General features: G+C 37.7%; 1 protein-coding gene and 1 long non-coding RNA gene across 4 annotated transcripts; both read right to left on the bottom strand.

Annotated features, from left to right (window-relative positions):
* Positions 1-31582: 31582 nt before the first annotated feature.
* On the bottom strand, positions 31583-115644 carry LOC113108446 (F-box/WD repeat-containing protein 7-like). 3 transcript variants are annotated; one of them, XM_026271583.1, is made up of 12 exons: positions 115601-115644; positions 97304-97894; positions 57309-57370; positions 55773-55911; positions 52167-52301; positions 48212-48335; positions 47969-48105; positions 47740-47853; positions 38321-38502; positions 37279-37504; positions 35959-36169; positions 31583-33631 (listed from the first exon to the last, which is right to left on the bottom strand). In XM_026271583.1, exons 2-12 carry the CDS (start codon positions 97823-97825, stop codon positions 33363-33365), a joined length of 2121 nt encoding a protein of 706 aa, XP_026127368.1. In that variant the 5' UTR covers positions 97826-97894; positions 115601-115644; the 3' UTR covers positions 31583-33362. The 3 variants fall into 3 exon arrangements, with proteins under 3 accessions (XP_026127368.1, XP_026127376.1, XP_026127386.1); XM_026271591.1 differs by lacking the exons at positions 97304-97894; positions 115601-115644 and adding an exon at positions 87855-88211; XM_026271601.1 differs by lacking the exons at positions 97304-97894; positions 115601-115644 and adding an exon at positions 59986-60056.
* A 22197-nt stretch (positions 115645-137841) lies between these two features.
* On the bottom strand, positions 137842-139768 carry LOC113108472 (uncharacterized). Its single transcript, XR_003292793.1, has 3 exons — positions 139659-139768; positions 138785-138829; positions 137842-138388 (listed from the first exon to the last, which is right to left on the bottom strand). It is a non-coding gene; the product is annotated as an uncharacterized LOC113108472 (long non-coding RNA).
* Between the last annotated feature and the right edge of the window lie 4411 nt (positions 139769-144179).

Here is a 144179-nt window from a genome sequence, read left to right on the forward strand (position 1 = left end):
GTGTAGATTATCTCAATTAATTCAAACACTCAAATTTCGCTTTTAATAGAGGTTATGTGGTTATATCTGAGTAAGTAGTGTTCTTCTTAATAGTTCAGATGTCACTAAGTCTTAAATGCAGGTATCTCTGCCTGTAGTTAATTGTGTTTATGTCTTTTAGTCAATCAGTTGCTGGCCGGCTACGGCGTGAATGCTAACAGCGAAATCCATCAAGTGCTTCACCCCTGCTGGTGTAATTACATGACTTCATTACTAAAAGTAAAGTTTCCATCAAGCTGGACTTTGAGTGGTTGTGGGCGTCCTTTCACACCTCCACACACATTATAACAATACTTTATTTTTTGAAAAGTATTTGTTAGATCTGGTACGAGATCAGCACAAAAGGGCAGTCTCTACCTGAAGCGATGGTTTCATGAAGACATTCATTGCACCCTGAGGCAGACGGTGACATCGGCTGGACTTTAAATGTCATCACCCGCTGCACGCAGCTGTCATCCTCGGCTGTGGTTTTCCCTCGCTAGCTCTGCATACAGAGGATTTCACCACTCATCTTTTACTCATCTTCATGCTGTTCCAAACTCCTATGACTTTCCGTCTTCTGTTTAACACATGAAAATATGTTAACCCTCTGGCATTGTAAAAAAAAAATTGTTTTATTTCATTGGAATTGTTCAAAACTTGGTTAATGTCACTTGCTAAGTGAGAGCACACACACACATACACACACAAATACACACACACAGAAAATAATTAAATGGCCCTTAAAAAAAGTAGCACTTGTTCTGTTCACACTGGAAACGAATGGGAAGTGGATTTCATCTAGTGGAGATGTTTGGTACTGCATCCAAACTCAATTTTACTGAAAGCTCATTTTTTAAGACATCAACCTCAAATTTGGAACACAACTTGTTTAGATTTGTTTCTTTGATTTTCTTGCAGTTTTAGGGTAAAACGTGTTTTGAAAAATAAATATATTACAAATAAAAGGTTAAAATCGTATTTTTGTGCATTTTTCAAAATTGACATTTATTACTTTTTTTTTATTTTTTAGTTTTTTTTTTACTTCATAATAATTAATCTGAGGAATATCTCCACTAAAAAGAGGCCATAGTTTCTCTGAGCTCCATAGCTTTCTAGATTTATGAAAGTTTAAGCTGGAAATGTAATTTTCAGATCTATGCTCAAAACGTAAAAAACTGGTAATAAATGGATCATAACTGTTCCATAAATATAGTTTAGTATTATAAAATCTCATTATCAAACTAAATTATAGTACATTTAATTTAATTGGAAAAATAAATAAATAAATAAAAACTGAAAATTATGTCACCCCACAAAGGGTTAAAGAGTTTTTCGGCTGTTTTTGTCCATGTTATGATAGTCGGAGGGGTCCAGAAGCTCTAAAAAGGACAGAAAAGCTTTATATCATGAATAGACTGAAATGAAACCTTTCCTTCCGAACAAATCTCAGCTAACATTAACTTCTTTGGTTCTTGCATGTCGTTATGTTTGATTATGTGACGTGTAAGATCCAGGGAGGTTTGACGCTACTGTAAATGTTGTTTCAGTTTAAATAAATTAAATTTTATTTGTATAGCACTTTCTACAATATACAGTATATTGTTTCAAAGAGACTTTACAAAAACCCAAGTCACACGTCCAGAGTCTTCCTCTGTGCTTTCCTGAATTAATTCTGAGCTAATTCATGCCGGTCAGAGATGGAACCAGATTTATAATGAAGTAGGAGTCTGCAGAAAACAGCAAAAAAGAGGACAGACTAAGTGCCTTTCTGCTGACACAGTTATGCGTACACGCAGTCTATAAATAAAGCATTTACAAAACAAACCTTGAAACATTTTCGGGGTCTTTTGAGCAAAGTAACACTCCTGCGACTTGCCTTGACTCTAAGCTCTATATCTCTGCTGAGTAACCCATGAGAGTTTGTGAAGGCAGCAACCTTTTCTCTTCCATTCATATCCCAGTCATGTTCTCCTCTGCCCATGTCTGAAGAGAAACCCTCGGCTTCTGGGACTATAAGCCTCTGCTGCACACTCCCTGAGAATCTTAAGTGGCTGTAGTACACCGTCAGACCGACTCGCTTTTGTCATCCCATCACATGACTTTTTCGCATTTATGTGAAAGGTGAAATATCATATGATGCAAATGGGAGGCATGAATTGTCATGATGTTCGTAGTGAGAAGGATATGAAAAAAGAGAGAGTGACAAATGTAGCTAAGCCAGTTTACATACTGCTTTTGTAGACTCTAAATTCATTAAGTTAAACTGAAATTATCGATTTGTTTCAGGCGGTATTTATGGTATTTAATGCATGCTTGGATCTGACCATTACTAAAAATGCAACAAAAAAATGCATAGATGCATTGTTTGCAATAAGATGCATGATAATTAAATATATATAAATATGCATGAATTTAGAAAATAGGCGGTGAATTCTTCAGAAGGTAAACTCGTTTAATGCCAGCTTAAAAATTGGACTGAAAAAAGCAGTTTTGAGATTTCGTAATTTCATCAGAGCTTTTTATAACTAGATGATTTATATGAGCAGGAGATGACTGGACAATATAACCAACAAAACATTACAATCAGGGGCTATTCTTACAGGTTTATCTGTATAGTTATCATGTGGTAAAAACTTATGAAGGCATATACAGACATGGTGAGAAATATGGCAGAAATGTGACTTGGGAAAGATGGGAAATTGTCAGACTGGTTCAAGCTGACCGGAGAGCAGCAGTAACTGAATTTTACACACATTACAATAGTGCTAGACCTATTGTACCTGTGAAAGCACAAAGCACCAAACCATGAAGTGAATGTGTTACAGATGCCAGCTCAGAATTTGACACACATAATGCATCTGTCAAAAAAACACATGCCATTTCATATTGGTTCCATAAAAATCACAATGTGTTCAGTGTACTTCAGCAGCATCCAGGCACCAGATTTCAGTCCAATAGAGCCGCTTTGGGATGTTGTGGAACAGTAGATTCACAGCATTTATGTGCAGCCGACTAACAAAACCAGCATGATGTTTTTACACTAACACAGACCTGAATCTCTTCTCTTTAGCAAATTGGAGAATCCATGTCACAAAGAACTCATGCTGGTTTAGATATGTCAGTAGGATGCCAAAAGGTTTTTTTTTTTTGTAAGTGTGTTGATTGATTGGGTTCTGTGATTAACTTAAAGTTATACAGTAGTTCACTCAAAAAAAAAAAAAAACAATTAAATAAATGCTGTCGTCATTTCCTTGCCCTGTAGATCATAGAAGATCACATATAAGTTACATTTAATATTATTATTATTATTATTATTTATTTTTTTGGCCATACAGTAGAAGTCAACTGTAACCAAACATTAGTCAAATTATCTTCTTTTCTTTTTTTACAAAGAAAAAGAAAGTAATACATTTCTGCCACTAAGTAAAAGATACAAAAGGTAATTGAGACTTTTTGTTGTTGTTGTTGTTGTTTCATAATTGTGCGATATAAACTTGCAATTCAGACTTTTTTAGTTTTTTCAAAATTGTGAGATATAAAGTCAGAATTTGCATGATATAAAATTGCAATTGCGTGTTATATAGTAATTTTTTTAAATATAAATTTTGACTCATTAACTGAGTTTATATCTCACAATTCTGAGAAAAAAAGTCAGTACTGTGAGGAAAAAGTCAAGTGTGCGATATAAAGTTAATATTTTATAATTTTAATAAGTATAAGTTTATATCACACAATTCTAGAAAAAAAAGTCTGCTAGATGTAGGCTCACAATTGTGAGAAAAAAAGTCTGAATTGTGAGATAAAAAGTCACAATTACCTTTTTATATTTTTAATTCAGTGGTGTAAACGGGCTTCTATAGTTTGGAGAATCATGAGGCTGAGTAAATAAAGACTCATCTTTGAAACATATATATATTTTAAAAAATTTGCAGAATACTTTTTTTCTTTCATAACTTTACATTGTTACGTCCTGTGACGTAGGTTGTACTGTTCTGGGGTCAGTCAAGAGCTTTTGTTTGTTCTCTGTAATCTTTTCTCTCCTGTGCTGTGCTGATAGGAGCTGATTACTGACACCTGATACTCGTGATGACCAATCAACTCATTCACTGGCTCCTCCAGAGAGAGGAACCAGCTATAAAAGCACCGAGAAAGCACAGTTGGGTGAGAGAGGAAAGGAGAAAGATTGAGCCGTCTCCCTCTCCCTGCATGGACCCTCTCTGCAGCCCCAGACTAGTGTTGTGGTGTTGGTACTGTTGTTAGTTGATGCCTAATGCCAATTTTGTGCTAGAGTTTCAGTTGTGTACTGTTGCTTGCTGCTCCCACCTAGACTGTTGAATTCCACTCAATATTGCTAATACTTCTGTAGTCCTGTCTTCAATATTTAAGTTGTCTACTTTATAACTTGTAGGGAGGAGGGTGCCTATTTCTTTTAACTCCTTTTCTCCTGTTTTTTTTTGGACCAGTTAGGTAGTTAAGGAAGTATATTGTTTTTTTGTTATTTACTTTTCCCCTGTGCTAGGTAAGTTAGTTTCAAAATGGAGTAAGCTGCTGTTTTGTTTGTTATTTTGGCTATGCCCCCTCCTGAAGCCTGTTTTCTTTGTTCTTGCTACTCCTGCATGTATTAAAGTATAATAAATCGAATTATAGTGGATCCTTTGGTGGTTGGCAGTGTTCTTCAGAGCTGGGACTGGGACGAGAGGCTCCATGTGGATTTTCCTTTTCATTGTTACGTATTTCCTCCATTCCCCTAGACTAGTTAAAAAGTGGGAACGTAACAATTGGGGGCTCGTCCTATGCATGTTCGAGTTACAACTCTTGTGAATCTTCTAGGAATTGGGTAAGTTTTGTTTGGCTGCTTCGAACTTTGAGTGAGGAAGTTCCGTTGTGTTTTTGAGAAAAAAAGAAATGGAATTTGATTTAGTAAAGTTCTCACTGTCTCCGTCAATAGAGGAGTTTAATCGGTGTAGAAAAAAAGATCTGTTAGAGCTAGCTGACTTTTACAACATAACACTAACTTCTAGAAGTGCAAAGAAAGGTATGGTAAAGGATGAGTTATATCGTAAATTGGTAGAGGTGGGTACTTTCACAGAGAGAACTGTAGAGCAGGGGATAGAAGCTGTAACTGATTTGGAAGCGGGGTCTGATATTTCCGGTTCAGTCAGTGGTAGTGAGAAAGTATCTTCTCTAGATCCTGAAATCACACTGCGGTTAAAAGAGCTTGAATTAGAACTAAAAAAGCAAGAGTATGAGACTCAACGCCTTCGTTTGAGAGCTCTTGAAATTAAGGCAGATCGTGATATTAAACCGCGTGAGCTTGAGACACGATCTTTATATGATCGGCCGGTTCCTAAACCACGTTCCTATCCTAATTCTTTAACTCCTAAAGCTGATCTAGATATTGGTAAATATGTCAAGTTAGTGCCACCCTTTCGTGAGAGAGAGGTAGACTCTTACTTTATTGCCTTTGAGCGTGTCGCGACTAAATTGAGTTGGCCAAAGGATATGTGGGCTTTGCTGCTTCAGTGTAACCTCGTTGGCAAAGCACAAGAGGTGTGTGCGGCCTTGCCAATTGAGGCGTCATTGGACTTTGACACTGTGAAAGCAGCTGTTTTGAGAGCATATGAATTGGTGCCTGAGGCATATCGGCAGAAATTTAGAGCATGTTCAAAGCAAGCCAAACAAACTTACGTCGAATTTGCTAGGGAAAAAAAAGACCCTCTTTGAGAAGTGGTGTTTTGCAAACAAAATTACCACTTTCGAAGAGTTACAAGAATTGGTCTTATTGGAAGACTTTAAAACATGTGTGCCGGAAAGTGTTGTGGTTCATTTAAATGAACAAAAAGTGACGAAGCTCTCGGATGCGGCAGTACTTGCGGATGAATTCACACTTACACATCGGACGGTTTTTTATTGTGGTCGTCAGACGAAAACGGTTTTATCTGCAGGGTCTGTAGTTCAAGATGTAACTCGCGGAGAAGGTCATAAAATCAGTGGCAGAATTAAAACCGTTGCAAGAAATACAGCTGAAAGGAGAGTTTGCTTTTATTGTCTTGATCCTGGCCATTTGATCAATGATTGTCGAGCTTGGAAAGAGAAAAAAAAAGCAACTGAAAAACCTAGGCATGTAGCATTAATACAATCTGCTCCTGATTTGTGTACCACGGATACCTCATCTTTTGGACCGTTTCTTCGGCCAGGCTATGTGTCTTTAGCTGGCAGCCCTAGTGTTAAGTGCGTGCAAATTTTGAGAGATACGGGATCAGCCCAGTCCTTCATTTTAGAGGATGTGCTGCCTTTCTCTGACGCTTCGTATACCGGCGCAAATATTTTGGTGCGTGGAATTGAAATGGGGTGTGTTAGTGTCCCATTGCATGCTGTTAATGTAGAGTCTGACCTGGCTACAGGTAATTTTCAGCTGGGTGTGTGTAAGAAACTACCCGTAGACAACGTCAGCTTTATCCTGGGAAATGATCTTGCAGGTGGTAATGTCTTTCCCAGGCCAGTTGTTATAAGTGAGCCAACTGAGTGTGCTTCGTCGGATCTTGCTGAGAAATTTCCTCTTGTGTTTCCAGCATGTGCGGTCACTCGGTCTCAGTCACGAAAGTTTCAAGATACGGTTGATCTTTCAGATTCTTTCATGGCTGAGCAACCCGAGTCAGTAGAGTGCAAGTTGTCTGTTCCATTGGAAATGGTGTCTGAGCATGACCTTCTGTCTTCCGCTGAACTTCCTTCCATGGTGGGTAAGGAACATCTTGCTGCTGTGCAGAAGTCGGATCCTACACTTGCAAAATGCATTAGTTTAGCGGTAGATCACTGCAATCTTGTAACGACAAGGGTAGGCTACTTTTGGGATGATGGAGTCCTAATGCGCAAATGGGAACCAAGGTCGTCAGAGCAAAAAGATTGGTTGACCATATATCAGGTTGTTCTGCCTGCCAGTTACCGTTCTCAGGTTTTGAAGTTGGCACACGAAAATGTTCTTGCAGGGCATCTTGGTGTCAACAAAACATTTAATCGCATTACAAAGTACTTCTACTGGCCTGGAGTAAAATCTGCTGTGTCTAATTTTTGTCGCTCCTGTAATGTCTGCCAGCGTGCAGGCAAACCAAATCAGACTGTCCCAAAAGCTCCCCTTAATCCAATTCCTGTTATTGGTGAGCCATTTGAAAAGTTGTTGATTGATTGTGTAGGGCCTCTTCCAAAGTCTAAACATGGGCATCAGTACATTTTAACAATGATGTGTACTGCTACTCGTTATCCTGAGGCTGTACCGTTGCGTTCATTAAAGGCACCCGTAGTGTTGAAGGAGATTGTAAAGTTTTGTACAACATTTGGTCTACCCAGATTAATTCAAACTGATCAGGGGACGAACTTCACCTCAAAAGTTTTTGGGCAGATGTTGAAAGAGTTGGGTATAGCACACCAACTGTCTAGCGCCTATCACCCGGAGTCACAGGGGGCGATACAGCGTTTTCATCAAACCATGAAGTCCATGATCCGCACTTACTGTGTCGAGACTGGAAGAGACTGGATGGATGGCTTACCGCTACTTATGTTCGCAGTGAGGGAGTCAGTTCAGGAGTCCTTGGGATTTAGTCCTCATGAGCTTGTGTTTGCTCATACTGTTCGTGGGCCTTTGAAGTTGTTAAAAGAACAGTTAACTAGTAAGAGTAGCCCTGCTGTCCCAATTTTAGACTATGTCGCATCTTTCCGCGAACGCTTACAAAAGGCTTGCGAAGTAGCCAAAGTCCACCTAGCCACAGCACAGTCTAGAATGAAAAGTCACTTTGACAAGAAAACAGTACAACGCAGTTTTCAACCAGGTGACTCTGTTCTGGTATTACTTCCTGTTCCTGGCTCAGTTTTTGATGCACAGTTTTCTGGTCCGTATGTCATTGAACAAAAACTTAGTGACACAGACTATGTTGTAAATACTCCCGATCGTCGTCGTAAGAAGAGAGTGTGTCATATTAACTTGCTAAAGCGTTACGTTTCTCGTAACTCTTTTGGGACCTCTCTTCCCTCACCTACACTGAAACCCAGTGTTACAGTAGCTCCTGTTTGCAATCCTGATGTTGAGGAATTGGTAGCTGAACATTATTCACCTGGTGTTCGTTTGAATAATTCAGCTATATTAAGTAGTTTGGACTCTTATTTATCTTATTTACCTGAAGACCAGCGTAAGGATGTTAAAATGTTGTTGTGGAAACATCCTGCCTTGTTTGCTGACGTGCCTGGTAGAACCAGTATGTTGTGTCATGACATCAATGTAGGGAGTTCTCTTCCAATCAAGCAACATCCATACAGAGTGAATCCGGCCAAGCGAACGATCATGAAATCAGAGGTAGATTACCTACTTTCAAATGGGCTGGCTGTATCCAGTCAAAGTCCCTGGAGTTCTCCATGCCTACTGGTTCCAAAGTCTGACAACACCTTTCGCTTTTGTACGGATTATAGAAAAGTAAACAGTGTGACAAAACCTGACTCCTTTCCTTTACCACGGATGGAAGACTGCGTGGACAGAGTTGGTGCATCGAAGTTTGTTTCCAAGTTAGACCTGTTAAAAGGTTATTGGCAGGTTCCACTAACTGCACGTGCATGTGAGATCTCTGCATTTGTAACACCTGATGATTTTCTACAGTATAACTGTATGGCTTTTGGGATGCGAAACGCACCTGCCACATTTCAACGTCTAATGCAAAAGGTTTTGCTAGGCCTGCCCAGTTGTGAAGCTTACTTAGATGACATTGTAGTCTATTCAGATGAGTGGGAGGATCACGTCTGCAGTTTGGAGAAACTGTTTACAAGGTTAAGTGATGCTCGGTTAACCCTTAATTTGGCCAAGTGTGAGTTTGCTAAAGGTGTTGTAACTTACCTTGGTAAAAAGGTTGGTCAGGGTTATGTCAAGCCTATTGAAGCAAAAGTGTCTGCCATCATTGAGTTCCCTACACCCAGTACCAAGCGTCAGTTACGCAGATTTTTAGGAATGGCAGGGTACTATAGAGGATTTTGTAAGAACTTTGCAACGATTGTGTCACCCCTCACTGATATGCTTAGCACTTCAAAGAACTTTGTGTGGAGTTCTGATTGTGACCACGCATTTCTTGCTGCCAAAGACCTTCTGTGTTATGGTCCCATTTTATCTGCTCCTAACTTCTCTTCACCTTTCAAGCTACAAGTTGATGCAAGTGCTGTAGGAGCTGGTGCAGTTTTGTTGCAAGAAGACGGGGCAGGAATTGAGCATCCTGTCTGTTATTTTTCCAAGAAGTTTTCAAAGTCTCAACAAAACTATAGTACCATCGAGAAGGAAGCTCTGGCACTAGTAATGGCACTTCGGCATTTTGAAGTCTATGTTGGAGGTAGTTGTACCCCTCTTGTTGTTTATACTGACCATAACCCCCTTGTCTTCCTGTCTCGCATGTGCAATTGGAATCAACGTTTGATGCGGTGGTCACTGTATCTGCAAGAATACAACTTGGACATCAAACACAAGAAAGGCTCTGAGAATGTGGTGGCAGATGCGCTTTCCAGAGCCTGTGATGGAGACTGAAGTGTACTGTACATGTAAAGTATTAACTGTTTATAAGCCATGGGTTATAAACTTGGTGATGGGGGTGTTACGTCCTGTGACGTAGGTTGTACTGTTCTGGGGTCAGTCAAGAGCTTTTGTTTGTTCTCTGTAATCTTTTCTCTCCTGTGCTGTGCTGATAGGAGCTGATTACTGACACCTGATACTCGTGATGACCAATCAACTCATTCACTGGCTCCTCCAGAGAGAGGAACCAGCTATAAAAGCACCGAGAAAGCACAGTTGGGTGAGAGAGGAAAGGAGAAAGATTGAGCCGTCTCCCTCTCCCTGCATGGACCCTCTCTGCAGCCCCAGACTAGTGTTGTGGTGTTGGTACTGTTGTTAGTTGATGCCTAATGCCAATTTTGTGCTAGAGTTTCAGTTGTGTACTGTTGCTTGCTGCTCCCACCTAGACTGTTGAATTCCACTCAATATTGCTAATACTTCTGTAGTCCTGTCTTCAATATTTAAGTTGTCTACTTTATAACTTGTAGGGAGGAGGGTGCCTATTTCTTTTAACTCCTTTTCTCCTGTTTTTTTTTTTTGGACCAGTTAGGTAGTTAAGGAAGTATATTGTTTTTTTGTTATTTATTTTTCCCCTTTGCTAGGTAAGTTAGTTTCAAAATGGAGTAAGCTGCTGTTTTGTTTGTTATTTTGGCTATGCCCCCTCCTGAAGCCTGTTTTCTTTGTTCTTGCTACTCCTGCATGTATTAAAGTATAATAAATCGAATTATAGTGGATCCTTTGGTGGTTGGCAGTGTTCTTCAGAGCTGGGACTGGGACGAGAGGCTCCATGTGGATTTTCCTTTTCATTGTTACGTATTTCCTCCATTCCCCTAGACTAGTTAAAAAGTGGGAACGTAACAACATGCTTATATTTCTGGGCTCTAGTATGCACATGCATTACTGTCATGTCTTTCAGTTAATATGAATATGAATTATTATGTTAAGTAGCTTGACCACTAATCTTATTCAGAATGCTGCATATTAAATCATGTCATAGGGGTTAAATTCAATTACGCTTTACTGCTCTCCTAATTTATTCACTAATATCAATGTATGAAATGTCAAGCACATTCTCACATGATTGAGCACATGTTGAGCAATGCACACATTTACATCTACATAAACACAAAGATAAGCAATGCAAGAGTCACCATTTCTGATCCAGTGCAGCTTTTGCCTAGCAATCAAATGGGAAAGTTATTAGAGCAGAAAATAAAATAAAATAAAATAAAAAATAAACTTTTTAGAGAGTGAGCCTCAAAATGATGAAATGCATTTATTAGGTACCCAATATCTGCCATAATGAGTCTGGACAACTGTCTTATTTAAGGTTCAGTTAATCTTTTGGCTGATTTATTTATGCTTTGAGGCAGTTTGTGAGTTATTTATTACATGCAATTCCTTTATTTCATCAGAATATACTCATACTTTATATAGTCTTTTATTATTACTTGCTTTTATTAAGACAGTTTTTAAAGAAAATGAAAGTTTATTTAAAACTTCCATTCATCAATCTGTAAAATTAATATCATAAACAATTTACAGGTTGAATGTATTTATTAAATTAAAATATAACATTTAATGCAACTAATAACTTAGTTTTTCATTGTTTATAATTGGTCTGCTTTAATTAAAGTAACAAGTTAACAACTGCAACATTTGGGACTTATAATACATTATAGCTACGGGAAAAATACTCAGTTTTAATTTATTTGGATGCATTGTGTTCATTGTGTATTATAAATTATCATAATCTTAAAAGCTATAACAACAAATAAGTAAATATAATGCATGAAAATAAAAACTTTTTTTAAATATATAATACATTATGCATCCATTAAAATGCCTTAAGAATACTCAATGTACAATATTATAAATACTTCATAGAAAGTGTTACCGAAATATCTTCATTCAAGTTAGAATAAGTTGGAATAACATGAAGGTGAGTAAATGATTACAGAACTTTCATTTTTGGGTGGAAAAGAGGTGACATTCGTGATTGATTTCATGCATTTATAATCAATTATAATCAAGGCCTGACACCACACAATTAACCATTGATTGCTTCATAAAGCATTGATTGCTCACACTGATACATCATACAAATTTGAGTTAAAATTAGATAATATAGCATCTAAAACATTTGCATATTTAAAGAGGGAAAAAAAAGGATTCTTATGTGGCAATAAACACCAGACTAATACGAGTAGCAGATGAAACATCAGGCATGCTGCTGTGACATTGCTTAAACTCCCACAATAAAGTCATTTTAAAAAGCCAACATGTGCCTTTGTGGATCTCTCCAAATTACCAAATCCTCTGGAGGTCCAATCAGAACACTCTATTCTCTTGCTTCTACCATGGCAACAGTGAGGACCAGTCTGTATTTCTGGGAAAACTCAAAAGGGTTCACTGTTGTATCAGCGCAGACCCTATATAAGACCAGCCATTGACATCACGGTGAAGATAGATAGACATTTCCACTTTATTGTCCCATACAGCAGCAATATCTTCTCAGGAATAAATGTGTGGGGAATATGAAACATTAATGTGTGGCAGGAGGAAACAGTACAACATGCAAAAACTGATACAATGTACATATATATATATTTTTTTAGGTAATAAATTAATGCACTATGCTGCATAATATCACAGTGAGAGATAAAAATCGGAGCAATGACTTCAAAACATTTCTATGTTTTTTTGTTGTTGTTGTTTTTTTGCAAATTAAAGACGCTCCCTTTCTTTATGTAGATTCATGAAAAACTCAAAGGGAGACTGACCTTTCCTTGACACGATTTGTCACTCATTTAAACTCAGAAATAGCTGCCTAGAGCCCAATCAGCAGGAATAAGGCTCGCATCCTTAATTTGTTTTCCCATTACAGTCTGAAGAGAGGCAAAACTCAAAAGACAAGACTCATTACACAGGCACAGAAGAAAGACGGTTTCCTCTGGCTCTAATGATGATAGTTATTTTCTCACACATCATTTTGCTCTAGAAATAAGGAATCCGTTTTTCTAAGAGCGTAAGATTAAGAAAACATTAGAATGTTTTCTAAGGAGTAATTTCTTAGTATGTCTCAGAGGAAATGCTCACAATCTGCAATTTATAGGGTTTTCTGCAAATTAAATGGCAAAAAAAAAAGAAGAAGTAGTAATATTTAGAGAATAAAGTTGTAATTTTATGTAAATAAAAATAATATCAAAGACAATATATAATTGCTTCTAATAATGCAATGTAACAAAAATGTGGTTCTATGTTGCCTATTATTGTTGTGCTATTTATTTTCACATTATTTCAGAATTTCTATCATTAATATTGAAACGCTGGATTAAAAACTAAGTTTTGCACTAATTGTGCATGTTTTATAAAAATACTTTGACTTGAAAATTATGGGAACATTCTAGATGTTTCTGTAACATTCTGTAATTTTCTAGTGTTTCTTTAACATTCCAGTCATAAAAGACAAAAATCATCCAGCGTACACTTCTGAAGTTTTGGACGACTCACTTTTGCTAACTCTTGTATTAAATGGTTGTTGTTAGCTCAGTATTGTGCATGTAGCATGCATTTTTTATGCATTGTGTAAGTTATAAACATATTTTTTAATTTCACGAGCACTGTTAATGATACTGTGTAAATTTCCACATTCAGCATGTCAAAAAGAAAAAATTTAAAGTAGCAGCCAAACAAAACTTTTCATTCATTCCATAATTTATTCGTATAATGTTACAAATTAAACTATTATTAGATTATCCTTAAAATCTCTACCAAAAAAAAAAAAAAAAAGAAGGAATGGCTTATCAAGAATTGTGTTGAAGCTAGAAAAGATCTGAAACCCAGGATTGTGGGAAAAGTGACCTGATTTCAGAAAAACTAATTCTGAATCTAACTTTATCTTTCTTCTGAGACAATGAGGGCCAGCTGAACTGAAAACTAATATGATTTGTTCTGCACCGACTGCATCTGAACGTGTGCTTTGAAACTGAAATTGACAAGAAGAGAGTTTGACAATCAAGTCAGGGACCTGAAAATGCAAATGCAATTGTTTAAAAGACATCAGAGCAGCGGTTTTATTGATCTGGAGCATGTGTAGATGTACAGTTATTCTGCCAACACATCACAACCATAATCTCAACAGGGAACCAGAAAGCATTGTTATGGAAATTTCTAGTGATAAATTTAAGGACCAGTCTTCCATCTTGGTGAGCTGCCCAGACGTGAGAAAAATATGACTGCTGGGATTGCTTTGATGCAAGTAAACACAATGAAAAAATACAGAGAAAACTGCAAAGAGGGAGAAGCAAATAAGTTGTCATTTAAATTAATTAATGTGCTAAAATAGCCCAGTTTAAATGATCTTACAGACAAAGAGAAATATTTTTTTCTTTCTTATGCAGTAGGTTTCTTCTCTTCTGAAATAACAGGCGATATTCAATAAAACAGATATAGAAATAAAGACAAATTGCCCTACGTTAAGGGGAAAAGTGAGCCATATGAGAAAGCCCTCAGTGGATACAGTATGCACTAAAAATACAAATGGTGCAAAAAATGCTAAAGCAATATGGCATTCCAAATAGTTTATTTTCTCATATTTTATTTGATTAATTCATTTGTTTATTTATTTATTTTTTGGGATTGTGAAAAAAAAAAATATTATTTGGAAAGATCAATCAAGTATTTTGTTTAGCGCATGGATTCTGCATCATTTACCTTGAAAGCTAAGATTAATCTGGTTCCCCATTCGCCCTCGGGTTTCTCAGTTTAACTAAAGCAATGGTTTTTCCTGTATTTTCAAGTCCAAATTTGGTCACTTCCTTCTTTGTCTAACCAAATATGTATTTTTATACAATGTTAAAAAACAATATCTGTTGTCAAATACTATATGAAAACTAGATTAACATTTCCTGAAGGACATACCAGTGCTCCAAAGGCAGAAAAATAACAGTGTTAAAGGCAAGCTTTGGGAGCTTTTAGGTAAGCATTGGTTTCTGCAGGTTTGTGAAGGTCAATGTAAGCCTTTTTAAGACCAAGTGAAGAAAATTTAAAAATGTAATCCATCTATCTGTCTCTCTCTCTCTCTCTCTCTCTCTGATTTAACCATTGGCACATCTTACCCTACTCACTTGTTCAGAGAAAAAAGATTTAAGTCATTTACAGCAACAGGAGCTGTTAATACAGAGCAGACTCAAATACTGGATGACAGACTTTGAGAATAATTTGCGCTTGACCCTTGACCTGGGCTAATACAAGGCCAGTGTTTCTTGTCTAAATCCACATTAACCTATAAAAAAAATGGTTTCAATTGCTTCATTGGCAGTCGAGCCCCTAAGCACAGCTGTGCTTTTCTATTTCCAGACGATCCATCCATTCATTATATACACTGCATCAGTTTCTTACATAATTCATTGGAACCATTAATGCATAATTTGGCAGATTAATGAATTTTAAGTAAGCGAGTGTTTTATTGTGTTGTTGATTAGGCTTGCTGGGGAATGAGGTGGGGGTGTGGCCTGTGTCTAATCACTCTATGCCTAATTAAATGTAGTAAAAATTGATTAGATGTAGACTAGAACTTGCTGGCACTACAGGTCTTCAGATACAAGTGTGTGTGTGTGTGTGTGTGTGTGTGAGAGAGAGATAGAGAGAGAGAGAAATTCCAGACTTTTTCCAGACAAATAAAATCCCCAATACTCAATCTTGCATTGATAACTACACAGTATGGAGTAAAAATAATTTTCTATGTTGCACTACATTGTTGGCCATTCTTAACGCTATAGTGTCAGACCAACAAATACACAACACAACTCTACTTGTTTATGTCTGAACAGGAAAGTGCTGACCTTAAGCGAAATCCTGAGAAACGCAGAGAAAGCATTCAACATAAAGGTCTTATCTGTTGTGGGATGACTGTGTCTGTGAGACATCTTTAGATCAAGACCCATCTGTCAGACGTTGTAAATGAGATCTGATACGCAGAGTACAGCAGCTGTCTGACTAAAATAAAAAATAACCAGGTGATCCATGACAGTTAATGTATCAACGACAGGAGCTTTCCACTTCAGTAACAACTATCAAATCATTCAGTCAGATCATCCAATCATTTACGGTTTTGATATATTTATCATTTGAATATCTAAAAGACAGCTTTATATGATTTATTCACCACAACTGTCATAAGTCACAGATTCAAAGAAACTCTAAGACATGAAAGGCAATCTAAAAGTTGGCATAAAACAAAAATTCAGCCTATTTTCTAAATGCACCTTATTTATCTTAATTGTCAACTCAACAATTCATCCATGCATGGGTTTACTTGTTCATTCATTCATTCATTCATAATAAATGCCATTAACCTGACACATGCTGACATATTCTCCAATATTCTCCGATCTTTTTAAATTCTGTCCCTTTCTTACAATCGACTTGAAGCTTGAATCCAGATCTGTCTTCATCCAATCAACAACTACAATAACCTTTTTGTTTTAAACCTATATTACTTTTTTTGTGTCCTGTGAGTTCTGTTGCTGCGATTCTTCAGTATGTGTAAAGACGCACAGTTTTATTAGTTTTTTTTAGTTTATTGCTGCATTGCTTTACTGATTATCTACTGTGCTTGAATGAATTAAAACTTTCATACCAGAGACAGAGGAACACTGAACAACTAAATAAAAGGTCATTTGTTTGTACACATGCATATTACCAGTGTATCATTACGACCTCCTTCATGAATAAACATGACTTCTGATGTTCGTATAGGTATAGCATACCATCGCATCGCATATGCAAATATACTCTAAGATAACTTCATTGGTCAACCGTGTGTGATGTCATATTAACACAGACAAACATTGAGTGTAGACATGGCCAAATTTGACATGTTGAGTTAAAAAACTTTTGGCTCCATCCACCTTCCATAACTGTACTGTGCAAAAATAAATTTGATTCCAGATTAGTTTTAGCATTTTAGCAGCTTAACGTAGATTGCGGTATAATTTTTTATATACATTAAAAATAACTGAAAAATGTTTCCCCGCTATTGAACGAATTTTCCATCTTTCTGTGTTTTCACTGTTATACAGTAGGAGGCGCTATTATGCATCTTCTGAAAGAGCACTGAACATCTGGATCAAAACACAGACGAAGAAGAAACAGAAACAGCGTGATACGTCACAGATTACAAAAAATAAATAAACATGATTTCTGATGTTTGTACAGTTATATCATACCAGAATATGCAAATATAGTCTCAAATACAACAACTTCATTGGTCAACCGTGTGTGTTGTCATGTTAACACAGACAAACAGTGAGTGCAGGTTAAAGTTTAAAAACTTTTGACCTCCGTCCACCTTCCATAATTGCACATGCATTGCTCGATTTTTGCAACCACTCTTACAATGTAAGCGAAACCCGCACACATGCTTTAAAGTATACTTTAGACGAACATATATTTCAGAATATCTTTTATGTTTCATTGAAGATCATTTCAACCAGTAAATGATAACAAAATCCTCTGAATCCTATGCAAATCTTTATAACTTAAAGAGACAATCGCATACAACCTTGGAATTTAGTACATAACTACAGAGGAAAATGCATTGTTGACTCCTTCTGGTACCAAATGAGAAAATGAGTGAGAGTTGTGATTACATCGGAGACATCCGACCTCCCGAAGCCTCTGTCTGTGAGCTGGCAAGCTTTGGTGCACACAAGCGTCAGTGGGAGTGACTTTGGGCTGAATGTAGGCAGCCGTCGAGTGTCTTGCTGGAAAAACCACACGACTATATTTCTGTCTGTCTACGTCACTGTGCAGACCTAGATTATTTATGAACCATCTTAAATGAGAGACTTGAGGAGACTCTCTGGGTGGGACACAAACCCACAGGCCTGACTGTTACATAAGAGCGGATAACCAAGATAAGGGAGGGACACCGTCTCAGAGTGCCTTAAAACAACTTCCTATTCGTCTGGCCGATGGGCTACAGTGAATATATGGATGCCATAAAGCACTGCATAACAATGTGAGGCGAGGATGGAGGGGAACACTTACACCAGTAATGTAAGGAGCGCTTTCTCCAGCATTTTGGCTTCTCTGATGTGTTAATGTGTTGATGGAGACAAATTAGGCTGTGCGGTCACGAGGGGACATGGAACAAGAGGCCTGTTGTACACAGTACATCCCAGAATACAGGAGCCCCTGCCTATAGCCAAACACAAAGACTGTTTATTTACCCTCATGTTCACTAATCACCAGTACACAAATCAATAAAGTGTTAGACCACTACAGACAGACAAGCCAGGTTAAACAGAGACTGCAGGTTAAATAAGAAGTCATTAGAACTGCAAAGATGTTTACAGATTTTTTTTTTGGATGTTTTTACAACTCATTTGTCTTCATCTTCTATGGAATATAAAAGGAGAGATTCAGCAGAATGTTTAAGCTTTATATTACAGAGCAGTATGTTCTTCATCAAAAACAACAGTTACTGAGTTAAAACGGAAATACATTTGATTTCAGTTTATGTCTTCATTTTATATGAGTTTTAGCATTATGTAGATTGCAGTTTCATTATCTTAATACATTATTAATAACTGAAAATGTTTCCCCGCTATTGACCGAACTTTCCATTTTCTGTGTTTTCACTGTTATACAGTAGGAGGCGCTATTATGCATCTTCTGAAAGAGCACTGAACATCTGGATCAAATGATTCAGATGGAAAAGAAACAGGAACAAGCGATCGCTTATGTTTGCAGATGCATATGTAAAATAACGTGATCATCAATCATTAAGCAGCATGTAAATCAAAACTACCTAACGTTATTGAATGAAATGTCGATCCAGGAAGTGTTTTACGACTGTGAATAATTGGAAGCGATCTACTCCAGCTGTGTTTTTATCATTATTCTGAATACCATCCAGCTTTTTGTTCAAAATGTTGCTTTTTTATGAAACTTACTAACATTCAAATGTTAATAAAAAAAAAATGAAGGTATAGAATAAAACTTTCTTTTGACATGTGCATGTGCATGTTCAGATATTCATACAACAAAATATTCAAAGGGGTCATGACATTATTATTTTTTAGTATTATAGAAAAAAAAATAAAGAAAAAAATAAAAGCAGTTATTATTATTTTTAATTGTTTTATTGCTGGCAGGGAAAGGGTTAATTGCACTTCCATACAAAGTAAATTGCAACCATTGCTGTCAAGCCAGCATGATTTCCAGTAAATTTCTTAATAATTATGGACTTCTACTTTCATTGTACGGAAGAAGAACAAAAGCTTGGATATTCTGTTAAACTCTTTTTTAGTTTCCCAAGAAAAAAAGTCATAGAGGTTTAACAGTACAGCATGCTGTTTCCTTATCTCCAGATGTTGTCTTCTCTGTTTACACGTTCAATAGCCAACAGCACCACACGCAGTCAACAGGCATGACCTTCTTCCAACAACAACATGTCTTCAGCTTCCCATCGGTCTGATAAACTCAGAAGAAGCATCACTCTTCAGCCGGAGAGGGAGAAAGAGAGAGACTCATATGCTTTGAGATGCTGTGATAAGAATCAGGAGCATGTGTCTCTTTCAGCTTCTCTGAGCGTGACGCCGAGGGCAGATCTCACTCTCCACAAGTTCACAGAGCTGCCACATGACGCCTCCAGTGGATCACTGTCTTGCCTCTAAAAATGGGATATGAGATAATGACCTGCCAGTCAAAGAGTTGGACAGGTTAAAAAAAAGGGAAGGAAGAAATAGGAAAGAGACAGTCAAAGATAGAGAGAAAGTAGGGTATAGAAAGAGAGAGATTCAATGAAACACAGATAATTGGGGCCTGAAAATGACTCACAAGTGCCGCTTATACTTGAGAATGAACTCATCAGGGAATAAAACGGCATCATGTTTTACCGTAGACATAACACACAATCCAAGGATTAAATTAACAGGGACAAGCAATTGTAACCGAATGCAAAAATGCTAAATGATATCCACACACCCAATCGGAAACACTTTGTTTGCACTGCAATAGAAGAGCAAAGACCAACCTTGTATTATCATGACTTCGCTTTATTTCAAGGAGCAATTCTTTCAATTAGCTAGCATGCATATTACTGTTGGCTCTTTATAAAGCACTTATTAATGCCTTGAGCATACTGTATTTTAAATCCCTTAGTTTACTAGCTATTAATAAGCAGCAAACTTAATTTAAATGTATGCATTTAGCAGACGCTTTTATCCTAAGTGACTTAAAGTGCATTCAGGCTATACATTTTTACCTACATCATGTGTTCCCGGGGGAATCAATCTTGTGCTTGATAACGCATTGCTCTACCAATTGAGCTACAGGAAGACTTTAATGAGGCAAAAGTCACAGTTAACAGTTACATGAATCTCTAGTTGTGATAAGTCCTGGTATCAAGTATCAAGCTCCCTATTTAACAAAACCATGTTCCATAAAGTCAGGTCCTATTCCTTTTGGCATTTTGGTATTTAACAGTTAAATATCAGCTAGTAATGAAAAGGCAACCTGGAGCTGAACCGCACCACAGGCAAGATTGTATCATTTAATGCAGACCTCTGAACTTCAATCAAAAGATCAACATTCAGTACACCAAAATAACTTACAAACCTCCAATCCATACGTCAGTCTGTTGGTCCGTTCTGTCGTAACATTTCTTCAAAATCAGAAGTGTTTTGCAACACTTTCAGAGTTAAATTTCCAGTGGGTGGTCCTAAAAGCGTGTTCAGTTTTATCAGAACGTAAATCTGGAGATATCTAATCACCTGTTTATTACTTGCATATCGCAGGTGAGTGGAGATAAAAGTTGAAAAGCTTATAAATTCACTGATTTATTTATGTTGCATTTTATTATTTGCCTCTAGCACTGTTTTTTTTCTCTCTCTTGCTTTCCGTGGACCTATCAGAACAGACCGTTAGGAACTACTGATCCACACAAAATCACTGATTTACTCATCCAGAAATGCTAACAGCGTGGCACAGTGAGTAACGTTGTAAGTTGGGGTTTGGTTTGAGTCCCAGCTGTGCTTTCTGTGGGCTTCTTCTGGCTTTTCTGGTTTCCCCCACAATCCAATGCAAAATGGATGGAAAAGCAAACTTCACTGGCTCTAAACAGCAGACTTCAGGCGTCTTTGGAATTGGTTTTAATAACTCTGTTTATCATCACACACTACAGAAACCTGTCATTCGGTCAGACCTCCTCTATAATTGCCCTGCACAGGAGTCTGTGTGCTGTGCAGAAGGTAGAATAGATCAATGCTGTCCGGAGGGACTTCTGAATCCATCAGATTTACTGCCTGCAGGACTGAACCAAGACATTTCAGCACACACACACACACACTCCTTCCAGGACAGATGTGCATCACACACACACACACACATAGAGAGAGGGACAGGTAGGATCTGGTCCAGTCCGGACATGTTCCCAGGTCATTATTCCTGAACAAGCTGTGTCTTGATATCCAGACATAACCTCACCCCTTACACAAACACACATGAAGAATGTGTTTGGTTATGCTTTTTAGGTTTCAACAGAGGAACATTTGTCAGATAATTGGACGTGGGTTAATTAGTAAAGATCTGATGGACTGACGTTATGGATCTCAGACACAGACTTGTGTGAGGACTCTCCAATGGTTAACGATTATCATTGAAGGCTTTTCATGTTACTGTCCATGTTATCACGCTTATACACATCTTCTGAAAGAGTAAGGATCAAAACACAGACGAAGAAGCTGAAACAAGTGATGCATGTGTAAAATAACACAATCTTCAATCGTAAAACAGCAAATAAATCAAAATGTTACCGAATGGAAAGGCCAAACAGTGCTATTTGTCTGTGCAAGCTTCAGATGTGTTAATGAAAGCAATCTTTTCCATCTGTGCTTTAATCATTGTTCTGAATCTCATCCAAATGTAGTATTTTACAAAAATATGATTTTCTCAGCTTTTTGTTCAAAATGTTGCTTGATCCATGAAACTTGTCAGCATTCAAGGGTTGATAAAAAAAGATTGCATGAAGCTAGAATAATATTTTTTTATGTTAATTAGTTTTTGTTGTTTTTTTAAGCAGAGGCTCTTTGTTTCGACACACTGCATGTTCAGATATTCACACACACACAAAATATTCTGGGGGCCATTAATCTTTTGTGAAACTGATAAAAATGCTGGCAGTGGCTGAAAACTTAAAAAAAAAAAAACTGGCAGGGAAAGAGTTAAAGGACAATCAAATGATTTACATTTTATGTAATGATTCATGATCATGAATTTATTATCAAAAAAGATGTCATATTATTATTTGATTTCCCAGTAGAGCAGAAAGACATTTAAAGTGAGCCTTTTATACAAAAATATATTGTATGTATTCCTCCATATTATCTACTGTACAGAAGACTTATATATATATATATATATATATAAGAAGCTGTCTGAAGTTCTCATCTGATGTGTGTCCATAACTAATTTAGTGCAAAATCATGGCTAATTGTTCTTTCAAGATACAGAGTGAAATATAAAAAGTTTGCATTTGATTGTTCTAATGTTGTTTAATCAGGTTATTCAATTCAATAAAGAGCTTCACAGTTTGGAGTCCTGCTAGTGAATCATGCGAGTGATGTCCTCACATAAGAAGGTGCTTTTAACCGTGTGTATGCAGAATATTAATATGAATAGACCATTGGTTTTGATGCTGGTGTTGTTTGGTTTATTTCAGGGAGTGTGTGCAAACTACAGGCACAAAATTTTACATTTCAGTTAAGAGCGAGCGGCTTTGAGAAGATTGATTAGTCCTTATAAAGTCTCTGTTTTACATCTTATGACCTACATAATTTACAGCTGCTCGAATCTGATGTTTAGGAAAATGTATTATATTTGATGATATGATCTATACAGTACAGACCAAAAGTTTGCAAACATTACTATTTTTAATGTTTTGAAAGAAGTTTCTTCTGGTCATCAAGCCTGCATTTATTTGATCAAAAATACAGAAAAAAACTGTAATATTGTGATATATTATTACAATTTAAAATAATTGTTTTTAAATGTATTATACTTTAAATGATCATTTATTTCTGTGATGCAAAACTGAATTTTTAGGATCATTATCACATGATCCTTTAGAAATCATTCTAATATGATGATTCATTATCAAAGTTGAACACAGTTCTGCTGCTTAATATTTCTTCAGAACATGTGACACTTTTTTAGGATACTTTGATGAATAAAAAGTAAAAAAAAAAAAGAAGCTATGTTTTTAAAATATAAATATTTTGTAATAACAATATACACTACTGGTCAGTAATTTGGGGTCAGTATTTTTTTCTTTATTTCTTTATTTTTTTTATAAAATCTAAACTTTTATTCAGCAAGGATGTGTTAAATTTATAAAAAGTCATAGTAAAGAAAATATATTATTAGATTTTTATTTGTATTTTGAATAAATGCGGTTCTTTTTAACCTTTTATTATCAAATATATTAGACAGCAGAAGTGTTTCCAACACTCATAATAAATCAGAATATTAGAATGATTTCTAAATGATCATGTGATCGACTGATGTTACATGTGACACTGAAGGCTGGAGGAATGATGCTGAAATGAAGCTTTGCATCACAGGAATAAGTTATTTTTTTAAAGTATTTTCAAATAGAAAACTATTATTTTAAGTTGTAATAATATTTCACAATATTACAGTTTTTTCTGTATTTTTGATCAAATAAATGCAGGCTTGATGAGCAGAAGAAACTTCTTTCAAAAACATTAAAATAGTAATGTTTCCAAACTTTAGGTCTGTACTGTATGTAATGATATATGGAGGAAATAGCATTTTTCCTTTAAATATTTCCTGTTGTTGATGTAAGTGCATTACTTAGCGATGATTTAGCCCGAGAAAACATGAGTCATCTTTTGATTGACAGTCAAAGGCGGGTCGTTTCTTTCCTGTCCCTGATGTCTCTTCTGAAGGATGCTTTGATCAGCTCCTATAAAAACACATTATTATGCAAATCATTCCACATGTCCAGAGGCGAAGATGTTATCACAAACTCCTCTACATCCTTCAACGTGGTCAATAACAGCAGCATGTAAAGATGTTGAAAAGCATCGAAACAGCTTCTCAAATGATGTTTTATGGGAGGGTCATGTGTTCTGTCCTTATTAAGTCCTGGGACCTTTTGACTCTCGTTACTTCAACTGCAGTTTGATAACCATTAATGATAACAGAGAATATAAAAACTCAAGAGGAGCTGTTTCTGGCAAAGGCCATGAATCATAAAGCTGTTCAAGTGAAAGTTGGGTAATGTCTTGTTTTAAACAGGAATTTGAAGACGAGCAGATTGAATATGCAAACACTGGGGTATTTCTCGTTGACAATGAATTACAAGTTGATTAAATTAGTCACGATGACCCGATTAATCATGTGACTGTTACTTCCTCTACAGTCAGAAATCTGGGTGTTATATTAGACAGCAATTTGTCTTTTGAAAATCATATTTCCAATGTTTCAAAAACTGCATTCTTCCATCTTAGAAACATTGTCAAGCTACGAAACATGTTATCTGTTTCTGATGCAGAAAAGCTAGTTCATGCATTCATGACCTCTAGACTGGACTATTGTAATGCACTTCTAGGTGGTTGTCCTGCTTCGTCAATAAACAAGCTACAGGTCGTCCAAAATGCAGCAGCTAGAGTCCTTACCAGGTCAAGAAAATATGATCATATTACCCCAATTTTACAGTCTCTGCACTGGCTACCTATTAAGTTCCGTATCAGTTACAAATTATCATTACTTACCTATAAGGCCCTAAATGGTTTAGCTCCTGCGTACCTAACTAGCCTTCTACCACGTTACAACCCATCGCGCACCCTAAGGTCACAAAACGCTGGACTTTTGGTCGTTCCTAGGATAGCAAAGTCCACTAAAGGAGGTAGAGCTTTCTCACACTTGGCTCCCAAACTCTGGAATAGCCTTCCTGATAATGTCCGGGGTTCAGACACACTCTCTCTGTTTAAATCTAGATTAAAAACACATCTCTTTCGCCAAGCATTCGAATAATGCATCTTTTAAATTGTGAGTGTAGTTGCATCTGATCAAAGGTGCATTTTTATTCATTATCTTAGGTTAAACTAATCTTACTTTGATGGATCAGCAGCTATGCTAATGATGTCTGTATTTTGTTTCTATATTTACATCCCGTGGTAACTAGGATTTACACAAGCTCCAGTCTGGATCCAGAACACCTGAGAAGAGATGATGCTGACCCTCAGAGGACCTCAGATGATGCTGACCCTGAATCAACAACAGAACTAACAATTATTGCTAAATGTGTGACTGAATCATATAATAACTTAATTAATAATATTGATAGTTCATCGTCTAGCTGACTACGTCTTGTATTATTATTATTATTTTTATTTTTTCTAAAATCCTGTCAAATGTGCACAAACTACTAGCTACTACTAAATATTGTAGAAACATAATTTTCTGAAAAGTTGCTTTGTAACGATTTGTTTTGTAAAAAGCGCTATACAAAAAATAAACTTGAAAAGCCAGAAATGATGAGGATGGTGACAGTTTCAATATTGAGAGCAGAACAGCTCAAATATGTGACTAATATGATGAAATAACTGAGAAGAAAGCCTTTGCAAACATCCAAACTAATAAATATTCCTGTAAAAGAAATGTTGAACTTCTTAAATCGTCTAAATTCAGTCCAATTTACAGTTTTTACAACTTTTTAATATACAGTAGAGACGTGTTGCTCAGAAATGCGCAGTGGCTCTGCTTTGACATTGTTTGGAGTATTTTTCGTGGCAAAATAAAGTGTCTAAAATGTTAAAAAAAATAGTTTCTTAACATTACCTTCTGTTGTCAAAATCATAGCATTTGCAATAGTACTGATGTTCAAGAAAATATCTAAATTATACCTTATAAATAAATAAAAATGGCAGGTGCAGGAAATGTTTGCTCATATACAGTGTTATTTTAGTACCATTGATATACTATCATAGTTTTTGTTAATATTTTAAATGCAATTATATTTTTATATTTTCTGTTTTCAATTTAATTTTAGTTAGCGATTTAACAATATTTTGGTTATTTATTTTTGCTTGTTTTTAACAAAAATGTCTGTGTTATTTTTGTTAATTCAGTATTTAAACTAAACAAAAATAGAAATGTTACTTTTACACTTAGCTGAAATAATAATAATAATAATAATAATAATATATACAGTCTAATATAATATATATATATATTCATTTCTTTTTTCATGTTCATTTAAAGTAATTTTTTATGGTTTTATTTTAAGTTAATGATATGCCCCATATATGTTGAATTTCAGACACATTTCTATTCATTTTGGAGGCATTTTTGCCTCAAGCTTAATTAATTTCTGTCCCTGAATAGAATTTAAATTAGCAATATTTCTGGTCAAGATACAATTATTAAAAGGGAGGGAAAGGTGTATTCTACCTTTGATTTACACACAACCCAAAGCAGCATTAAGCTGATTTCTCCACACCAGTGGACACATACTGTTAAAATTAAACAGGCTATTTTTTGCTGCTGTACCAGTATGTAAATAAACCCCGTTATGATTGGCTAACCTGTGCACACTAGCACAGTTCACGCTCTGTCACCAGCCGCTGAATACTGAATAGGTGTTGAAGTGTACATGTGGGCAGCGAATACAGAAACAAGATGTGTCCCACACACTCATAACAATCAGAGGTCAAGTTCTCATTCTACAAAGTACAATATCTCAGCAAAACTCTGCTTAGTTTACGGGGAAATAACCAGAGCTTGTGTGTTTTCTACGAGCACAATAGTGGTTCTGCCTGCTACATGGCTGACTATAATCATCTGCATGCTCTGTAAAAAGATGGAGGTGGAAAGAGAGCATGAGCTTCCTTCTCTCCTGGGTGAACGCTGGCCATGCCAGGGTAATAACAGAGCTGTCACGGCAGGCAACATGCTGCAGATCTGCTAGATGGAGGGTGTAATTACTCGGTGAGTCTGGCCTGCTGCTATTTGTGATAATTGCTTGTATATGCAGCCTTCTCCTCCATAAACCAGATCGAGCGTGTATTATGAAGCACGGCTGGTAAAAGTGCAATGTAGTGACGACCTTTAGAGGCTCATAACATACAGTTGGGACTTTGTGGTTATCAAAATAGACCCCCATCTGAACAGATTTGGTAAGCAAAATGACTGAACAAATGGAAAAACACAGGACTAGTAAAACAGACTAGTGTAGTACAAGTACAGGTCAAATTGCTCAAATCTGGATCTTTTAATGAATCAAAAAATACATGAATCTGAAATGTATTAGGTAAATTAGGTATGCGGTTCAGGATTAAGGGATCTAAGATATGCTCATGCACAATTTATCAATGATCTTATGCACTGATCAAACAGAAATAACATTTATGCTAAGAATGGTTGCAAGAATTATAGTAAAAATGAGTTTTAAAATGCTGTGCATTGTTTAAAACCATATCTGGTGATCCAGTTGTTAAGTGGCACAGATCAAGCTTTGCAATGAGCTGAGAAAGTCCACGAAACAACAGTCGAACTGTGTTGGACTCGCATCACTGAGCTCTTTCTGAAGCAAATGGGCAAAGCTGGTTTACTGTAGCACACATGGGAAAAACAGGCTTGATTTGGAGAGTTTCCCTGGGCACCAGGCTGGCAGAGCAATAACCAACGGTGCCCAGCTGGCGATGAGCTAACAGGATTATTCTAACATGGGTCACAGTGTGCACAAATGTCCCATCCCTCAGGAGCTGAAAGGAAGGGGACTGAAAATGTCACTCATCTTTAAGTGCACATCACGTCCCAGTAAATGGCTAGGTGACACGGGTCAAGACTTCCAATCGTCCCCTGAAGAGAAAACAACACAAGCTTTAAATGTCTGCAGTGTGACACATGAACAAATCTGTTATATAAAGGTAACCAAAGCACGTGATATTTTATGATTTCAAGGGTTTTTGGATAAGCATCCTTGTTACGGGAATGGCTCATCCAAAATGATTTTTATTTTTTATTTTATGGAAACTTTTCAATGACTCTGGTTGAACCAGTTCACATAACTGTGTTTTCTAATGACTTGTTCATGAACTGGTTGATCCATTAACTGATTCATTGATCCAATAGCAGCACTTAAGACCTCAAGGTGAAAAATAATAGTAAATGTCCACTTTTCAGCCTGTTTCTTGCATATTGTTTAGCTTCAGATGATTAAGATCATCGGTCACCTTAAATACACCTGTATGCTTTTTTTTTTTTTTTTTATCTTTTCTGAAGCTTCGGCTTCCATGCCAAAGCTTTCCCAAAAGCATCCCATATTTCTACTGTTGTGTTCCACAAGAGAAAGTCATGTGGTTTAAAATTGTAGCAAATTTGTAAGAATTGCGATGGAACAGTAAGATCTTCTTTTCTGAAAGAAATTACCACTAATATTACTAATATTCTAGGATGCATTACATTGAACAAAAGTTACAGTAAAGACATTAATAATTTTAAAAAGGAATAAAATTTTAAATAAAATACTGTTCTTTTAATCTTTCTATTCAACAAATAATCAAAGAAAAAAAAAGTATAATGGTTTCCACAACCATATTTTTAATACTGATGATAATTAGATGAATAACTAATGTTTCTTAAGCAGCATATAAGAATGATTTCTGAAGATCGTGAGACACTGAAAGGTGCAGTGATTGATTTCTAGAAAACCTCAAAACAAACACATTTCCTAACAAAACAAAATGTTGTATTTTCAGTGAATTTTGTCGCTCAATTATAAATAAAAAAATGCTTACTGCACGTAAAGATGCCGAAAATTGAAGTTTTATTACATCTTTGAGCAAATAGAGTAAATGTGGCTTGTTGAGCATACAAAACTCATTTTAAAAACATTTAAGAATCTTACCGAACCCAAACTTTTGATAAGCAGCTGCTGACATCTGAAAAACCAGGAGTTACATTATGAAGCTAGAAAGAAATGAAAAGAGAGTGGAAAACAGACAGAACGATATCTTTAACGCTTCGTTAGACTCCCAGCTCGAACAGGCCCGTTTCTTGATTACTACTTTAGTCGTTCAACAATCGAGCGAGTAAATGAGGCATGGTGCAGTAACACAACATCCTCGAACGCTCTGTCTGTGGAATATCACACGGGAAAACAGTAAAAACAATGCAGGATCTTCCCAGTTTCCAACAGTTTAAAATGCACTCTCTAAGCATGTTAACTGGCATTGATCTAAATGAAACCTTCATTGTAATAGCTACATCAACATTTATGGACAACAGTTATTAGCTTCTAATTACACAGTGACTTTGTGTCCAACAAATCAAACAGTTTCCTTCTTTTAGGGAAACATATGACTGGGTTAGCTTTGTGTTCATACACCCCTCAGATTGTCCCAGCGGTGAATATGATTGTAGATCATTTATCTATTGTGATGCCGGTATCAGACTGTACAGACGGGATTCCCTCATGGAGCGCCGCTCGTGCTGCGAGGCAGGATTACAGGAACAAAGAAACCCGGGTGAAGAAAAAGATCCTAATCCTTTATCCCTCCCTTTCCACTTTTATAAATTCCAATATAGGCCGCTCTTTCTTCTTTCACACTAATGATACTCTCTCTCACACACACACACACTCTTGTTTTTTTCTTTCACATTGTGTTTGAGTAACAGACAGGGCTCTGGGAACTTCTGAATCAGATTCATCTTTACTGAGGGATGTGTATTCAAGCCAATACCGCCTGAAAATGAATAAAGATCAAATGAGATTCCTCCAAACCTTTCTCAGTGAAAACGGATACCGTTTCTATTCATATGAAATAAAACTGAAAATGACTTGACAGTGTGAAGTGATATCAAGAACAGTAGATGTGTTAAAGGTGAGCCGTGTAATAATAACTGACATCCAATCCCATGAAAGTCCACAGCGATTAGTCAAACGAGTCAATCTTAAAGCCTGGTTTCCAATAGTCGTTAAGATGCCAAACTGAGTTGATGGTCAAGCTTTTGAATTCCTCTAAACAGTTCTTCTCTCAAGGGCTCAGCTTGATCTTTAATGTGTTAGTGTTCATTTCTGAGAAATGAATAAAGAACCATAAAAGCAGAGTTGACAGAGAGAGAGAGACCAGATGTATAAAGGCCTTTATAAAATCACCATGCATAAATATTTTGCTGCATTGTATAGATTTAGATGCAAATGTAAAAGCATATTAATATGTATATTAGTCATTTTCCTGACATCAAGCTTATGCACCTCCTTAAATAAATGAACCATCTTTTTGTGTCTTATGTGACAGCATTTCATTTACAGTTTATGGACTATTCATTCATCCTCTTAAAAGTCAGAAATGGTTTATGCAAGATGAAATAAATCAAGGATTCCACTGAAACTCATGCAATGGTCTTTAATCTTTCTTATCCGTTATGTTTGAAATGTTGTTTGACTAGCAAAAAAAATAAAATAAACCCATATTCAAATGTTACTTAAAAATATATATTTTTTTTAATGTGTGTGAATTAAATATTATGTTTAACATATATAAACACGATCTGCTTCATAACAAAATAACCAATGCTTTAGGCATTTTTCTTTTTCCTTTCCTTTTTTTTTTTCAAACTTTATAACAAGCAAAGCCAACTTTAGTATAAAAAAATAATTGCAGGGTGTCCACAGATATAAACCAGTTAAATATACCACTTTGTATGAAATTTAAGACCAAACTTATGATGGAAATGCACATTATATTACACACATATATATTGTTAAACTTTAGATTAGGTACAGATTCTCACTGTTAAGTATTCACTCTGACTTTTGTCTCATTAAACTCCTAAATTACTGCTTATTAATAGTCAGTTTGTTTGACAGTTTAACAGCTGAGCTCAAGATCTGTTAATAATTCAGGAACATTACTTTAGTAGTTTTGTAACGAAGTAACGTTGAATTGAATCATTGGAACGTTATTGTATCACTGTATTACGTGTAGAGTATTATAATGAAAGATATGGACTGAGAGTGTGATTATCTGCATCAGATACAGCATTCGTTCTTCAGATCGATCTCATATTTACAATAAAACATTAGTCTGTATGTCCGCTGAGGAAAGCGATATCTTTGTCGTAGTATCTTTCATCTGATTTCCAATGACAGCGCTGATCCCGGGATCTGTTAACTTCATCTTACAAGCTGTTTTTAAGAGTAAAAATAACTTCAGTTTCAGTCTCTTTCAATAAAAAAAGCATTTTATAAATTATGAGCTCCCAAAACATTAAAGTACATTTTTAAACAGACGTTACCTTTATTAATAAAATACATATTTGAAGTCTTAACAAGTACATTATTGTCTAAAAATCTCTTAAAACTTGATTTTGTGACACAAAAACTATTATTTATCAAATTAAAGCAGATTTGAGCATCAATATCGCACTCTTATCAGCCAATCAGATTCAAAGACCAGAAAGGAATGCATGTAATAAAACGAGTATTTTCATATATCCTATTCAGTTTAACTTAGTTTTATTTTTAATCATAATTATGGTGGTTAGTATCCATAAATCTTCCAACAGTATTTCTTTTTAACTGCATAGAGCATAATATACAAGCTACAGTATGACTTTTTTTCCATTACCCATTATTGACTTGTATTGTTGAGTTTTCAAACAGGCGGTGAACATCCTTCAGCTTTAGGCAGGATGATTCTGCAATAGATCGAGAGAAACACATCATCCCTCGACTTTCAAACCTTCGCTTAAGTCCTAAGAGCATTCTCTTGAGAAGAGATGTCACCCTGTCTAGAAGACTTGAGAAGCTATTCTGCCTTGTTTTAATGAATATCACATTAAGCCCCATGGATGCACTGCCTTTATCTTAAGCAGAAAAAACCATAGAAGCTTTATTGGACACATGAGACACTTTCACACACTGAGAAACACAGACAACCCAAATCGTTGAAATGAACAAAGAAAAAACCCACATTTTATTGCACTTAAGTTTTAAGAAAATAAAAATTCTAAATGAATCAAACAAATACACAATCCCTTTAAGGTTTCATTTTTTTTATCCGTCTGTTATGCCAGGCAGTTTACACAAACTGAAAAATAAAATAAAACAGCTCCAACATCTGATTTCTCAAACCAGATTATAAATTAAATGGGGAGAGAAAAAAAAACAGGTGAAAGAACAAGATTGTTTTTCCTTTAATATACAGTGTTAAACCACTTTCACAGTTCAGCTTGAGTTGTGTGACTTGGAGGATGAGACGAATCGTTTGGCTACGGATGAGTTATGTCTCGAGTTATGACCATTCAGAAAAACAAAAACGAAGCAAAACAAAACCCACGAGAGCGTCTCCAACAGAACCAGGCGAGCTCTAGCACTTAAGATGTAATCAGATGTGCATCTCTGTACACGAAGACCACCTTTTTCTGCGGTGACTTTACGTCGGTTCCAACAATCTCGGGATTCTTTTTCGTCGAAGCATACATTTCAAGGATGACAGAGGTTTTGTCTCAAGGAATGTGTGAATAATTTGCTCAAACACACAACTGCACACACACACACACACACACCCAGTCGTGCTCGCAAAATAGTTTCTATTCGTCCGGCGTTTCATCTCAGCAGACAAACCCGTCTCTGTCAGACATTCTCCCTCCTCTACGCCTCGTAGAGGCACATTTGGCTCAAGTTTCAGTGGCAAAAAAGCTGTTTTTTTTCAATATCTTGCTTTTGTTGGTACGTTTGTTTGTGTCGTTTTTATCAGTTCAAACTACACAAGTCGCTTTTGTTTAGAATGTCGTCTGGGACTAAAACGTCACAGCCAGTTAAAGTTCCACTTTATTTTTCTTTGAGTCTAGCAGCATAAAATCCAGTTTGGCCACTGGGATGGACAGTACTGGGGGGGGGGGCATTTTCCCAGGAGCTTATGGGAAAACATTCCCAGTTCCCACAGAGCACCAGCACTGATGAGCTAATGAGAACAGAACGGTTGAAAAACATAATGAATGCAAAAAAAAAAAAAAAAAAAAAAAATTACAAAATAAAATCCCGTAAAGGTGTGAAACAGCAGAGTGGGTTTAGCTTAATACTGAAACCTGTTGTTTGCAACAGAGGGAGGATTGTGAAACAAACAAAAGATCTGAACTTGAAAAGAAAGCACTAAACTTTAATTCACAGCTGTTGACGCGAAACCAAGATTGTGGGAAAAAAAAGAAACGGATACAAAAGAAAAATTCAACGCGTGAGGAGGAGAGGGATATTTGGCGTGTGCTGAGGTTAATGAGGACTGACAAAATTGGCTTCCTTTCTCTCTCTTGAATTACTCCCACAGTACAAAGCTGTGATCTTTCTCCATTAAAGTTACTTTTGTATACACTGTGTATCACTCCGTGTCCGTCTCATGTATACAGTGTCGACTGTTTGGTTCAAAAAAACAAAAACAAATGTTTGTACATAAGTGTGTGAACTTCAGTCAGGCTTGAGCGAACAAGTCTCTGCAAGATCGCCTTTAGTGATCGGAAAAGGGACAATCCGGTCTTCCCAAGTCCTTCTTTTGTCAGTTTCCTTCCCAGAATGCTGTGAGCGTGTGCATCTCGGAAGGTGAACGGGACTGTGGCTGCAGTCGTGGACCGTGGCACGACGGGGAGATGGAGATGCCATGAGTGATCGGTCCTGGCGCAGCAGGCTGCTCCCGGTTTTCCAAACCAGTGCCGTTGAAGCCCACCTCCATCACTTCATGTCCACGTCGAAGTCCAGCACCAGGAGCTTGGTTTCCTCCGTGCCGTTACGGCTGCCCACCGCACAAACCAGTTTAGTATTGGATGCACGGATCCGCCAGACCACGCCGCCGCTGCCGCCGCTCTCCAGTGTGACCAGATTACGGATGAACTCGCCCGTACGAAGATCCCACAACTTCACCGTACCGTCATCAGAGCTGGTGATGACAAAATTCTTGTTGAACTGCAGACAGGTTACTGCACTCTGGTGCTTGTGGGGACCTGAGAGCGAGATAAAGGAAATCAGACACGCATCACTTGTAAAGAAGTGCAATAAACAATAGTGAATATATGCTTTGGTAACACTTTAGTTTAGACAGCGATTCTCACTATTAACTAGCTGCTTATCGACTGTTTATCAGTACTTTCAACGCACATATTAATGTGCATGAGCATATTAATCCTAAACACCATAAATAAACTATTAATAAGCAGCACATTAGGGGTTAAGAGTTAATAGTGAGAATTGCTCCCCAAACTAAAGAGTGACCAAATCTTAAAGTGTATATATTTAAAAGCCAATTAAAAAATAATAAGATGAGTTCACTTTCATACTTGAAATTATTTTAAACTAATAATCTTTTGCTGGGCTTTGAAGTACACTTATTTTGACATGTTGACTAACATACTAAAGCAAAACGGTAAAATACCATTATAGTATATTAAAACGGTAAAATACCGTTATTCTATATTAAAATTAAAATAGATTGCTAATGTGTAATAAATGCATTTAAATACACCACACACATATTTTACTTTACCATAAATGCTTCTCAGTATATTTGAGTAACTTCAAGTAACTATGAAGTTAAATTTACGATAACTCGTTATTTTAGAGAACAGTTCTCACTCTTATCTAGAATATTTTCTGTTTATTAGTACTTATAAAGCACATATTAATGCATTATTCTGCATGTGCATATTTTAAATGACTTTATCTTAAACCCTACACCTAAACTTACGAATTATTAATAAACAGCTGATTAGCAGGTTATTGACTTCAGAGTTAGTTACTAGTGAGAACCTTAAAGTGTGGGTTTTTTAAAGCATGCTACAGTGTACTTCTTAAAAAGGGATGGAGTAAAGAAGAGTGTGTACAACTTTGGTTAAAGGAAACACTGTGGCATTAATGGCTTTCTGTGCCCTTGAGGTATTGAGTCGAGTCTTTCTGAAACATGCAAGTCTAATAAAAGTGCTTCGACAGCGACAGACCCGTTACTGCAGAGGGGTGTGGTGAACCATCACAGCACCATCACATGCAAATACACAAAATTAATCATGATATCAAACATCTAGACCTCACGAGCGAATGCAAACTAAAAATATCCATTTCAAAGGCACGGATTCTTTCATGAACACCCATTAGCCGAGCGCTAAAGTCAACTGTGTGAATGTAAATGAGAAGGCCGCTCGCTATTGATGTGCAAGACACTACACAGAGTGCCACAATAGTCCCTTTTCTTTAATGAGAGAGTCTGTGTGTTTGAGCATTGGCACTTCAGAGCACCGCGGACGAGCTGAGCATCTTGTCTGGGGTCAAATGTGTGTGTTTTTGTGTATTATGGCAAACGAGAGTCATGAGGTGATAGCAGGAAATGCTCAACAACCCAATTAAATGGCCTACAAACTGGTATATGGTCTAACCCCTCCTTTAGTACCCTCTGGACACCCCAAATGAGTCCTTTCATCACATCAGCCATCCCACAGAGAGAGGCTGGGAATCATGAAAAATACATCTTTGGAAACCCAAACGCATGTGAGGTGGAAATTTTGTATTTTTCGCCTCAAGTAAAAATGATGTTCGTCTAAAATGGGTATTGTTTTGTTTTATGCTTTAAGTGCTTGAGGCACATAAGATATTTATTTAAGACTTCAAATGTGAAATTTAAAACTGGATTCATGAGCTGCACTCCACAAATGATTTTCTTATATTTTCATCTTTTTTTCCCAGTACAAATATCTAAACAAATCAATATACGTTTACTTGAGTGGCACATTAGTGGAACATTATCAGTTTTGTTAGTTTATTGCCTAAAAAAAGACAAAAATCTGCCAAGGGGGAATAAAAAAACATTAATTCAAAGGGTAAACCAGATGACTTTTTATGCACCACTGGCAGATGTTTTTTATGCAAAGAAAGAAAAAAAAACTTAATTTAAAACTTTTTCAGAAAACAAGACTGATCTGAAGTCAAGTAAATGTATCTTAATTCTTCTATATGCATGGGAAAACAAGTCAAAAATACAGTAAAATATTTTAATTTTAATTTTATTTTGCAGTGTGATGCTCTTAAAAGAACTGTACATGCCCAAAAATGCCAAATGTAATAAAATTATAATAATTTAGTGATGCATCCAAATGAATAATTTTTTTCATACATCTACAGTTCAAAATGGTTTTCAGGCTCCACAAAAGTAAAAAAAAAAAAATCAAAGTCTACGAAAGGACTTTCATTAAAAAATATTTAAAAAAGAAGTGATTTTATGGTAATTTTCCATCTCTGATCCACTTTATAAGTCTTTGGGATCGGCCGGACTCGCTCTGCTCACCTTGCAGTGTCTGTAGGCACTGGCCGGTCTTGATGTCCCAGATCTTGACGGTGGAGTCTGCGTTTCCAGAGACCAGGATGTTATCTTTGAGCTCCATGCCGCTGGTGAGAGACTGATGACCTGTGAGCGTGTGAATACAGTTTCCAGTCTCTACATCCCACACCCGGATCGACGTGTCCAACGAACCGCTCACCACATGGATGCCGTCAAACTGTAGGAGGAGGTAATTAATAAATGGCCTGTTTTATAAGAAAATTACTGTGGCTAAACACTCAGTTATTCTCTGTCTAGAATAAAAGCCAAGAACGATTCAATAAAAGCTGTACTGTGTACCACAGGGATCTGATTCGCTTCACAATGAGATGCAGCACAAGCTGAATTACACATATTCTCCGTTCTACTGTTATTGTATTAAAAGCCACTATGTTTGATTGAATTCTTCTAATGTAATTACAGCAAAGCTCTTACAATTATGGATATATGAACAAATCAGGACTAATGCGGATTAGTACTGGGCCAATGACAAGTCGATTGTCCAACAAATAACAAAAAATCTTGTTTAAAAGCTTTATCAAGTAAATCTTGCACTCATGATGGTTTTCTACATGGTTTTGAATCACTTTCTACAAAAGTTAAACTTGATGACTTACAATGATTGGAAAGAACTGACAATAGCACTTTTCTTAGACTTTTAGTGCATGTGTGCACATATTTATTATAATTTTTTTTCATGGCATTTAATTTTTCACCTATTGTTGATTTTTTTATTCACATCGCACGTGACATTTCACAATCTGAACTAATCTTGCCGTGTCTAATTATCCAATATTTTATTTCCAATGTTTCTGCACATTACTTTGGAGGCCAAATGTTTTTCAAACATTTATAATATATTTTTTTAACAAATCAGCTTGACCCTGAAATTAAAGATACAAAAAGTATTGTATTGTATTGCATTCATTGTATTTATGAACAGCATTTTAAATGCACTTTTGAACGAGTGTAATGTTGCGGTTTATGATGGCAATTATACATTAAAAATGCAAATTTGTGCAGATCCTTTTAGCACCTAATAGCACTCAGAGTCACTGAAGCTATGTGGCTCATGTAAACTTAGTAGAATGGGTCATGAAAGCTTTTTAAAAGAATAGACAGAATGATTAATCCACGCTCCTTTAAAGCAGTGCTTTAGAGATCAAGAATTAACAGAGCAGTGACCCACAGAGACAAAGAAGGCTAAAGTGGCTTGATTCTTTCTGTTGCTTTAAAAGACTAATTAATCTGTGTGTCAGGGGGAAGGACGTAAACGTCTCTGTTTACCTGTAGGGAGTAGACTCTGTTGGTGTGACCCTGGAGTGTGTGTAGACAGGTCTCTGTTTCAGGATCCCACACTTTCACCATGAAGTCGTAGGCTCCGCTGACCACCCTCCGGCCGTCATACTGTACGCAGCGAACGGCCGCCACGTGACCCATGAGCACGTGCAAACACTGACCCGTCTCAATGTCCCAAACCCGTAGCGTGGCGTCCCGGGAACCACTCACCACCCTGAGAGAGAAAAACAACTTGCTTTACTTCTCAACAGCTTAAAGTAGCATGCTTGCATTAAAAGTTTCATACAACAGTTTAAATTATTTCTTTCTCAACTTATAATGTAAGAATGCAATCAAGCATTAATTTAGCAGTCTGTGACAGTTGCACCTTCAAGGCTTGTGTTTGCTTATAATATTACATAAATCAAAGGGAAAACATTGCATGCTTACAAAACCAGACCTTTGGGGCACGGTTTTGATAAATATATTTTTAAAATGAGCAAAATGAACATTAAAATGGATGCTGGTGATGCAAAGAGCAACAAACAGAAACTACTATTGTTGTTGCTCAATGAAGCCGGGGGTCACTGCACAAAATAAGCAATCATGCACGGCACAATGGAAAAATATGCACACCAATAGACCCAGAGGCACTCAATTGTGTGGTGCACAACAGAGTATAAAGAAGCAATGCATCTCAACTGTATGTGAATACTCAAAGAGTTAATGTGTGCAGCTGAAACCAGATGGGAACTGTGTGCTGTACCCACAATCCTGCATTGTGTGCTGCTATTAAATATGATCTAATATACAGTACTTTATATAATAACTGAAAGTAGGCGAACTCATTCATGGTAGTTATTTATCCAAATTTGATTCTACATCAGCGATCCACTTTCAGTTTATTTCAACCAAACATATTTCAATTCATACCACTATCAACAATATTCAACTTAATATTAATATCAAATAATAGTCCATTTCTAGCAGTGGTGTAATCTACATGCATCTGGCTGTAAAGTGGCTTTGGTTGGAAGGTGGTAGATGTTACCTTTTCTCATGCAAGTGCATACAGCGCACTGTTGAGGTATGACCGTACAGCGTGTGGATACATTCTCCCGTCTCTGCATTCCAGACCTTCAGCGTTCGGTCTGTGGAGCCACTGATAATGATGTTGTCTCGCATTTGAGAGGACCAGACCCCGCCGGTGTGGCCAACTAACGTCCGTAAACACTGGCGACAAAGAGAGAACAAATACAAGGGTAAATCAATCTGAATTTACACATATCTAAACTACTTTGAGACTCCTACTGTTACACCTCTTCTCAAGAAACCTTCCCTTGATGTTCATCAATTCAATAATTTTCTACCTATTTCGACTCTTCCTTTTATTACCAAAGTCTTGGAAAAAACTGTGCTTATTCAACTACAGTCTTTTCTTAGCTCAGAACAGTTTTTTTTAAACCTTTCAGTCTGGTTTTAAGTCTCTGCACAGCACTGAGTCTGCTTTATTACAATTAAATGATACACTTTTAGCGACCGACTCTGTGATCCTAGTACTTTAAGACCTAACCTTAGCTTTTGATACAGCTGATCATAATATTCTCTTATCCTGTCTAGAATGTTATGTGGGCATCCAGGGAACTCTCCCTAATTGGTTTAAATAATTTTTAACTAATATAAGTTTTTCTGTCAGACTAGGTAACTTTTCTTTGTCGCCAGCTCAACTTTTTTGTGGAGTGCCACAGGGTTCAATCCTCGGACCTGTTCTCTTTTCCCTGTATTTACTTTCTTTGAGCTCCATTTTCAGAAAGGATGGCATATCATTTCACAGCATACCCAAATTAATCTAGCCCTGAATCGCAATAAACCTACTGCTATGAAATATCTTTTTGCTTGCATAGATGAAGTAAAAATGTGGTTCTCTCACAACTTTCTACAACTGAATGAATCTAAAACCAAGGTCATAGACTTTGGTCCCCATGAAAACTCTGGGAGTAGAAGTATTGACCTAGACTACCTTGCTCCCTTTTCTTCATGCTATGTTAAGAATTAAGGCATGTTTTGGGATTGTAGCCCAAATTTGACAAACAAATAAATGCGGTGATTAGCTCTTGTTTTTTTCAGTTAAGTCTTCTCTCCAAGATTAAACCTTAAAATTAAACCTAGACTGCTAGATAGGTCATAACTTCTTTAAAATAAAAATAAAATGTTTATGTTCTGCATTCTATTTGTTGTGAGCTTGTCTTATTAATATGTGATCTGCCCAATGCTTTTGTTTTATGTATTGTTCAGCTCTTTGGTCAGCCATGCATGCTGTTTTTAAATGTGCTTTATAAATAAAACAACTTGAAACTACAAGAAAAAGATTGCATATTAATTCCCCAATGCCAGCACTAATTATAAGCACTCCGATCCATCACTGTGACCTTTACCCATGACAACTTCTGCTTATCAACATACATCAAATAACTCTACAGTCCGTTCAAAGAAGCATTAATGAAAAAAAAAACACTCTTGATTTCATATGATATATTACATATTGATCAGCATGATGAGAGAATTCCATTAGAATAATCCATAAGGCTAAGGGCCATTTCCTCTAAATATAATTAAACCAAATTCAATTTCACTTCAGATTCAAACACTGAATCAAAGGTGCTTTTGGTCAATTTCGTCGTTTTATGAGGCGAGTGGAAAGCGTCACAAGTGTCAAAGGTGGTTTAACCTCTGAACCATTACCGATAAAAGCATGGGTGATAAACCCAGGAGATGGGAAAGAGTAATTCATAATGCAGCTGCTCCTATTTCCGTCTCCATCTGGATCATGATCAACCATAATGCATCAATAATCTTTAGAAGCGGTGACCAAAGCTCCAAAAAACTCAAAAGGCTTTAGAGCTTTTTTAGACGTCTTGCTTTGTTCCATCCCTGCATGTGGCGGTTGATGGAACAAAAGAGGAAATCAAACCAATTAACAGTCAGTCATTTCAAACCATTACTGTACTAGCAAAAATGACAAATTGGATGGTAAAAGAAGGGGTTAAAATAGAAAGGCTTACAAGGGGACTGGAAGAACAACAGGGATGTCATCTCTGAACAATCAGTGTTAAAACGTGCCCAAAGACTATTTCTTATCATCTCGTGATCAAAAGCTACTCCACTCATGTTTGAAGTGTCCAAGACATGCCAGAGAGAAATGGGAGGGGGTTTAATCATGAATATTAATGTACTTCTTACTGCATTATGCATGAGGTGTTGTGTTCCATAATGAGTATGTGTTACTAAGGTGATGGATCTTTCCCATGGAATGCCGAGGTGGTTTAAATAATGCCGGCGAGCACGGAAAACATTCAGGCCATGTTCTCAGGCGATTACAGCCCGCTCAGGCTGTGTCTGGAAGAGGACCTCTGAAACCAAATGGCTTAGGTGTCTGTTTATCTGCCCGTTCAGAACCCATAAAAGAGCAAGTCTATGGCACCCATGAGGCATGGAGATTAGCATTCCGTTTGAGAATCTGGTGGGAAACGTTTGAAGCCAAGGATCGAGGTTTAAATCCCTTCCAAATTCCATTGATTTTACAGTCCACATCTAATCTTAGGCAAGAAGATACCGTGCAAATTGTTGCCAGGGTGGTATAAAGTACCAGTGCTCATTTTGTTTAGTATTCTTCCAAAAATTCATATCGTGCACATGGTCGCATTTCAACCCCTTTGTTAATGTTTCGAAAGCCACTGTATCTCTGATTGGCCGGGATTGGCAGACCAATGAATGTCTCAGATGGCGAGCAGACTGTTTTGAGCAGCTGTTTTCATTGCCAACTCTCCTATTTTCATACCAAAAATGTCCTCTGCCATCTGGAAGAGCGCTGCTATTAAAGCTTTTCATTATCAAACCACTGACTACAATGTTTTGTAGGAACTGTAGTTTAAAGAACATCTGTGTGTTAAATACAGTAAAGCTGTTGAGCCTGGGCTCTGTAAAGGAGTTAAAGAAGGGTATACAAGGTAAACAAAGCTAATTATAGTGTGCCATAACGACGGAATGGTTCTCATGAGCACAAAACGTCTTCTAGGGCCAATAAATTGCTGATGGATATTTGCATAAGTAGATTGGTAAACAGAGTCTAGTGAGAACAAACCCTTGTAATGCCGTCACTAGCATATTACATCACTTAACCAAATTGGTACCAAGCCTTATGGGAAAGACAGACCATTCTAAAAGACGTCAGAGGTCAGACCAAAGTTGATTATAAAAATAGGGATGCACAAAATTATAGGAACATCAATTGGCTTATAAAGGCTTAAAACACAAATATCGGTATGCGACCGATATGATGCCGATATGCCCTGCCGATAAAACTAATAACAGACAATAACATACAAATTGTTTATAATCTCTGCACAGGGGAGACTTGGTGTTGTTTCCCCCCCCAAAAAAGGAATTATGTATCGGCTATTGGCCAAAGTGAGTTCGGCATATCAGATATCGGCAAAATCCAATGTCTTGCATTCCTAAAATAAAGCTAAAATAAAATATAGATGTATAAAAAATTTACTAAAACGGGAATAAATCTAAATAGTAAAATAAATAAATACATAAATACATAAAAGCACAAATTAAAAACCATTTACATATACTTAACGGGGTTGTCAAGACCATCAGGTCTCAAGAGGTTTTTTGCTGATTCAACAACATTTTTAGATATATTTTGTATAATATATGATTTGCAGGATCAGCATAAGGCACCAATCTCCGTCTGGGTGCGTTTGTTTCTCTGATGCAGAAGTGGATGGAGGGTTTGAGCAGGAGTGCTGCAGTCTGCATGTCAAGGAGTTGGTGGTCGGCCAAAGGTGCAGTCTGAGTCATGGCTGGAGAGAAGGAGGGGGAGGAGAGAGTCGCAGGAAATTAAAAGCGGAATAGAGAAGCGAAAATTAGGGGAGAAAGCGTGAAATGGAGCCAAAGGCTTTAGGATGACTGAAAGATGTGATGAAAGGAGAAGTAAACAGGAGGATGGATGGCGAAGGGCTTTCTTCACAGTATGAGCAATCGTATATACTCATACTCTCCCCCTGTGACCTACTGGCTCTTCTCTACAGTACGTCCCTCTCACACACAGGCCATAAACATCTCCACAAAAGGTGACCCGAAAGAGCTGCTTTCCAACTTCACATTAACAGTCTCATGGGCTTTCAGACTTAAAACTATCAAATCTAAACCCAGGGTTTCAAACATTTCATACTTAACCCTAATCCTGAAAAAGCTTGGTGATTTCCCACTGTACATTTGCAAACACCGGGTTAACGTTCTTATGTGAATATTCATGAGGGCACAGCATGCACGTCACTGCTTTAATACTTGCTAATAAATCTGCTCGTCATCTTAAATCTTCTGAAATATCGTATAAACATTACGCAGTTGCTACTTTATTCTAGTCTTTTTAGTCTGAAACTAAATGGTACAACAAGCTCATGATTATTTAATGACATAAGCATTGATGATGTTTATGATCAGTTTCCAACTGTAACTCTCTAGCAGTATTTCTTCCAAACTTTTCCGAGCTATCCATCTATAAAGATATTAGAGATTGTACAGAGAAAATTAAGGAAATACATATTCTATAATACAGCATTTCTCTTGACTTTTAAGCATTATATTAATTTCCATGACTTTTCCAGGCCTGGAAAACACACTTTTGAAAGAAGTGCAATATAAACAGTGAGGGTTCTAAATCAAGTTGATTTATAATAATAATAATTATTATAACTACCATGCTAAAAATGATTCCAGTTATGCATATCTTAAAAAACTCTTTTGATGTGCAAAGATATAATATTTATTACATTAGAGATCATATATAAAAGAGAAAATGCTAACCAAATAAATCTTTCATAAAAACAAACATTTCCATTAATAACAGAATTTTCAGTGATTTCGTTAATTTCCATTAACTTTCCAAACCTGGAAATCACACTTCTGTCAGAGCAGGTTTCCCTTTTAAAACTGCAAGTGAGAAACACTAAGCACAGTGAAAAAAAGCCCGTTAGTCTTATTTTTGAAGTATCCACATAAGCTTTTGTGGACACCAAGACTTTTCACGCCACTCATCACCACACAGGTGAAAGGAACTGTGGGTAAATCCTTTCGACACATCTCAGAGAAGCCAGATTAAAGACGTCTCAGCCCAGGGCTGCTTGTGATGTGTCAGAAGAGAAAGATGTTGGCCAAGTGTCACTGATAACTAAGACGTCAGGCATGACCGTCCAGAGGAAACCTCCACTGCTTCAGAATGCTGGTGAACGTCTCTGAAGTTTTAGGATGAATCCTTTTCGACTGCGGATGAGTCCGACAGCTCCCAGTGAGATGAATATAATCTGTGAGTTGGTGCAAATCTCAAAAACACCTCAACTATTTCCCAGGTAATCTATGCGGTGTCGTTTTTGATGGTCATGCATGGAGACAACATTGACTATAGAAGCCACGATTTTTAACTAGATGCTAATTCAAAACAACTCATCTCTTTGCTTATGTTTCAGTCACATTTCATCCCTCATCAGACCCTTATCGTGCTTGTACACATCCTCAAGCATGGCACGCATTCAAATGAGCCGGATGCTGAGTTAGAGCCTAATCTTCCCGCAAAATCACTTTCCTATTACACACAGCATGAGGCCCATTCATGTTCTATGGAAGGAGGCCAGTAATAGCATTATCATTGCTAGTGCAGGAGAAGATGGTCTGTAATCCAAGACACGCCCATCTGATCTAGATCTACTGTTCATATCAGGTGTGGGTCGGACATAACTACTTATTTTCCTGTCTGGATAATGATAGAGGAGGGCGCTATAAAACTAACAATATAAAGATATAAATTTGTCTACCAGTATACATTATCTAATTATGCTAGTGTTCCTGTGGAAAAAAACAACTAAAATAATATTTTTTTTTCTTTCATATAGCACCTTTCTGTATCTCAAGAATGCTTATAAAAGTATGTATGTAAGTATGTATGTAATGGCAAGAAAACATGTCTTGTGAATTAAATCTTCACATGCAAGGTTCATGACTCTTATGGGCAGATTCTTAAATTAAAAATTATAACCAGTTTGCGTGAAGAGTGGAAAAGTACTTCTCTGTGATTTCTTGAAGCTCATGCTTCATAAATAGTTAAACTAATAATTTCCGAGAACTAAAAAAAGTCTAATTATTTAAATTATTATCGTTCAAAAAGAAAACAGCCAAAACGACGTGTCTCAAAAACTGCTTTTTGATGTGCATAAAAGGAATCTCTTTAATTAAACAGCTACTTTTAGCAACGTCCCAAGTTGTTCATGATTCACTTCTAAAGAAAGAGGGAACCAGTCCATGATGGCAGTGGTGCCAGCTCTTAATAAACATGATCTATTACTGGAAAAGCTGTTAATCTGGTCTCAGATCAGCAGTGAAGGGCATCTTCGTACCTACACGGAAAGAAACCTGCTGCTTCCAACAGATGGACTGCAGCAAATAGCCCTTTTGGTCAGAAATTTCTTTGCTTGTGAAAAGGAAGCAAAAGGTTTTAATCCATATACTCAAAACGGTCCTCTCACTTTGACATTCTTTGGCTGGCTTTATCCTCAGACAATATCAGAGCAAAGAACGGAGAGGAACTTGAACAATGAGACATCGAACCAAAATACAAAGAGAAAGCACACAATGTCATTCTTCAGGTCAAACTAGGTTTGTATGAGTATGTGTGTACATGGGGGGGTTGGTGATTTTACAAATCCACGACCCATGACCCACAGGAGCTTATTTATCTAGATCTGTTATCGATTCCAACCCAAGAAGGTTTTAGTCTCAGAGGATGAGTATCTGCCCGTGAGCCGCCTGCATGAGCTCCTGGGGTTTACAGCACTTAAATGGTGAACTGAAGTGTAGCGAGAGGAAGAAGTAAACAGACCCGAGGTCAAGAAGACTGTAAAAGAAGTAGAAAGAGAGGAACAAAGCAGTGAAACTGAGGATAGAGAGGGACACATCCATAGATTCAGAGAGGCAATGCACGTTATTAAAGCACTCAAACAGCTGAGTGAAGCGCAGAAATGTTCAGAAAGTAAGGAGGAGTACAGCAGAAGAAAAGCAGTCGCACTAAATCCCATTGTCTCCGGCTTCACTGTTCTACTTCCTCTGACAGGCGCTTCAAAGGACACAGCATTTCCTGTTTAATTGGACACAGTTAGTGCCGAGGGACTCATTGCATCAGACTTGAGACACTATTCACCCAACTATATTCTTTTTCATTTTAGGGATGTACTATATCAGATCAGATGTGCTAAAACACTAGTCACATTTAAATCTAGACTCAAAACTCTGTAGATGTCAAAACACCGTGCCGATATCAGCCGATAATCATATGGTATAATTATATATATATAATTGTGATATATCTAATTATACCATATAATTATCTTATATAAATTATATTTAAATATTGAAGTAAAATATATATTTGTTTATCTATACAATTTATTTTAGATATTTAATTTATTAGCCGATATTAAATTACATTCAATGCCGATATTTTTGTTTAGTTTAAGATTATCTATGTTTTTTTGTATTTTAAAAAGCTATACTACTTATTAATTGTGATTTCCATCAAGGAGCCAGCTGCACACTTACAAATACAAATGGTTTTATAACTACAAATACATTTATACTGCTGTTCAAAAGTTCGGGATCAGTAAGAAGACTCTTCTGCTCATCAAGGATGCATTTATTTGATCAGAAATAGAGAAACAAAAGTTATATTGTAAAATATTATTGCAATTTCAAATAATGTTTTTCTATTTTAATCTACTTTAAAATATAATAGCTATATTTTCAGCATCATTACTCCAGTTTTCAGTGTCACATGATCTTCAGAAATCATTCTAATATGATGATTTATTATCAATATAGCAAAGTTTTTTGGAGTATGTGATACTTTTTTCAGGATTCTTTAATGAATAAAAAGTGGAAAAGAACTCCATTTACTAAAATTTGAAATCTTTAGTAACAATATACACTACCATGTTTGTTTTTTAACGAAATTAATGCTTTTGTTCAACAAGAATGTGTTAAACTTATAAAAAAAAGACTTCTATTGTTATAAAAGATTTCCATTTTAAATAAATGCTGTTCTTTTTTACCTTATTCATCAAAGAATCCAAAAAAGTATCTCAGGATAAAAAAATAAAAAAAATAATAAATAATAAAGCAGCACTACTGTTATAAAATCGATAATAAATAAGTATATTACAATGATTTATGAAAGATAATATGACACTTGTAGACTGGAGTAATGATGCTGAAAATTCAGCTTTGAAATCACAGGAATAAATTATATTTTAAAGTATATTAAAATAGAAACCAGTTATTTTAAATGCTAATAATATTTTATAATTTGACTGAATTTCTGGTCAAATAAATGCAGCCTTGATGAACAAAAGACACTTTTTAAAAACACTTTATATACATGCATACATATATATTTTCACAGTAAAATGGCTTGCTCACTCTCTAATTGGACAAATCCCTGTTCTAACACTTTCTGAAAAAATTTGGATATTGGATATTTGGATATTCAAGCTGGTGCTTCTTTCTCAAACAGCACTGCATGATGGGAACAAAAAGGCAGCCTGCCACAGATATAGCGATCACCCTAATCATGCTACGATAATGATGTCTCTCATCTCTCATAAACCTGCAGCACAAGGACCGTGTCACAGCATCAGCTAGTGCAATGAATCCTTAAAGCACAGGAGAAAGGGAACGGCAGAGAACGGAGGTGAGAGAGAGAGAGAGAGAGAGAGAGAGAAAGAGAGGATACAGCTGCTCATATCTCAGATCTCTAAAAACATGTACAAGAATATGCTGCGCTCCACTATGCAGCCCACTGTTTGTTCTTAGTATCACAAGTCATTTTTAGGCTGCTCTGCCTCGGCGCTCGTCAATGTCAAACTGATTGAGCTGGCCAATCAAATCAAAGTAGGCGGGGCTTACTATTCCAGCGTGTGCAGTGTGACATTGAAAGAGAGCAAGGTAAGATGAAACTAGCAAAAGATTTAATATCTGACAACAGACACTTTAAAATATCCAGTAATGCAAACTACTCAACATTTTTTCTCAAATACAGCCGTTTGGAATTTAAAATTTGGTATAATGCTAATCTTACTGAATATAGCACGATTAGAAACGTTTTGGGATTTTAAATATTAAACATAAAAATAAGATTGAATGTGTGCATATTTTAGAACATAAATACTTGTTAATATTTAATCAAGTTTACTCCAGTAGATTTTCAACTGAATGTTGTATATTTAGCTGTTTTTTTACATTTCTGACAAATCTGTATTTAAGTGTGTAATTAGTGTATTCAAACATTTATGTGTTAAAAAGTGATTGTTTGGACTTTACAAGGTCCTTGGAAAACTAATTACAAAGAAACCTCACCTTCCCGGTAACAGCAGACCATACTTTGAGCGTGTTGTCGTCTGAGCCGCTCACGATGCGGTTTCCACAAAACTGGAGACAGGTGATCACATGATCGTCATGGCCTTTCAACACCTGAAGAGGACAGAGGAAAGAAAAAGAGGATTCTTTACAAAATGATCAGAAAAGCTAGTATTAATTGTTTTGTAGAAATCCCATCTAAATGCATCAAATAATGCACTGATGCTACCTTCGGTGATCTGAGGTCTCCTCTCCTCCAGTTGGTGTCTATTCTGTGTTGTCTAATGTAGGCACTCTTCCAGGGACTGTGTGTGAACTCTGGCTTGATAACCTTCTTTCTCCTTATGTACAAGGGCTCATCAATACCTGCAAAACAGACGTGACGCTAATGATTCAATGCATGATTCCACTCTGTTCAATATACACGTGCATGAGTTTCCAAAGCCGCAGAGGTTGAAAGCAGTGAAATCACCTTCTTCTCTGCATTTCTCCCTCCAGAGCAGGTTGTCCTCTGCTAGGATTCGCCAGTAACGACACGTCTGAGCTGCCTGAAGCAGATCCTTGGGCTCCAGGAATGACAACACGTGTAAGGCCAACTACAATACAAGACAACATCAGACATCAGGAGAAGAAATTTTTCAGAAAAAAAAAAAAAAAATCCCCCAAAATGTTAAATAGCAAAACAAATAAATAAATAAAATTAAAATTAAAATAATACTAATATAATAAGAAATAATAATAATTATTTATATTATATTTTTGATATTTAATTTGAATTAAATATGTTGTTAAAAGATATTTCAATAGACATAACATTTATAAAATTTAAAATTTATAATTTATACTGAAAAAAAAAATCACCAAATTTCAAAAGAATATCAAAATGCTATATAAAAAGCACATTATTATTTTAATAATCTAATCGATTATATAACAAAATATATTACAATATAATACCTAAACTATCACCACCCCTCATTTATTGAATACAATATTTTTTTATTATTTAAGTTGTTATTTTTTTCTATTCTCCTATTTTCAAGTGCACTGCAACTTGAGGGGAAGAGCGATCATGTCCAAACAGTTCCACCATTCCTTGTGTGATCCTACAGAAAGGAAGCAGCCTGAGATTTCACAGAGTGCACTAGAGGTCAACCGATATATCGCTCGGCCGATATATCGGGCCGATATTTGTCATTTTTTATATATATCGGCATCGGCCGATATCCGTGTTTAGTAGCGCCGATTTAAAGTCAGGCACGTCGGCGGGCAGCCCCGTGTTATTGGCGCTGTGGAAAGTGCTGCTGCTGCCACTGCATGTGAAGCACCCCAAGCCAAAACTTTTGGAAGATTCAACAACAGACCTGGGAGATAAAGGTAGTCAGAGAATTTCACTCTGTAAATGGGGTGGAGAAGTTGGCAGCTCTCAAAAACACTGCAGCGTGATTGTGTGCTCCGTTACTCCGCTGCTCACAGACAGCACCGCGCTCGGAGAGACAGCTGTCCTGGAGCTGCCCCAGAACGGTGAATAACATTTGTTCGGAAGCATGGTTTGATGCAGACAAAAACCAGTTTTCCATCCAACTCATTTGTATTTTGGGATGTCAACATTTATTAATTTCCATGATCGATCGTCGTTTAAATTAACGATCAAGTGATAACCTTAACTCTGCAAAATGCGTCTGCAGCGGTATTATTATTATTATATGCAAAAGCCACTTGGAAAAAAAAAAGCCTTCTCACACGAGTTGATGGGGTTTTAGTGTGAATAAAATGCTACTAGCAGGACTGTAAAATGAATAAATATGATAATTTGATAAAATGAAGAGAGCGAGCCATACATTGGAGATCATGTTACTTTGTTGACTGTTTCCCGTCAAGGAGACCGCTGAATGCGCCTCTTTAAACGGTTTCGTGGTGCAGTTGTTGTATTTTAAAATGCAGTGTTTTCAAATTACACTACAGTAGTGGTGCAACGGATCATCATTGATCAATATCAATATCTTCGGTTCGGCACACATGTGACCCGCGGATTGAATTATGGAGAAAGAAAAAAAAAAAAAAAGTTGCGCATGAGCGGAGGAGTTTGAACGCCCCGTGCATTTTGGCTTCCCTGTCAGATATAATGATAAAGGAAAGAGGTCAGAGTGAAAAGATTGTGCCAGATCTTTATGAACATGAGAAGAAAAAGTTGTGGATGAACTATCCCGAGCATCCTCTGTTGCGCTCACGACAGACGGGTGGACATCCAGGGGGACGGAGAGCTCTGTGACGAAAACTGCTCACTTCATCACAGCAGACTGGGAGATGAGAAGTCGGGGTATTATGTTAAAAAGAAGATATTATGCCATGTGCACTAAGTTGATTTCATATATTTTAATTTAATAATTTAATTTTAATAAAAAAAAGACAAAACGTATGTTTATTTGTCTTGGCCTTTTTTTCTTTTTTTTGCTGATCCGAAAAACGGTCCGATCCATACGAGGACGAGCGAGCGCGGGTTTGACGAGACGTATTTGGAGGTTATTGCTCACGTCTCGTTCTGCACATATCCAAATGTTTCCATATTCGCAATGTATCTGAATGTTAAACTATAATATATATGTGTGTATATATATATATATATATATATATATATATATATATATATATATATATATATATATATATATATATATATATATGTATGTATGTATATGTGTGTATGTAAACTAGACTGAACAAATCATCCTCTTCACATGAGCAAAAACGTCCTTGGCATAACAGCAGATTTTTATTTCTAAAATTTTTTTTATTTAAATGTATATTTAAGTTTACATTTATGTTCCAACAAACTTTAAAAATTCTACTTGATAAATGTAAATGCTCGTAAACTTTTATGTAAATGATTGACTTATATATTACCTGTTTTATATATTACCTGTTTTATATATTTAATACTTGGTCTTAAATATTGATTTGTTTGGTTAACTTTGGATACATTTCTTTATTTTAATACCGTGCAGTGCACTAAATTAAGATTCGAGAGATGGTTCAAGTCAGTGCTCAATAGATGATGATAAGTTTAGAAAGGTTGTGCATCCACTTATTATTAGTGTGACATTTTAGCATGCAAATCAAGAGGAAAACTCCAAGATATCGGCCCTAAAAATCGGCAGCACATATCGGCCATCGGCTGACCCTGACCTCTAAACATCGGCATCGGAATCGGCTATAGAAAACCCATTTCGGTCGATCTCTAGAGTGTACAGTATTAGCCTAGAGGAGCTGTTCCCACAATCTGCTTCAATCAGCCAGAGAGAGACAGAAGAAGAAAAAGAAAGCCAGGAAAGAGGAAGACGAGATGACAGGTGATGAAGAACAAGAATGGCAAGCTGAACCAGTGACAGGAAGAAGAGAGAGCATAGAAACGACGGGAAGATTCCTCTCTGTCTTCCTGAAAAGAAGCCGAGAGAGTTGAAACATCTCTCTGAAGATAAAGAGTAAGAGAGGACATGTCTGTGAGCAGCACTCCAGCGCTTACTACGCTCTAAAACCACCGTCAAACATCACAGTGCACGACTGAAAAGAGCGGTTTAGAGCTCAGGGCTTCAGTAGATTCACTGACAAATGTACAATGTTTCGGAATTTTTAATTTATTTATTATTTTTTTAAATTTGAAGGTTTATTCCTAAACCTAACCTGTATATGATATTCTACAAGGTCATACACATTATCCAACATAACAGCTACAAATCATCGTAATTGCAATTAATCGCATCCAAAATACAAGTTTTGTTTACCGTATTTTTCGGACTATAAGTCGCATTTATTTAGAACCAAGAACCGAGAGTTCACATTACCGTCTCCAGCCACCAGAGGGCGCTCTATGTCTTCAGTGTAGACTACAGGAGCAGTGAGCAGCATAGAGCGCCCTCTGGTGGCTGGAGACGGTAATGTTTTCTATTGGTTTATTTCTTTTGGTTCATGTCAAATTAATTTTGATAAATAAGTCGCACTTGACAATAAGTCGCAGGACCACCCAAACTATGAAAAAAAGTGTGACTTATACATTTAAAAATTTTTATATTATACTTTTTTATTTATACATGCATGTGTTTGTATTTATAAATACACATAATAAACATACACAGTATACACACATATATAAGCCAAACAAATAATTGTATTTTGGATGCGATTAATCACGATTAATCATTTGATAAGACTTTAAACAATACATTTTAGATCTATTGTCAAATATATGTTGAAGTGTTCTTGCCTGATTTCATGGGTAATAGAGTTTTTCAGGAAATTCACCGTTAAGCTTGAGTATTTAAAAACGAGTTGAAGCTAAGCCCAAGTTCGCTAAGTTAACGGCATCAAAACATCAACTTCAGTGTTTCTGCAAACTTCTCAACACATAGATGAGTGTGTGAGTGCTTTACCTCTCTAGGCAGGTGTGAGATGAAGTCTCTCTGAAACTGTGGTTCGATCACCTGCATCATGTGCTTCACCTGCGTGGGCTCACAGCTGTCAATCAACTCATCCAGCGCCAGCAGCTTCTCTGGACCACTCCAGCTCTGGAACACACACCAAAAACATCATTTTCACTGGCTCTACAGCAGCAAACCGTCGCCAGGAACGGTAAATTCTGACATGAACGTAACTGAAAAGGTTCTCGTGAGTCTTCGTGTCTCGGGGCAGTTCCCAGGGTTCCTTCTCTCTCTCTCTCCATATTACGCTGCGGTCAACTTCATCCAGTTGAATGAAATGTTTCATTGAACTCGTGGGGCTAGGAACATAATTCGCTCTCAGTGAGGACATGCTGCACTGGAGAGATTGTGCCAAAGTCATTCTGCTACGAAGCGCATCAAATGAGAGAAGAGGATTGCTCCAGGATGTTTATGATGGAAGAGGGACGTACAGAAGAGGACTATGGCGAGGTAAAGCTCCGTAATTTACAGCTCAAGCTCGGTCACAGCCTGGTTTACGTCTAGAAGAGTATAACTGCCTGTTTTAACAGCTCAAAATAATGAGATTGCGATTAACCGTTTAAAATATTAAACTGTGTTGAAGCAAACTAATTAAACTAAACATGAGATGAACTAACATTATTTTTAAAGTCATAAGCATTTTAAAAAAATCATCGTTACACATGAGAAAGTTTAGACGGGCCAAAGCTATTATTAATCTTAGCTAATTTTAAGTTCAAAACTTACTAGCAATATATATTAATATATTATAGTGTTCTTTGTAAGTTCATGTGAGTTAATGCATTAAATGATGTTAACAAATGAGACCTTATTGTAAAGTGTTACCAAATGTTTCATGATCTATAAGAATCTGTGCAATAGCTATATAAACTATATTACCAGTAAAGTGCATATTAACTTAATTTATTAATTTATTAGTCATTCTAACTAATGGAAACTGTGTAGTACAGGATCAGGTTTAATATTTAGCATTTATTAAAAACAAAATGTTTCTAACAATAAAATTCTTTATTGTCACTGTATCAATTTAACTGAATAAGATAATAAATAAAAGTATTTATTTATTTTTCAAAAAGTTTGTGACCCCTAACGTTTGAATGAAAGTTTATATTGTAAGAAAAGATTTATATTTTAAACAAATGGTGTTCTTTTTATTGTGGCCGCCCAAAATTGTATTGATTTGTGGCCATATTTTAACATACTACCCCCTTGTTTTAGTTTACTGTAGCTGACATGCAGGGTAAAAAAAACCACAAAATGTCATGGCCATTATTTGAGATGTGTATCTTGATTTTTTTTGGTGATTGTGAACTGTACCTGGGTTAATGAATGATTCACTGAATCATTCATTCAATCGATTCGTTCAAACGGCTGATTCATTTAGAAAGAAAACAAGTGACTGATACAAATGATTCATTCAAACAATGAATGTATCAATTTAACTGAATAAGATAATAAATAAAAGTATTTATTTATTTTTCAAAAAGTTTGTGACCCCTAACGTTTGAATTAAAGTTTATATTGTAAGAAAAGATTTATATTTTAAACAAATGGTGTTCTTTTTAACTTTTATTCATTAAACGATGCTGAAAAAAGCAGAACAGTTGTAACAATTGTAATAATATTTCATAACATTGCTGTTTTTATTAAACAAATGCAGCCTTGATGAGCAGAAGAAATGTATTTAAAAACATTTAAAATCGAAAAAATTTCTGAATGGCAGTTGTGTCTTTAAATTATTATTATTTTTTTAAATAACATATTTAAAATTCCCAAATTGGACTATGTATACAAATATGACACGGTTGCAATGCAATGCATGCTCTTTAATTCAACCCCGAAACAGACAGACCTGCCACTAAGACACATCTCCACAGGCTTAGAGTGCAGAAATTAGACATTTAATGTGAAGTAAACGACACTGAAACAGTGAAGCTGCTGACTCGCAGGGATGTGTCATTAGCACCAGAAATAAGCCATTCAATAACTCAGGACACAAAGCAAGTAACCCATCAAGAAAATAAACTAAACTCTTTATGAACCCACTGCATAATGGTGCAGACAGACCACAACTGAGAGGATGTTATATATGCTGCTTCTGTCCCGAGACGCCATCGAACGCCTTTGACGTCATGAAGGATTACTTGCACATTCTCTCTGCATGTTTCAAAAGGGTTATTAAGAGAATGGAAGTCTAGCATGACTCTAGAAAGAAGCAAGAACACATCCTGGGCGAAACTTTACGTGTTAGAAGAAAGCTTCTTCAGCCTTTCAGTCAACACGGGTTTAATGCTAGAGCAGCTTTGTTAAGCTGGAGGACTGATCAAGCCTGTAATTACCTGCACAGGACAGCAAACACTGCTTTCTGTCGAGGCTTGAACTGGTGTTCTAGTAGGATGCATGTGACAAGGATCTAGATAGTTGCAAACCTGTTGCATAATGGCTGCATGAGCTTAAATATCTAGATTGAGTCAGATCTTAGTACCAGAAGTAATCAATGCACAAGACATGTAAAAGGTAAATAGATTTCATGGCCACCAATTTGAGATACTGTGGCCGTACAAATTGTATTAATTTGTGGCCATATTTTAACATACTACCCCCTTGTTTTAGTTTACTGTAGCTAACATGCAGGGTAAAAAACACACAAAATGTCATGGCCTTTATTTGAGAATCTGTTCCCACTACTGTGTTTTTTTGTGATTGTGAACTGTACCTGGGTTAATGAGTGATTCACTGAATCATTCATGCAAACGATTCGTTCAAACGGCTGATTCATTTAGAAAGAAAACAAGTGACTGATACAAATGATTCATTCAAAAACAGATTCATTTAAAAACTGTGCTCAGAGACGCACAACTGTTCTGATCCGGCTTCCCCAGGAACTTTTTCACCAGCGAAACAGATTAAAAACACACTATTGGGCCTAAAATGTAACTAACTTCCTGTTTGTTAAACTGTTGTATAAAATCAATATCACTTCTTGAATTGTGCTCATGTGCTGATATTCAGGAAAAGGTCTTATCAAAATGCTATATATTGGATTTCTTATAAAACCGAAACAAACCCAAAATGGGAGATTTGTTGCTTTCATATCTTGAATTACAGTTCATTCTGACCGTATTCTAACAGGCGTCATCACGCAGTCAATGCTTTTGGACTCTCAAGACGTGTTTTTGTTTGTTTCATGAGTGACATACTCCATTATGTCAGCCTGCATATCATTAAAACAACCATTAACATATTGTAGATGATGAATAACACACACCCCCCTAGCTCCCACATCTTTATTCATTTCCTTGTTTTAGTAAAATCATGTCATGCAAAAAAGTATTTTTTCTCTGCATGTGATGCATAGGGCTCTGTAGCAATGTGAGGCTAAGGGTTAATAATAATAATAATAATAAGTAATGTTAATATTATTATGTACACATTATTACAGTATTTTTTGAACTCACATATGCCTAGAGAGACTGTGTAAATGATTTTACCATGATGCTGGCATCATGTACTAGCTGTGATTGTGCACCTGCTTAGCTTCATTGGGTCTGAACTCACCTGAAAGGTGCGCAGCCATTCCTGCAGACCGGTGGGAGGCTGGATGGACGTGATGCGCCGTCTCTGCTGACCCTGCCCAATGACCACTCGAATGTCCCGAAACGTAGTGGGGGTGGCTGGGAACGGCAGTCCTGTAGGACTGGAGGAAGAAAAGTACCATTTAAAACCCATTCGTAGCGACAAACAAACAGTCTAAGGGCAGTCTGGTGCACAATTTATAACAAGAGACTCTGACAGGAGACATCTGTGTTGTAGCAATTCAAGAATATGAAAAGGTCAGTGCAGTTTATGGAAGATTTCAAAACAAAATAGGTTGAAAATTAAACGCCGAGGCTTTGCTTCCGCACAATAGTTTGGGAATTACAGCCGAAAACCAAAGTGGTGAGTTGAACTGAATGGGTGCCAGATGAGCCCCACAGGTCAAGCATGATTTTATACAGCCACCTGCCACGTTTCATTCATAGAAACCCTTTTCTGTTTACCTTTTATCGCTATTTTAGAGTCTGTTCTCAAATGCATGCAAACGATTAAGAACTCAAGCACATTCCCTTTTCAACTTGTGGTGAGGAAGGGACACAGAGAGTTGTCAGCAGTCTTTACAGTCTCTGGTGTCCTAAACTAACACCGAAAAGATGATTCAGCACTTCTTCCTTGCATTCTGCTTATCGGATGCCTCAAGAAACCAACAGATGAGGAGGAGAGCGGGAAGAGTGCAGGTCTGATTCATAATGGATTCATATTTAATGGGATCTGAGAGCAAGATGCCTGGATGCTCGTGTACTGTTCTAATATCAACCACAGGAACACCTGCGCCTCGACACTAAAGCATGAACACTGGTCAGAGCTGACGGCTGAGCTCGGGTTTGCTGACTAAGGAAACTCTCAGGAGGAGATTGCATGTGGTTTCACAGTGACGGTGTATCATTTCTGAACCATTAGCTGCACCAAAACAAGCTAGACGTGCAATTGTTTTCTTTAGGTGTATATTACTGCTTGCAAGGCAAAAAACAACAATAACAGAAGTGTTTGTTTCAGGTGAGCTGTGCAGTGTAAAGGTGGCTAGATTATCAGATGGATGCATGAAAGAATAGACCAATCATAATTCTGTGTGCAAATAAGTGTTAAAAATGTCATTAAAATTGTGTTTTAGGTAAAGAAAAGAAAATAATTATTTATGCATAAAGCTACATTTATTTTACATAACTATTTTAATATTGTACTTTAAACTGTAATTTATTTCTGTGATGTGCATTTTTTTCTCTCTCTTTCTGTGATACAGGACTCTTTAATTAATAAAATACTGAAAAGAAATTCAGACAACATTTTAGTTTAGAGACCAATTCTCACTGTTAACTAATTGTTTATTAGCATGCATGCTAGAAAAATACAAATTTTTGCATGCATATGCAAATATAGCCTTGTGAGCATATTTTAGATCTACCGGTTACTGTACTCTCAGGAAGATGTGCACATAAAATGCAATGCAACTTGGGCTAAACATGTGGCTAGCTTCAGGTCAGGTAACAGGAGCTTTACCTGTGACAGGGCTTTTTTCCTGAAGTTCGAACCTCGGAGTCATGGTCCAACTTCCTCTTCATCTGCAACAAAGAGCAGGTGGAGCGCTGGTTAGTTTGGGTTCATATGGGACAAGACAATAATGAGCAGCCACATAAACAACCATTACAGTAAACATTACTGATCCACCGGTGTTCCTTCCTGTGTTAGGAGGTGTGTGTGTGTGTGTGTGTGTGTGTGTTGTGCTAACTCCCTCACCAACAAATGTAGGCCAGATGAAGGAAGGTCATATGCACTTTATAGTGACACAACACAGAAAAGATAAAATCTGACAGCTGATGCTTGTCATGTGAGTCTTCAAAGAGGTGTATGGCATAAACACACACACACACACACACACCTATCAGAGCAGCTAGAAAAGGGGGCAGATGCATACAAACAAACACACACATCTGTGTGGACACAACACAACAATCTAAATGTATATGTGCACAAAGGAAAGCAATAGACTCTAAGTTATGAATCATTGTGCCGTCCAAGGGTTTGTGAGTCATGAAGGATGCGAGGAGAAGTTGTGAGTGACGAGTAAAGACTTCCACTACTGAAACACACTCATGCATCATGTCTGAAATGATATCCAAATCACAGTGGCATTGTGCCTGCAAGAAACATTCAGTGGTTAAGAGTTAATAATCTCATATAGTCTCTAAAACAGATTGTACACTGAATAAGCAAGCATTTGGCAGCAATTAATAGTTTTATAAATATAAATATTTAGATTTATATTCAGCACGGATGCACTACATTGCTCAAAAGTGACATTAAAGACTGCTACATTATTACAAAAAAATATTTAAAATAAATCTATTTCTGTTGAACTTTAGAATCTTTGTGAAAAACAAAAACAAACAAGAAAACAACGAGTATCAGGTTTCCAGTAGGTTTTTCATGACCTAAGATGAGATGACTGTACAGATGATGCATGTTCACGGTTGACTGTTCATGGTTAATTTAGAGTTTCGGCCTACTGTAAAAATGACATGCATTGGTCTTTATATTCAAATGAACCTAATAAAACACTGGCATGGTCACATTTGCTCCAGCTGCTCTAGTGTCAGGTGTGCCAGGTCATTTTTTAAAATCACAAAAATCTGAAATGTTCTGCTTATGCATTAACCCCTTCCATGCCAGCTGTGTTTATTTTACAGGACAGCCTGATGAGGACCAGTACAGCCAGTGATCTCAATGCAAAGGTCGTCAAACAGACAATAGATATACATGCATGAAGATAGCCAAGAGATGGCATGACACCGAAGATGTCAGAAAGTGAGGGTATGTGTGTTACGACTCTCTCATTTTACTCCACACATAGGGAACGCCACACTTGCTGATCACCACTATTAGCCAAACGTGACTTAGTGAAAAGCACTTAACACAAACTGTGTGAATGAAGAACAAACACTTGTTTGCTCAGTTCTACATTTATTTGGGCGAGTGGATTAGACTGTCGCTTCTCTCTCGGGTTCACAGCGAGAGCCATCTGATTTCAGATGAGTCACTGTGTAATCGTTCTCCATGTCTGACACCACCGAGCAAAAACGCCTCGGTCTGTGGTCAACAGGAATGCTTCACTGTGAAGTCTCGGCAAATAACATGCATCGGTCAATAAACCCTGTGATTTATGAATGAAGAGCCTTGCTATTCATTTCAGAAAACTCATAGATGCACATTTAGCTCATGCACATATTAGACTATTTAAGTGTGCTTTACTCATAAATAAAACCCTTGAAGTCGTGGAAGTTAAGATCTATTCTCACATAATGCCTAACGTCAGATATTCTTAATGAGCTTTGTTTCGTAACCAAACTATTAACGAGATTGCTCCGTCGACGTCAGAGGACACCCTGAAATCTGCAGTGACCGTGAGCTCAAATATAAAGTTTGGGGACAGACCTGGCATCAAAAGCAATGACACAGTGACCCAATCACTGTAAGAGAGGAAACACCCTTCAACAGGCAGACACTAAATCATTCATATAACACAACACTGACGCTCTGAGACAGCCCAGATATCATTTCTGCTGCATATCGGCTGCAAATTAAGATTTCCAACAGGTTTGCTCTGGAAGATGAGCAGAATCTAATACCAGAGCAACAAACTATCAATTGCACATCAGAAACATGCGATTAAATAAATCAGCTATACAAGAAGAGAAGGATGCAGTGATGCGGAGATGTACTGTATAGGGGACGGATAGATGTGTGTATGATGTAGGGAGCACAGGTGCAGTGTGTGTGTGTGTGTATGTGTGTGTATAGACAGATGATGGGGAAATTATGATGGAGCATGTTCTCCAAACGCACCCGGTTCTCGTCAAGGAGACTCAAAGTATGTGACTGAACATCGCGGAAGGTGACTCTCTCAGTCAGCTGGAGATTTTTCCGCAGTGGCTGTAAGAACAGTCGCGTGTTTCACCGACGCCCTTCAGAACGCGAGGCGACGCGACAAATCCGAGCGCCGGTGTATTAATCAACCAAGATGTGTATAATACACGAGCGCGCGCTCCGCTTCTTTGATTCATAACGGGCGCGTTCCTGTCGCGTCGCGGACGCGCTGAATGGGTTTTGACGCGAGGCGCACGGCCGTATCGATATAAAAGCCGCAGTGCATCAGACACGAATTAACAGCGTTACTCACTTTATAGAAGATCATCTTTATAGTGCCGTAGAAACCCATGGTGAAGATGATAATCCGGGAGCGATTCACTGAGAGGAGATGAAGAGTTTATGAACTATATCTGCGTGATAAGGGCTCGGTTAATCCCGGATAGATCCGACAGAGACATACTCATCCAGAGACTCGGCGTCTGTCTCACTGAGCGCCCTCCGAGCGGACTGACTGACTGAGAGAGGGGGAGAGAGAGAGAGAGAGAGAGAGAGACCGTGGGAGAGAGAGAGAGAGAGAGAGAGGGAGAGAGAGAGAGACCGACCGAGAGAGAGAGAGAGAGAGAGAGAGAGAGAGAGAGAGAGACCGAGAGAGAGAGAGAGAGAGAGAGAGAGAGAGAGAGAGAGAGCCCTGCCCTCTTCAGAACCTCCCCTCTTACTGAAGATGACAAAAAAAAAAAAAACGCCTGGACTTTCTATTACTTAATTACCTGTTTGTTTCATGTTCATAATTCATATTATATTTTCGTAATATTTTTTAAATAAATTCTGTTCTTTTTTTAATTTATTCAACAAATAAATCTGAAAAAGTAGCACAGGTAAAAAAAATAAAAAAATAAATAAAAAGTAAAAAAAAAATTACTACATTCAAAATAAATCAGCATTTACGGATGATTTCTGAAGATCACGTGACACTGAAGACTGGAGTATTGATGCTGAAAATACAGCTGTGCATCACAGAAATAAATTATATTTTAAAGAACATTAAAATAGAAAACCATTGTTTTAAATTGCATTAATATTTCTCAATATTACTGTTTTTTTCCTATATTTTTAATCAAATAAATGCAGCCTTGATAAGCAGAAGAGACTTCTGGGGGTAGTTTGCAAGGGATATAAAACCAAATAACCAAAACTAGCAAGTTATGTGAATTCCATTGAGATATTGCCACAGTCTAAAAATCCACACAAACTAAAAAGACTGATGAAAAGAAGGGAAGACAATCTTACACCAGCAATATATATTCATTACAATCTTTTTAAAACATTCATAACCACCTTTACTAGATTAATTAAAAAAAAAGAAATTATTGGCCTGGTAATGATGGATAAGAACTATGTTACATCTTCATAATTAAGGGCATTTTTGCCGTAGCTCTTAAGCATCACTGACTTACTGTAGAGTTAACAAAAATTATCATGAGAAGAGTAATGTTTGAAGCAGATGTCATAACAAAACTGAAATTAATTTATTGCATGAGAAGACGAGAGACTACAGAGCCGAGTCCTGATCAACTTGGTGTTTATTTTGTGATAATGACTAGCTGACTGTACACTGTTCTGCTTATTACACGCCTGCTTAAATAAATGGACATCAAATATTGATTGAGTTGAAATTAATTTATTAGCTTACTCGTAGAACCGAACACATATCTGACTTCCGGATTCTAATCGACAAATGGGAATCAAGTATTCCAGCGAGCATGCAATAATCGCTATTCATTATTAGCAAAACATGGACAGAAATGAATTGCTGGCTCTGAGGAGGATGCACTGGGATCACACAGAAAGATCAGATGACAGGTTTTCTGCAGATGAAGAAGTGAACAGAGAATGAGGCACAGAGCAGGCTGCTGCTGGACGAAAGTGAAGAGCCTGAGATTATATTCAACCCAAACCAGCCGCTTCCCAAAGACGACCGCAGGCCCCTCCTCTTGTTATTTCCTTCAGACTGAGCAGGTGCTATTTGGCTCTCGGGATGGTTTTGTGTAAGGACTGCATGACTAAAGTTCATCCAAGCGTACACAGACATGTTGCCAAAAAAAAGAACTTAAATGGATTTAAAATAATATATTGAATTTGACATACACAAAAGTGTGCCATTTAGTTCATGCAAATACACTGAAATAACTGTCAAAAACAAGCAGTAAACACTTTAGTTTAGGGAGTGATTCTCACTATTAACTAGTTGCTTATTAACATGCGTATGACTAGCATATGTGACCCTGCAATTTTTCAAAACTGTGATTTATACATCATCTGAAAGCTGAATAAACACGCTTTCCATTGATGTATGGTTTGTTAGGATATTTGACAGAGATGCAACTACTTGAAAATCTGGAATCTGAGAGTGCAAAAAAAAAACATAAAAATAGAGAAAATCGCTATTAAAGTGGTCCAGATGAAGTTCTTAATGCATATTACTAATAAAAAAAATGGTAATATATTTATAAAATATCTTCATGGAACATCATCTCTACTTTATATCCTAATGATTTTTGACAAAAAACAAGACCCAAAAAGTCAAAAGTCAGTAATAGTTAGAATTAGTTCCTACATTAGTTCCTACATTAGATAGCAAACTAAGAATGAAAAATACTTCTATGGCATTTATTATTCTTAATTTCAACATTCAGTAATACATGATTAAAGTCAAAAGTGGCATCTGTTAATATTCAATGGATCTAACATGAGCTAAGTAATGAACAGTTACAAATACTGTAATACTCATTAACTACCATTAACTAATGGAAACCTATTGAAGTGTTACCAAAAATTCAGTTTGGCTACTAATAACTTGTTCTCTACAAATCAGATATCCATCTGTGGCGTTCTCTTGTTTACTCGTAAGATTCTTTATTGTTTTTAAAAGATTGCATTAGAGATAAAGGAAGTCACGTAAAGTGGTGACGACCCGTCATTGGTTTTGTTCCTGTGACTCACTGAACAAGTCCAGACATGTCAGGGACGTCTAAACTCAACCGGAGTGCCACGAGAAACTTTAAATTGTGTTCTTTAGCTTCCATGACACAAATACAGATTTCACTTTGTTGAATGACCCATTTCAAATGTATTTAGTATGACTGAAGTTACTTACCTATCAGTTATGTCCACTTTACTGAGACTGAGTCTAATGACTAATCTTCCTTTACAATGCAGTTTCAGTAAAAGTCAAGCAATCTAAAACTCATTAGATAACAGACAGATCCGTTGCGTCAGACAAACAGAGAACGTAAAGTCACCGATGCTTGACCGCACACAGCCATCCGTCCATCAGCACTGGTGCACAGAACAGCCTCGTTCAACCAGACACAAGTCGCCATGCTTCAGTCCCAACCACTTCAACACACTTTACCAAAATGGGTTTAGATCAGACAATCCGGCATGTGTGATGAAGCCAGATTTAAACCAACCTCGAGGGACTCTGGTTGGTCTTACAATGCTCATTAGAGTCTAATCAAGGCAAATGAAATGCTGGAATGCATCAAGGAAGCGTTAGCAAATGTGATCGCAGTCATTTATCAGACATTCATTAGAAAGGAACGAGAACAGGATTAACTGGGCATCTTTTGATGTAATCAGTTTGCACGATTCATTTTGATTCATTGGGACAGTAGTAAAGGGATATTTTAAGATGAGCGCTGGATCAAAACATGTCTTATATAATTATAAAAGTCTTCTATAGCTCTCAATAGTGCATGAGGAAAAGATGAATTTGATCCCACCAAAAATAAAATGATTAAACTTTGCTCCGGTGCTGATGAAACACCTCGGGTAAGTGCTGGAAAACAAGCCTTGTGGGTTTAGATTTGTTGGCACCGGTTCTGTAGATTGTACTCTTTGCACTTAAAAATATAAATCAATAAAAACTGAATCTATCCAGCTGCAGGGAGAGGACCACGCTGAGTTACTCCGACCGAGCGTTAGGGACAAAATTGCACCTGTCAAAAGTTTCCAAGCAATTTGTTGATGAATTGCTGGGGAAAACTCTTCATCTTACAGAGTTTCCAAATGAATCTGTGTCCGGAAGCCAATGAAAGTGGAGCGAGTGAGCTGGGTTGAGAAGCTGTTACGATGATCATCTTGGCAACAAGGTCTGTATGAAATGGGAGGACTGTATCCAGATAAACTTGGGGGATTTCTTAGTGAATGTGAACTTATCTCTGTCCTTCACGGATGCTGTATTTTGTCAGAATTAATCTAAAAACACAGGTGCAATGATCACCCATCTCTCGGCTGTTAGAAAATCTCCACAGCAACCCCTAAACAAAGTGAAGCGTGTGTATGTATGCTGGACGTTTGTGTCTATAAAGCGCTTTCTCTCCACACACAAAAACCCTTCTAAACTTTACACAGCGGATAGGAATGTGTGGCATGTGAGAAGGTCCTGCCCATGTCTTTTCAAGAAACTCTGACCCCCCCGCGTTCACAGTGGAGAATTAACCGGCTGCACGGCGAGAGGTTTTCCCCTGACGCACGAACGAAAAAAAGCAGGTGCTTTCCTGGGAACGCTTAGCTTGTAAAGTCCATTTTCTTATCTCCCAATTTCATGGATTTTAGAGCGATATAGTTATGCTTAAAGCAACAAGACCTGCAAGACACATGATAGATGGCCCACAACAGTCTTGTATTGTTTTAGCGAAGCAGCAAAACAGGTTCCAGAAACATGTTAATTCCTTAAGACACTATCACAAATCAAGCAGGCAAAACGCCAAGAACATGCTGCAAACAGCTTGTGAAAATCAGTGCACAGCAGATGAACCATCCAGTGCCATAATGATTTTTTTTTTGCTATTACACTGAATTAATTTTGTCTTCACAACATAATGAGAAATACAAATGAATATTGGTGTTCCTGAAAAAGAAAAATACTTATTGGATAGTTTGGCATACACTATTTCTTCACAATCTTATATAAAAAAAATAAGAGAAAATGTTTGCCCGATCGATAATGTGGCATGAGCGAAGTGCATAAATATGCATGAGAAAAAAGTCATGATAGAGAGGACCCTTGAAGACCTTAATGACTTTTCTTAAAATATCAGATAATCTGAACTGATGACATGGGAGGTCAAGTTGTAAAACGTCAACTCAACTCAAAGAAAGATTACTTTTCCAACAACTTGGCACATGCATTTTTTAACTAGATTTTTATTTGTTTTAAAAGTTTTTCATTTTCCATCTTGGAAAATTTGTTTAATTGACACGGAATTGTTAAAAATGTAAAATCTCTAATTCAAGAAACTTGCATTAATGAAACTTTAAAGTGCTAAAGCATTCCTGAGCATCATTTAAACATTGTTTATTTGCCCTTTTGATAAGGAAATGAAAGACAGGCAGTGTCCTCCCTATGAATTGGCAACCGTTGTGAAGCGAGAAAGCTCAAATTCCAATCAGGCAGATGACATGGAGGTTAATGAATTCGCCTGCGGACTGCGACGTCCTACGAAGCACATTGATACCATCTGCTCCTGACCCCAGCATTTAGCCTCCAACTTGACAATAAGCCCCTGATTCATCACGTTTGATCGGGTCATGACGAATGATGTTCAGGCAGCATCACACATGGCTGGAAAAAGATCCACAGAGACACCGAAGGGTCATTGTCCAATTTAGGAATTGAATAAACAACCAATGCTGGCTAAATGAAACCAGATGTGTGCAAAGCATAAGAAGCGCTGAGGGAAATTACTTCAGTGGTTTCAGGAAAAATCAATTAACCTGAGATGGAGATGCAAAGGCAAATGCAATATAACAAATGTTATTACAAACTATCCTCTAAACTGGGTCAAGAACCTGTGAATTCTTAGAAATTATCATAGTCAGAATGAACACAAATGGGCCTTAGTCTCTTAACTCTTCAGTTCCTTTATGAGAGCTGGGAGAATATCATCATGGTCTGCTATAAAGGTTTTCACAATGCGTTTAGTATGACATGTGTCATCCAAATCCATTATATTTCTGGGGTCATACATGCACATTTATTCTTGATTTGCACCATTTGTTCCCAGAACTAAAGTATACATGCATACCAGCTCACTGACCCATGCACACTGATCTAATCTCACAATATGACATATTTATACACGCCATAAATTCTTTGCAAACATATTACTGACTCATATGCTGATTATCATGCCGTAAAATCTAAATAGAGATGTTTGTTGGTAGCAACAGAGAGGGGAAGGTTTTTTTTTCTGCTAAACCCCAAAGAGTTGTTCCACTTCTGCCATCAACAACAGAAGGAGCAGTTATAAAGCCAAAGAAATGTCCATTAGTTTGTGAAGGGAGGTGGTGGGCGATCGTTTGAAAACAGCAGGACTTCGACAAACTCCAGGTGTTGTTTTTCTATACGAGGACTGGAATTTTTGCCGGACTGTAGTGGTAATGTTGGGTAATTAGTGAAGTGTTGGGTGTTTGTGAAGCTCTCCATGCTTTGAGTTATAGCTTCATCTTTAAGACAGAGAAAAGAGCCTTAGGCATTACCTTACGCTGCAAAAGATTTATTCGAAAGCAGGAGTGAAGAGTCCTAATTATCCTAATCCTTATTAAACGCATCCGAAAGAACGAATCGAGGTCTTAGGGATCACCAGAAACTTTGAACACTGGGCTCCAGAAGCAGGATTGGACAGCCCTCTTCAAGAAAACCTCAAAGTGGTGACCTTATAATAATTCAGTGAGAAGATATGATAAGTTAACCCCTGCCTTGGTAGCTTGAAGTGAACCAACTGTTAAAAGCTCCACTTTTGCCGCTCTGTGTTGAAGTGAAAGACAGGATTCTTCAAAGCCTTCAGCAAAGCAGATTCCCACCAAACGTCTTTGTCCTGATCTGGTTTCAGATGATGATTTTCAGGCCACTGCAAGTTGGTTAAACGTAGGTAACGTTAGCACAGAGATGTGAAGAGCTAATTGGCGATGTCAACTGGAAACACTAACAAAGTCAAACCCTTTTCCCTTTTTCACGGAGTCAAGGACGTGAAACTTTTCCATCCAAGTCAATCTCAGGAAGTCAGAAAGCCAGGCATCTTGTAGCCAGCACAATTAGTGAAGAAATGTGCGATGTTTTATCTGAAGACAGTTGCCTAGGGTCTGCTCAGAGCGTGTGCATATGGATTTGTAAACCGATGCAATCTAGTGCCACTGCTTTTATTGATATTCCAGTTGAAGATTTCATTCCATCCTGTACTCTGATGAGACACACGATCAACAGATCAGTCCATCTCTGACCATCATCCTTATTAAGAGAAAGTCTCATTAAAACTGACCTTTAATGGACTGTTTGTTTTAGTGGTGACACTTGAGAAGTGAGCATTTTTAGAGCCAGTGACTGCAACAGTGTGTGTGTGTGTGTGTGTGTGTAAATGAGAAGACAGTCGGCTATGGAGGTTCAACTAACACTATATAGAAGATGATGATTACCACTAACAGATAAAAATAGACCCAGATTACAGTCCTGGAGCTCCACTAACAATGTTTTGTACTCTTGTGAATGCATTTAAAACTCACGAAAGGAGACATGAAGTCTGTGGGGTGAGAGACTTGTGGTCTTGAAACCTCTGAGTGAACAAAAATAAAACAAGGATGTGAATCTTTAGGTACCTCACGATCCGATCCAGTGCCAAAATGATTCTTGATCAACATTTTAGTATAAAGAGTTGTGTGTTTTGTTTTTAGCCGGCAGCAAGTTAAATATGTCTGTCTCTAGCACAAACAAGCACCATTGCACACATACACAAAGCTCAGAATCTATTCTGAAAAATGAATCATGATGCATCGGATAATAGTTGTTTTTTTCTCTCCCAGCCCTACCAAACAGCTTCATGCTAACAGCTAAATGAAAAAATAAATACCCCCTTCAGCAGCTACAAGTTCTGACACAAACTCTCTCTCAATGAAGAAGATGAACTATTGAAGGAGGTGATTGATCCATGAGCAAGTTGACAAAACTTAAAACTGGTTAAAGCTTTTCAGATGGATGCTGAGGGTTTCTCAACAATCTCTGAGTGTTTGTTGGCTTCTATAGCTGTAATACATTGTGTTTTACACCAACTGGCAACCCGGGGGAATCTGGAAATCCTATTGGTTAAACTGGCAGTGGGCGGAGTCACACAGACCAAAACTTGACATTCCGACACGGAACACACAATTTAAAGCAGAATAACTGGCTGTAGTATTGTTTTTCAGAGAAACAAGTATGTGAACTTAACATGTTTCCTAAATATCTGCACATGTATTATGGTGTTTTTATGCTTTAACTACTATATACTATATGATTTTACAGTTGCTTGTCAGACGTGAGATCTTTGGTAAAAGCCATGGCACACTGTTCGAAATCAACATGATGCACACAGCAAATAATAATTCAGTCCCAATGCCAAGAGAGCACTCTGATATGTTTGTACCTCAATACTTGGTTTGAGTATTGGCAAAGTCTCAATCCAGATCTTTATCTTGAAACATGTAAAGTTGCTTTGCTGCAGAGAGCATGTTCAGTCTTGTTACTGTTGTCATTAGGTGTTTCCTCTCACACCAGATACTCCAGTCTGGCTGGTTTAATGCATAGTTTTCGCATTAGGGAGGATTTTTAACCATGCTGTTAGCCCACAATTGCAGCTCTTTGATATCCATGTACGCTGACGCCGTTTCACCGTTTCAAATCTCACTCCTCCACGAGAAAGCAGCGCCAAAGCTGATCAGATATCAGAATCAAACTTAGACCACAAGGTGATTCTCACAAAAACAACAGCCTTTGACACGAGGAATGGAAAAATACCTGAAAAAAATCAATCATGACTAAATGTACCACTGGTTGCTGTCTTCCAGAAGTAAATAAACAAACAAACAAACAAACAGCCTGGCAAAGAAACCAAGGTTTTTCTGACTTGTTTTTGAAGGTGTCAGTTGAAGCTAGATGATGTAACACAACAGCAATTCTGGCTCGTCTCAGATGTTAAGTGAAAGACATTGCAACAGACGATTAAAAGAGAAGAGTATTATGGTGCGCAGGATCATTTTTCTTCTCTGGAACAGAACCATGTTCTTGCTCTGGTTGGTTACAGAAATATTGACAAAATGCGGTTCTACTGACTCAAGTCCAGACAATTAATCAGAAGACAGCTGTCAGAGCTTAAATCAGTGTATAAAAACACTCACCAACAGACAAAACCCATTACGATGTCTTCATTCAAGCACGCCAGATATAAATAACACTCCAAAAGGATCAGATTTAGCTCAATTATGGAGCAATGCCTGTGGCGAAGGTTTAAAACGCTAACCACACGCAAACAGAAAGAGCAAACATAAGCAGACTCCTCGAGAGCCTCGGGACAGGCCTCAGGGTTGAAGGAGCTCTCGCTCGCACCGTCATCTCAAACAGCTTTCAGAAGAACTACTATAAGTCACTAAGAGCATGTCGTTAGAAATCTGGAAAGGTGCAAACTTTTTAATTGCACATACAGGACTTAATTATGCAAGGTTTGAATGTGGAGTGATATTAAACAGTGAGACGCAGAGGCACAAACTGCTGTGCCATGAGATGTAGGACAGAACCGTGGCTCTGGATCAAGATGTGAGCGTGATGAAGCAATTACAAGCAATGCAATGCAAAACACAACACTCCATGAACCAGCAAGAAACAGCAGTGAATAGTTGTTGCACAAGTTCACATTTACTTTAAGAAGTAGTGATACAGATTTCAATGCATGGCAGCATCTGAGACGATCTCCAAGTTACAAAATCACAGCTAAACAAAGATGCAATATTTTAAATCAAATTACATGAGATGCTTTACATTTACATATGATACAAATTATAAAACTTTTTCTGGTAAAATCTTTTTAAACAAGTCCCTAAGCATGCTTTAAAAGTTCCATTAAAAGTGGGGCAATTAAAATGTATTAAAACCAGTGACTCAAGCACCCAAGTTCATATATGAACAACGTGCTGCATAATAGCTATTTAAAAATCCTAGACATTTAGCCTACAGTTTGGACATTTTTATTCATTGTACAGAAGATAGTAGTCAAACTTTGTAACTTTCTACAGACGCTGCAAAAGATGCTTTATTCTGCTTCAAAAGTACAAGCTCTTTGACCAGCTTTCCTCTGAATCACCAAGTACTGAAGTACTGAAACATAGCTTTAAAGGTGCAACAAACACTCGCACGAGTGCCTCTATGACACACGGACCCTTGCATAAACCAGGTTTCATTGAGAAAGTGTAAAGAGGGCAATGTGGGCCTCTGAAGGAAAAAAAAATTAAATAAATGAGGATGGAAAAAAGCTCCATCACACCCTCCTTCAGGGTGTTTTTGACTCCTGATTATAAATTCTGCTGGATTTCATGCTGAAGGAAACAGCTGGACCACAGGCATGGAAATCCACTAATTAAGCCTGTTGTGATATCCATCGACACTGAAACCACACAGGACAGTCACTTCACCAGAGAAAAATAAACCACTACTTAACTACAACTAAGATTAGAAGTACTCCACTGTTTGGAGATGCATACTTTCTTTCAGCATGGTCAAACGGGTCAAGATTTTCCCTGCATTAACACGTTTAAAGACAGACTTTGTTGTCCACAACAACACAAAATAATCCTACTGTATATTATTCAAGGGAGCAATCTGCACGTCATCAATAATAGATGTCTGCCAGTGGCAGCAGAACGCTAAGAGCACGTATATTCACAATGGTTTGAGAAGAACTGCGTGCCATCTCATGCTTTAAACCACCGCCCATGGGGAATCATGGTTATGTATCCCAGTTAACACGCATGACTTCACCAGAACCTCCTCTCCATTGAATCCAAACACTCGTCCAGGCAGACCACACAGAGCGCTGGAGGACCGGTGCTTAACAGCGTTTTCAGATCCTACTATGATTGAAAAAAGAGATGGTGTTGCTCATTAAAGGTGCAAGCTTCTGTTTATTCAGTAATTGGGTTTGCAAGTTTCTAAACGTTCCTTTGTGGTGGTGGCATTCAAGAAAAACAACTGAGAAATGTAGGTATGAGTTCACGTTTTCTTTAGTCTGCTAACAAAGACAAATATATAATGGGATATAATGAACCACTTCCATTGTCTTTGGGACAGTTTGCCGAAGTCATGTAGAACCAAATCATAATAGAGTAACATTTCTGTTTGAATGACTCCCGACATGGGAAAGTACTTTAAGCAGCAGAATTAACTTTGTCTTTAAAAATTGAAAAAGTGAATTAAATCTTACAAGTAAAATGTTAAAAACAAGAATGTGTAAAATGCAATCTTGCTCTTTAAAAACCTTTCCTCTTTTGCATTCTAATTACACCACATGCAAACATGGAACGTGCTTAAAGATTGTCAATATTCAACTTTTATATATTGTTAAATCAGTTGCAATGCAAGATATCCACCGTCACACTGATCTCAAATCTGAAACCAGCCTGTTGAAACTACAAATTTGAATATTCCCAAATGGATCACGTTAAAATTGGAATCAAACAGAATTGAGTGTCTGTGATTCAGAACCAAATTGAGATATCTGTGTCAGTTCCTGCTCCTAATAAGAAAGTTAGATAAAAAGCGTGCAACGCTGGGGAGGTTAGGACTACGCAAGGATGAACGCATCAGAAAGTAGCTAATGATAAACTATCCCATACAGAATAAAGAGCGAAAGTTAATGTCACAGGTATCAAACCATAAATCTCTCCTCTGGAGGAAGCAATGATTACTAAAGTCTCCATGTTCAAATCTCTGCCCAGTTCTTCTCCGAGCATCTGTTAATAATAAAAGACTCCTCTCAGACTCCTAATAACACTTCTTCATGTCAAAGTGCATTATTACAGTGGTGTAACGAGGCTTTTACACAAAGGTCTTTCAATTAAAACTGAAACGCCAAACCCTAAATGCACGGAAAAGTGATTCTTAATAGATTCACATCTATTGATTACAAGGATTGGATCAGTCATCTCTTCAACGCTTACAGTAAGACCAAAAAGCAGCAGCTCGGCTCTTAACTGGGACTAAAAAGTATGAGCACATTACCCCCATCTTAGCTTTGGGTTGGCGCCTGCGTATTTATCAGAGCTTTACATGTCCACGCTCCTGTTAAAGCACTGAGGTTGTCCAATCAGGTGCTTTTCAAAGTTAAAAAATTATGTTGACCGAGCTTTTTCAGTGCTTGTAACTTGGCTTTTATTTGGAACTGAGCAGAGATTTTGTGATGTTTTTACTGTATTTGTCTTGTTTGTGTGTGTGTGTGTGTGTTTTCTGGACATTGTTAAGCACATTGGTCAACCATGGTTGTTTTTAAATGTGCTATATAAATAAAAGTGTAAAACAGCACGACTGCACTCACACAGACGCTGGCAGCCTGACGCAGAGCTGGATTAGAGATGCTGATCAAGGAGTTTGTGGCTTTATAGTACATGCTGAGAAACGCTTTACGTGATGAGAGATGCTGGGTCAGTGACGCAGTCTATGCAGCTACTCCAGCTCGAACCAATGTTGATTAAGTCCAACAGGATCCAAGATGTGTCAATAAAGTGTAGACTCAAGTAGTGTACAGAGCTGCCCTCCTGAAGATAGACCTTCCACCAGCTTCGGCACAAAGAGAGAGCATCTTACACGCCAGCTGGCCTTCGTCCTCTTGAGGATAAGACACTACATGATCCACGGAGCCAGAGATAGGGGTTAGAACAGCTTCCCAAAAATAGACCACTGCTTGTCTCACTTTCATACACCAACATGTCGCTTCAGACCAATAAGACTTTGTTATCTCGGCAACACAAAACAGAGATTTTTGATTTCTTTTTATATTCTCGGAGCAATCGTTGTCCATCCGTTGAAAGTCTAGGGAATCAACATTTTTAAGCTTCAAAATGTGCATAAAGAAGCCATCTATATGAACTGAGGAGTTTAATTCAAGTCTTCTGAAGAGACACAGTTTCTTTAGGTGATGGTGAATTCAAAATGAATAATGCAACTTACGGTACTTTATGTTTCCATTTTTTCAATGACGAATGGATGGATCGCAATTTAAATCGATAGTTCACCCCAAAAAGTTTTTTTTTTGTTTCTTTTTTCTGCTAAGCACAAAAAGGATATTTTGAAGAATGTTGGTTGTCAAACCAGTTTAGAATGGAATAAAAATAAACTGGAATCTACAGTCAACTGAACATTCTTCAAAATATCTTTTCATGTTTGGGTGAACTATCCCTGAGAGTTCCATCTAGCCATCATAAACAAAAATTCAGATTTGGATATTTTCTGCTTTCACCTTTTTGCTCCAGTCCCTGTTTATTTTAACAGAATGGTAAAAAGACAAGCACGTGTCTCCTTTTATCTTCAATGGAAGAAAGTCTTCCACTTCTAGTTTGGAACAACTTGAGAATACATGAGAATTCCCATTCTCGGCCAAACCAGGACGGTTCTTTCAAAATAATTAAAATCAGTTTTCTGTGGTGCTAATCTGCAATATGACATTAGCTCAACATCAGCGTCTAACTGGATTGACCCACAAACCCTTAATTGACCCTTTGGCTAAACTTCCAAGATCTGATTGGCCTTTTCGTTCAGCGTACTAGTTCGGCATGCAGGTACATGAAAGTTAAGAGCTTTTCTCTATTTGCTGGCATATCTGCGCTGAGACCTGGACAGCTGTATGGAAATGAGAGCGCACAATTACACAGAACAACGGCTCTCTCAGCATGAACTTGGTAGATTAGCCATTCAGGAAACAAAGACAGACGGCCCACTGAAAGAGAGAAATAAAAACAACCTGAATGCTACCAATCGGAGACAAGAGGCCTGAAAAACACCAAGTTTCCTCCCTCTAAACACATGGTGTCCGAGGGACGAGGGAAAACCCTCTCGTCACCGAGCTTCTTTTCCTCTGTCATGCAGTGATATTTAACAAGGATGTAAATAAGCATCCCTGGGGCACTGCATTACAACAGCACACATGCACCCTAAAGTGTCAACAACAAAGGGCACATGCATCTCCGAACGAGAGAAATCATAAAAAGTAGAGAGCCGCCCGGTGGGCGAGAAGGAAGGACCTGTCCACATCTCTCTCCATCTGTAAATGGTTTCCAGGCAACACGAGGAGAGGTCTCCTTCTGGCCACTCGTGAGTTAACTCTACACAGACTTTTATGAATTTTTACAAAGAGGAAAGTGAAATGCAAACTGCAATACGTTACAGTGATTATCATCAAGACACTCGATCAAAACTTCAGCATCGATTACGGCTGTCAATCAATTTAATCAAATTAATTACATGATGATATTTGCATCAAAAGTTAGAGATGTTTTGGTGACACTTTAGTTTACGGTCCAACTCTCACTTCTAAGCATGAGTATGAAAAACATATTGTCCGTTTATAAATTGGACAAGTTAATTACAATGTTAATTGGACCTTAATTTGGTTAAGTGACCAATATTTGTAATATTCTCTAAACATTTGTTTTCCATCAGTTGGAATGGCTGAATGAGGATTCCTTCCTCTGAGGAATACAATTAAAAGTCTGTGTATAAATCTCCTCATGTGTATGTCCGAAACATTTAAGTCCAAAGCCTTTTAAAGTCCTGGAAACAATATCTATTTTTATTATTAAACCAACTGTTGCATGCTGAAGCAAGTATTCCTGAATCTCTCCAAGGTTTCTGAAAAATAAAGTCTATTAAGTACATTTATATTGCACTTTCTTTTTTTTTTTATATTGACCAATCATCTGTCTCTGCTTCACTGTGTGCTAATAACCGTTGTGGAAATGTAGGGACACAAACAGCCACATGGTTTCCGGGCATCCGGACCAATTATGATGCAAGTAGATAACATGCATTTTTAATATCCTGATTTTTTAAGAGGGCAAAAGAAAGGAAAAGCACAATGGCATGACAGCACCGGGGACGGCCGGCACTGAGCGTGCATTTAATAAAACAGTTTGCAGTTTGAAACCGGCTGTTAATACAAGAACAAACAAGGGTTCACATAAAATAATTGGCATATCCATCACTCAATCCGAAGATGAACCTTTACACCTAATTACACGATTAAAGATAAACGTCATATGAATCTACTTTCCTGTACATTTTAGAATCAAGAATCAGAACGAACTTCTATGAAGAAAATGTGTTTAAAAGAACAGCATTTATTTTAAATAATTTGCAACAATGCGAAAGCATGTGGGAGAACCAGTGTCTTTTGATGCTGGCGTATCTCAACATCTGTGTGCCGCACGTTTAAAACAGCATCTCTGGAGGATTCTCCAAACTTCCAGGATTGGGATGCTCAAGGTCTGTTTACACATCCAAGCCTGTTTGTGAATGACTAGGAGCGTGCATGTGCACGTGCACTTCCTGTTTCCTCTGTCAGAGCTAATATCCGAGCGGAGAATCTGAGACGGTGTTTCTCAGCAGGTTCTGACAGGAGGAATGACCCTAGAGATGCAACACACCGGTAATAAGACTGGTGTTTATTCATCAAACGGGACTAGACCTAGCCAATGGGGGCTTGTTTTATCCGAGATAACAGCCATTGAGAGTCACAGGAACTAACGGAAAATGACAGCAGGATGAAGAGGAGGCCTAGATGTGCTCTACTTCCTGTCGCACCCGTTCATCTTCCTCAGACAAGAGCACTTCAGTGTGAGAAAGTGTGCGGTGATAACTATCAGGTCACTGTTGGATGAAGTGTCCAAAAAACTATAAAAATAGACATTAATTAATGTAGCATAGTTATTACAAATGTGATATTTAGAATAATTGTAAAAAATGTATTTGTTAGCTCATAATACCTAATAGCGAACATCTAATTGTATCATACACTATCAAAAGTTTGGGGTTGTTACACTTATGTTTTTGAGTAATTTTTAAGTCTCCTACTCTCGTAAAGGCTGCTTTTTCAATCAAAAATACTGTAGAAATTATGAAATATTATTACGGTTTTAAGTAACCATATTCTATGTGATTCTCTGTTAAAGTGTAATTTATTCCTGTGATCAAATCTGTATTTTCAGCATCATTCCTCCAGTCTTCAGTGATCTTCAGAAATCAGAATAATATGCAGATTTACTGCTCGAAAAACATTTCTGATTATTATATTTAATGTTGAAAATAGTTGTGCTGCTTAATATTTTTTTGGAAGCCATGAAACATTTTTCTGAATACTTTGTTCCTGCTGAATAAAAGTATTAGCTACTTAAAATATTTTTATTAAAAAAATCGTACCAAAACAAAAAATTACATTTAAAGATATGTTTTGTTTAAATTTATGCATTTAGCAGAAAAATGAATAATAATAAACAATTTAAATATTTAAATTGATTATTAATTAATATATATATATATATATATACACTGTAATAATAAAAATACTGAAAAGGTGCTTTGTTTGTGGGTAATACTTCATCAATAGCAGGAACAAAAAGGGATTTAATAATTAAACAATTTTCTAACAAATGTTGTTATATTGCAGTTAAACAGCTGAAGAATATAAGTCTGTCTGCTGCTATAGCAACTGGATTTGGAGCTGAATGTCTTTGGTTTGTTTGTAACAAGAGTTTGAATACTCTTACCCCATAAAAATCAACATCCCAAATACAATCTCCACGATCATACGCAGGACAAGGGAACAGGGAAATGTGAGTACTACAGTGAGACAGAGCAACCTTGATCAGATCTCACCAGTGCAAAGATTATCTTAGTGCTTTTGAGGAAAAGGAAAAGTGTTGCGGAGATGAATTTTTGATGAATTTTGGTTGCATCTTGTCTTCAGCTGGTTGGAGCATCTCTTTTTCAACCTCACACAGTATTAGTACAGTATAGTACAGTATTTTTCTGACTATAAGTCGCAGGACCAGCCAAACTATGAAAAAGTGTAACTTATAGTCCGGAAAATATAGTACTTTTGATGAGGACCATTTTGGAAAATGTTGTAAAATGTAGGTTTCAGATTAGTTTTATTAGGTTTTGAGAACTAGCTCATGAAATATTTGTGCTACAATAATCACACTATGTTTAGTGCTCTATGAAATCAGTTTTATTTTTTCCATATTCTATTTTTTGTTTTAATAGTTAAATTCAATTGTATTAACCATGTAGCATTTCTAATTAATTGCAATCAATAAACACACAATTTAACAGCAATTTATTAAATGTTTAACAAAAATAACAAAAATTAGGCCCTAAGAAATGAGTTTTATTTATTTTTTCACAATTTTTTTTTGCCAAATTCTGTGTTTTCCATTTTCTGGATTTCATTTCTAATTTCTAAAAATCTAATTTTTAATAATCAATATATATATATATATATATATATATATATATATATATATATATATATATATATATATATATATATATATATATATATATAATATTTTATTATTATTTATTTATTTATTTAGAAATACTACGTAAATATTAAGTAATATATTTCTGTCACAGTTTCTTCAAGTTAATCAGAGTCATTTGTTTGGCTGGGTGTGCTATTCAGTAGTGCTTTCACATTATTTTAGTACAGTATTACGGTTTACAAATGCAAAAAAAAAAACATTTCAACAGAGCAGAATGTCACTTGGTTCTGGTCCAAGAGAATCAATCTCACAAATGACCTCCAATGAAATATTCATGTGTTTTATAAGCAACTCTTAACTCCAAACTGGATTTCACATGTGCTGGCAACTCACTTCAACACAGAGAAAAACTAATGACATTTTACTGCCATTAAACAGTTTAGCTCTTCACAAGACGAGGCTCCATTTAATCGCTTTACGTCAACGGAAAAAGAGAGACAAGAAAGTGTTTGCCGCATTCTGGATCTCGACAAAAAAGGCTTCTGTGGCTCTGTCTCACGCTGATAAAATGGAAAAGCGCAGCTTTTATAAGTTAGAGAACATTAAAACGCTTTACAGCTCTTAAACACAACTTTCCCATTCAATGGGGCTGGTTCTGATTCCAATTCATTAGGCTTCGTTTCTTTTTATGGTCGACTCTGGTTACTGTTGAGGACAGACGAGCCTCGTTTCACGGGCTGTATCTGCGTCACAGATCTCCATTTTACAACAAAACACTTCTCCAACAGGATGTCACTGAAAATAGCTGAGAAAAATGAGCTCATAGAAAGAAATTCGGGCAGAAGTGGATTTAACCACCACCTTGTAAAGACACGGTGCTTCTGAAGCTCTGCCAGGCTCCTGAGGTCTTCATCTCAACCGTTCCTCCTGCTCCATGACACGTGTAGATCGCTCGGATCACTTCGTCTGAACCATCGCAGAGACTGCAGGGCTTCTGACATACACTGCGGGATAATTCAGTTATCTGATCGCTCGCTGGCCTTAGCTCAAGGTTAACACAAGACTCCAGCCACCTCCACAGAAGAACAATCCCGCTATGCCAACAATGGCTCACTTGTTCGAAGCCATCTTCACTTATGCACCTGATGAACATATGCATGCTATCATACCGTCAGCGTGATGTTAGCTCAAGCCACGGCTACACAAATCAACCGCTAACTTCTGGAGCGAATGAGAACGCAGTTCAGAAACTCAATAACCACAATGACTACCATCCAGGAATACTCTTACCAGTGAGGCCAGATTCACAATGAAACCAAGGCGAAAATGCTATTTTTTTCAACAACAAAATTACAAATTTCATGGTCTGCTTCATTACACTGACGGAAATAAAACATGCAGAAACTGAATCGTCAGGTTCTCACTGGGGCGGACGACTTCGTCTACCCTAAAATTTGCATATTAGTACCCTAGAGTAGTAATATAAGGCTAGAATACACTACATGACTATTCAAATGGGAGATGATTTGGTAACACTTTATTTTAAGGTGTCATTGTTACACGTTACATAATTATGCATAATTACATACAAGTAACCTTGAACCTAACCCAAATCCTAACCCTAACCATATAATAAGTGCATGCTGTTCATGAATATTACTCCGTACTTGTATGTATAATTACATTGTAACAAGGGCACCTTAAAATAAAATGTAACCACAGATTTTTAAACACTTGCAGTGTTATTAAATGGTAACAATAAACTACTGAAGATCATATTCTACCAGACTTAAGTTGTTGCAAACACAACTTATTCATGCAAAAACATGCATTTTTTTCTTAGAGATGCATTACATTTATTTATTATTTTTTAAATCCAAAAATCATGTGATCAAGTCTGTGTCCAGCATATAATACAAGATTTTCTCCGAGTGGCCAGAATCTGCATACAGGCTCTGATTTTTAGCAAATAGTATCTAGTATATTTTGGTAAAAGTTCCAGTGTTTTTTATGGATACCCCTCATTTTAGGTCACATTATAAGTGGACCTCCCAAAATATTTTGTAGTCTGACAGAACTAGAAACCTTCTGACCATAACCACTGCTAACCAGCAGTCGAGAATAAACAGCATCAAAGAATAGCAATGGCTAGAATGAGCTTTAGGAGAGTTGGATAAAAGAAGGAATGATGCATCAGCTGTTAGATCACACTGCCACCTGCTGTTCACCAACTGATAGTAATGAAAAATACCAGTCCTGTAAGCCAAAATGACATCGTAAGTAACAGCAGACAAGTACAAAGTGAAAAGGACACAAAGGAAGCGGATCTTTTCAGTAAACTAATGTCCTCCAAGAGAGACAGACAGAAGGCCGAGTCTGCAGATATCTGGCCTCAAGTCACTTTTGCTCTGGAGAAGACATACTGTGCTTCTGACATCATTCCAAGCACAAAGCCTGCAGATCCCACACTTCTGATCTCAGAACACACACAAGCCGTTCCTCTCTGACCTTAGAAGCTGCACGATTACAGACTGAAACAGGCCCACGTGTTTCCCAGCAATCAAATCTAAAATACACTTACATATTAAACAATGCTGGTTTAATTCACATGAGAAGCTTTAAGCATCCACACACCTTCTTAACCCTTTATTCTGGATCAGTCTATGCTTTCAATGCATACTAAACCTGCTTGTGCTTTTTAACAGAGACCCAAAAGCTCAAGCATTAGGATTCATCTGTGTTGTAATGATAACATAAGTGTTCACATGTGAACGTCTCCAGACACCCTGAAATATGCCAAAACAGAGGATGCAAGTGCAGTGGCATTTCATTACAAGAGTATCAAACCTGATAAACACAACTTTCCTCCCTTTGACAAACATCAGTCCATGTAAATGCATTGCATGAATGCACAAGGTCGTTTGGTAAACAGTTAAAGAGATATGGGGGCTAAAGGAATTATTGTATAAGAACAAATACTTCTAGAAGGATGCTGTATGCTGCTTGGGTGACACACAGCTTAAAAACAAGGCCCTTGACGTGAATAATCGGTTACGTGACTGGCTTGAAGCAGACCGATTACTTGCAAAGCTACAGTGAAGTTGATGGTAATGTTAGGACCCTATTAATAACCAGGCACCTCAATATGTTACATTCATACACATGTGAAAGGCCAAACTGTTTATTCATCATCTCAACTCTACTGTTAATAATCTCACTACTGAAATCAAGTAAAGTGGGATCAGAATCAAGAAGTAAGAATGCAAGTCTCTACAGTATAAAGTCTCTAAACCTTTGAGTTATTTCAAGAATCATTATACATAATCACACTGAATTCTTTGATTTTAAGAATTTTTACGCATCATAAGATTAAACCATCTACCATCAGTCAGGGGTGGGGTGCATGTTTTATCGGTTATGCAGCGTATGTTTTATCGGTTATGCTGCATATGTTTAACGGCTATGCTGCATGTGTTTTATCGGTTATGCTGCACGTTTTATCGGTTATGCTGCACATGTTTAATTGCTATGCTGCACGTGTTTTATCGGTTATGTTGCATGTGTTTTATCGGTTATGCTGCATGTGTTTTATCGGTTATGCTGCAACGTGTTTAATTGCTATGCTGCATGTGTTTTATCGGTTATGCTGCACGTTTTATCGGTTATGCTGCACATGTTTAATTGCTATGCTGCACGTGTTTTATCGGTTATGTTGCATGTGTTTTATCGGTTATGCTGCATGTGTTTTATCGGTTATGCTGCACGTGTTTAATTGCTATGCTGCATGTGTTTTATCGGTTATGCTGCACGTTTTATCGGTTATGCTGCACGTGTTTAATTGCTATGCTGCATGTGTTTTATCGGTTATGTTGCATGTGTTTTATTGGTTATGCTGCATGTGTTTTATCGGTTATGCTGCATGTGTTTTATCGGTTATGCTGCATGTGTTTTATCGGTTATGCTGCACATGTTTAATTGCTATGCTGCATGTGTTTTATCGGTTATGTTGCATGTGTTTTATCGGTTATGCTGCATGTGTTTTATCGGTTATGCTGCATGTGTTTTATCGGTTAAGCTGCATGTGTTTTATCGGTTATGCTGCATGTGTTTTATCGGTTATGCTGCATGTGTTTTATCGGTTATGCTGCATGTGTTTTATCGGTTATGCTGCATGTGTTTTATCGGTTATGCTGCACATGTTTAATTGCTATGCTGCATGTGTTTAATTGCTATGCTGCATGTGTTTTATCGGTTATGTTGCATGTGTTTTATCGGTTATGCTGCATGTGTTTTATCGGTTATGCTGCATGTGTTTTATCGGTTAAGCTGCATGTGTTTTATCGGTTATGCAGCATGTGTTTTATCGGTTATGCTGCATTTGTTTTATCAGTTATGCTGCATATGTTTTATCCGCATATGTTTTATCGGTTATGCTGCATATGTTTTATCTTCATATGTTATATCTGTTATGCTGTATATGTTTTATCGGTTATGCTGCATATATTTTATCGGTTATGCTGCATGTTTTATTGGTTATGCAGGCTTATATACAGGTTTTATAAATAGGTGTGGAGAATGCCTGTGCTCCATCACCCACATGATACATGGTCTTGATCAATCTGGGAATCCGAGTCAAGTTTCCTGAGCTGAGCAACAAACTAAACATGGCTGCTGTACCTTCACTTGCTTTATTGAATGCATACAAGAACTGACCATTTAAAATTCAACAAAATGCATAAAATAATATCATAAAGAACAAAACCGCATTGGCATAAGGAGCCTCAATCTTGAGGCAAAGAGATTTTAAACCACACGCCTCGTGCAAAACATATAACAGCAAAATGATTCTTCATTCTAACCCAAGCTAGAAGAGGGAAACTCCATGTACAGCAAGTGCTTGCATCCATAAAAACATGCAAGTTGGAGCACCTCTCATCTCTTGGGTGTCTGTGTATGGATCGTGAACTACTCAAATCGACAATTCAACTGAACAACAAGTTGACTGTGATGACTTCCTTGTGAAACCTAAAAGCAAGGATGCCATAAAGAAAGTATACTCTGATAATGGATGAAACGAAGTAGTGATGTCAGTTGTATTCTGGGCAAAATATTGAGACAAAATCCTGGGACAGAAATAGAGGAACCGACTCAGTTTGAAAGGATATCCACAACCCGCTATGCAGCTGGCTACACGTGTTCAGTCATCAGTGAGGAACGTAGTGGGTATGTGATGCCTCCCAGAACCTCTGATCCAGTCTCTGCTATAAATCTGTCTCTGCTTTTTGACTCAATTCAAAGAGCTGGCCCGATAAATGTCCTCTCTCACACAATCAATCTAGAGGGCAAACCACACAAGCAGTGGCATACGGCTTAATTAAACAACCAAGTAGACAGATGGGTCACACCATGGCAATCTGACTGCTCCTGGACCGAGGACAAGACAAGAAGCCATGGATAGGGAGGACAGGCAGAAGGAGAAGTATTGAGGGAGCGAAAGGTGAGAAATGTTCCCAAAGAATCAGGGATGAAGACCAGGCACAGTGTTTAGCCAGGTTCTGGGCTCAGCTCCCAGTCTGTAACCGCAAAAATACCCATTCACTCCTTCCCATTCATGCACGGGTCAAGTTAGCTATTTTAGGCAGTGATAAAAAGGCCAGGATTGATCCAAACTCTGTGAAGACTTTGGTTGTGCTGAACCATGAGTGGACCCAAGGAATTTGCTCTTTCTTGTTTATAGGCTAGGATTCCTCAAAACTCGCCTCGAGTTTAGCTTCAAACATGATGTGGTGAAACAGACGTCAAAAACATTTTCCAAAGAATCTTGCATAAAAAATAAAGTCAAATAGGTTTGGAATGAAATGATAGTGTGTGTATGTAGTAATTTTCGGGTAAATAATCCACAAGAGTGCTAGTTTAAGAGGCTGGAGAGCAGTACAACAATGGGGCAGTTGATGTTCCATCAGGTCAGGTCAGGTAAGTTAGTGGGGCTATCCACGGAGGAATGCCATTTTTGGACCACCTCTCATGTTGTCGGTGATAACCAGACTCATATTACAAGCTGTTAACAGCAACAATGTGCTAACAAAGCATGATTAGCACAAATATTCATTATTGCAATGGTCCTGGATATTAAAATGCAGTGTTACCGAGCAGCCCCATCTTCAGTTACAAAACCCTGGCTCTCGGCAGATGCTTGTGACACATTCCCAGGTCAGGAGAAAGCCTCTCACACACACTGCCTGCTCTGCAAGAAATGTCAGCACCTCTTGGCAGCCCTGCAGTAGGTGGGAGGTCTTCAAACACTTGGGAAAAGTTGCTGTCTGAGTTCAGCAGGTATTTTTTACTATTTGGAGTACCAAGGGTGGCCAAACATCAGTGTTAAATGGCAACCTGTGATACAATGTCAGCACTTCTTGGTGGCTTTGTTGCAGGGGTGGCTGTGATGCTATCATGTGCAAGCTGGGCTTGCACCAATCACATTGGACGTATACCGCCACTTACCTTTAACTTGACAAGTAGTTCAGCTTCTGTGCTGTCACGTCTTGACAACTTTGTAGGAATCATCTACTTTTCTAGGTTACAAGCTACACTTTTAAAATGATTTAGGCGACATATGACAGATTAGCTGACATCCCATCATGTCTGTTAGTGGGGGGTCCAGCTATCCCATATGCCGAAAGCCGCAATACTGTTTGCCTAACAATTTCTGTTTGTCTGTGCAGTGCAGGAATGGGCCAGCTCAGAATAGCTTTGAGCAGATGCCTTCACCCAGGGTTATTTGGAGCTCAAGGGCAATGAAATCCCATCATCTTCCTCCCATAGGAACCGGCGAGGAGGGGTAAGAGGACACATCAGCTGACTTGAGTACTTAATCTGTACTCATACACAACAAAGTGAGAAAAGGTCACCAAGGTAAAACCATTTTCATTTGCGATAATGCAAAGATACGGCAAGAGTTTCAATAAAAGTGAAGACTCTTTTTGCCCTTTTCAATAATGTCCGCAAGATCGAGAATGAGCCCCGGGTTGATTGTATTTACCCACAGTACAATGAAAATATTTACTTAAAGTAAGGTAATAAATGTGCCCTCATGAAACCCCTGTCTGTTCTAAAATACAGATGGAGTATCTGATTCCTTTTAGAAAATTAGTTTTTCAGATGGTTCAAGAAATGTGAATTCATACATTCATAAAAATGTATTCAATGATTAGTTTGAAGCATTCTGCATCTACTGTATAAGATAAATATTTAGCTTCATAAATTATATCCCATTCCCCCCCAAGTTGTGTTATTTGCATTTATCAGTGACATCTAGAGTCACTCGTTTTCATGAACATGAACACATGTAATTGTCAAGGTTGATGCAATATTCGCTATGGAATATTCAGAAGATTGGGAGACATATGCCACTTGACAGAAATCTGTAATATGGAAAAAGCTGCATGAAGAGTCTTAAATTCTTCCTTAATGTTGCTCTTGAAAACGATTTAGTAAATGATAATTGCCATTTTTGAGTGAACCATCCCTTTTAGGAAACTGGCACAGAGAAACTTTCAGGCCAAAGGTAAAAGCTCAAGTAGCATATGGCTCTTGATGGTGACCATGGCATAGCATTGAAGGGCAGGACGGGATCACTTTACCCAAATGGCAAAACAGAACCGGAATAGAAAAGCAATACACTCTCAAGTGCTCTGGTGTGAAAACTCAAGTTCATTTCCTGTGGGTCAGAAACAGCTGTCTTCAATACCAGGCCTTGGAGGGAAAACAGCAGGTTTTGTCACCAAAGCATGTCTTCGTTGGAAACTCTGTTGGGAGCTATTTATACAAGGGACTCTGAGAAGTGGCAAGGACCAAAAAAACTAAACAAAAAAAAGTTTACAGAAGGAAACTTTTATTTTTGGCATGTAACTCACTCCATACAAAGACTTTAGGAATATTTGGATGTGAAAATGAGAGTATTTTCATCTTAAAACTTCATCTCTGTTGGACTCCTTTGCTACTTCCTTTCTACAACAATAAAAGAAGCTGCTTTTTTTATGCTCAGTGGATTCTGCAGAACCTGCTGAGCGAATGGGGACCAAGAGATATTCCAGTTATTCCATTCACTGGGGCCAGCTGGTGGATCTCAAGTCACTTCTGCAAGCTGCTCATTTGGAGAGACATGGGGATGCCTGTTTGCTGATGTTGAGGTTTATGCATCTATTTTTTTCCCTGGTCTATTCCTACTTCCTCTTTGAGAGACACTGCAGTCTCAGTGGAGGCCTGATTTTACAAGGAAAGAAGAAAGTGGAGGCACAAGGAAAATTAAGAGAACAAAGACAAGCCTCAAGAGGAATGTGTCCACAAATTAATCTTCCGGAAGGAACATGTGCACATTAGTGATACAGAGCATTTTACTTGGCTTTTCCCCCTGTGCCATCATCTAGTTGGTTCCCACAAAATCCTCCATATCTTGAGAACACATGTGTTGGGTGAGAAAAATAAGGCACTGAACAAAGTTATAGCAAACACTGCAGAGATGATTGTTTTCTATTCTGGTGTTTAAGTAATAAATTACCTGGGAAAGATATTATGTTTCCACTCACCTTCCTAAAATATATATATGCAGATTTGGTGCTTAAGAAACATTAACTAAATTGAAAATGGTTATTCGGCTTAGAAATGATGAACAGAAAGTTCAAAAGAACAACATTCATTTTTAATGTCTTTAGTATAATTTTTGATCACTTTAATGCATTTTTGTTCAATGAAAGAAACCATTACATTACTGACCCCAAACTTCTGAAAGGTAGTGTACTTTCACACTTTCTTCATATATTTATTATTTTAACTAATGGCCTTCATTCTTATGACTCATCATTGCATCATTCCATTTAAAGGTTGCTTAAGGTTGAGAGCATTTGTAATAATGCCAATAACCGGAGGGTAAATGTGAAAGCCAGCGACATTAGACACCTAAGACTACAATAGAGGCTCCCATAAATGGCAATGTCTATAAAAAGAAGTTTCTGGAAGTATGATTTAGCGAAGCGAAATTAAATTCCTCGTTATCTTCAGCCGTCCCACTCGAAGAAACAAACAAGTTTGTTCGCTGTACTCAAACAAGCCTTTATTATCCAATAATTGAGACCATTTTAAATATTTTCTCTATGAAATGGCTGGTACCGGAAAGTCACGAGTCAAGCTTAAAGCCAGTTGATGAGGTGTAACCTTGCAGCGAGTCCTCCATGAACAGAGTTGTCGTGTACAGTGTCCTTCCGGCCTCTCCCGCTTGGACTATGAAGCACACGCAACGCTGCATTATGGGATTGCTGGGACGTTATGATGACCAAAGAACAGCTGCTTTCCAATCCAATCAATGCATGTTCTCTGGATCTGGGCAGGGTTAAAAATAGGAACTCCCAGGCAAGTCTTTTTAAGGTCACCGGATGGGATCGCAGCGGTGACTAAAGAAATCACTTACAAAGAAGCTATGCTCATATCTGTTTTGGTCAACATGATTCCCCATATATTCTTTCAATAAAGCACACCATTCTGTCAGTGTCGCTAAGCGACTTCACTGAATAATTCAGGTAAAGTCTTAGAAAGTGGCATTAAAATGACAGCAGTGCAGCACAGTATGACATGCTCATAGACCGGTGTGCTATATTGAGTCTCTTGACTGTGCCTGAGCAATTACTGCTATTGTTGGTTTAAGAACGAGAGGGAGGCAGAAGGTTGAATGATGACTCACAATCCCAGCAGTTTCTCATGCATTTCAAACAGCACCAGAAAGCACTGATTCTATTCAAAATCAAAAAGCATAATACAAGGATTGAAATTTCCTGGCAACAGTTCCCAAATTATACATACGGTATATATAAATCAAGAATGTCAAGTAAATCAATGTTTATTCTAGTAAATGGGTATAAACTGGTATCAGGGCTCAGTACTGTGACCATTTTTGTTTTGCATAAGCTCATAAACTCATAAGCGCTGCCATTTCTGTTGAACATGAAAAACATCAACCGACAAATTAAACAAAAACGTAACAAAACCAAGCTACTTATTTGAGCGGCATTTATCAAGCACTTTTCAATGCCTTTCGAGATTTTCACACAACTATTTCTAAAAATGATCCAATTTAAATACTATTTTAATAGGATGACCGAAATATACTTTGTGGCAAACAAACACTTATAAAAAAAATTGCTTTACATTTTGATATTATAAAACATCAAATCATCAACAATCAAATTTTGCCAAATGTTTGTCACAAAGTGCCTTGAAAAACAAACTTTTCTTAAATTTGTGACTGAATCTGATGTTTTTTTTAATCATCACTGAAGTTATCACTCAGTTCAATTTAATAAGAATACATATTTTAGATTTTGCACGTTACTGTTGTTAATAAAAGTAATTTTTGTATGCTTCCCAACTCAAGCTCAGTGCTTTACCCTCAAATGTGTATTACCAAAACAATTTTTTTTTTTTTTTTTTAGCAACTGCGCTTATTAATGCAAAACAATAGTAATTTTATGGTTAAATTATGTTTATTTTTAATACCCCCACACACCACGCCCCAGAGCTACCAAAACTGCTCCTGGCGCCACTGTCTGTAGAACTTAGTGCTCTCAGATGTTAGTCTGAAGCCCTGTGATATTATTCCAGATCGAAATGTTTTTAAAACACCCATGATTGGAACATCTCAGTACAGACTCACCTCAAGCGTCGCAACTACGCATTTCGAAAAGACAATCAATATTCAACCATGCAGTGAGCTATTCATTTCCAGACCAAAGCAACTGGCATTAAATCTGGCATGCTGCAGGGCATAGTTGTGTTTAGATTCCTGGGACTCACCCGTCTGCGACAGAAGGGCAGACTTTGAGCTATGATGTTGATGCTGAAGATCTTGAGGACTTTCTGGGGTGGTACAGGCTCCTTGGGGACATCCTTGGTGTCCAGTGCTTGGCTCTCCGGGAGAGCCTTGGGAGCCTTCTCTTTGCCCGAGGACTTGGACGTCTTTCTCCTCGGGCTGGCTGACGAGAAGCGGGGAATGGGGCAATGCCGCAGCATTTCCAACACGAAGCTAGTAGGTCATATCCCAGCAGAGGCAAATTTATGGGATTTGGTCGGTGGCAGAATCACTGAATGCCCCCAGAAGACGATTCACAAGAGTTTTAAGAGACACGCCAGCTCTGAGGGTCCACACCAAGCTCGCTGCCCTGAATTGTGGCCCCTTTTTAAATATCAGAGGGTCTGATGTCACCAGGAGCCTGTTGGCCCCAGCGCCAGCTGTCCTGTACTGGACGACCCCCACCTAAACACATGAGCACAGGAATCTACTCCCTCAGCCCACCGTGGAGCAAAGCAGCCTCCGAGAGTCACATCAGAGACAGACATAACCCTTCACCTCTCTACCTTCACAGTTAGCACTGATTCAATGACAACCTCTACTTGAATATGCACCAAAGGAACATTAGAGTTAATGGATTAGCAGCATCGTTAAATATTACACTATTAACAGAAAGACAGAAATGGTGTTTTTAATCTAGAATGCCAGTTCATCAGCTGACTGACAGCAGCAATGCTACCTGCTAACATTTTAAAGGCTTGTAAACCAGTGTTTCCTAAAGAATTCTGCATTAAACAGCAGGGACTGCTTTAAATCATATAAACAAGCATACAGTAAAAATATGATTTATGTTTCAGAATCCTCTAGCACACAAAACATCGCTGCTGAATGAATAACTTGCAAATCACTGAGTGAGTCAGATGTTGATTGTGAGTCAGTTGAGTGATTCAGTTAAAGATTCATCAGACTGATGTGAGCTTGAGTCTTTCTGAATGATTCTTTAAAACTAATGATAGTTTACTCTGTAAAAAAATAAAATAAAATACTGTAGTTTTAACGTAAAGGGATAGTTCACCCCAAAATGAAAATAATTTAATGAATCATTTACTCACTCTCAAACTGTACCAAATGTGTATGAGTTTCTGTTGTTCAAGGGGGGGGGGGGTGAAATGCTGGTTTTCACTCAATCTCCTGTTAATCTTGAGTACCTATAGAGTAGTACTGCGTCCTTCATAACTCCAAAAAGTCTTTAGTTTTATTATATTCATAAGAGAAAGATAGTCTGTACCGATTTTTCCCGGAAAAACACGAGCGGCTGGAGGCGTGACGTGTGGGCGGAGCTAAAGAATCACGAGCACCAGTAGGCTTTTGTGTTGAGAGCGTTTGGAAGCTGTGACATTACCGTGAGGACAAAACCAACCAAAACAAACCATGGCTAACAGTCAGATTCAGCCATTTATTTATGATCCAGAATCAGATCCAGAGGCTGAAACTGAACAAGAGCAGCAGCAGCAATCAGTCTCTATGTGGTATGTACTGAAACTGAATATATTTGCTTTGCTAAAGTTCCACTTTATGTCGTCTTTTTTGTTTTTTTAAGCTGTACATGTGGAAAGTGCAGTTTGATGACAACATCGCATGTTGTTTACATGATGTGCTTACGCGCCGATAGCTAAGTTAACAACACAGAGATATTTGAAGCAGTTTTACTCACCGCCTGCGGTTCCAACACACGATCATGACCCTTTTTCGTTGGGACTGCATTATCCTTAAGAAATAAATGATGTGCAAATCCGGCGCCAAACTGGGCCTTGTTTGTAAAACAAGCATCTTCGAAATGCAGGGAACAAACACAAACACTTGCACAACTCCGTTGATGCTCTGTAAAAATAAACTCCATCCACTGGTCCCTTAATGCTGTTTCTCTTTTGGTAATCTGTGCAGGGTTGTCTTGCCCTGGCAACCAAAAACACACTCCTTTTGTGACATTTGGCGACGCTCTCGCTCTGATCAGTGAAGTCTGTTGTGCTCTCAGTGCTCTGCTATACGGGAGCGTGCGCTCTTCCGGCAGAAGTGCCTCAGAACCCATATAAGGAAATTCCTCTCCATCTAACGTCACACAGAGCCATACTCGAAAAAAACTTTCCGAAACTTGTGACAAACCGGAAGAGGTATTTTTGGAACAGAAATACTCCTTCAAACGTACAACTTAATTTTTGAAACTTTGTCCATGTTTAGCATGGGAATCCAACTCTTTAACAGTGTAAAAAACTCAGTATGCATGAAATAGCATTTCACCCCCCCTTTCACAAAAACAAATTGATGTTTTGAAGAATGTTGGTGAGAAAACCGTTTGGATGAACTCTCCCTTTAAAGTAAGTGTTTGTGCTGCCTTAACATTTTAATTAAGTTTAGTCAAGTCAAATATCAAAATCAACATTTCAAGTTGACTAGACTTAATTATTAAACACTTCAAGTTGAAACAATGTCACACCATGACTGAATATACTGCAGTAAATCATCACAGAACTATAAAACTACTTTGCGTTTCATACTGTACTGAGTGCTACGCAGCCAAGTCCACTTCATGGGTTCAGTGGAGAACATAGTGTCTACCCTTTTTCTCCCAATGTAATGATACTCATTAATACCTGTATTTTAGGAGCCCTAGAGCAACTTCTCTAGTACAATGTACATCTGTGGAATATAAAACAGCTCTATGCTTTAGAGACACAGGGTTATTAGAGTCAAACTGACCTGAGAGCACCACTGTCTCATTTATAGCCCTGGAAACCCAAAAGCTTCTGTACTCTCGCTTCATACAGCCCCACGTAAGCCTTCCCCTGATCTCACGGTGCACAGCTATTTAGTGTGACTGGAACAAGGTAATTGCTGGGAATGGCAGAAATGTGAGGGGTTTAACCCTGGATCCTGCCGAATGTCAGGAGGAGGAATCCTTTATTCTGCATGCACGTCGCTTTATATATATATATATATATATATAGCCTCTCTAGGGCTGACTGATGGGGGAAGAAAAGGGAATTTTCATTTAGGAGATCAAAAACATATCAAACCACTGCAAGGAAAACAAGGGCTACTTTTGAGAAGACTAAATTAAATCCTATACAATAACGGAATATTTTAACCTTAAAAAAAATCCCTCTATTTTTTTTTTTTTTTTGTCTGCAGAATACAAGATAATTAAAGCTTTTTTTGAAAGGTTTGGAAATTCTAAAATTGAAAGCTTATTTAAACATTGCATGTAAATAATACTAAACTAACACTGTAAGATTCATCTAGGAAACATCAGTTTTTATGATGAAAGTTTACTTCATTGCTCAACTCATGTATGCAAAGCTCAAATCATTTTAATGACAGATCAATGATTTGTTGTGACATGTAACTTAATGTAAATGACGTTGCCATGTTTGACTTCAGAGACGCACGCCTACATGAGTTGAATAATCATCTGATTTGACTCGAGAACGAATGATTGCTTAAAGTTTGCCGTTCACTACAAAGTGATCATCACTTGAAAATAAATCACATTAGGCGACTGTTATGACATTGCTGGACCCTTAAACTTTGGACAAAAACATAGCATCTCTTTTCACACTTTCACTTCACAGGAAGCATTTCTAAAGGTCACAAAGGTCATCTCAAAAAGCAACAGCCATGTGAAAAAACCCTATTCTTTATATTTGCAAAAAGTACATCCACACACTACTCATAATAAAGCACTGAGATGAAAGAAACACACATTTTTATTCCTCTGAAAGGAAATAATCAAGTGTTTAATGTGAAAGCATGCGGCAACAAAGCCTGCAGTCGACTCACTAGAGAGGAAAACAACCAAACGAGCGAGAAAAGTTTTAAAAGCTTATGAATCATTCATGTTTAAGCTTGCTTGAGGGGGAAAAGCATTCCTCACAAGGTTCTTTAGGGACAAAGTTTTATGACAATAGCACATTTAGAACAAAAGTCAATCCTCCGGTGAAGAGTTTTCCACATGGACGCTCTGCAAGGGCAAGGATCTAATAATAGGAGGATTGCATAGCACCACTTTCTTTAATAAGAGCAAAGCACAAAGACGGCATTTAATATCAGACCTCTCTTAGAACATGCAAAATCCATCAAAAGTCTGGATCTAGATATTAGAGATGATCCTAGTTTGTTTAGTTGCACCCAAATACCCAAATCTGGTGAGTAGAATTTGGCTTGAAATTGCATGGTTCAAGCAGAACTCAAATTGAAAAGAGTCTTTGGCGGCCTCATGTGACTAAGAGTGGAACTGCATGCACTTCGAAATAAAATAAGGGGCCTTGATTTAGAAATACAAGTACATTTCTGTCACCGGACTCTCTTCATTTGGTGACATACATTGTATAATACTTGGTAAAACCGGTGAGAGCCTGTCCTTGCATCATCTCTGACAGACACTCAGCTTCACCACTTCATTATCCAGAAATGCAGCAGCATCCAGTCTCTCCTCGCCTGACTTCTACACTCCAGAAAGACTTTGAGCACAAGAGGGGGCTGATAATGAAGCCTGCCAGGCAACATTGTGAAGTGCTCCCACATGAAAGTTCCTCCTCACAGGAAACTGAGCTGAAGCAGACAGGAAGCAGTCACCGGATCATCCAGACATGATGACCGTGAACTCCTTGCTTCTGTCTGAAGGTCAGGACTGGCAGATAAATGAACTAAACCGCTGCTGTTCATGAAGTAAGCTGAACCACAGTGTTACACACACACACAAACACACACAAGCAGAGATTATTATACGGTTCTGGCGCAATGTTAAAATAAGAATAAAGGGCCAGTGTAAACATACTGTACTGATTCAGATCAAAGAGTCTGACACACTGCTCTACACGAGCCTGATCTCACTCTATAAAAGCAGAGAGAGGTTCAGACAGAGCTGTGCTGATCCGACTGTGCTGTTGTGTCGTGTGTAATGAGACGTGCTTCTGAAACATTCAGCTCAGGCTCCGAGTCTGACAGATGATCCCAGAGCAGGAGCGCACCTGGACACGAGGAGAAAGGGAGTGTGTTTGTGCTGCTTCTGCATAACCAAACTCTTCACTTTACTCTCCTCACACAGACGAGGACACCTGGGGTCAGATGGGCCACTTCAAGTGCATTAAAGGGATAGTGGGTAAATACAGCTGAATAAAACCAAAACTGTGTCTGTCTTCATTTCAGGCAGCAGAGCAACATCTTTTGCAGTGTGTATAACTGTGAACAGCTCTGGAGTGTTTCTGAACACACAGGTCAGAGGTCAGCGAGTGCTTCACGCCTCAGTAAACACAAGTCTGAGAGCAGATCAAAAAAAGTGGATGTTTTCATGCCCCAATCTCTTTTTGGAATCAGAGAGCGATTGAGCTGCACTTGAGGACAGCAGATGTCCATTTCATCTTCTTTGAAGAGCATCTTCAAACTGTCTTTAGCCAAGTCTGCCAGTCCTTACGACTGATTATTATTATTAGTGACACGGAAAAAAAACTCGGACCATTCTGACTTTTTTTTTTTCTCAAGATTTGCATGATACAAACTTGCAATTAGACTATTTTCTTGAAATTCTGACTTCGTTACTCTCGATTGCATGTCAGAACTGTGAGATAAAAAACGAAGAAAATTTAGAAAAAAGTCAGCAATTTCTGACTTAATAATGCAATTGCGACTTTGTCATGCAAGTCTGACTTTAAGTTTAAATCTCACAATTCAGACGTTTTCTCAGCTGAAGTAAAGTTTATTTTTTTATTCAGTGGCAAAAAAAGAGATTCCATAGCTTATAGTATTGACACGCTCTGATCAATATTGATATTTTTAGCTGAACATCTCTCCTATCAGAAGTTACAAGACGACCTAAAAGAATATTGCAAGAACTTCAGAGAAGTCAATTAATCGCCTGTCATTAAAACTCCCTAGATTAGTCTCAAGACACCAACAGTTCTAAAGAGAAAATGAGAGGAAAAGCAGCTTAAATTAAACTATGTAACAACTCTCACACACTTTATAATCAATTTACTCGGAGAATTCAAATAATTTTTTTTATGATTGTCTCAATTATACCAACTTCCTAAAAATAAGACTGAGAAAGGGGTTTTGTGGGGAATATATATATTTCTAATCAGTTCATGTTTAACTAGAGATGTGATTATAGGGATGTCTTTAAGGCGTTTTCTTTCATTTTTCAGAGTGTTTATCCATTGCCTGATTCAATAGTCTGTTTGAATCCATGAAATCCACGGCTTGGGTTCAGCACTGATCTGAAGAAGCTCTCGGTTCATAAAACACATAATAAGAGTCTGCTTTCATCTCGGTCTTTGGTTTCTGGAGAGATGACGTTTGTTTTCTGATGGGAAACCTGGACGTGTCTGCAGCTCAATCTGTCACACAATCATCTCAACAGAAGTGAATTACCCCTTAGATCATTTTACATAAACCATCAACAACCAATGGAAGCAAACAAAAACACTCATTAGATCTGCATAATTAACGATTTCTGTAAATCACAGAACGTCTAAATATGGGCTTCTTAAAGAGCCACACAGATGGGAAATCAAAAATTACCTGTATTACAGTGTATGATGTAGCTGTCCATCAGTGTAAACAATGTGCAAAGTAAAACCAAAAAGTACATGATTTATAAAGTTATTGGCTTCTAAAGTAAGGAGTCGACTCTGAATCGCTGAAACGAGTCGTTATAGATTTCAAATCTTTTGCCCATCTCTATGTACGTCACTAGGAACACTTTGCATAATAATCTCCGCCTACCGTCTTGAGAGAAACGAAGCTCTGACCTGCCCCACCCCCCATCCCCCCCACACAGATGCTCTGGTTGGTGTGAGAGCATCATGTCGAGGAGACCGTGTGTTTTTAATTGTAAAGGCAAGTTTGTTTTATTTTCACTGACAAAGAATGAAGATCAGAAGAACCAATGGCTAAAATTCATTTTCACCACAATACCAGAGCAGTACAACAAATCCCTTTTGTTGTGTTCACATTTCACTGATGACTGCTTTTCTAATCTCGGTGAGTACAAGGCGGGATTTTCAAAGCGTTTGGCCATAAAAGAGGGTTCATTACCAACTTTATTTAGACCAACGAGCATCTCCGAATCACAACGCGAAGTATGATTATGAAGTTATGTGTCTGTTTTCTCCCGAGCGTCTTATCAGTATGTGTGCTGTCTGCAGCCTGTCAGCGCTGATCGTCATGTACAAACACGTCATTAAAATGAAGTGTAACTCCGTGAATACTCAACGAAGAGACATGAGAGAGATATCTATAGAAAGCTTGACATGTCTACTTTAAAACTAAACAAGTGCTGCCGAAAACAGATATTCTGTGATAAAGTAATCCATATGAAAACAACGCGATGTCTGTTTTTCACGTCTCCCTTCACTATATCTAATGTGACCACGCCCCCGCGCTGAACGCTCTATTCAGATTCAAACTGAAGCACGCGGCTTGAATACACCCACACAGAAGAAAAAGCAGCGAGACTGTTCAAGTTTTTTATTTTACTGTTTGCTTCGCGATGAGAGGAATAAGACATAATTCTACCCAAAAAGATGCTAACGCATTGTTTACCGTGGAGGTGTGTGCGGAACAACCAATCAAACCTGACTATGTTAGTTGACCAATCATAGCACAGTATGCTACCGAAAGGTGTGGTTTAAGGAAACTGAATCTTTTGAACAGTTTCGAACCGTTTGGGGATCTCTGAGAATTGAGGTAATTTTAAAATGATATTTTGACAAAATGACAATGTTTTTTAACCTTGGATGGATTTAAACCTAATGTACAGGACTTATAAACAGTGATAGGAAGCTTAGAATTTTCATCTTACTGGCTCTTTAAGCTTTCAGCAGACAGGAGCAAATAGACTAAAAGCCTTTATACTTTGTCCAATTTTTTTTTTTAATGCAAACAATTAAAAATAATAATAATAATAATAAATAATTACAAATAAAATAAAACAAAATTAAAGTATTAAAATAAATTAATTATAAAAATGAAATAAAATACATTTAATTGAATCAGTAAATCCCTTTACCATCCCCTGCTGGAATAACAACAAGTTTAATTTTGGAGCCTGTCCACATCCGTCTCGCTGACGAAAGGCATGCCAAACGTTTTAAAGCACTCGCTTCCACACAGGTGCTCAGAAACATTTTCTAACCAGCTAAAGTCACTGGTTTAAGACAAGCTTCTGAAGATGCTTTTTTTCTGAACTAAATGAAAGAAAAAAGCAACAATAGCACTTACCTAAACAAATCATAGCAACTACATACAATGTAAGTTGGTAATTCAATTAAAAATGTAAGAAAACAGACACGTGTGTGTGTGTGTGTGTGTGTGTGAGAGAGAGACTGTGTGTCCGTGTGTGTGTGTGTGTGTGTGTGTGTGTGTGTGAGTTTGTGAGTGTGTGTGTGTGGGCATGTTTTTGTGACATATCAGGACACAACTCTGTATAATGACATGGGTATGACACAGGTATTACAAGGAGAGGGTGACTTATGAGGACATAACCCATGTCCCCATTTTTCAAAACACTTATAAATCATACAGAATGAGTTTTTTTGAGAAAGTAAAAATGCACAAAGTTTCCTGTGAGGGTTAGGGTTAGGTGTAGGGTTGGTGAAGGGAGATAGAATATACAGTTTCTACAGTATAAAAACCATTACACCTATGGGATGAACTTTTCTCAAACGTGTGTGTGTGTGTGTGTGTGTATGTGTGTTAGGCTAGACAGCAAAGTTACTTCAACTACAAACAATGAGAATTCAAATTTTGCTTATTTTTCTCTTTTTGGATGTTGAAATCAAATGTGGATATTGCAGTCATTATCTAATCATTTACACAGCTTGGAGAATAGTAAAAAATCTTTACAATTTGGAGTGACAAAAAAAAAACAAGACATTCAAGCTCAAAAGTTAAGCAGTCTGCTTTCACCTTCCACCATTACATGTGTGTTTCTAGGTACATTTTTTTTTAACTTAATGTGTTCCCTGGGAGTTGAACCCACAACCTTGCGCTGCTAACACAATGCTCTACCACTTGAGCCACAGGAAGATTTTTACACTGCATGAGGGAATTCAATCATTCCTGAGCTTTACACAAACACTATCAGTTACAGGATGTTGCTCATGAATACTGATTCAGCATTAAACGCCACAGTTATGTCTATCACAGCTTTCTCACCATTGAGTCTAGAAGTCATACTAAACCAAAAAAAGATGGAGAAGATGTTTTTCAAAATGATTTCAAATGTCATACTCAAAATTGGGGCTCCCTTTATTTAGATATGTAATGTAAGGTCAATAAATGATGAGGTTCTAGCTTTCCATCAAGTGTTTCTCTGATGTAAAGTCAAACATGCCCAGTAGAGGGAGACAAACAACGCCCATAAACACCACATTAAACTTGAGCTGGGTCTGCTTACCTTATTCTTGCAAAACGAGGAAGAGCGTTGGTGCTGTCGTCCAGAGGACTGCTCCGAGTTATCATTACGGTCCGACGCAGGGGTCCTGAGGGACGGAGAGTGGAGGCCTTCCTCCTCATCTTCCTCCTCCTCCTCTTCTTCTTCTGAATGCTCAAACTCATCGCTATCCTGGTCCATTTCCTCCAAGCCATCCTCTGGCCGCTCGTCGTCATCTTCCTGTGAACGAAGTCTCGCTTCCCTTCCGCCGTTATTCTCCTCTTCTTCGTCGTCGTCGTGATGCCGTCTACGCGGCTCCTGCTCCCACATCCACTCAGAAATGCCCTTTTGGTCTCCGTTCACCTCTCTCCTCCGCCCTTCCTCCTCCGGTCCTCCCTCTTCCTCCTCGGCTGCTTCTCTTCTCTGTTGCTCCTCCAGCACCAGGTTCACGTGCTCCGCGCCGCCGGAGGAGCTGTTACCTGCCCCAGGCCTCGGCGGCTGGGACGCCCTGCTGCTGCTGCCCCCCGACAGCAGATCCTGGTTCATTTCCAAAAGCCAGCTTGCTACCTCCTGCACCTTCGCTAGGCTGTCTGAGGAGGACAAGGACTTGGCATTCTGAAAGAGAGACGGAGACGGGAAGCGGTTAAAGGCGGATTGTCACAACAAAAATCTAAGAAAAAAGAAACATTCATCAACATTCATCAAAGAAACCATTCATCATCAATTCTCCTGTTTGCAGCCAGAGTGTGTAACTCGTTCTTTTATTCATGCCTGTCAGATAAAACAATGGGCATTTGCATCTAAGCTGGGAAAGATGCAATATGAGCGTGCCTCAAACAATGGAAACCACAGCAACAGTATCACTTCAACACACGCAAACAAACACCGCCGCGTGTTCTCCATTGTTAAATGCTAAATCTAGGTTCTAATAATGCACCAGAATTCGATTTTTTTAGGTCATGATGTTATACATGTATACAAATATATATAAAGATTTGTTTTCAAAATGAATATGAAAACGTTAAAATAACGTGTAATTGCACATAGACCATTTTAAAGCTTGGAGTCGGCTGTTTTTTGTTTTTTTTTTATAATTATTTTTTATAATAATTACTTCAAATAATTGCCATTTTTCATTAAACTTCAAATTAAATTAAATTAAATACAGGAGCATCTTTACTGATGAGATGTGCATGAAAATCGCATTCGATATTTTGCACAGCCCTAATATGACGAACACTATAAACATAAATTATGATGCAATCAATCTTTGGTAGTTCTGTATGTTCTGATGCACTGGTCAATCGCTCAAGTCACGCACTACTAACATTTCTATGAAGTACCAGCAAGGAACATTTAACGTATAATATGCAGATAATCATAAATCAAAGCAGCAGCATCATGCTGTATGAGTCCAGATGGTGTAGGTAAAGGATCCACCAGCAGAGGAGGACAGAAGCATGAAGCCTGCTAAACTTTCTACATGCACTCCAATGCAAACATCCAACAGCTCTTCCACAGCCATCATCCACTGGATCTATGCATTTACTGCTCTCAATGACCCGGATTATAGGGTCATCACAGCAAATATATGAAGCCAGAGATCAATTTAAAACTCTGATTAAATGAGCTTTTTGATTACAGAATCGTTTCCTTTATATCAAGGAAGACACGATGCACAATCAGCCGAGATCCAATTAGAAAACAATTCTGTGGCAATGAACTTCAAATAGATTCGCCCTCCTATAGAGAGGCCCAACCAGGTGCACAAAGATTTATTTTTTTGACTTGCTAAAAAACAATTACTTAGCAAAGCATTCAATGCACCTTAATGCTAACACAAAGCACCTATCAAGTGTCATGAAGGTGCTGGACTTCCTGTTAGTATTCATGTCCTGCATGCTGGTCTATCCGTCCAACTGCATTAGGCTCGAACACAATTAGTTCACACAGAAAACAACTGTTTTACATTAGAATAATATTTCACAATATTATAGTTTTTTTCTGTATTTTTTATGGAATAACTGCATTTCTGATGAGCAGAAGAGGCTTCTTAAAAAAAAAAAACCTTAAACATTTATATCAATGTTTTTTTACTACACCACATGTCCTACACCACATTTTTTTTAAATGGTATCAAAGTTGATCAAAACCATAGAAAATCATCACTAATATAAAGAGTACATTTCTAAGAACTTGGAACACGTGTTCTGAACTAGATTTTAAAACAAACTTTCCTATTTTGTTGTTAACACTCATTTGTCATTAACATCTATAACAAATTCAGCAAATTCTTGCATCAAAAGCCAGAAAGAAAAAAAAACACTCCAAAGACCTAACATCACTAACAAATACTGCACAGTTAATGCGATGACAGGGAAACCTCCAGAAGGTTTAAACCAGCTTTGCATTCCAAACAGGCTCTGATACAGAAAACTGGAAGCGTTGCCTTAAAAAGAGAAGCATTTGGCTTGGCTCCCAGAAGATGCGATGCGTCCAGCCGGCGAAGCTGAGCAGTCTGATAAGAGAGTGAGGTGCATCGTTTCTTTACTTATTACCACTGTGTAGACTTCAGCGGCAGGTCATTTATCTACATCTGAAGGGCCTGAGAGGAAGGTGAAGCCAAAATGGGTTTTGGCACATCCTCTCAGAGAGAACGCTAGCGAAGGAGATGAAGGGGAGGAGGAGAGAGCGGCGTGTTATTGGTTTCACAATGTCATTTCCTACAAAGCAGCCAGACAGTCATCTGCTCTTGGACACCTCAGGACACATTATGAATGAACAGGAAAAGAGAGAGAGAGTTATTTTTACTAACCACAAAAGCTACCCGGATAGGTCTTTATGATAAGAACCAAGCCAAATAAAAGGAAACCCATCACCTGGTTTCGCAATTTACTCATTCATAAAGAACTGTTCCCATTACTCTTGTGCCGCTAGCAGAAGAAAAAAAGACAAAATGGCTCATTTGGTTGATACGCAGGTACAAAGACAAAGAGAAATTTGGGTAAATATCTGCAAACCAGTGCTGCAAAACAGATCTGCTGCTGAAAAACCTAATTTAGTGCTTCTAATGGGTAAGCACTTCGTCTTGGTGCAGTAATATCTTCACTAGAGGGAGCGGGGGCTGGTGAGAGGATTTTTCACGAGTGAAGATATTACTGCGCCAAGACGAAGTGCTTACAAGCACATGCCATGGTATTCCGCCACACAATATAGTTATTCATTTTACACGCTTAGAAAAGCGCAACGTTTTGTTTTGTGTTACCGTCCTAGGTCGGGTTACACTACGCGAGTAACTGTATTTAAATAGGGAAAACGTGGAGGTGTTTGGTAGCTTCTCTGCTTGGCCCATATTGAATGAATGGGCTAAGCTAAGTGCTTTCAAAGTGTCACCGCGCACCAAAGCGATCGAGTGCACGCACTGAGACGAGAGAGGTATGTATCAACTCGTCTTAGTAGTATGAAGGAAAAAGGAAGGAATGAAAGATGAAGAACATATGCAAAACCTAACAAAGAGAAATGTGCTTCGGCAATCGGCAGAATAATTAACTGAAAGAACAAATCTGACCATTTCTTTCAGTTCATTACATGTCACCTTAGTGCTACGAAAAAACAACAACTCTCTCTCTCTCACACATACACTCACTCTCTCACACTCACTCTCTCACACACACACACACTCTCACACAAAAACACACTCACTCTCTCACACACTCACTCTCTCTCACACAAACTCTCTCTCACACACTCACTCACATACTCATTCTCAAACTCTCACTCTTTCTTACTCTCTCACACTCACTCTCTCACTCACATACTTATTCTCACACTCTCACTCACATACTCATTCTCACACTCTCTCTCTCTCAGACACTCAGTCTCTCTCACACACTCACTCACATACTCATCACACTCTCACTCTCTCTCTCTCTCTCACACTCTCACTCACATACTCATTCTCACACACTCACTCACATACTCATTCTCACTCTCTCACTCACATACTCATTCTCACACACTCACTCACATACTCATTCTCACACACTCACTCACATACTCATTCTCACACTCTCTCTCTCTGACACTCAGTCTCTCTCACACACTCACTCACATACTCATTATCACACTCTCACTCTCTCTCTTTCTCTCTCTCACACTCACTCATTCTCAAACTCTCACTCTCTCTCTCTCTCAGACTCTCTCTCTCTCTCACACACTCACTCACATACTCATTCTCACACTCTCACTCTCTCTCTCACTCTCACGCTAACACTCGCTCTCTCACGCAACTTAATTAATTTGTGCATTGTTTTACTTTCTTGCTTTTTACATATCCAGCCGAAACCAATTAAATTGTTTTTTTTTATCTGTATCAGTTGAAATGGACATAAATCAGTTCCTTTTATAATATTTGATTTTGTGCTCTCACTTCCACATATTCACAGCAACAAAGGAATTTGATGCAAAAATAAATCTGTTTGTGTCCCACAGGCAATGTGTGCAGATCATGATCACCTGTGTCTCTGGCTCAGACTGGATTTAAAAATGAGCTGCAGCTCCTACAAATTAAATCTGTATCATGAAGATGAAGCTACATGCATCTCAGGATTTATCAGTAACTTCAGTAATAAATATTTAACACATTGAAATGAGGTGTTTAGGACAACTCTTGGTTTGCAGAATGTTGATGTTTACATTTGAAAAATGCGGTTATTATTACTATTATTATTATTATTATCCTTTTTCTCTCTGCTGTCTGGAAGCAGGTTTTTTTTTAAATGCGAAGATTGATCATCATTAAAATCAGCTCTCTGACTGGAATTTGGTTAATTTAAACTTGAATGTGACTGTTGCTTAATATTTATAGTGAATGAAATGTAAACATATTCAATTCAACTCAATTTCCTTTGTTTTAAACCGAGCTGCTCTGTGGGTAATTAATGCACCACATCACCTCCGGACTCAATTTTGCGGTCAAATTCATGCCACTCTTTCAAGGTACACAGGTTCGAGAAGCCGTCTGACATCATATTTCATAATATCTGTTTGTTTTATTTCTGCACTGTCAATAATTTTTTTGCAGCCAATATTTTGGGAAAGCCTCCTTCCAAAACACCAGTTGTAATGAGCTGCAGATAAAAACCTGAGAGATTTGAAGCAGTCCCTGAAGTGCTCCTATCTCTCAGCGATGTGTTAATCAACAAATCAATTCACCGTTCAGCCAAGACATGCACTCTAATGCAATGCACAAGTCAAACTGACCCACACCAGCAAATATTTACAACTGCCCTGCACCTCAAAAACAGGCGAGCTACACCAACTTACCCAGTGAATAAATAATAATTAAACACATGTGCTTAAAATATTACCCAAGGATCATATAGCCTTCAACACCCACCTTCTCAAAAGAAATAGCATTTTGTTTACTTTTAAATGTAAGTTCAGTGGAATTATATAAACACACAATGGCAGTAAATAATTCATAATTTATAGATTTTTTTTATTTTCAAAAATTCTACCAATCAGCTTTGATTATATTCACTAATGTAGCATAAATCAATTGGCAAACCATGCATGTGGGAATTTGAGGGGGTACTATTAGCTGTTAGTAGTAATAATTTAGTTGTAATACCACATCAGCACCTCTAGCTGAAACAAATAATTATGCAAGTTACTAAAATAAATATAATTTCCTTAAAATAAAGTAATTTAACAGCACATTCGCAAAACTACTGTTCTCTGATGTCAGTTAATGGTTGTTCTGACATGTTGACATATTTTTAAGTGTTTAAATGTTTTATTTCATGTTTTTATGATTTAATAAATAAGTAGCTTTTCAAATCAACTTACAAGACCAAACAGTTCTTACATTAACCCCAGTTTGAGAAACCCTTGTGTAACATTTAATGCACTTCTTGATTTTTTTATTTTTTTCATTAATATGGCATGTTTAACGACAAGTTAGATCAAAAGGAATCTAAATGTAATACAAAAAAAAAACTGTCCAATGATTGCATTACTAACTACGGTTTCATTTTGTAATCAGTAATGGACTACAATTGTTAAGTAATCTACACGGATCTGCGCCTACGCTTAGCTTAACTTACTCAAGCATTACTACAAAACTACTAACTAAAAGCTTGCACCTGTCACTTAGCTAAAGAGCCGAGTCTACAGCCAGGCCTTCTTTGCATTTAAGTACTCGGGCAATATGTGCCGCTGTGGATGTGCATGGCTTTGGCACTGAGCTCTGACATCCCTGAACAAAAGACACAGATGTGCAGTTGAAGTACTGCAAAGGGCCACTCTATGCCTGCTCTGTCAGGGTTGAAACACAAGCCTTAGTGCATTGATCATTCAGAGTACCTCTCCAACAGAACAGGCAGACGTCCAAGCAGACAGAAATCGGTTTCACAGAACACACTGGCAGTGGAACAACTCTACAGCTTCAAGGATTTTCATACAAATATTTCACTTGGCATTCACTGATATCGAAGGAAATACTGTAAATGAGGCATAGATGGAGAGAACATCAACCAGTGGGAATCATGTGGTCACACACACTTAAAAAAAGAGCGCCAGACTTCGTCATTAAAGAAGCCATCGAACTGAAACTGGAGTTTTGTGGCTTTTAGTCCACGTTAGCGAATCGAGTCATCTAGAGTACTTCAAAAAGTTGATTAAATTTCACCCTTAGTGGATATTTAACATTTACAGCATATCTCCTCTGACCAAAAACAGACAGATTCTCATCCAATCTTAAAGCATTTAACTTGTAATCAAAGAACAGGATAAATATTTTTTTGGTCTGTTTCCCAGAAGACGACTAAGACTACATAAGAAATAAAAAAGTCATTGTTTAAGAGCACACAAGATTACAGATGGCTTTAAATAATGAATGAAGGATCATAATGTTCTTTACATTTACACATATGAGGTTATTCCAAAATAAAAAACATAGTCTCAAAACGTCCCAGTGTATCATAGTTCTGAATAATAACCCATTTACATGTTTTTGCAGCATTGAGCGAAGTAGCCAGTTGAGTTCTTGGTCAATCAGAAGCGCTTAAATCTAAGTGACACTCACGAATCATCTCATAAAGCACAAATAAATAAAAATAAGAGATTCATTGTGCAGTGTAGAGAGCTTCATCGACTAAAACAGAACTATGTGAGACTGTGATGAACTGAGACGAGTGTCAGCTTTTTATTGATTATAGCAGTAGCAATGCAAAAGAGAAATCCATTAAGGTAAGCAGTAAGCACACCATTGATCATTTCAGGAACAGCCTCAGGTTTGATCCTGGAACAGAGCCTGTTCTGAGCAACTCGTGTCTGTCCACCCATCACAAGAAACATAGTGCTGTTGTCGAGCAGGACTCAAGACTGTTGTTCTGTCACTGGATGTAAAGAAAACTCAGAAACTCAGAGCATTTGAAATGCATGGCTGAGGTTTACTTTTAATGTCAGGTCTGAAAGAAAATTTGGATGAGGATTTACAAATATTGGACCTTTTTCCTGGTGCAAAAAGTAACTTTGCAAACTTTTAACAAATCTGAAACTGCAATTGATGTTGCATCATCAATGCACATCTGAGATTCTGTCACATTCTTCAGTCCGTGTGTGAGACAAACCATGCAAACCCAAGCCAAACGACACAGAAGAGACAATAAAAGCACAACCAATTTAGTGATTAAATTTGCTCCGTGTCACAACTGACAACTCGGCTGAATACAAGCAGAATAAAACTTCCTGCAGTAATGTGTGATATTAAAAGGAGGCTAATCTACATAATTGCAAACGCAGAGTCTAGAACACATTCAGGATGTAATTCTATGAATACAAGACTAATGTCTCCTTTTTGCCCTTGAGTCTATGTTTCTTTGAGGAAGGTATTAATCAATACCAGAGCCATGAAGGGATTCAGATTGGTTTGAAAAGAGGTAACCTAACCCTTTTAGACAAGGCTTACCCGGGATGAGAGAGATTCGTCTCGCTCAGAGAGAGAAAACCACTACCTGCCTACAAAGCAATCAGAAAGCCACAGACAGGAAGACGAATGGCATGAAAGTGAATCGTCCTTTCTGCCTTTCCAATCAGCGTTATGGTACCAAGGCTAAAAGTCTGCAAGCCGCATTCATATCCTAATTATAAATGTTGGATCAAATGTCTGAAAGTGGGAATAATACATTTTACCCTGAAAAAAGAAAAGACCAAAGACCAAATAACTCAAGTGCAATATAGTCCATTTCCCATTCTCTCAAAACTGAGATTTACATAAGAAGATAGCATTTTATCTTATTTGCTTGGGCATAAATATATTTCCCAAGATGCACCAGATCAATCTTGTGCAAAGTGAGGTGTGTTTTTTCCGTTTGGCCAATAGGTCACATGACCTCATCTGCCATTCATCTCCAATGCGAGCAAATTGCTCTGTTGAAAACTCTCTTCAAAAACAGCAAATCAAAGTCCGGCTAGAGACAGCCTTTAACAGATGTATATATTAAGAATGCATGTCGATTCACAGACGGCTCTACGGTTGTCAAGGTAGCAAGAAGGCCATAAAATCACCTGGTTCCATCACAAAATCAATTACTGCAGTGTGCTTGCATGGTCTCTCTAATAGCCAAATAACAATGGAGACACTACTGCAAGGTCAGCCCTGTAGTGCTGATCCAGACAGACTCAAATCTTCATCAAGAGACCGTGAACAGCTCCTTTCTCCGAGTGCTTCCACCATAAATGAACACTGTTCTGTACGTACAACTAATTAGAGCAACTCTGAGATGCAAGTAGTTAAAAATACCAAAAATGGAGAAACGGACCATGTTTTTGTAAAGGCCGGGACACACCAAGTCTCTTGGCCATCAGTGAGAATGAGAACTCTGATTGGCTGTTCAGTTTAGGGAACGAGTCCATGCAGGCCAATTAAAGTGAAAGTGATGAAAACGAGACTGCACTGACAGAAGCGGTTCTAAAATGTTAAACAATCTCACCCAAGCATTCCAATACACCAATAATTTCATAACGTGAACCGGCTAAAGTGAAGAAAGTTGTCAACATGACTGAAATTCAGAATGGTAAGCGAGTGGCACTTTGTTTACATCTTGTATATTTGTGTATCTCGTATAATCTCCTTCTGAATGAGGAATATAGACTATTGATAGCTGATTCCTCTCACGCAGAACACATGTGCTAGTGTGCAGTCGCTGTAGTCTGTGCTGTGTCTTCAAAAGATTTTTGGAGGTTTGACGCAGGCTTCCATCGCCACTAGTTGGCTTGGTGTGTCCCAGCCTCAAAACTTTAAGACTTGCATCATATGTTGGCCTTCTTGACCCTAGTCTGGGTTGACTAGAGAAAAGAAATAAATGTGTATAAGTTTCAAACATTTATGTTTCAGCTATACCTTGTGCTGAGGAGGGCAGCCGGTAGCCAGACGCTGCAGGTGCTCAGAAGTGTGGCTGCAAGACAGCAGATCTGAGCAACAAGCAGAGCGACCGAGCCTCTTCATCAGCGACGAGATGATGCTGCAGCCACAGCCACACATTGACTTGCTCATCAGAAACCAAAAATGATGAATGAAGAGAAGACTGATGACTCAAAACCGAGGTTCTCAGCTACCAGCGGCCCTCACTTTGAAGAAGTGTGCTATCAGCTTGATAGGTCACACGTGTTTGCATGAAAAGAGAGATCCACAGGAGGAAAACTGCCATGGAAAGTAAAGTTTTCCCAGAGCCGAGGATGTCACAGGTCTACAGACTCTCTCCGAAAGAGTTCCTGGAACATCTGAACAGTTGAAAAGACGACGCAGAGAGAGTTCACCAAAGGGTACGGTCTTCGAGATCAAGTCTCCTTCGATTCAGTATTCCGTAGTTCAGGTTGGGGAAGATACGTGTGTGGCTCCTAACGCAGAGCCTGAAAATGCAGCTGTTCCCGAAGGTGTGTGATGATCCTCAGATGGCAAGAGAGTGTCTCTCTCTCTCAAACCGGTCAAGCTTCATCTCCCTGCATCTCTTCTCTCGTTCTGACTCAGTCCGCTCTTCTGAGCATCTCGATGAACAGCGCTCTGGAAGCCCCTCCCTCAGTCTCTCCTCCTCAGGCTAATCGCAGCAGGACTACCTCCAGTTACAAACCGCTGTCTGGATGTACACTGTGGTAACATATTATGCTGAACACACCAGGGGTGTAACATTAGTAGACCATGGATGACCAACTACATTTGCTCAAATGTTCAGTATGACATCGAGCATTTTCATATCTAACAATGTGACATCCACGACTTTTCATTTTTAGTGCGACGAATAGACCGGAAGCTAGAACAGATTGCATAACTTCTTTCATGTCTCATTATTTGAGTGGAAAGCCAAAAATGTCATTTTAACACAAAAACTGGACTGGATGCAAAAGAGCTACATTTATGTTTAAATAATTGAATAGATATTTATATGACAATACGGTACGGTACTGGAAATGTTTACTATCAGAAACAGTTTCAAATTCTGTTTTTAAAAACATTTATACAGTTCATATTTCATGAAGTATGCATTTTAAATATTGCCACAGTTCTGTATTATAATGCTTTTTTTTTTTTTTTTTTTTTTTACTGTTTTTTGGGGTGCTTTGATCACTTCAACCAATTCTATGTAACCAAATCTATCCCATATATAAATCATGAATTTTATAAGAAAGGACTTCAATTATGAATAAAATTACAAAAGCAAAAGGTCAAATAAGATTTTGCTGGAGACTTGGTTACTCAGCCAATTTAGAAAAATCTTCTTTACTGTTCTACTGAAGAAAAAAAAATTGGATAACCTGAGGATGAAAGCGCAGATTTTCATTTTTAGCTGTACTATCCCTTTAAGACCCCAAAGATTCAAACATAACCAGTCTTAGAATTTGAGAAGGAACTCCACAAGCTTTGTTTTGCAAAGTGACCCAACAGTCATGAACTCTGACTTCCACCTGAGACAAGCCTGTACTGGTTCTGTGGATAAGGCGTTGAATCGTGATTCGATCTTTCAGTCCAAATTACCTGCTTCCAGAGACTTTCCAGAGTCCGGTGCATTCAGCCAAGTGTGCAGAGGACATGCATGGAGGTCCACAGCTCCACCAGCCTGGAAATGAACTGCAGTTATCCCATCAAAGTGCAAATTACTTCCACAGTGCACTTCTCATTTATCTGTGATCTCTTTTTTTAGATACTGAAAGCTTGGCGCTAATGGATTGGGGCAAATGGGTTGCCACTTCATTGCACTTATGAATGGGCCTTTCTTATTGGTTTACACATCCTTTTTGATCTGCATACTCCACCAAAATGGGGTTCTGAAGTAATACTCCTCACTGACAATCCCTGCTGGTACTGAGATTCGAACCCGCAACTTTTGGGGGCTTCACTAGAAGTAGTCTTGACATTGTGATTCATTACACTCAAGTGTATTCAATGTAGAATCTTTAGCCCGGTTGCCAGAGTAAATGGACCAAATCAACAACAGACAGAAACTCCTTCATTCTCCCAACCATGACACAATAGGAGATAAAACAAAACGAAAGAGAAAGTCTGAACAGTGGGGCTTCATCTGGCTGGCATAATGATACCAAAGATATATAGCATAATTTTTTAAAGGACAATGCAATAATCTCAAAACTCAAAAGTCTATGAAAACAGAGCAGCATTTTAAATGAGGATATTTAAGCAATATTTAAAATGCATGCTTTACAAGTAAAGCTGTAACGACTGCCAAAGAAAATCAATTTAATGCACTTCTAATGCAAGTCGATGGGAAGTCATTCAGAAGGGTTTAAAAGCCTTACATTTTTGTTAAAGCATTCACATTAATTCTTCCATATAAAAATGTGTTATTTGAGCTGTTAAGATGTCTAAATTTTCCTTAAAAGTGGTTTAAAAAAGGATGGACATATAGTTATGCATTACCAGTGCAATAGCTGTGGGTGGAGTTTGCTGCATGTGAACAGTACTAGTTATGTACATAGTTAATGACAAGTCCCCTAAAGGTGTCTTGTGCAAGTTTCTACATTTATTCTATTTGCATGCTCATGACAAAGAGTTGAACAATTGGATATAACCTTGCACAAAATTAGTCTGTTTGCATGTTAACACAAATCACACACCTCTGCAATTCATTGCTTCAAGGACTTCATTTGTAAGTGCATACACTTTCTGTTCTTACTGAGGGATGAGTTTGAATGATTTTCAAATCCACGATACTGCAACTCGAAGATCAAGAACAAATCGCAATATTTGAGTAATGCATCTCTAGGAAAGAGTAAGTACACATTAAATACAACATGACTACTTTCTAAATGCATGAAATAGATCTTTGCATGTATTAATAAAAATAAAAAAAGACATCTGGATCTTCAGGATGCATGACTTTGCAAGTTCACCTTCATCTGCATCCATTTTTGAATGCAACACCCCAAATCTTGACGTTCATAACTTCAATCGATGCTTAGAACAAACTCCTTGCTCTGCATTTGCTCTTTTTTGATAATATGTTAAACACAATAGAGAAGAAAAGAAGGCTACTTGCATTATCACAAATTTAAAAAAGACTAGGAGTTGGAGATTAAGGGTTTAAAGATGGGATGCCTGCAGAAGATTGAGAAAAGAGGTGGAAGATGAAGCTGTGTTCGCTGTACATTATTTATGAATATTGCTTTTCACTGTGTCAGCTCCCTGGTTTCACATCGATATGGTGCGAACCAAGGTCTGCGAGTGTGGATTTCACTGAGAGACAGATAGAGAGGGACAGGAAGAGACTTTCAGATCACACTATTAACAAGCAAAAGGGGAAAGTTGAAAGGGGTTTGATAACAGGATGGATGTGACTAAGTAAACGGGACGATACCTCATAGATACGGCTTTTCTTCTCCCTTCAATTTACTGTACGTCTATGAAATTTGTCACTTTATTTAAAGATCGGACTTTTGTCTCAAAAAAAAAAAGAAAACTTCTAATCTGCTGCATATTAATAGTTAGTAAAGTAGTTGTCAAGTTTAGGTTTGGGATTTAGGATTAAGGGATCTAAAATATGCGTGTGCAGAATAAGTTATTAACATGTGCTTTTTAAAAGCACTAATGAACAGCCAATATGCTACTCAAATGCATGCTAATAAACAACCAATTAATAGCGAGAATAACCCTTTTTGTAACCCTTACATCCCTCCTTTAAAAAAATTGGTAACACTTTAGTATAGGGTCCAATTCACACTAATAACTAGTTGCTTATTAGCATGTCTATTATTAACATATTGGCTGTTTATAAGTGCTTATAAAGTACATATAATGCATCCTACCCAATACCCTAAACTTAACAACTACCTTATAAACTATTAATAAGCAGCAAATAAGGAGTTAATTGAGGCAAAAGTCATAGTTAATGGTTAGTTAATAGTGAGAATTGGACCCTAAAATAAAGTGTGACCAAATAGTTCACCAAAAGTTGTAATTGTCTGTAACTTTACTTTAGGGTCTCTTAACTAGTTGCTTATAAGCATGCATATAACTAGAATATTAGCCATTTAATAGTAGCAATTAAGCACATATTTATGCCGTATTCTCCCTAATCCTATCAAACACCTAAACTTAATAACTACTGCGCATTGTTCTATGAATCAAATGAGCCTCCATCCTTCAGTGATGCCAGAACTGCATGAATGGGTGGTTTCTGTCTAACAGTCAGCTGCTATTGTGGCTGGCAGGGAAAGCATAGCTACTAGTGTCAACACCAAAACATCGAAACAGAGCCAAGAGCAGAGGGGCGATTATTACCTGCCATTTATTAGACTGACCGTGCCAACATGCTGCAGCCAAATAACTGAGTCATCTGAACACCTGCACGACCCGAGACACAATCTCACGTCTGCGTGACCATTCATGACAACACTGAAGTGGCCATCACTCATACCAACTCATTTATATGCAAAACACAACAACATGTGAGTTTCAAAGTTGTGCCAGCTTTTCCAATCCATGCTCAGTCCCGGGGTTATATATTACTGATCATCCCTTCCGTTAAAAAGCACACAACACTCGATATCCTCCTTCTCCTCCTCCTCATTGTGTGTGTGTTACAGATGGGCATTTCATTAGTGTGTCTGCTGCTCTCTCATCTACGACTGCCGGTTAATGAGCATTATAGTTAAACGGGTTTACAGTCATTAGAAGGCTGATCGATTTCAGAGCATCACGGACAGCAGCAGTGTGTCAGGATATCAGGTGGCACGTAAATAAGACAATGAGAAAGCAAAAAGGTACAAAAATAAAACCATAATAGTGAATTCAATTATTCAGGTCAAGATTCATCTCAGTTATGCAAGCGTTAGCTACAAACTCATTAAATCTTTCACTCAACAGATTTGTTTAAAAGCACCGACTCATTCAGTAACTAAATATAACTCTGCATTTCTCAGATGTGTAATGTATGCAACCTAATATAATGATAAACAAAAATACAATAATTTAAAAGTTGAGGACCGTAATTTTTCTTGATTTTTTTCTTGATTTTTTTTCTTGAAATTTTCTTAAATGTAATATTTGCTCAGTGAGATTTACAAATATTAAAAATGTTATTGGTTTATAATATCATCGCAAAAAGTAAACTGCATTATTATCTGCTAACGACAACAAGGAATGAAGATTTGAAGATATTATAATTAATATTATGGTTTTCTCTAAAGGTGATGCATATAATGAAAAGCAAAATGTAACAAAACTAGAGGCACAGAAATGGATGTTTTTGAACATTATTTAAAAGGTTCATCATGCTTTCCACAAATATATTAAGCAACACAACTGTTGTTAAGAAAGATTTGCACTTCTTTGAGCAGCAAACCAGCATATTTTCCTGAAGGATCATGTGACACTGAAAAAAAATGTAAATAACAACAGGAAACTAATTTTAAATTGTAATAAAGTTGCAAATCAATAGTCACTAAGAGGTCCTAAATAAGTAATATGAACCTCAAAAATAGGAGTGCACATGAAATCATGAACCTAGATTTTAACGGAGTCTGTGTGTAATGCAACAGTGGTGGAAGGAGTAACACGCATGAGTACAGGGATAATATACGAGTATATGAAGGACTTTAATACAGTACTGTCTAAATATTAGCTGTGCAGCACTCAGTCATGTGTCTCTATATCTGATGATATATCTATATACTGCCCTCTAGTGGGGGTGTGAACCGGGCACTGAGTAACCACGGCAACAATGCCCTGACTCCAATCATAGCTTCCTGTCACCACAACTCAATCTACTTCCTGTTTTCAAGCAGTGTTTCCGAAACATGAATGAAAATACTGACCAGGGGAAAACTGGGCATTTTACAATGGACTGGAGAGAGAGAGACAGAGAAAGAGAGAGAGAGAGACCGAGAGGGAGGGAGAGAGAGAGAGAGGGAGGGAGAGAGAGAGAGAGAGAGAGAGAGAAACCTACTGGGCTTGGAAGCATTGCTGGATATTTTTGTGTTCTAAAAATACCTCACAAAAACAAAAAAATTCATACCTATGGAACTTTAAAAGAATATTCCTGGTTCAAAAAAAGATATGATCTATTGATAGCATTTGCAGCATAATGCACTAAAGATATATATATATAGCCAAATTATCAGCATCATTATTGCAGTCTTCAGTGTCACATGATCACTATAAGATTCATAATTAGTTCTAAAAAAAAAAACATTTCTGATTATCAACAAGACTGAAAACAGTTGTGCTGCTGAATCTTTTAGTGAAAATATTAATGTTATTTTTTCCGGTTTTCACAGATGAATAGAAGGTTCAAAAGAACAGCATTTACTTGAAATATGAATCTTTTGTAACATTAGAAACGTCTTAGTCACCATACACAGCAGAAATGTGAACCTTTTAATCTTACCAATGCACAAAAGCAAAATAATTGATAAAACTATTGATATGTACAAAATTAAAAACTCAAATTAGTAAAAACTGGAAGTGTGATAAGAAAGAATACTCAGAATCAATGGCTTTATCAGTAAGATACTAGCATGGCCACAAAATTAAGAACCAAAGATGTTTCCACTACAAATCTCTCTAGCTTCAAGTCTTCACTCCTCTAAGCCAGATACTGAAGCATATGAAGATGAACTGGCAAGCTTTGGGTGTTTACACCTCAGTTATAGTCCAATTACATGCATCTTGCATCACATTTGAGATGAACTCCTGAAGACCCGACTGCTGTGAGCCAAGATGAAAACAAGGACGCAGACGAACTGAAGTCAGAATGACTGGGACCTGTCATCCACGACTCATTCTGGACACATATGGGTCAAAGCTGGACTGGCCAGTGAGGGGTTAAAGCTCAGGGCAAGCTCGGAGAACGCTTGAATTATTGAAGAGGAATGAATAGAAGAACAGACCAAATGAAGGGGAAACCCTGCAGAGGTTCAGGGTTTTATTGTCACACTTCTTTAGGAGCTTCAGATGCAAACGCTCCTTCTCACACCATTCATAAAATCATAACTGATAAAGCAAGATCATTATGGACCACCCACTACTGACAGGATCTCCGTGACTTGAGAGATCCCAAATAAACCCATTTTTAATGTGAATCTGTTTTGTGAGCGAGGCTTTCTTTGGAAGACGGATTATACGTTATTGATCATAATTCAAATTTACACCATGTTACCAGAGAGGGTTTGTTTTAGCTCCTAACTGAAGAAATAAATCATGCATATTTTACCAGAAGAACAGTTCTGAACTCAAGAAGAGTTTAGGGATTTGCACGATCAAGGAATTTCCTAGAAGTGGTCAGAGAACAACTAAAACTTAAAAAAACAGATACTTATTTTAGCATGGCGGATATGTAATAATAATTCCCTAAAATATTCATGGTTAACACATTGTAAGTATATAATTAACACAGATATATGCATGAGAATACCAATATTAATATGCATCACATTAAATATCATGATTCAGTGTGTTTGGTTTTTCTCATACACTATGCAGTTAGTATAAGGTGAAGGAAACATAAAAGTGTATTCACAATGCATTTCATCTTCATCCTTTTTTTTTAATGTGATGCATTTCTGAATAAAAACAAAATGCAGAGTGAAATCATGTTAGTGTGGCAGGGGTTAATATACAGACCTGATTTGCTACAGGAATGTAAAAGAAAGCATGAATTCTTGGAGCATGTCAGAAATAGAGCAGGACATGAGTTTACTGTCAGGGAATCGTTGATGATAATGTGTTCAGTTGTCTATAGCTGCACCGCTCGCGTCCGGTGAAAACACAGGGTAAAATAAGCAAAGGCTCCAGATCAGTGAAACAATTTGTTTGCTTGCTTGCTTTACTTTACTACAGATTCATTTATAACCAAGACAGCATGATGCAGGCTTTTCAGAGAGAGGAAGTAAACGACGAAACAGTGCTGAGCCGGACTCGATATTGCAAAGAGTATTATTAAAGTTATTATATGAAGCCCAGTGGCCCTTTAGCAGTGCATCTCTTTAACAATTCATCAATGGAAGAGATGCACCATATCAGTTTACCTTTAATTCACAAAAGCATGACGGGACATGCATTATTAACCAGAGCAGCCGAGCACACTACTCCCCACAAGCAGACGCAGACGCACAAACAAACATGAAGCTGCCCGTCCCACAGAAAGTGTGGAAGTTCATATACATCATACAAAAGCTGAATAAATCATCTCTCCATTGATGTGTGGTTTGTTCAGAGGACAATATTTGTCTGAGATACAACTATTTGAAAATCTGGAATCTGAGGGAGCAAAAAAATCTAAATATTGAGAAAATCATCTTTAAAGTTGTCCAGATAAAGCTCTTAGCAAGGCATATTACTATTCAGAAATTTGATTTTTTTTATATATTTACACAAGGAAATTTACTAAATATCTTCATGGAACATGATCTTTACTTAGTATCCTAATGATTTTTGACATTAAAGAACAACCAATCATTTTGAGCCATACAATGTATTTTAGGCTACTTCTACAATTATCCCCAAGAGACTGGTTTTGTGCTCCAGGGACAACGTTATCAAGAGTGCATTAAACTGAACAAATGTGATGGTAAAGACAAAAGCAAGAAGCATAATAAAAAAATAAAGACCCAAATCAACATAATGGAGTAACTTGTAAAGAATTTCTGACATTTCTGAGTAATGATGCTGAAAATTTCCTCTTTGAACACAGAAATTACATTTTAAAAAATGCACCTTTGATTAAACTAATGCAGTATTTTGAATAATAGTGAAGTTCTGAATTCAGGTACTTCTTCAGTAATTTTGCACCCCATGTAGTTACTTACGATTCACACGTCTGGCAGCGGAGAGTCCTTCAAGTGTGGTTCTTCACCTCCGACTTCTGTGAATAAAAGAGAGAAAGGAATTAAAGACCATCTTATTTCCTCTCGTTCTTACGACGAAACAGACTTTGTGTTTGTAATTCTGGGTTTCATCTATTGAGGTTTTTGTGCATTTGTTGTTTTAGGATTTTCTTGGGATTTGAGATTTTATTTTGGTTTTTAATTTATTTGTAAAAAGAAAGAAAAAAATAAAACACCTCTAGCAGCACACGACTGGATGACGTGAGCATCGACACGCACCAGGAAAAAGACAGACACCTCAAGTTGAACCCACAGCAATTTCTTTTTCCCAGGATTTTTCTCAGGAACCTTTTACTAAATCCACAACAGCATTAGGGAAGAGTGATGAACATCAGATAAGAACAAGCCTTGGATCACCGTCTGCTTTCAGTCTGACTGCACCTACAGCTGCTACTGGTTTCCCTTTAAAAATGACTTTAGATTTATCAGCGAATCAGTTTAAAACCTGTTTAAACGTCTAATCCCATTCAGTACAATGACTCGGACTTCCACACAATTGAAGCCATTGTTCATCAGACACATGTGACGATGGCTCCAGGCCTGTGTAGAGACATTAAATAAATACCATTAAAACATGACAGAGCTGAAGTCATGATCCTAGAAGATCACAAGAGCAAACACGCTCACACAACATTTAAATGACAAGACAAGTCTACATGAAACTTAACCAAATGAAGCCTATTTACTGCGTTTGAGAGACTGAATGATTAATCTGTGGACACCATTCCAGAGAACACAAACTCAGGTTGATTTAGGGTTTTTCCTGCCTTCAAACAAGGTCAAGGGTGCCAAAGAAATGTACAAAGGCACAAAAAAATGACTGCTAGTCTTCAAGTCACTTTCACACATGCAGAGAAAATCAAAGAGAAAACCAGCTCTGTGACATAATGTTATGTTCCCATGAACACTCAGAGACGAAGGCCAAAGTAGGGGCATGTTCTTTGAAATCAGATATGCAACACGTTTTCCAACTCCTCACAGTTTAGCACGTTACTGTTGCTGTAAACTGAGGACGTATACGCCATCGACACCACCGAGAGTCAAAGTCACCTGCAGAATCACATGCAGTTACAAAAGCATCCTTTAAGATGTTAAAAATCTCACCTTGAATGTACAAGACAGCTCTAAGACTAATCTCCAGTCGAATAACAGCTCAATACGTGTGCAAAGACTGGATCCTGTTTTCAATCTCATGGATGCTTTTGAAACACTGCTGATTTTACGTAAAGATGAATATGATGATGAACAACCTGCATTATAACTGCACTATAATCTGGTGCTTTTGCACCTAAAAAACAAACTTAAAAATAAGCTCAGCAGAAAACTCATCATCACTTAAAGGGATAGTTCACCCAAAAAGGAAAATTCTCTCATCATTATGGAAGGGAAAGAAACACTACAGAAGTCAATGGGAACCACCAACTGTTTGATTACAAGCAATCTTCAAAATATCATCTTTTATGTTCAACATAAGAAAGCAACTCATTCAGGTTTGGAACGACGTGAGCGTGAGTTAATGATGACACGATTTCATTTTTGGGTGAGCTATCCCTTTAAGAGTTAAAATGCAACGTAAACATGGACAGAGAAAAAAAAAGGATGTATAAGACGTAATTATGGGTGGTGATATTTGCACAGATTCTGTGTAATACACAATACTTTTTGACTGCTTATTGTTCTCAAGTTGGAAAAGACATTTAGTTCCTACTTTGTGAACCTTAGTTCCCGGGACATCTACAAGACGGATTACAATGCTGATGATGTAAAAGGAGTGGAGACATAAACACATATCGAAATGTTAAGGTGTCTAAAAAACAGCCTACAGGTCTACAGCAGAGATCCGCGGCTAGGATCCAGATACAGGCTTCAGATAGCCATGGGTTGGGCCCGCGAGTGTCTTCTCCAGTTACAGAGAAAAAATGTGGAACAAAATGAGAGAGACAAAAGTGGGAGGAAGGAATTCCAGAGATGATACAACGTCTCTCTTGCGGTGAAACTCTAATATCATAATTCAGTATAATTCTACATACTCCACTGTGTACACCAACAACTAAAACACCCGTCTATCCTCATAAATTACTAACAAATGAACTGAGAATCTCTAAATCAAAGGCCAGGATTTCTTTATTCCATTTTCACTCATTTACGGTCAGAAAATTGGTGTTAGTCGGTGTGCAAAGTTGAGTCCATTCAGGTATTTGAGTTATAAAATACTAAAATTAGAGCCCGACCGATATATCGGCCAGCCGATATGAGCTAATTGCATTTAAATCGGCAAAACATGAGAAACGGAGTCTCATGCTTCACTCATGTTATGAGTGTTGCATAGTTTGCCCACCAGAGGGCGATCTGCAGCTCCAGAGTTGACAACAGCGCCAGAAATTCACTACAGAAGAAAGCGATCAGCCACCCAGGTGAGTCTGTCGTTCGTCATGTGAAATGATTGTAGATTTAGTTCATACACTGTATATACAATGATGTGGTAGTACTAGCTAACGGTCCTATCATTATCACTTCTAAATATTCTGCAACATCATTTACAGCCACTAATGCATTGCTATATTAGATTAGCCACAAAGCTAATACCATGTTTATCAGTGGAAGAGCGCAAACGTTAATAAGAAGTCAAACTATAACGTTAGCGTTTAACTTATTCTTATTCTATTGCGGTGTGTTTCCCACATAATGACCACGTAATGGTCCTTTCACACAGGACACGGTATGCACGGCGCTTGGCTGCTGGGTTTAGCGTTGCCCTTCAGATACAACGCGATTTGCGATGCGCTACGCTATGGCGTTGGCGGAGTTTTAAAAACTTTTAGTGGGAGCTCTTTCATAGTCTGTGGTTCCTCCTTTCGGTCAGCAGCAAACATGTATCTGTCCCGTTGTAAGAAGCGAGCGATAGCGCTAATCCTGCTGATGAGAATTAAGAGAGAAGCAAGGAAGAAGAGGCTACCCTCAGGTCCAGAGCACAATTTGGTGAATTCAGGCTGGTTACGTTACTCTAACGCTAATATAGCTTCCTTTTTAGCAGGCCCCTTAAATGCTTGCTATTAACTTGTTTGAAGGTGGTTCTTCTCAAAATTGACAGCGGTGTGTTCATGACACTTACGTTAACCATTCAACTTCAAATTGATTCCGTAATCTTCCGGTAACAGTAGGCTACCTTTATGTTCGCCAGCGCATGACGATGTTTTGATTCAGACTGCACAAAGACAAGAGGAGAAGATATACGGGTCCGTTGTGAATGTGTCTGTGAGAGCAAATGTAGTGTAGTTACAGTAACTACAGTAGGTGCGTCAGAAATGATTAAACCAGGGGACATGTAACTAAATGTGAGCTGAACACGCGCTTTTCTTTTTTCTTTTTTTTTTACATGTTGTTTCAAAGCAGCTTTACAGACATAACAGGGAAATGTTGAAATAATATAGTTAAATATAAGTAGGTAATACCTATTGCTTGACAAATAAAACAATATATATTTTTTTTCTCATTTTTGCCTATGTAGGAGATCCCTGTTTATTATTATTATAATTCTAATGATGACATGAGTAATGATACATGGTGATATTATTAATACACATGCTTATTCTTTCTCTGTCTCTCTTTCTGCCTACAGATGGCTGAAAAAGGTGAATGCTGTAGCAGCAAAGTGTGGGACTACTTCAGCAAATACTTTAACTTTAGTATTATAATTTATTTACAGTACACACACAGACTGTTAAAACCAGCTTCAACTGGAAGAAAGTAAAAGTGTTAAATGTTTAAAACCAGACTGTTTTTTGATCATTAAAAAATATATACTTTTGATGTGCAATTGTTTAGTCATTGAGACTGTAATCTAAGGCTTTTTTTTATTTTTTTATTTATTTTTTTTTTATTACATAAATCCCTTCTGGAAAATGGTTTATACAGCCCACATACATAGAACAGGCAGATATTTTGCTATTGAATGTTGTGTAAGTGCAGTTTATAGGAAATGGGTCTAATATCCAGTTTATTTTCAAAATCAAAATATCGGCTCATAAATTGGCTCTTTTCGAGTTAATATCGGCATCGGCCCCCAAAAATCCATATCGGTCAGGCTCTAACTAAAATACCAATATTTTTAAATTAAGAGACGTATGGAGAGTCCAAAAGCATTGACTGCATGATGAATCAGGTAAGAATTACCATAATATTCAAGTTATGAGAGCAAAAAAATCTCTGTATGTGAGTTTTTTTTTTTTTTTTTACTTTATTTTCTGTTTTGCCAACAAAAAGAGTGCCGAACAAATTTGGAACAGAACATTTGTGAGTCTCAGAGCAACACTGTGTTGTATAATTCTTGAATGAATCATTTGAATCAGGGATTCCATGACTAGATGATTTGGCTGTTTTGAATGAATCATTTAAATGAATAATTCATTAAATCACTCATTAAAACAGGTACTTGCCACCACCTACCGGTGGTTTGATTGTAATATTTATCCATCACAGGCCTAAAGCAACCAGCACAAAAACACACTTAAAATTATTTTTACCAAGAAAAATCCACCCCAAAAAATCTATATATTTTGTCAATAACACACACCCCTAAGAGTTACTACATAAACCCTGTGCAAAGTCAAGATGAGTTAAATTATTAAAAAGGCAAAGCTCACCCTAAATATTCAGAAAGGGACACCATTCAAGCCATCAAACACTGAGAAATATCCTTTGAGGAAGAAAAAAATTATATTGGCAAAAACCCATGACAAAGTCTGAAAATAGTACATTCAAGAACCAATATGACCAATCGCATTTCATTAACCGCCTCTTACTAGAAAAGGTTGGTTGAGTTAATGAAAGCAATATCTTCCTCCAGATCAGAGTTAACCGGCCACAGAAGTGCATTAAGTAATATACTGAGCAGATAACATGGACCATTCCCATTGGTCCATCTCTGATTTCAAGCTCGAGCCAGATGACAGACTAGGACGAGCCCACTGAGAGGAACGAGTCTGGTAAACACACGGCTGTACGGCTGGGAGAGCTTCAGATGTTTTTACCACTGGACTGTTATTGTAAGCGCCACACACATCTCTGGGAGAAACTTTTAGATTAATTCTGTTAAGACGTTGAGGGCGAGACATTAGAGATGTGAAGCAAACCGAAGAGTCAGAAACAAGAGGAAAAGGTTGAATTCAGGAAGAAGGGGAACAGAGAAAGAGCGCATCTTATTCTCCATCTAATCTCATCATCTCCCTCCTCTGAGATGATCACCATCCAGATGGGCCAGCAGTCTCAAAAAGGCATTTATCTTCATTAGATGGGAGAAAATGAATAAACAGACTCCGTCGTCTGTTTTCCCTGCGCAGACTGTGGGTAAACAGGAACCAGGTGCAGTGTAGAAAACGCCTGCACTTAATAACAGATACCATACACTTTCAATCCTACACCAAACACACAGTTCAATGACATGGTGTCCAAGTAAAAAAAATAAAATTAAAAAAAGCAACAATATATATATATTCAATGTTCATGACAGGGTGCATATGATGTGATTCTCTGTTTCCTTCTTCTATGGAGTGTAAAAAGCTGTTCACGCATACAGAAGATCCGTAACGTCACAAAGATTAAAGTTTCAAACCCAAAGAGACATTCTTTTTAAAAGTGAGCATTCAGCTACACCTCCCTAAAATGCCTTGTTCAGACACGCCCCCACATATCCATGTCACTGTGGGGAAGATTTGCATAACACCTCCCAACTTTATACGAAAGGAAAGGAAGAGTACGTTTTATTCTCACCACATGTCGTGAAGATGCTGTGTTTCATTGCAAAAGCCAAACAATTTTTTTTGTGCCTTCCACAAAAAAAAAAAATAGTAAAAAAGTGGTTGTTTAATTTAAAACACTGTTTCTGAACAGCTAAGCCAAATATTTGAGTGTGTGCAGTGCATTTTATGGAAGACTTTCCTGAACCTATTAAGGGGCTTAACATGGAGGAATCCGGCCAATCACAATGCACTGGAGAGCTGGCCAATCAGAGCGCACCACATTTTTGTGCTATTAACACATTGCATTACACCAAATACAAAAAACAATGCTCTTTTAATATATATAAATATCTCCACATACACACACACGAAACTGTTTGAATGTGGTCATGATTGGCAGCACGCACAAAAAGAGAGTCCCAGAGTACAGCTCAGAGCCATTCAGCAAAACGTAAAGCATGCATTGTCCTTAAATCCATCAACAGCTAGTCATCAGTTCCCCCAAACTTTAAGTGGAGATGGATCGGTGCTGCTATATTACATTCCCACCAGCGAGGGGAGAGCAATTTCGGAGGCTGAAATTCAAGACAATGACTTCTGAGTTTAAAGCATCTTGATAGTGAGTTGAACTGAATGAAGAAATAAGCACGCAAAAAGAGAGCCGAAGATGAGGGCACTAACAGAAATTAGCTCTGATAAAGTTAGCTACCATCTCAAACTTAAAAATAAAAAGAGACCGTGAAAGTGGTCCATTTGTCTTGTGCTCTATATCCAGATCTTTTGTAATTATACACAAGCTTAGTGAGAGAAAACATACTGTACATCTTGAAATCCTCTCTTGATCCAAGATTTGAGTATGATGTTTATTAATCATTCTTGTTTGTTCACAAAAGCTGGTCTAAAATATTAATTCAAAAATTGGACTAATCCAATTCTCAAGTTCAACCCACCGACACAATTCAGTCTCAGCACTGTAGAGGAAGATTCAATTGGGATTTAAAGGGATGGTTCACCCAAAAATTGAAATTGTCATCTACTCGTCCTCAATTCTTTACTAACCTTTATGACTTCATTGCCCAACACAAAATATGTTATTTTGAAGAAAGTTAACAGCCATGTAAATTAAGCTTATGAATGAAAATACTCAAATGTGTGATGCCAACATTAGCCAAGTTTTTCATGTAAAGTGCTAATTTTGTGTAAGGCAAGTGATCAGCTTCACATGACCAGGTTTCTGGCTGGCATACAAAATTATTAATTGCTCACTATGTTGCATTTTGCTCACTATGTCGTCTTAGAAGGTTAACCTTTTAAGTCCAAAGTAAACTTAAGCCTAGATGCAACCACTTACGTGTGCATTCATCCTTTAAATATAATCATTCTAACAATATGCATGAAGGTGCTGATGCAAGACTTGCACAAGAAAGTATCACTTTCCCCAGTGTCTGTACTTTTATGGAGAGATCCATTTTTGTACTCGTTTTAACTAGACTAGTCAAGACTAGTCCAGTTGGGCGTGTTGTTGTGGTCCCAAATAGTTTGTTGCTCAATTTCCTCCTATTCTTGTTTTGACTGTGAGATAAGACCAGCGTTGGCACCTTGTGGATAAACTGAATGAACTTTAGATGCTGATGAATTTGACGTCAGAAGCAGCAGATGCATAGTCTTCGTGCTTGATGCACATAGTGTTAACTGCATGAGCGCTGACACACTGATTGGGAAAAGAGAACTGTGGGAATAGACACTGCAAACCATACTGTCTGTGGTCCAGACACTAACCTGATGTACAATAAATACTCACATTCATTCAGCATAATGATGTGAATAATGTTCAGTAATTGCACAGACTGATCGTTTCGCTTCATAAGACCACACAGAGAAGCCAACATCAGGTCAATGCTTCATAAGTATGATTCATGTTAAATATCGGTGTTGAATAACATCACAGCAAATTAATAACATCAAAATACAAACGTCTACTTTAGGGGTTCGGTTGAATTGGAAACCTGGAGTAATGGACTAGAGCAGTGGTCACCAACCTTTTCCAGCCTAAGATCACATCCAAAGTCCAAATGTAAACCAAGATCTACCTCAAAAACATTTAGATTCATTCTGTCAAGCCGTTGAGGGCGAGACATCAGAGATGTGAAGCAAACCGAAGAGTCAGAAACAAGAGGAAAATTATAAAAAAAGGCCACAATGTAAGTTCTACTCTGACATTGTTAGACTCATGACCTGTTAGTCACTAGCAAATTATTTAACTATACAAATAGTATATAACTATAGAAACTGCCAACTATAACTCAACATTTTCAACAGTAATATAACATTAAATATTTCCACAGGCTTATTACTCGTATATAAACACAATAATCAGTCAATTACAGGCCTAAGCCAATAATGTACCATTTCACTTTCCCTTTTAAAACATATTTCAAACACTTCAAAATGGAAATACTCAGGTTATTGCAACTAGCATACAACATATTATGCTATCCTTTAATTCTTCAAAAATATTTTCACACATTACAGACCTACATTCATTTTTAGCTACACAAATTGAATAATGTAATCAAATGTAAAACAGCATCGCATATTTGACTGTATAAATTAAAGGCTGTTCTTTATTAAAGTTACAAAAGCTTTTTAATCAAGAGCAGCGAGTGATTTCTTTGTTGTTGGTGTTCGATTAATATAAAGACTGTGACTTTAAGAGAATGCACTGATACAGTGGCCTACGTTCGGCCGGCTATGTCTGCTGTAGGATACTTAACAAAACAGGCATTTTGACATGTTTTTTGTGTGAATTTGTCCATTTAAACAATACTTCAGAGGGAGCTTATATTTGTGTGCGTGCCGAGGCGCGGGTTTGCGCACTTTGGATGAGCGCATGCACAAATCTTCTCCCTGCGCACGCGACCTCGTGTCCTCTGGCTCTTAAATGTTTAAACGTGTCGAACCATTAGTGGTGAACCGAACGGTTCGGCTTTTTTCAGCGTGCACCAGTCTGCGAAATATTCCTTACGCTATTGAACACTTAAAAGTTATTTATTAATTTTAATACTTGTTTAATGTGTTCTTATTTATTCTCAAAAACTTACAATAAATGTGAACGTTCAGATTCGGTAAAGTTTAAAATAATATATAAAATTACATAAACGAATTGAAGTTTAAACGATTGAGTTTAAACTTAAAATCCTAGATCTACAGAAATGTATTACTAATTTACAAAATTAAATGATAGAAGAAATCAGTTTGACTGGATTTCAACTCAAATGCATAGATCTATTCTACACAAATTTATATTAACTCATAAAAAGCACGTAAAACAAAAGATCTTACAAATAGAAATCTCTTGCCAACATTTCCTTTGAACATTTTTTTTTCAGCATTCAAATGTGCGTCATTGGTATTCCCAAAAAAAACTACGTTCATATGATGCTCGAAAACATTGCTCAAGTCAGCAGCTCACTAGGCTGAAAAACACACATACATGAGTGAAAAACAGCAAAGCAGTGTGGCTTACATCAGAATGAACAACAGCTATCCAGATGGAGAGGACATCACAACAGAGGATTGGCAGGTCAGCAAACAAACAGACACGTGCCTCTCGCTGCATAAGACGGAGAAAACATTGTTCAACACTAGCACCACACACACACACTGTACCTAAGGTGCGCAGCCTGCCAAACACACACACACACACGTCTCTCCCAAGGCTCCAGGCAGACAAAAGAGGTATCGGTGCGCCCGAGGGCATTGGAAAGACTCTGGAAAAGCTTAGCGGAGCAGCAGGGTTTATGCTCCGCTGTTATCTCCGGCTCTGCAGAGACACATGCTTTGATGTGCTGAGCCACAGACTACAGGCGAGAGGAAGCGGGCTGGTTAAGTAAATGTAGGCAGACACCGAGACACACACGCATACGGGAACACAAAGATGCCAGTTAGCATATATCCCAAGCTCCAGCTCGGCAAACACCAGTTTGATTCATGGTTTGGAGGACAAAAACCAATGCCACAAATACATCCCGGAGTGGTTTTGCCTACGGCTACAGGAAAATTGTACAGTACATGTCTGTTTTTCAACAATTAAGCATCTGTTGCAACTGTATTCAAGAGGACGAGTGAGAAAGATGACTGTTATTGTCTGCATCCAAACGGTGGCAGAGCAGACAGCCGTTTAAAATTAAAAGCAAAAATAGCTAAATCATATTGTTCACATGGTTGATGTTTAAGATATTATCCCGATTATTACACAATCATTTCACTCTGGAAGTGCATTTAAATAAACCTGATGCTTGAACATTTTAAAAAGTGTCATAAACATCAGTATTGCACGCTTTATAGCACTAGAAATTATTTGTATGTGTATTTTTAATTTCTTATTGGTTTATCGTAATTACACTGAATGTATAAAATGCATGAAATGTATTTGAAAAGTAAACCACGAAGCATGAAGACAGAAAGGGAGAGGGAGAATGTGCTTTGTGGCTCAACTCCCCGTCTCTACAGGATTATCTTCACTAATAGTCCTTAAGTCAGTCTGATTGAGCCGCCAGATGCCCATTACTCTCCATACAGCCTCAACATCTCAGACATATGGACCGACACATGGAGACAGCTTTAAAGCGGCCTCAATTCTTCAGCTGAAGTCCAGCTTTAAGACTTCTAACACTCACAATTCAGTCATTCAGTGTTAGAATAACTTCCCCGTAGCCAACTTGATGATTGCTTCACTAAACTTCACTGAATCAAAATGATACTGAATCAACTTCTGACTCATGGACTTGCTGTTTATTGTTTGTTTAATAAGTACAGTAATGCGTAGTTAATAGGTGTGTGAGATACTGACAAAAAAAAAAAAAAAAAAGAAATGATTTTTTTTCTTTTTACGTGTTTTTTTAAACGTGTTCTTTTGCCAATCGTGGATAAATACAGCACTAAACCACCAGTAGGTGGCAGCACGTCCCCGTCTTAAGTGATTCACTGAATCATTCATTCAAACGATTTGTTCAAAGCTGATGTTTCATTTAGAAAAGAAGCCTTTCCCTGAGTCTTAATGTTCATACTATCCTTAAATTTTACTTTGTCATATTTCATTTAAAAAAAAAACACCATAAAAACAAACCAGATACAAAACGAACACTGCTACTTCTGTTCCTGATGACAGAGACTAAAACACACATTGTAATGCTGCAAACAGAGAACGACCTGCATGTAATAAAGGTTTCATGACTCTGTCCTTTCTGAAGTCAGGTCTCCAGCAACAGAGAACTCTGATGCACATCGTAAATAATTCAGTGTCAACAGGGTACAAGGAAGCTGTGAGTGAATCTGAGCCAGCGGAAAAGCAGACTTTCCATTTCGAGTGAGACAGCTGGGCAGAGGAGCACCTCTAGGGGTACACATTTTTAGGGGAAACCTGACAAAAGACAGCTGGAACCCAAAAGTTGAGGCTTCTCCAAAGCAGCAAAAGGTGTTTCACACGAGCTCTTGAGAACTGTGCTAAAGGCAAGAGTCTAAATTATGCAAGATTTGGCACATGTGAGTTTACTACCTAAAAACCACGACAGGCTTCGGCTACAAGGAGAGAAACTTTCCTGGAAACTTCTCCGAATGACAGAAAACATCCAAAGTTTGACATACACTTAAAGACCCAATGGACTTTAGGCAAGTGTGTTGCAGATGGTCAGTCTGATAGAAACATAGTTGCCCTGCGGTGCCAGTGGAGGATGCTGGGAGGCCACTGACCACTTTTCCCCAAAAATCCATTCACAAAGGTGTTACCATGGAAGCAGTCCGTCACCAGGGGCCCCCTTCTTCTTAAAGGACCGTCCTGCATCACAGCAGTCAGTGTGAGGGTGTTAAGACAGCGTTTGGGCAGGAGATGGGGGTGGAAGAACCAAAAGACAGTAGCTTTTGGCAGAAGAGAACCAAGACTGCTCACTCTTTTAAAAGACCCTTTAATAGAATCAATCCACATCAACTGAAGTGGACCAGAGGTCCTCACACAAAGTCCTAATTATTCTTTGGTTGTACAAAGCCGATGTGATGCTGATAAATCGTACATTTGTTGATCATTGTTCATGTTAAGTATTGCGAAAGTCGCATGGAAAACACGCACGAGCGATGCAACCCAACTTTTTTTTTTATCCCATGCTGATGTTTGGGGAGTTGGTGTGGGGGGGGCAGCTGTTGGGTCCCAGGGTGAAACCACAAAGACACAGAGGACACAAAGAGCTCAAGACAATGCAGAAGGCAACCCTTTCACAACCTCTCAAGGCTCTATTGAGAGCTAAAGCAAAAGACCCTGGTGGAGGTAATCCATTTCTATCACTTTAAGAGAGCGAGTGGATACAGAAGCATGGATGGACGGACTGAGAAACAACCTTTCTGTATTGCTCGAACAATCCAAAGTCTTCACAAATCAAAATATACACCAGCAGACATTCCCCAGAAACAACACCGATGAGCTACTTGAATCAGTAAGGGCCCGGCGTTCACAAAGAACGCATCTTTGCATCTAAAAACGGGAGATAAGACACTCAGGAACGTGTAAAAAGCAGAATGCCTCCTCCGCCATGATGACGTCAAATAAAACCATTGTGTTTTTCCTCATATATTCTACAGCTCACTTAAAGGGACAGTTCACCCAAATACAAGAACTCGTGTCATTTCAAGAATGAGAATTTCACAGAATGTCAGTCCTGCATTTGAGTCATTAATACAGTTCTGTTCGCACACATTTGGGTTATTTACAGAAGTGACAACCGTATTGTAGAACTAAACTGATACCAGATTTAACGTAAAAGGGAGTCATACAGATTTGTGACTACACCTTTAAGCAGAAATGCATGAGTCAATCACATATGACCTTTACGAAATCTAGTGAACACGATGTAACTTACACAGATGCAAATATGATCATATTTAGCAAAGAAATCAAAGAGATCATCTTTGATAAATTTATTTTAGTCACTGGTCACAGATCATAATTCACAAATACAGGTTTGAGATTACTTGCATGTTTTTACAAACCCTGTGTGAACAGAACAGAGAGTAAACGCAGCGCTCAATCCCAAACACTGACAGTGTCTTGAAGCATGTAGACTTGTTGCTCATACAATATCCCCTTTTACACATACAGTCTTTACTGGTAAATTACCATTAAAAAAGATCATGTGTGATCAGGACCTTTTCAAAAACACCGGTAATTTTGTTGTAACGTTACCAGTAAAGAGCTCTGTTTGAATGAGATTCCCGGTATGACACCAAAATGAAAACATCAATAAAAACACTGACCACAGATACCCCTCCATGTTCACAAACACAACACCGGGACGCACAGCCGTCTAAAGCTCATTTCTGGTCAATGATGTCACAGAATATACAGGGGGGGGGGGGGGGCGTTACGGATAAAAAGATGAAATTGCTTGTGTGAACACACTTTTGTAGTCGTTCCAGTAATTTTACAGCAGTTTACTGTGTAGAAGAGACTAAACACTGAACTCAACACTGAACCCCACACGGACTATACATCTTTAGTGATTCACAAGGAAAACAAGGTCTGCATGTAATGACACAATTGTAATCTTTTGGGTCGTGTTATTTCGTGTTCAAGACGTCAGTAGTGGGAAACTTCCCAATTCCAACCTCAGAGCGTTCCATTCATGCTGCGTTCCAGATAACCTGAAAGTATAATGTGTCAACTCTCAGCGCCAGTTCCAGTTGAAAATAACCCAATGGAATGCTGCTTTACTCGCAGTTTTAAACATCATGTTTGGATTGCAGCTGCATTATTTAGTTTTTTAGTAAAGTGAAATTTTCCTTTGCTTCTATGCAAAAACATTTAGGTCCAATCTTGGTCTTGAAATGGGACACTTTCCTGCAGAGTGTCTGGACCAGAATTACATCTCTATTCTCAGATCATCTGAGACAAGCCTCTCCCGGATGAAGTTTTCAAGAGGAAATTCCAACAGAACAAGTCAAATCTGTTTTCTTACACAGCCTTCAGTTATTAGATGCTTTGCTAAATTATCTGGATCAACAGCAAAGTCATCTTTGGAGTCTGAATGGAGGATGATCAGCCTGGTGTGACACTCCTGCACAACAGGAAAGAGAAATGAAGAACTAGACATTGTGAAAGTGAAGAATAAAGACCTCCACCCTTTCATCTGAGGGCAGTGTGTTAAAAACAGCTCCACACATCAGGTGACTGTGATCGTGTCGATGCTCAGGAGGCTTCTGGCACAGCAACAGGTGGAGAACGAGAGAGAACGCATCTATCATCATCGTGAAAAATTCCCAGAGCCGGCATTCGCAATAGCAGGCAGTGAGCCAGGTTTTGTGTCCTCCGCAAATGAAGACTAATTTCCTCGTGAAGAGAGAATGCACAACTCTATAGACAGAACGACTGGGATGGCATAAGTTCTTCATATCACCTATTAGAAACTAAAGAGAGCTCATCACATCAAAGCAAATAAACTCTCCATCATTCATCAGAAGAGGGATGTTGTTCTCGGGCTGCGTGTTCACAAGTGTGATTCACAGAACAACAGGAATTCACCACCCATACAGCAAGGGCATACACCCAAAACATCACATAAAAGATACACCCAAAGTCACAGGAGGGCTTGGTGACACATCGGAGGAGAAATTAAGCCTTGCAGTGTTTCGTTTAGAATTTCTACAAAAACTTTGTTTTGGCTACAGCTGTAGGAACATATGAGTTAGGAAGAAAAATGATCTGTTATATTACACTACCATCAATATTTCACTCTGTGAACTTCACAATGCTTGAGACAAAACAAAAGCACCAGTGTTTGTGAGCAGAGCTCATACTATTACTTTAAACTAGACATGGTCAAAGGTGGTCGACTAACAGTCCACCAACCAACCAGTCAATTTACCCTGACTGACAGGCGAGCCGACCAATCATGATCGCTGGATTTATAAAAAAAAAAAAAGAGGAGTTCTTTTGTGTTCCACAGCAGAAAAAAAAACTGAGTTTAGAAACGATTTGATTAAATGAATTAAATTGACATTTTCTGGTGAACTGTCCCCAAAAGTTTATGAGCAGACTAGATCAGTATGCAGAATTTGCAATCATGGTGCATCATAATGCTCAGCCAGTGGGAATAAACCCAGACTTTAAAGACTGAGCTGTTAAAGAGGAATATGACATTACTGCAGCATGCTTATAATAAAGAGGATATCATCCATCTGTGTGGATGCTAATTTAGTTACTCTTAGTGTGAACGGCAATCAAATTTGAGCTGACAGTAGTGCACTTCTATTTATAGCTACAACATAAAATATAGATATAATAAACTAATGAACGACAGGCGTTCCAATTAGCAGATAAAGCAAAGATATCTGGAGTTTTGTGCATGATTAGGGTTATGCTTAAGCACACTAATAACCAAAACTACAAGCTTCAGTATTGTAGTACACATTTTCCTTTTAGCTGATTTCAGCAGAAGACTTTCCAGGAACAACATTACAAAGTTAACTTCTGAGAAGAGCTTTTGCAACAGAATCCATCACAGAAGCTGAATGAAAGAGAAATTCTAGAAAACTTGCCTTTAGTGATCACCTAGAGAATTCAAAGCGAGTTTGAATGCTGTATCCCTTTTAACCGAGACTCGTCTTTAATTGAAGCCAGACAGAAGAGCAGATCTGCTCTTATTTTAGCGGAGCGCTGTGAAGAAGCAGCTGGCCTGAAAAAATATTCTGTTCAAAGAGCCACTCATCAGATGACCCGGTTACTTTCTTTTATCTCCCAACCCCGGTGATGCCTTCTGTGTGCTCTCTTTGTGTCTTGTCAAAACATGAAGGCCATTCAGCAAAGTCTTTACACGAGATTAGTACCTCGAACCCTTCATAGTTCACAGTAAAATCATCACCCTTCCGAGAGGATTCCCAAATCCTGGGCTCTCGGAGCTGGAAATGGATGTTCAGGAAAGTGTGTGAGAGGATGAAAGAGCTCACACACTATACTCTCCAATTTTATCAAACACTTTCCACTGCATCAAAGAAGTGACCCACAAAATTCAAAACTACCTCAAAAACCAAATCTAGGAAACAGAGACTAAGTCACCTTTATTCCTAAAGTCTAGCGCTTTACACATCAACACAGATCATTTAAAAACAGCTTTACTGTTACAGACAAGAAAACCGTGATACAATGATGCAAACTACATTCTAAAAGCGCTAAAAAGACAACAATATTCAATCATGACCTTAGTGAAAAATATACTTGTCTGTATTTGAAATATGTATATTTTATGCCAAGCATCCTAAAAATACACTTACATAATTATGTACTTAATACAGGAATTGTACTTTTAGTCTACTAATCTGTTAAAATTAATGTCTGCTAGATTGGAACAACTAATTTTGTACTTAATGTGCTTTAATTGTGTGTAAGATATACTGAAGTATATTTTGAGTGTCCTTAAAAGGAACTATTGCAAGTATGTTTAGGTGCTATCTTCCATTTAAAAAGTCTGATATCATTCAAAGATCATACAGTCCTCATCAATAGTGACATTAAATCACATTTGATGTTTGCAATGTGGACAAGTAGTAGGGTCTACTCCAAATAATGTTTATATCAGGAAGTTTCAATACTATATTTAGTATGAAATAAATGCATATAGGGGATTTTATAAACGTACAACTATTAAAACCTGACATGCAATGCTTCATGCTTGAAATCTGACCCTAGAGAAACCTCTTTCTTATTCCAAGAGAAACTTTTATTTGACAACAGATATTAGATAAACACATGGAGCAATAGATGGCATTGCAAACCCTGCGAGTTACATAATATTACAGATGATGCTGAAACTTAACCCAGTCGAGTTTATTCATAAATGTGCTCAAAATAAACCTGATGGATGATTATGAAAACAGAGAGGAGTCTTAGAAGACTCTTAGAAGATTTATACCCCCTCAGGTGGCAGAGATGGAAAGAAAGAGCGGTTATAATCATCATAACAGTGGATGATGTTGAACAAATGAGAGAGAAACTTGATGAAGAGTTTGAGAAAAGAGAAAAGGAATGTTTGATGTTAACGTGATTGACTCGCGACACGCGTAAAAAACACATAGATTAAACATTCTCCGTCTCAAAACGACTAATGTTTTCAGAAAAGTATTGTTAAGTAGCTAGAAGTCTGTGAAGGTGTTGACAGCCGCCTCAGACGGATTTAAAGCCCTTACAAAAGATTGAGTCCCGATCGTTAGCAAGCTACGCTAAGCTAACCGCTATCAGACATTCCCACAGCTTTTGATGAAACAGACACAATCCTACACACTTCAGAATATAAACGACAGCATAGTGGATTAACTTATTCTTAAACGAATCAGCCTCACGATGATCCGCTAGCGGGAGTGCTAATACTGTTAGCCTAAGCTAAACGTCCCAAAACAATAATAGTGTCGACAGAAAGGGCTAATAACCGTCGTCGCTCTAAATCGCGAATATATACTAATATATTTAACGTTACGTAATATATTAACACCGCGATTTAGTAAATGAGTATATTTAAACAGCGACGACAGCGTTTCGGAGTCCTGAGAAGAGAATTGGGGTTTGTTTACAAGCTCTGAAGTTTACCTCAGATCAAACTGAGAGCTTGTTCTTGTATTAACGCAGAGCTGTGCTGTATTTGATGTGTCCTGGATCTTGGAAATGGGTTTGAATAGTAAACAACAACAACAACAACAACAAGAGCCGATCACATGCTCCAGAATCAACCTGGCGTAAATCAACAAAGCGTTTCTCTTCAAAACAAGTCGCTTTAATCAGAAAAAAACACACGTTTTTACCTGTAAACCGGTGGAGGATGAAGGGAAGTGACTGATATTATCCTCAAGTCTCTCCTCTCCGAGAGAAAGATGAAGTAGTTTTACTAGCGCAGACTAAACATTTTCCTCTGATGAACTGCTGCAGTCTTGGGGACAGGTTTTATTAATCATTTGGCTTCTGCAAAGGGAAACAGATCCAGCTGGAATAATGTGTGAGCGACTTGAAGGAGCGCTGGGGTCCGAGACACGACTCCGGTGCTGCTCCGTTACAGCGCGATCGCCTTTATCCAACCGATTCCTGTGCGACTGACTGTCGACGGATGATCGCGTCACTGCTTCAGCCAGGAACGTCACCGTCGCTCGCGTTCCGTGTCGCTTACAACATGACGTCATTACGTTGCCGTGCACACGTATTCATAGCCCCGTAAAATACTTTGTTTTATATATATATTTATACACATATATATACACACAAATAAAAAGTAAGGTTTTATTCTTTATTATGTTTTTTTTCTTTTTTTTTTTACATTAAATTCTGTTTGGTATGTTCAAAAAAGGAAATGCATTGGTGAATTCCTAAAAATTATTAAATGAATTAAATTCTATTATTAATTGTAAACACAAACTTGCAATACTGCAAATAAAATAAAAAATATAATACAGCCAATGTAATAATATTTACAAAGGTTAATGTCTCTATAATTTAAATGAAATGCTTCTTAATGCATCTGAAGTTCTGAGGCAGCCCTTACACTGAGATAAAGACAGGAACAATCATTAAATTATAAAGAAACAACATTGATTATCATATAACTGTGGTGAATATCTTAAATATCAAAAGCACATAAAAGACCATATTGGCTTCCAGTGAACTGTTGGATCCTGATCAGTGCAACAGACAGATCTGCCTTTGTTCATCCAAGAGCATTATACAATATTAAACAAATATCTTTTTAATATAAAGTTATGGCATTATGAAACAATCTAAAAATGCTGGCAAAGTTTTCAAAATAACGAATTCATCATTCGACTGGAGGAATGATGCTGTAAATACAGCTGTACATCACAGAAATACATTACACTTTAATAGATATTCACACAGAAAACCGCTGTTTGGAAGTGGAATATTTTTTCACGATATTACATTTTGTTCTGTATTTTTTATTAAATGAATGCAGCTTTTGGGAGCAGACGAGACTCAAACCTCAAACCTTTGACTGGTACATTATTATTATTATTATTATTATTATTATTATTATTATTATTATTATTATTATTATTCACACTGATTGCGTTTCATAAACAGTCTCAAAATGGACTGAGACACTATTATTACTTAAGCAATAACTATTTCTACTGGCAGCAAAATGTCATTGCTTTTGTAGTTTTTGCACATCCCAACATCCAATGTAGTGTCTTTTTGCTCCTTTTTCCTGGTTATCTAAAAAGCATCAGTATGAAATATTAAATATGTATCATATTACAGTTCAGATTGCATGACATAAAAACAATTCTCAATAAAGGAATGATCACAACATAGTTTCACTAAAGTATGCTCGGGGAACTCTGATCCTGACTCGACTCAGAGGGGCTTTCCTCTGGAAATAAAGAAGCAGGTAACTTTATGTCATTTGACAGCTCCAGGAAAAGAAACCTTACACATTACATTACAGGGTGTGACGCATGTGAACGCATGATGTCTTCATGCCTTGTCTTGCCACACTTCCCAGTGAGTCATGTGTGTTTTCCCCTTTCAAATCAGCACAGTTTTATCACATCCAGTGCTGCGGACCCCCGTTCTGTTCAAGTTTTATGTGACTGATATGAAGCCAGTGTTCGCTTTTCTGTATTTACTGTACAGTTTTGAAATGTTATCACAACACACTTTGCACATCTGGGTAAGCCACATATTTGCTAAAAGGAACTAAGAAACAAACCAAACTAAACTACTGAAATGCAGCCAGCAGATAGAAACACAGCATGCTCTTAAAAGCGTGTACTTACATTGGCACTTTTTCGTGGTCTTCATGATCCAGTTTAGGATCTTCTTTAGTTTCTTTAAAAGAAAAAATAGATGAGAAAACATGATAAAAAGTTCTTATCACACACTGTTTTCCTTCATTTATCGCTGAGTTGCCTTCTAAGGAACTGTTAAAAATGAAGTAAATATGAGTGTGTCTGTGTGCATGCATGTGAGTGTGAGTGTGTTTGTGTGTGTGTCAGCCACGGCGCTACTATTGGGCTCATTGTGGCCCAGGCCTATGAGTAGTGAGAGATTTTCATTCTAGCAGTTCATCCAATAAGCAGGCCGAGGAAAGCTTTGAGTGAAAGCTTCTCAGCCAATCAGCGGCTTCTACCCCACGTGTGGACTCTGAATCGTCACCAGCAAGTGATCCAATGAAATGAATGACGTCCGTCAACGAGAAAAAGAGTTAAATAATTTGGACAGTTCCCTGTCCGCCGTGTTGGGTAAATGAATGGAGAGAAAAACTGAATCTCCAAAGATATATTTCCGTTTCAGTCTTTTTGTGTATTGAATGTTCAAAGAGATAAATGAAGTTAGCTAAATGCCAACAATTAAAGCTGCAGTAGGTAACTTTTGCAAAAATATATTTTTTACATATTTATTAAACCTGTCATTATGTCCTGACAGTAGAATATGAGACAGATAATTTGTGAAAAAACTCAAGCTCCTCTGGCTCCTCCCAGTGTCCTATTGCCATTTGCAGAAACTCCATCGCTCCCGGTAAAAAATAACCAATCAGAGCTGCGGTCCGTAACTTTGTTTGTGTTCAAAATGTAGAAAAATGAACATAATAAGCAAGTACACCATGAATCCATTTTCCAAACCGTGTTTTTGGCTTGTCCTGAATCACTAGGGTGCACCTATAATAAGTGTTTATATTCGGACTATTTTAGATTGCTTCGGGGGTACCGCGGCGGAGTAACCCAGTACCTTTGTGATTCTTCATAGACATAAACAGAGAGAAGTAGTTCCGGCTACGATGTTCTTCCGCAAGACGCAAGCAGTTCTGTTTATTATCTGTTTATACCGTAGTGATTCAGCACTTAACCAACTAACACCAGCACTTTTCCTTTTCTTGTCGCTTTCATTTAAATAAAAAAAAAAAAATACCTGGCTATGCGTTCTGTACTAGACTAACTGACACTTGTCATGGCACTTGTATACTGTTGTTGTTCTCTTGTTGACCTGACTGCTTCTATTGTTCTCATTTGTAAGTAGTTTTGGATAAAAGCGTCTGCTAAATGATTAAATGTAAATGTAAATGTATGAACACCTAGAGCATCAAAAGTTCCCTACCGCAGCTTTAAGGTGTATTTCTTTGCTGAGGACAACGATACAAGTAGCTGTCCTCAGTGCCGCAGAAAAGCACTGGAATGGAGTTGAAGGGTGTGGGGGTATTTTAACTGACCAATCCAGTTTTCTGGAGGCCCACTTACAATAAAAATCCTGGCGCCACTAGTGGTGTGTGTGTGTGTGTGTGAGTGTGTTTTGTGAAGTAAAGCAGTTTACAAATGCATCTTAGTAGGTTTAAAAAGTGATTTACTAATGTGCATCCATTCAGATTTTTTCCTATAACAGACTGTTATCACGTTCACCTTCAGGTTTAATGCACATCTTTAAACCCAATGTCTCTTTCTCTGTTTCTGCGTCTGTCTCTGTCTCTGTAGTCGGCTCTGAGTCACTGCTTGGTGTGGAACCTACATCTGAACAAGATTTAAGTAAAGGATCAATTTCCCAAGCTAGAGACTGTAAAAGTAGACCAGATAAAGCATAAATGGTTATTTTATGATCTGAAAAGATGAATACGTACACGAGCGCCTGCCATCTCCAGAGCCGTCCCCATGATTATCTTTAAAGCAATGAATAAATCATGTGAAAACATGGAAACGAGCATTGATACATAAAACATGATCTCTGTACATTAGTTATATGACCTTTGATGTGTCTGCACAATGATATTAGTTACAGTCAGGTTATTATTTTATATATAAATGTTTTTTTAAGGAAAGCTCTTCTCTTCTAATATTGTGAAATATTGATATAATCTAAACCATCTGTTTTCTGTGTGAATCTGTGTTAAAGTGTAATGTATTTCTGTGATGCTCCGCTGTATTTTCAGCATCATTCCTCCAGGCTTCAGTGTCACATGATCTTCAGAAATCATAAAAATATGATGATTTAAGAAACATTTCTAATTATTATCAATGTTGAAAACAGTTGTGCTGCACAATATTTTTGTGGAACTGTAATACATTAATTTCAGAATGATTTGTTCTCTGAATACTTTTCAAAAGAATAGCATTTATGTGAAAAAACAACAACTTTACAACATTATAAATGTCTTTACTATCGCTTTTGATAAATTTAATGAATTCTTGATGAATAAAATTATTAATTTCTTAAATAAATACATTGTACTAAGTGCAAAGTTTTGAATGGTGCATATGTTATAAATCAATTAGTACATGAAAATTAAATTAAATCCGGGGGGGTGTGACATATGTAAAATTTGATATCTTGACATCCATATTTTTACGATTATAGATAGACAGACAGACAGATAAATAGATAGATAGATAGACAGACAGACAGATAAATAGATAGATAGATAGATATCTTTGGCTCACATTTAACAAAAACCCACCAGTTCACTATCTCAACAGATTAGGATTGGGTGACATGCCAATCAGCTAATTAACTAAAAACACCTTCAAAATGGTCTCAGACAGTCATTGAGACCCTTCACAAGGAGTGTAAGTCACCAACATTCATTGCCAAAGAAGCTGGCTGTTCACAGAGTGCTGTATCCAAGCATGTTAACAGAAAGTTGAGATACATTTCACACTGTGGGGTTAATTCTGAAAACGTTTCAGAGGTTTTCACATCCGGGAACACAAGTCTATCAGTGGTATCTGGTTTAAGAGATGCTCTGAGTCTGAGATATGACACACTTCCGCTTAAAAACTCTTTCGGATTACAGAAGCACTTCTCGGTTAGTTTAGCAGGAGGAATTAAATTAGTACGGGGACGTTAATCTTAATTTTAAACAATACTAATATTGCACAGCCTTAATTATATGTAGTTGATTCTTACCTGGGTTTTCTTCTCCAACCTCTGCGTTGAGAACTAACACTGCTTTAAATGTAGAAACAGATTTATGAGTGAAGCATAAAACAAACACAAACGACACTATAACAGACATAATGTACAAACTATTGCTTCAAACTTAAATCTTTTCCAAAAATAAGGTCCATGATTCTCTCCTTTTCAAACAGTGCATCTTATATAATCCTTAAAAGTAAATATAATCCTTAAAAGTCTAATATAATCCTTAAAAGTAAATATTAGAACCTAAAATGAACATATTAATAGCTAAATGTCTTTTGAAACATCCCTGTGAGAACTTAAACTCATTGTTTTCTAGAGAAGCAATGACCACAAAAACAGTAAATTACCAGAATGTGTTTGGAAACGTTTACATCACATCGAATAGAAATCATCAGGTGATCATCATCAGCAGATACTCACAGCCTTCAGAGATATACTCTCTCTCTTCATTGTCTTCACATTGAACTGTAATGAGATGCAACTTTACACATTTACACATTTAAGAAGTGACTTTAAAGAAGTTTCATCTATAGTTTTATACGAGGTTCAGCTGAGGCCTGTTTCAGTTCAGAAAAATGTTTTCTGAGCATCAGTCTCCAAATCTACCAGAGATTACAAACAGTCTGTTTTTCCATTATTAATAAAGACTCATTTAATGGTTAATTAACATTCATTTAACTATAAGCATGCTTGTTCATTAAACAGTATCTAATGTTGACTACTAACATTAAGATTAACAAATGTGTTAAAAGTGTTGTTGTTTTTATGTTAGCTGTTATATTAACTACTATAAACACATAATATGTCACTGGGAAGAGTCATCTACCTTTAATTTATAAAAGCACAACTAATTCTGTATTTAGTGTGAAAGTGACTGGAAAGTGTGACCAACATCTCAACGTCTCAACTAAAACATAACCTTTATAATGCATATCAAAATTCATATTCAGCTACAAGAGAAGTGTGAGATAAAAAGGAGGAAACGAATAATCAGCAACGAGGACACAAGAGGAAGATACATTTGTCCTGATATTATCTCTGTTCGTCGGCAAAGACGAGAGCTGTTTTGTGCTTTGCATGAAAACAAATCCAGCTAAATGAGTCAAAAAACTAGTTTTAAGCTGATCTGATCACCTTGTATATTTTATCATTGTGCATTGTGGTCAAAAGAAGTCAGAAATGTTTTGATGAAGGGAGCAGACAGAAGAGTAACTCTAGGTGAATGGGGAAATTAAAAGAAAGAGAGAGAGAGAGAGAGAGACATAGGATTCAACATAATACTGTGAGCACCTACCAGGTCCAGTCCAGCTAGCTGTCAATACCAGAAGCAGGAATAGTGTAGGATTCATGTCCAGAGTCATCGGTGGAAGCACTAGACAGAGAACTAAGCTGTGTCCCAAAATTGAGTGTGCACATTTCGTAAACCAGCCCTCCGAAGTGCGTGAGATGCTCCGCCTTTGCAGGATTTCCTAATTCCTCCACCCCTGTGCACAGCAACGGTGTGAGAGGAGAGCTGGAGAGAGACAACCCTGCTAGGATAGTTTTTGTTTATATGTTTTACGTCATAATGGAGGAGACTGTGATATACCAGCCCGAGGCCAGGTAAGTTACACTGGTTTGCTGCTTCCTTTGTTTGATTACAACTTTAAATGCAGGTACTGGTTTGGAGCTTACTTGAGTAAAGTAATGATACATATGAAAAACTACAACACACATAGCAGTTCAAATGCTGACTGATATCTTACAAAGGTGCGATTTTATGTAGTTTATTGTCTTGACCAAGGTAGGCAGTTAACCATAAAAATAAAACTGAATACATTTTTTTAATAGAGCATACTAGTACAGGTCAGTGTTCAGTGGCAGCTGTGACAGCTGACCAGTGCTCTGTTTGACCAATCCGAGTCCTTCAAATGCAGCCTTTGATATAGTTAGCAATAATTTATTACAATTCTGACAATAAATGTTGTTACTTTCATTTTCCAAATAATCAAAGGTGGACTGTAAGGAAGTACATTTGTTAAATATACTATACAAAAATAAAACTATACGTTTTAGATTAAACTACCCAACAGTGTATTAGTAGGCAATTTTAAATGTAAGAAGTAAACTGCAACATATACAATAGTGCAGAAGTAATATTAATGTAAAAACCATCTCGATTATTTTTTTTTCATAACATACAGTCTACCTTTATTCTCAATACCTTAAGTATATTAGAGTATAAAAAAAATAATACTTTTACTTAAATGATAGTTGTTCCAGGTTTGGAATGTTCATTTTCTGGTAAGCTATCCCTTTAGCTAAGGTTTTAAATATGACTAGCGGATTTTCATCAATATGGTTTTGGTAGTTACTAAAATTAGTTTACTAAAGTATCCATCTCAATATTTATTGTACTAATTATGTTGTCATAGCTCTAAACAATTTCTCTTTTCCTTCAGAGCAGACCCTTGTACTGCAGGATAAAGCTGAATATGGCAGCACGGGACATGTTTCTGATGTCTTTGCTCTGAGCAGCAAGCCCCTGAAAGTGTTGCTGGATCTTCTGAGAAGTGCCACAGACGAGACCCTGGTGTTTCTCTTCTGTCGGCCAGTGGTACATCATACAGATGGTCTCCAGAGTGTTTGACATGTGCCTCGTTCCACTGTCACCGAATTGTGCTCCGAGTCTCTGAGGTGGTGCTGGCCATTCACCACCTGAATACATGGAGGCAGGGCTGGGCTCAAAATGATGTTGTTTTTCTAATGTTAAACCGGAGCTATGTTGTAAAAGGTACTTTCAATTATGTATAGAAACATTTGTTTTAATGTGTCAAAAAAAATTATAAGCTGCATTAAAAAACATTAACAACATGTCATGAGTCCGGACCCGGTGTTCCTCCCTCTCGCCACCAGAGGGCGCCACTTCCCCATCTCATTCACCGTAACACTACACACCTGGTCCACTCTGCACACCTGTTGCATCCACTCACACACACAGCTGTTCCCGAGTATATATTCTTGTCTCACCCACCACCCTGCCTGGCTGTATTGTTTAACGTTACTTGTGATTAGTAAGTGTTCCTGGTACTTGTGTTGTCACCGTCATTTGTTTCGGTTTTGTTTTTGCCGTGTTGGCCTTATTTTTTTTTTATCTATTAAAAGATATTTCCCTGCATTTGGACCCAGACCCTGTTCTTTCCTTGGCGCCCCCCGACGCACTGTGACAATGTATATAAGTACTTTTATTTACACGTGAAAAGGCAAAACAAAAATACAAAATGCACAGAAGAGTACCCAGGCTCATTTACAAATAAATTACACACAAAAAATTAAGTGTTTACAACTTATGCACTTCATTTTTAAGTTGCATCTCTCTCTCTGGAGTTTGAGGTCCTCCCTGAGCAGCTCCACCAGTTTCCACTCGCCCGTCACAGGACACCACTCACCCAGTCTCTCCCGAGCAGCACGAGAAAGAGAAAAAAAAAAAGAAAAAGTGAAGGACAGTCAAAGACCTAGCAAACTCCGTTCTGGAGGGTCGGCTTGTCTGTGATTTCCCAAATTATGCCCACATTCAGGTGAAGTGAGCTGATGCACGGTGCTCCACTGTCTGTATTCCATGCTTCCAAGTGATGGGTGTCCGTGCTGTGCTCACACGCTGGGGCTGGCAGGTCACACACTGCTTTCTGGAAGAGACATAGAGCTACAGTTACTGTGGAGTCTTCCGGAGACATGTCTCCCCAGTGTGTGTGACATGTTGGCTTTTGTAGTCGTCCTCTAATGAGCCTCAGCTGTGACCGGACAACCCATCCTGAGTGCGCAGGTGTTTCTCCTTGATTTCCAGAGCAATGCTGATGAGTGCACGGGACAGGCGTCACTATATACATATAATCTGTTCGCACACATTTGGGTTATTTACAGGAGTGACAACCGTATTGTAGAACTAAACTGATACCTGATTTAACGTAAAAGGGAGTCTTGCGAAACATACAGAGTTGTGACTACACCTTTGAGCAGAAATGCATGAGTCAATCACATATGACCTTTACGAAATCTAGTGAACACGATGTAACTTACACAGATGCAAATATGATAGGACATCATATTTAGCAAAGAAATCAAAGAGATCATCTTTGATGTATTTATTTTAGTCACTGGTCACAGATCATAATTCACAAATACAGGTTTTAGATTACTTGCATGTTTTTACAAACCCTGTGTGAACAGAACAGAGAGTAAATGCAGCGCTCAATCCCGAACACTGACAGTGTCTTGAAGACACTGACTTGACTTGTTGCTCATACAATATCCCCTTTACACATACAGTCCTTGTTTAGTAGCGCCGATTTAAAGGTGGAAAGTGCTGCTGCCGCTGCATGTGAAGCCCCCAAGCAAAAACTTTTGGAAGATTCAACAACAGTCCTGGGAGATAAAGGTAGTCAGAGGATTTCACTCTGTAAATGGGGATACAGATTTTTGCAATTTTTTAAAAATCTTTAAACAACAAACAAGAAAGAATGAAAGTTTGCATAAACACGATCTTTATTTGGTATTTAATAGGCCAAACTGGTATAACAGTAAAATAATGACAAATGTCTTTGAAACAAAAAAGCATGCTGAATAGCACTAACTGAAAAAAATATGCATTGCATTAACAGTACTTGCATTTTAATGCCTTGTATTTCCAGGGCTTGCATTTTTAGGTCCTGAAATTTAACATAGTTGTTCGTTTAAGCTGTGAATATTTCAATTTAAAATATTTCACACACCATTTCATTATTAAAAAATCAATAATTCATATTCACTTTCCAGAATTCACTTCCAAAATATTAAATCGGTTTAAAAATACGATGCATAATATTCCACAGGCAAATTTGGTCCATTTTATTTCACTTTCCAAATTCGCTTCCACAAATTCAGTGGTTAAAATTCGGCAGATAATTCGCCCTTTCACATCCGGGAGCTGCAGGAATAGCAGTAGAGCACAGAGGCATGAATATTGTATCTTTTTAATTGTGAGTGTAGTTGCATCTGATCAAAGGTCATTTTTATTCATTATCTTAGGTTAAACTAATCTTACTTTGATGGATCAGCAGCTATGCTAATGATGTCTGTATTTTGTTTCTATGTTTCGCCACGGGATGTAACTAGGATTTACACAAGCTCCAGTCTGGATCCAGAACACCTGAGAAGAGATGATGCTGACCCTCAGAGGACCCCAGATGATGCTAACCCTGAATCAACAAACAGAACTAACAAATATTGCTAAATGTGTGACTGCATCATATAATAACTTAATTAATAATATTGATAGTTCATCGTCTAGCTGACTACGTCTTGTATTATTATTATTATTTTTATTTTTTCTAAAATCCTGTCAAATGTGCACAAACTACTAGCTACTACTAAATATTGTAGAAACATAATTTTCTGTAAAGTTGCTTTGTAACGATTTGTTTTGTAAAAAGCGCTATACAAATAAACTTGAATTGAATTGAATTGAATGATCTCCATCTCCTGTCAGTCGCTCACCAGCAGGTGGTGCAAGCGGCTTCTGATGAAGACCAAAGCAACAGGTGGATTAAGTAACACAGTTACAAAAACTGATCTGCAGAAATGGAGCTGGCGCTAAGCAGAAGTTTTGATTATCGGGGCATGTGGAAAAGCTGATTGTGTGCCGTTACCCGTAGCCTAGTAAGCAGGATTCTCTACCATAAAGGAGATTATAATGGGATTTTACTCAATGCTGAAGTACAGAACTAACAATACATCTGAGGAAGACATATGTTGCTTGTTTAGTTTCCGTAACTTTGTGTCATGGCTTGTGCGTCGCTGT

This window comes from Carassius auratus, chromosome 1 (genome assembly GCF_003368295.1).
Source record: "Carassius auratus strain Wakin chromosome 1, ASM336829v1, whole genome shotgun sequence".
Classification (NCBI taxonomy): Eukaryota; Metazoa; Chordata; class Actinopteri; order Cypriniformes; family Cyprinidae; genus Carassius; species Carassius auratus.

What these genes read in the sequence shown, in the direction of transcription:
- LOC113108446 (XM_026271583.1), bottom strand. Translation starts at nt 97,825, where the DNA reads ATGAACCAGGATCTGCTGTCGGGGGGCAGCAGCAGCAGGGCGTCCCAG. An exon ending in GGTCTGCTGTTACCGGGAAG is followed by an intron (nt 38,503 to 47,739) that starts GTGAGGTTTCTT and finishes CTTTGTCGCCAG; the next exon opens with TGTTTACGGACGTTAGTTGG. An exon ending in ACAGAGTCTACTCCCTACAG is followed by an intron (nt 36,170 to 37,278) that starts GTAAACAGAGAC and finishes CTCCTCCTACAG; the next exon opens with TTTGACGGCATCCATGTGGT.